Source organism: Anomaloglossus baeobatrachus, chromosome 1 (genome assembly GCF_048569485.1).
Source record: "Anomaloglossus baeobatrachus isolate aAnoBae1 chromosome 1, aAnoBae1.hap1, whole genome shotgun sequence".
NCBI lineage: Eukaryota > Metazoa > Chordata > Amphibia > Anura > Aromobatidae > Anomaloglossus > Anomaloglossus baeobatrachus.
In genome coordinates, this window is record NC_134353.1 from 202,181,333 (window position 1) to 202,325,511 (window position 144,179).

At 45.5% G+C, this 144,179-nt stretch overlaps 2 protein-coding genes across 2 annotated transcripts; one reads left to right on the plus strand and one right to left on the minus strand.

The window, feature by feature from the left end:
- Positions 1-1,738: 1,738 nt before the first annotated feature.
- LOC142293917 (GTPase KRas-like) lies at positions 1,739-2,302 on the plus strand. Its single transcript, XM_075337850.1, has one exon. The coding sequence runs from the start codon at positions 1,739-1,741 to the stop codon at positions 2,300-2,302; it is 564 nt and encodes a 187-aa protein (XP_075193965.1).
- A 3,783-nt stretch (positions 2,303-6,085) lies between these two features.
- LOC142291179 (uncharacterized) lies at positions 6,086-114,652 on the minus strand. Its single transcript, XM_075335506.1, has 9 exons — positions 114,482-114,652; positions 13,920-13,973; positions 11,732-11,864; positions 10,170-10,374; positions 9,975-10,082; positions 9,751-9,887; positions 7,974-8,180; positions 6,771-7,048; positions 6,086-6,674 (listed from the first exon to the last, which is right to left on the minus strand). The coding sequence occupies exons 4-9, from the start codon at positions 10,245-10,247 to the stop codon at positions 6,514-6,516; spliced, it is 969 nt and encodes a 322-aa protein (XP_075191621.1). The 5' UTR covers positions 10,248-10,374; positions 11,732-11,864; positions 13,920-13,973; positions 114,482-114,652; the 3' UTR covers positions 6,086-6,513.
- Between the last annotated feature and the right edge of the window lie 29,527 nt (positions 114,653-144,179).

Genomic DNA, 144,179 nt, shown 5'->3' on the forward strand with positions numbered 1-144,179 from the left:
TTGTAGGTTGTAGGCTTGTAAGAAGAGATAGGTCTTTAGGTTCCTCTTGAAGCTTTCCATGGTAGGGGAGAGTCTGATATGCTGGGGTAGAGCATTCCAGAGTATGGGGGAGGCAAGGGAGAAATCTTGTATGCGATTGTGGGAAGAGGAAATAAGAGAGGAGTAGAGAAGGAGATCTTGTGAGGATCTGAGGTTCCATGCAGGTAGGTATCAGGAGCCTATGCATGCAGGTAGGTATCAGGAGCCTGTGCAGCCGCGCATGAGAGGAAGAGATTATGGTCGGCGATGTGGATGATGTCACCTGTGTCATCCTTGTACCCAACCTGATTCTCATGCCTGCACAAAGATGTCACCAGCCTGTGCAAGCACACCAATATTTTCGGCTCTGCCCGCAATGGGGCAGAGCAAACTGCGCCTGTATGGCTGGGAACATCTCTGCACAGGCGCAAGATTATGCCCAGCTACGTGGATGATGACAGAAGCGTCATCCATGTCAATCATCAAAGGAGGACAGTGGAAAGCGGCAGAAGGAGGGACAGGAACCGAAGATATGAACACCCATCTGACCAGAACGATAGCACCCATCAGACCAGAATGATCATTTACACATTTGGCGGCAGATTTGAAAAAGGTATTTCTGAGGTCTGCAAGGGGGGTCAGGGAGTAAGGTGTACCTTCATAGAATGTAGCCCAGGAGTTGCAGAAGGTTATACTTTTAGTTAAATTCTCAAAAAACTGGTGACAGGTTCCCTTTGAAGTTTTTCCGGATTGAATCAACACATGCATGATTAATTCAAATCTCTTTTCAGGCTGTGAGACGTCAACGTGTGATTGGGTGCATCCGTGCAATTGGGGCTGTGGGATCATCTGGATCTCTGTTGGTGATTTTCTTGGCACTTGCCCTGAGGAAGCCGCTTAGGCGGCGACACGCATCGGCCTGCCTGCCCTGGGCATATTTTTGCTTTATTTCAGTGCCTGTCTTTCATTGCCATCATTGGTCATTTGGGGTATTTATCCTTAAACCAGGTGCTTTTGTAGTTACTTGTCAGCATTAACCCCTTGGTACTTACATGGGTTATACACATTGCACTTTATGATGCAGGTTCAGGGATTGTATTCAGGTTATTTATTTTGTTATTCCTATTCTGAGACCTCCTACTCAGATTCATTTCTTGCGTATTTGTGATTTATGCTTTGTATTATTGTATTTCATTATTTGCGCAAATTGTGTACCTGTGACCCTCCCTCCGTACTATTATACTTACTATCCCCTTCTTGGAACATTGCATATATCTGGCTGATTTATGTTACTTCTATTGCTCCTGGTTGTCCAGACCTAACATTGTTGGGCATTCAGCATTATATATTGGCACTTTTTCTTTACAGCATTTTTGATTAATCTACTCATGTATGTAATTATTACCGTTATGTGATGCTGTTGTGATTTTTTTGCCCAGGGCACTCCTGCCTCCACCTCTGGCTGTTTGCATGTTTTGCCCCTTTTTAAATGTTTTTAAAATTGGTATACAATAAAGGCTATTTTATCTTATACTTTTGGTGTGCATCTGATCCATGTGCGGTTGCTTTTTCTCTCTTGTTATTTTCTTGGAATAGACGCTTCTGAAGAGCTGTGACCCAGGGGAGAGCGATCGGGGAGACCAAGGAGAGGAGGAGCAAGCTACAGGCGGACACAGGGTCCCTAGGAAGTCAGCAGTCCAACAGGATCTGTGCAAGGGAAATGACTTTATACAAGATAGCCGTGGTTGGAGCTGTAGGTGTTGGTAAAAGTGCTCTGACCATCCAGTTCATCAGTAGCCATTTTATTGAGGAGTATCTTCCCAGTATTGAGGATTTGTACCAAAAGCAGTGTGTGATAGATCATGAAGTATGTGTTCTGGAAATTGTCGACACTGCAGGTGCAGAGGAGTTTATTGCCATGAGGGATCAGTACATGCAAAATGGGGAAGGCTTTCTCTGTGTCTTTGATATTAATGACAGAAAGTCTTTTGAAAAAGCCATTCGTTACATCAACCAGATTCACCACATAAAAAACTCTCAGGATGTCCCCATGGTATTAGTTGGTAACAAATGTGACCTCCCATTATGTAAAGTAGACAAAGAGCTAGTTCTAGTGCTAGTGGAGCATGAAGATGTGCCATTCATAGAGACCTCTGCAGCAACAAGACAGGGGGTTAAAGATGCCTTCTCCACCTTGGTTCGTGAAATCCACAAACGCAAAGAGAAGATCAATATTGAAATTGATGAGAAATCCTCCAAAATGAATTGTTGTGTCATCTTTTAAATGAAGTGCTATCCATCCAGCAGAATGCAGGTCAAACTGCAGCCAGTGTGCCTGCACAACGCAAACTCAATGTGTGGACTTAAGTTATGCCGTGAACTGAGAATAATTACCATGAAACCATGATTCTCTTTGTTAATTGTTTTATTGTTTTTCTATGGAAATTTCATAACCCAGATTTTTTTCTCCATTTTCTTAAACTATAAGAGGATTGGCTTTGGAAGCCTTTCCTGAAATTCCAAACTGTTGTGTATATAGAACAGATTAACCGGGTAAAAGACACCCCATGGTATTAGTCTGTTCAAGAAAATGTGGAGAGGCTCATCACATCTTCTTTGAGAGCTGTGCACCGAGACAAAAAATATTTAGATTTAAATATAAAAAAATCTCCTGCACCCGATAGGGTTTTGCAATGAAGACATTCTTCAGGTCAGGGGCAGAGTTTTTGCGATGAGAAATAACTTTTTTTACAAGATTGTATATAACAGAATCCTATGGGGAATCCAAGAAAATCTGGAGAGGCTGGCAAGACATCTCTGAATACCCACATAGGATTCTGTTATGTACAAATTTGTAAAAAAAAAAATCTCTTTCTCATCGGAAAAACTCTGCTCTTCACTTGGAGAATGGCGCCATCACAACACACAATCAGGTGCATGAGATTTTTTAAAAATAAATAATGTTTTGGCATGTTATTGTATGTCGATTTGGAAAGCCTCTCCAAGCTTGGTGCACAGGTATCCAAGAAGTTGTGATGAGCCTCTCCAAATTTTCTTGAATTACCCTTATAGTTTGGTCAAGAGCTAGTGAAAAGTAATGATATTCCCTTCATAGAGACTTCTGCCAAAACATTACATAAAGGGTAATTCAAATAGATTTAAAGAACCTCACCTCATCTCAAATTAAGTGAAGTGAGGTTTTCTCACTCAACACAATATTGTCCAAAAAAAAATATTTAAAAAGAATCTGCACCTGATTGAGTGTTGTGATGGAGGATGTCTACAGGTGAGGCACATAAGTTTTTCAGTGAGGCAGAGCTTATTATTATTTTTTTTTTTTTTACAAATCTTCACATAACAGCAGCCTATGGGTATCCAAACAAAATTAAAATGAACCTCTCTAAATTAGTTTGGATACCCATAGGTTGCTGTTATGTGAAGATTTGTACCTCACCTACAACTCAATTTTACAAATCAGTAGAAAAATAGAAATCCAGCACAGTCCTTGAAATATAGTAGATAAAATTCAACTTTTATTGTTCATACATAAAAATCAGGGACAAACAGCAAAAGTATAAGTTTGCTCAGAACAACGCGTTTCGATGTTTAAAAAGTTGAATTTTATCCACTATATTTCAAGGATTGAGCTGGATTTCGATTTTTCTACTGACCTTTATATTGGTTGCCTCAGCCTTCAGTGCGCTTCACCTTTGAACTGGATGGGATTCTTTTTTTTTGCTCACCTATAGAGCTGTTTCATTAGAAAACCCAAACAGGTGCAGGAGATGGGTTTTTTTCTGCACTTTATTATGTGTTACGTGAGAAACCTCACCTCTCGTCAATTAATTTGAGACGATTTCAAATGTTTCCAATTGTTGCATTACAAAATGTTCAAAATGTTTAACTTCAGGCACAACCTGTTAGTGTACGAATAAAGCCAAAACTGATTAACAGTATTTTAATGCTCAACTCTCATTTGTAGGATTTTTATAAAAGTGATGAAACCAATGTTGTGAATTTTGTCTGAAAATGGGAAACATACAAGAAAGAAAGAAAAAGTGTAATAAATCTAATATATAAAAGTAAGTGTATGTATGTATGTACCGTATGTGTGTGTGTATGTCCGCTAAAGGAATTCGCACCATCGCATTTACAATCAAGACATTTTTCAAAGTCACCTCACGTGACTCAGCGCACATCATAGACTATTATATATTAATCAGCAGTTGCTTAGGTGATCAGCTATAACCTTATTATATGGGCTATAGGAGCGCTGTGAACAAAACATGCAATCATTTAGGCACAGACTCTCCCTGCAATGGACGCTCTCATCTGTCTTGTAGAGGCAATGGCCACTGGAAACATGAGTCAATTCTAGTTGTCTTTACGATTGACAGGATAAACTGCCAATTAAGGCTGGTTTCACACTACGTCTTTTTAACATCCGTTGAAAACGTTATTTTAGCGGAAGTACGGATCCTGCTTTTACAGCAAATAACGTATGCAAACGCATATGTTATTTTGCAGGATCCTGCACTGGATGTTTAGCGGCGGGCATTGGAGTCATGTGATCGGGAGTGAGGGGAACTAGACTGGGAGCCGGCTTCTGACAGCTGCAGACGCTGGTAACCAAGGTAAACATCGGCCTTGGATACCCGATATTTATCTTGGTTACGAGTGTCTGCAGCTGCTAGGAGCAGGGCTGCCTGCACACGTTACCAACGTAAACATCGGGTAACTAAGAGAAGTGGTTACCCGATATTTACCTTGGTTACGAGTGTCCGCAGCTCTCAGGTGGCGGAGAGAGGAAGGGGAGGAAGGGGGAAAGACATAGATAGAGAGAGAGAGGGTGAGGGAGGGAGTAGAGAGATAGACAGATCACGCGAGACTGGTTCTGGGCATGCTCAGTACTTTCTGGGCATGCTCAGTACAAAAGCAGGATCCTGTCTATCAGCACGCCAGCGTTCACCTGCGTTCGCGTGCTGTTTAGTCAGGATCCGGTGACTTGCAGTATTTTGACGCAGCTCAAAAACGCTACAAGTAGCGTTTTTGAAACATGTTAAAAAACTGCAAGTCACCGGATCCGCACTATAACGCACGCAAACGCAGGTGAACGGATGTTAACGCGAGTCCATTGCAAATGCATTGAAATGAAAACGCATTTGCACTAGATCCGTACTTCCGCTAAAATAACGTTTTCAACGGATGTTAAAAAGACGTAGTGTGAAACCAGCCTAAGGCTGTTCCATTCACCACTTAATATATCATAAGAATATTATACCGGGAATATAATGACAGGTTATTAATTGCAGCCAAACTCAGAAAGTTATATAATATTAAACTTATCCAGGCATAAAATGATATATATGGAGGAACATGTTATAACAAATCAATTAATCTGTAAAAAACACATTTAATTATTTTAATTTTCTCAGCTAATAGCAGTTAATGGTAGCTCAGTGGTTATCCCTGCAGTCTTGCAGGGCTGGTGTCCTGGGTTCAAGTCCCATGAAGGCTAATATCTGTAAGGAGTTTGTGGGTTTCCTCTCACACTGAAAAGACATACAGATAGGGGAATTAGATTGTGAGCCCCAATGATATTTTCTGCACCTTCTGGCACAAAAACACACCAATAAATGCATGCAGTTTTGGTGCTGGTTTTTTTTTTAGTGAAGTCAATGACTGGGAGGTCCAAAAATGCACCAACAATTGACAAACTACAGGTTTTTCTCTTTGGGCAAATTTGCATCAAAATCTGCGTAAAAAAACACAGTGTGTGCACAGGGCCATTTTGGTGCTTTTTTAGCCCTTCCAGCCATTGACTTCCCTAATAAAGCATGGGGAAAAAATGCACCAAAATGCACAAAACACACACCAAAACCGCATGCATTTTTGGTGCAGTTTTCTGCCAGAAGGTGCTGACTTTAAATCAAATTAAAAAAAATATGAAATATTGCAAGAGCATAGTATTTTATTGAAAATAACTACAAAATATATTAAAATAAGTAAGAAATTAGTGACAAAATAATGTAAAATTAGGTATCCAACCAATCCAATTCAGCTCCTTCTCCAAATTCTCTTCTTTTAACGCCATAGTCAAAAAATAGTTCGGCTCCTGGTGGGATTTTTTTTTAGCCACAAAGAAAATTATTGGTGACATGTCTTCTGACAGGTATGTCAGTATAGGCTTCACATTGTCCTTTTTGCGGGAATGATTCATTATTCTTCCAAATCTGGATGGCATATCAGGGTGGCAAATGCAGGGAGCATATGTGGCATTTATGCAGCATTTACTTCCTTTTTCTGAAAAGAAGTAGATGTAACATTTGTCTTTCGTAAGTGTTTGTTGTAGTTTTTCACCTTCTCTTCCATCCATCAAAACTCCATGATAGTCACACACAATATATCCTTTTTTAAAGGACTGACTGGTCTTCACTCCATAGCCCCCCTTTTGTTTCATCTTCCACAATTACCAGTCCACTCCACTCCTGTGATCTAACCATGTTGTTTATAATTGTTGTTGTCTTCTTTTCCTCTTATTTTGTGGGGTCTAAAGAACAACTCAACATTTTGTAAACGTGGTATGTTGCTTGTCCAGTTTTGTCTGTCAATGTAGGCCGCCAACTGGTCCTTTGTTGGAGGATGCCTGAAGTGTTCTAAGAAAAAAAAATATATAAATTTTAATAAGCATTTATGCATATGAATAAAATGCCAAAAACTTATACAGATTGGCAATGAAACAAAAAATGTACCAATGACATCTTCTATCCGACTCTTGTACTGTGCTCGCCTCCATTTGTCTTGGCAGTGCTGTGCAGTAGTCTGGCTGATTGATTTGCACATGGTTAATGATGGAACGTGCTCATTTAGTTGAATTGGGTACTTTTCAAGGAGTTTCTTGAAGCATTCATCTTTTTGATCAAGTTGCTCTCCTGCAGGGATTCTTTCTTCTTCCATTTCATCATCTTCTCCATCTTCTCCTTGGTGTATTCTTTCTGCTGTCCTCTTCCTCTTCTTACTCACTGGATATCTGTGGAATTAGACAACTTTATTAATTTATACTCTTAATGGTACTGATAAACTAATTGACCAACCATATTCCATAAAGCATTATTGCTTAGATCCATTTTTATTAAGTTGAGTGGCGGGGCTGCCCATGACTGGGGTTAAGACTCTTAAGGCCCCGTCACACTAAGCAACATCGCTAGCAACATCGCTGCTAACGAACAACTTTTGTGACGTTGCTAGCGATGTTGCTGTGTGTGACATCCAGCAACAACCTGGCCCCTGCTGTGAGGTCGTTGGTTGTTGCTGAATGTCCTGGGCCATTTTTTAGTTGTTGCTGTCCCGCTGTGAAGCACAGATCGCTGTGTGTGACAGCGAGACAGCAACAACTAAATGTGCAGACAGCAGGAGCCGGCTTCTGCAGAGGCTGGTAACCAATGTAAACATCGGGTAACCAAGAAGCCCTGTCCTTGGTTACCCGATATTTACCTTTGATACCAGCCTCAGCCGCTCTCACTGTCAGTGCCGGCTCCTGCTCTGTAAACATGTAGCTGCAGGACACATCGGGTTAATTAACCCGATGTGTGCTGTAGCTAGGAGAGCAAGGAGCCAGCGCTAAGCAGTGTGCGCTGCTCCCTGCTCTGTGCACATTAGCTGCAGCACACATCAGGTAATTAACCCGATGTGTGCTGTAACTAGGAGAGCAAGGAGCCAGCGCTCAGTGTGCGCTGCTCCCTGCTCTCTGCACGTGTGGCTGGACACTGGTTGCTGGTGAGCTCACCAGCAACTCGTGTAGCCACGCTCCAGCGATCCCTGCCAGGTCAGGTTGCTGGTGGGATCGCTGGAGCGTCGCAGTGTGACAGCTCACCAGCAACCTCCTAGCAACTTACCAGCGATCCCTATCGTTGTTGGGATCGCTGGTAAGTTGCTTAGTGTGACTGGACCTTTACCTTGAGCTCTCTCCTCTACCATCACCCAACAATGTTGTTACAATAAGCATGCCATTGATCAAATTCAAAATGGTAATTCCTTCTTGTTGATTGGAATGGTTGATATAGGTGTTAGCAAGTTCTCTATCTTCCTCAGAAAGGTGTTCAAGTGCCCATCTGGTTAAAACAGCTTTTGCCTCTTTTGCTGTCACCAAAGGTTGTTGAAATCTAGAAAAAAAAGACATGACTGCTATTAAAAACCACACACAAGTAAGCACTTTATTTCTAATGTTCAAGCAACATGTCTTACCTCAGTACTATAACTCAACATACCAATTCAGACCATCCTGTTCTGAAGCATGGGCAATCACCACCTCTTAGTGTACAATTGTTAGTTTCTTGGTGCAGTTGGTAATTTATTGCTATTTCAATACATGTTACAGTGCAATGCACAGCAAAAGACCCACTCTTGCCGCCTACGTGTTTTGACTCTTAGGGGTACTTTGCACGTTGCAACATAGCTACTGCGATATCACCGGGGTCAAATTGAAAGTGATGCTCATCCAGCGCCGGTAACGACGTTGCAACGTGTAAAGCCTAGATGCACCAATAAACGATCGCAAAAGCGTCAAAAATCGGTGATCTGTGTAGTGTCGGTCATTTCCATAATTTCGCGGCAGCGACAGGTACGATGTTGTTCCTCATTCCTGCGGCAGCACACATCGCTGTGTATGAAGCCGCAGGAGCAAGGAACATCTCCTTACTTGCGTCCTGCATGCAATGAGGAAGGAAGGAGGTGGGCGGGATGTTCACATCCCGCTCATCTCCGCCCCTCCGCTTCTATTGGCCGCCTGCCGTGTGACATCGCTGTGGCGCCACGCGACCTGCCCCCTTTAGCAAGGAGGCAGGTCGCCGGCCAGAGCGATGTCGCAGGGCAGGTAAGTGCGTGTGAAGCTGCCGTAGCGATAATGTTCACTACGGCAGCTATCACAAGATATCGCATTTGCGACGGGGGCGGGTACTATCGCACTCGGTATTGCTATCATCGGCTAGTGATATTCTAGTGTGCAAAGTACCCCTTAGACTAAGATTCAAAATGCATAGGCTGGCAATAAGTGTCTGTTTGCTGTGTGATATACTGTAATATGTGTTGAAACAGCAATAAATTAACAACTGCAACAAGGAAAAATATATGAAGAAAAAACAAAAAGCCAGCACTAAATGTGCACTTCAGCACTAAAAATTCCAAACTGTACTTATTATAAAAATTTTGAGATTTTTGGCAAAAAATTGTAATTTCTTGAGCTACCCCGCCACGTCACGGCAAATCTCATTTGGGGCAGTCCTACACTAAAATATTTTTTAAGGAAAATATACCTTTGTACCGTGTTAGCCAGTAGATAGAAAAAAGTTTAAAATGAACTGAAAGTCTTCATTGGTTGATACCTTTTAATGGCTAACTGAAAAGATGGTTATAAATAGCAAGCTTTTGAGACTACTCAGGTCTCTTCATCAGGCATGGTATAACACAGAATATGAAATCACATATTGTACACAACAGGACATAGATGGAGCAGGAAATAAGACAATTCTGCTTCATGTCACTTAGTTGTGGCAGTTTATCCCCTTGCCATACTGATGTTTGTCCTCTTCCCATATTGATCGTTCTGCTTCACGTCACTTGTCTTATTTGCTGCTCTATTCTATGTCCTGTGTATAATATGGACTCCTCAAATTATGTGTTATACTCTGCCTGATGAAGAGGCTGTCTTTTCAACTATTCCTACTGTTCACTTACTTCTCATGGAGCCTTTCCAAGTCCTTCCCAGAATTCGTAATAGGTTGTCCTTTTAATGTCACAAAAAAATGGTTGACCATTTTTGAATTCTTTTTCAGCAGAGTTGGTCTAATAAATTTGAAGTATATTTCGAATAGCTGTCAAGCAAAGATTGTGTTAAGGATTTGCTTAGTTTAACATAATAAAGAACATACAACAAAGTAAATATATTTGTTTACACTTACATGCTCATCTTCATCATGCAGCACAATAATATTCTGTGATGTAGATATATATGTTGCTTTCTGGCCATCGGAGGAGTTGGATACCTTCTTCTCAAGCCAGTCTTTTACCTGTTATAGAAAAAAACAAGAATTTGATAAGGCAAAACTAGATGTTTATCAACAGTTTTTGAGATGAATAAAGAATTAGAACCTTACCATCAGATTTTTAGTAACAGATGGCTTGGTAAGATGTTTTAACATCAGCACAGCCTGAAGGTAATAACATACTTGCATCTTTTCCTTATCTTCAAGTAGGATACCTGACTCTGCAACTTTAAAAATATTCAAAACATGGGGTTTTGCCACCCTCAGAACATTGTGACAATCAAAAGGAGTCCTCTGATTGGAGTCAAGATGCAACCTATGTAAGAGAAAACATTTTTAGTGAAGATTGGATTTTCTATAACCACAGCATCATAAATCCAAAATTCTACAGTGTAAAACTGAGCGCTACTTACCCATTTTTACTTTCTTTGCGAAACTCCCGGTTGATCTCCCTATACATTTCTTTAACTCCTTTTAAAAATGCCTCAGCAGCCTGATTTATGTTTTCATCAAGTTTGTTTGGAAAATTTTCAGAGCTTACAAACTTAGTGAATTGCTGAATATGATTAAGATAGCTTTTCAAAGTGCTGCTAGAAGTCTTTAGCTTAGAATAGGTGCTAATAAACTTTTTTGTCTTCTCCAGGTCTTTCAAAAATTGAATAGAGATGTCCTCTGAGTTCATGAAGTGAAGATAACGAGCAACATTTTCCATCTAAAATTAAACTCATACATATGATTTAGGGTACCTTCACACTTAGCGATGCAGCAGCGATCCGACCAGCGATCTGACCTGGTCAGGATCGCTGCTGCATCGCTACATGGTCGCTGGTGAGCTGTCAAACAGGCAGATCTCACCAGCGACCAGTGAACAGCCCCCAGCCAGCAGCGACGTGCAAGCGACGCTGCGCTTGCACGGAGCCGCCGTCTGGAAGCTGTGGAGACTGGTAACTAAGGTAAACATTGGGTATGGTTACCCGATGTTTACATTAGTTACCAGCGCACACCGCTTAGCTGTGTGTGCAGGGAGCAGGGAGCCGCGCACACTGAGAGCGCTGGCTCCTTGCTCTCCTAGCTACAGTACACATCGAGTTAATTAACCCGATGTGTAATGCAGCTACATGTGCAGAGAGCAGGGAGCCGCGCACACTGCTTAGCGCTGGCTCCTTGCTCTCCTAGCTGCTGTACACATCGGGTTAATTAACCCGATGTGTACAGCAGCTACATGTGCAGAGAGCCTGAGCCGGCAGCACAGGCAGCGTGAGAGCTGCAGAGGCTGGTAACTAAAGTAAATATCGGGTAACCACCTTGGTTACCCGATGTTTATCTTGGTTACAAGCTTACCTCAGCTGTCAGACGCCGGCTCCTGCTCCCTGCTCGCTTCATTTGTCGCTCTCTCGCTGTCACACACAGCGATCTGTGTGTCACAGTGGGAGAGCGCCTTTGAAGAAAACGAACCAGGGCTGTGTGTAACGAGCAGCGATCTCGCAGCAGGGGCCAGATCGCTGCTCATTGTCACACACAGCGAGATCGCTAATGAGGTCACTGCTGCGTCACAAAAAGCGTGACTCAGCAGCGATCTTGGCAGTGAGCTCGCTGTGTGTGAAGCACCCCTTAGAGAGAGAATGTGCAGGGCAGGTATATCAAATACATTCAACTTAAAGTTATATATTTACCATCCTCCTTATGCTTGATTTGGTAAAGTCATTGCTCAAATACTTTTTGAAGCTTTCCATCACTGTGGAGTCAAGGTCATGCATTTTGTAAATCCCAGCCTCAGCCAGATTCTTCCGGAGGGTGGACCTCATCCTGAAATAGGCAGAAAAAATGTTATTACACTACCACCAGACGTTCTTCTACCAAATCCCAATTATAAGTGTTACATAGGGATAAGCAAACCTGTGAATATTCGGATTCATCATCGGCATCCAAACCCAAAAAAAAAGACATGATCAGGACCTTGACTTGACCCCAACCTGGACTCCATAGGAATGCAGTGGGACACAAAAAAGTTTAATAAAAATATTCATCCGGTCAAACGTCATCTCGGCATCTTTGCTCTCTTCTTCCTAGGCTGGGCGCCGGACATTCTGCTGACTGCGCATGTGTAGTCTTTCACAAAATAGTGGTGCTGACACTTGGTTGAATACTGCTACTGCGAAGACTTATGCTGGCGTCACACGGTATGATCCATCGTACGATCGCACGAGCGATCATACCCGACCCTGTCATTTGAGCGTCGCGGGCAATTAGTTGCCCATGGCGCACAAAGTCGTTAACCCCCGTCCCACATACTTACTTCCCGGATGACCTCGATGTGGGCGGCAAACATCCTCTTCCTGAAGTGGGAGGGATGTTCGGCGTCACAGCGGCCGCCCAATAGTAGCGGAGGGGCGGAGATGAGCGGGACATAACGTCCCGCCCGCCTCCTTCCTTCCGCATTGCCGGCGGGATGCAGGTAAGCTGTGTTCATCGTTCCCGGGGTGTCACACGGAGCAATGTGTGCTGCTACGGGAACGATGAACAACAGAGCACAGAAGGAGGACCGACATTTTGAAAATGAACGACGTGTCAACAAGCAACGATAAGGTGAGCATTTTTGCTTGTTCATAGTCGTTCGGAGGTGTCACACGGTACGACATCTCTAACGATGCCGGATGTTTGTCACGAATTCCGTGACCCCGCCGACATATCGCATGATATATCGTACCGTGTGACGCTGGCATAACACAAAATGGTGGCACCGCCATTTTGTTGAATAATTTGCAGGTGCAATATGTAGGCCGTTCAACATGACTGGGACACCGGCATCCCGATTATCTGACTTATGCGGGCTTTACACGAGATGACTGATCGTGCGATGCATCGTCGGGGTCACGGTTTTCGTGACACACATGCGGCATCGTACACGATGTCGTCTCGTGTAGCACCTCCTAGCAACGCAGTATCGCTCACAAATCGTGAGTCGTGTACTCGTCGCTAGGTTTCATAAAATTGTTTAATTAAAATGGCGGCGGTTGTTCATCGTTTCCGTGGCATCACACGTTGCTCCGTGTGACACCACGGGAACGATGAACAGCAGCTTACCTGCGTCCTGCGGCTCCTGCCGGCTATGTGGAAGGAAGGAGGTGGACGGGATGTTTACATCCCACTCATCTCCGCCCCTCTGCTTCATTTGGCCGGCTGCCGTGTGACGTCACTGTGTCGCCGAACGTTCCTCCCACTCCAGGAATTGGACGCTCATCGCCCACAGCGAGGTCATCTGGAAGGTAAGTACGTGTGACGGGGGTTAAACGAGTTTGTGCGCCACAGGCAGCGATTTGCCCGTGACGCAAAAACGACGGGGACGGGTACGATCGATCGTGCTATCGCACGATAGATCGACTAGTGTAAAGCAGGCATAAGGCGCTGACGTCCATTTCACATGACTGGGATTCCAACATCCCAGTCACATGGGACAGCCTGCATACTTAGCTTGCGCAGTATTTAAAAAAATGGTGGCGCCTCCATTTTGTGAATAACTGCTATGCCGCTGTTTCTTGCAAAATGGCAGTGCTGCCATTTTGTGGGAGACTGCACAGGTACAGTAAGAATATTTTCTGGCGGATGGCCATTAAAGAAGGCGTTGAAGGATTGGAGGTAAAGGAAGATCTGAAGATTGTTATGGACACTGGAATTTTTACGGTAAGTATAAACTATGCGAGTAGATGGTGTCCGGGGCCAGACCAACAATCTTTTATACAGACTTCCTGGAGAAGTCGGTACTTGGGTTCTGGTCCCCAGACACATGATATTCGGTATGAATCCCAAACTTGGCGTTTGCTCATCCCTAGTGTTCGGACTTTTACAGGAAAAAAACCTTACCCAGTGTCTTCATGATCTTCATCATCAGAGCTGCTTACTTCATCAGAAGATTGCCTAACAATATACCACAAAATTATTTATTAATTAATTTGTATAAAAATATATTCAGCTTACCAAGCAGTGTCACTATATATCACTGGGATGACAATGGTGGCTCAGTGGTTAGCACTGCAGTCTTGCAGCGTTGGGGACCTGGGTTCAAATCCCACCAAAGACAATCTGCAAGGAGTTTGTATGTTCGCCCTGTGTTTACTTGGGTTTAGTGGGCTCTCCAGCTTCCTCCCATACCACAAAGACATAGTGATACGGACCTTAGATTGTGTGCCCAATGGGAACAGTGTTCTTAATGTATGTAAAGGGCTGTGAAATATGTGAGCGCTATATAAAAATAAAGATTTATTTATTTTATCATATATTGTATATGCTAGTTAATATATATATATATATATATATTTATATATATATATATATATATATAAGCACATTCCAGAATTCATTGAATAACCGGTCTAATTTCAGTGCATATATTAGAAATATGATATATATAAAATGTTCAGCCTGTATAATATATGTGTCTACATATATCTACATGCAAATAATAATTATTTATTCATATAGTGCCAACATATTTTGCAGCGCTTTACAATGTCTCTAATTTTACATGGGATCCTGTACCCATTAGGGAGATACATGTATACATATGCTATTGGAAAATCCATTCAGCATACCTACTTAAACTTAAAATAATTACAATAAATATAGAAAAAAATTACTTTTCAGAAGGATTATTCTCGATAATGCAGCCACGACGCGCTAAGAAGTCTGCAAAGAAGTCATGTGGGTCAGAAAACTTGCTATTCTTGAAATTAAGAGAATCATATGAGACAATGCTCAAAGTTTTCACCAGTTTCTGTATGTTTTCCTTTGCTTCTTCAACAGTTTGCATTATCTGTGTTTCATCTGCAGTTTTTTAGCAAATTTTGCGAAGATGTACTGATAGCTTGTCCTGAAGTTTCCCGCATGTTTTGCAGACAAGGAGATTGCGGTTAGCAGAGGCCATCTTCACTGTTCTGTAGAATGGACTTGAAGATGAAGAATGAGTCTCCCTCAAGAAATTCAGTAGGTCCAAATGCCAAAATAGGAAGAAGGAAACAGAGAACTACCAGTAGCTAATGGTAGACCTAGCTTACAGGGTGGGTCCTGTAAATATACAGGTACTATGACCAATCACATTAAACCATAATTCAGCAACCAGTGATTAAAGATAACCTTTTGTTCATCTTTAAATTTAAAACAGAGTGTGTTGTATTGAATTTGTCTACTTCCTATAAGGAGACAAATGTGTATTGAACAATTTAACACCTCTCTGGAGCCATGGATTGTTATCTAACATCCCAGCCTGAGACAGGTGTCAAATTTTAAGGCTAGGTTCGCACACTGCGTCTTTTTGACGCTGCGTTTTTGTGCGTTTTTGGCCGCTAAAAACACACAAAAACGCACCTGCGTCGAAAAACGCATCAAAAAACGCATGCGTTTTTGCCACGATTTGGTGCGTTTTTGGCTGCGTTTTGCTGCGTTTTTGATCTCTGCGTTTTGCTGCGTTTTTCCAATGCATTGCATGGGGGGAAAACGCAGAAAAACGCAGGAAAGAACTGACATGTCCATTTTTTTTTTTTTAACTCAAAAACGCAGGTAAAAAAAAACCAGATGTATGCGGACAGCAAAAATGAAATCTCATAGACTTTGCTGGGGAAGCAAAGTCCTGCAGTTTTGAGGCCAAAAACGCACACGAAAAATGCGCAAAAACGCCGCGAAAAACGCACTGTGCGCACATAGCCTAAGCCTTCACTAGAAGAGGGTGACACTTTTGTTTGTTAGTGCAACTTCAAACACCTTGTTAATTAGTGATTTCTGGAGACTCATACTAAAGGCCACGTCTCACTAAGCAACATCGCTAGTGACATCGCTGCTGAGGCACGACTTTTGTGATGCAACAGCGATGTTGCTAGCGATGTTGCTGTGTGTGACATCCAGCAACAACCCGGCCCCTGCTGTGAGGTCGCTGGTTGTTGCTAAATGTCCTGGACCAGTTTTTAGTTGTTGCTGTCCCGCTGTGAAGCGCACATCGCTGTGTGTGACAGCGAGAGAGCAACAACTGAATGTGCAGTGAGCAGGGAGCCGGCGTCTGCGGACGCTGGTAACAAAGGTAAATATCGGGTAACCAAGAAGCCCTTTCCTTGGTTACCCGATATTTACCTTCGTTACCAGCATCCGCCGCTCTCACGCTGTCAGTGCCGGCTCCCTGCTCCCTGCACACATAGCCAGACTACACATCGGGTAATTAACCCGATGTGTACTCTGGCTAGCAGTGCAGGGAGCCAGCGCTAAGCGGTATGCGCTGGTAACCAAGGTAAATATCGGCTTGGTTACCCGATATTTACCTTAGTTACCAAGCGCAGCATCGCTTCCACGCGTCGCTGCTGGCTGGGGGCTGGTCACTGGTTGCTGGTGAGATCTGCCTGTGTGACAGCTCACCAGCAACCCGTGTAGCGATGCTCCAGCGATCCCTGCCAGGTCAGGTTGCTGGTGGGATCGCTGGAGCGTCGCTTAGGCCTAAAACACACTTCCGCATAAAAAACGTCTGTGTGACACGGTCCGTTTTTCAGGTCCGTGTTCCGTTTTTTTGGGGCGTTTCTCCGGTACGTATGGCATCCGCCATATTCAAAGTAATTGTTGCCGCGTATTCTCTGCACAGCTGGTCCTCGGGTGATTGGGGAGCGGTATGAGCCGGGGGAAAAAAAAACCGAGCGCCAATGTAAGTATGACTGAGAACAGCAGAAAAAAAGGTAAGTATACTGATTTTAATTGAAGAAAAAAAAAAAAAAGATCGCTAGTGACTAAAGCGGGTCCGTGCCTGCGTGATGCCGGCCAATAACGGACATGTTGTCCGTGTAGAAAAGCGCACACACGTACTTACCACACAGTCACACGTTCCGTGTGATTTTACGTGTGTGTGTCATCTACCATTGAATAACATGGGTCTCCGTGTATACGTGTCTCCGGTACGTGCAAATACGTACCGCACACGTACAAATTAAACGGATGTGTGTTGCGGGTCTTAGTGTGACGGTACCTTTAGGCTAAGTTCCTATATCCTGTAATCAATCCGCTTTTAGATCAGTTAGGTAAATGCAAAGATGGTTCTCCATAAAAGTAAATGGTGAATAATATATTGTTTTCTTTTGAAGACTATTAGGCTATGTGCGCACGTTGCGTAAATACATGCAGTTACGCTGCGCTTTGTAGCGCAGCGTAACTGCATGCGTCCTGCGTCCCCTGCACAGTCTATGGAGATTGTGCAGGGGCCGTGCGCACGTGGCGTTTAAGAGCGCAGCGCTTCGGTTACTGCCGAAGCGCTGCGTAAAAAGAAGTGACATGTCACTTCTTTCCTGCGCTTTGCCGGCAGCTCCTGCTCTGTCTATGGGAGCAGCTGCAGGCAGAGCGCATGGAATCGGCTTTCACTACGGACATTTCTGCAGCGATTTAAAGCGCACATGTGCTCTTCAGATCGCTGCAGAAATTTCTGCAGTGAACTGTACGCAACGTGTGCACATAGCCTTTCACGGAACATGTGAATATTCAATTATACAGATTTTAATGGACTAGACTGTAAAAGCATCAATGCATGCAATCTGATTCACTTTTTTAATCAGTCACTGTATATAGTGCTCATCACTGGGTCTTAATGAGGAAACAGAATCTCCCTACGTAAATTCAGGCCATTTGGGGCATATGTATCTAGATGGAAAATGGAAAAATCCAATATGCCTCTCTCATTAGCAAATGTCTTTCAAAATCACCCCAAGATATGTTTTTGATAATTTCTTAATGACACATACTTTGAGGTGAGTTGGGGAACGATTATGATGAATAATGAAATATTTAGCCAGCTAAGAAATGTTTCCATTTTTATTAAAAAAATTCTTTAAAGAACTAAGAGTCCTCAATGGTTGATAATGGCTAACTGAAAAGATGGTGATAATCCATTTTTGATATTGACTATCTTAGAAAGATTTGTATCTGGGAAACAGATATATAATGTCTCATATGACATTGCACGGCTCCACAGGAAATAAGATTCACAAAAGTCATGAAGCTTTATTGAATTCTAAGTGCAGTGCATAAATGTTTTATGTGTTTATATTCCTTTCTAGACATCAATTTCCCAACGCACTGGTCAACATACCTTCGTACAGATGGTGCAGTCGCACAGAGATATCTATCCATCTATCTATCCATCTATCTATAGATCCATCCATCTATCTATTTATCTATCCATCCATCCATCCATCTCTCCGTCTATCTATCTATCTATTTATCCATGTATATTATCTATTCATCTATCCATCATCTATCTATCTATCTATCTGTCTATCTATCTATCCGTCTATCTATCCATCTATCTAGCCATCCATCCATCTATCTATACATATATCTATCTATTTATCTATTCATCTATCCATCTATCTATCTATCTCTCCATCTATCTATCTATTTATCCATGTAGATATCCATCTAACTGTCTATCTATCTATATATCTATTTATCTATCCATCCATCCATCTATCCATCCATCGCAGCGTGTAAAGCCCACTTATGGCTTGTTTGAAGCTCCCTGACTGGTGAATTTCCAGGCCCAAGTAGGTGTATTTGTCTGTTTCTGTTAGAGTGCAGCCGTTTAGGACAAATGAAGGATGCTGGTCAAATCTTCTTTTTCTCTTCTGGATCACCATGATGGTGGTTTTCTTTAGATTAATCGGTAGTGCCCATGTGGAGCTGAATTTCTCCAAGATTTGTAGGTTGTCTTGAAGACCTTTCTCGGTTGGTGACACCAGCAGTAGGTCATCTGCATAGAGCAAAAATTTGATTTGATTTGATGGATAGATAGATAGATGGATAGGTGGATAGGTAGATAGATAGATAGATAATAGATAGATAGATAGATAGATAGATATCTCTGGGCCCCTGTGCGACTGCACCAGCTGTACCAAGGTATGTCCACCAGTGCGTTGGGAAATTGATAACTAGAAAAGAATATAAACACATAAAACATTTATGCACTGCACTTAGAATTCAATAAAGCGTCATGACTTTTGTGAATCTTATTTCCTGTGGAGCCGTGCAATGTCATATGAGACATTATATATCTGTTTCCCAGATACAAATCTTTCTAAGATAGATGGATAGATAGATGGATAGATAGATAGATAGATAGATAGAGATGAATAGATAAATATATGTATTGATAGATGGATGTATGTATGTATGGATGGATAGATAGATAGACAGATGGACAGATGGATAGATGGATAGATAGATATCCATGTATCTATCCATCTCTCTATCCCTCTATCTATCCATCTGTCCTTCTATCCCTCTATCTATCCATCTATCCATCTATCCCTCTATCTATCCATCTATCCATCTATCCTTCTATCTATCTATCTATCTTGCTGTCTCTGATGCAATTCTTGCACTCTGGTTTATGGGGTAACTTCCATTTTTCCAGACCCCACCTCAGGCAATTCTTGTACCTTGGCTTATGGTCTTTCAGACTAAGAAGACACTGAATGAAAGGGATACCTAATGGTCCAACTGCTGCAAAATAGCCTTTTCTACCACATATGGTACAAAAAGGCCATACAAAAGGCTGATTCATTAAAATCATAATGTATGTGTTTCTAGCCAAGAAAAAAATTCCTTGTTGGAAATAAAAACAGGAATCATTAATCTCAGAGCTGTGGAGGCAGTATTTAGCAATTTGGAGGCTGCACCCAAAAAACCCATTCATTTTGGAAGATAGGTCATCCTCTGCACCTAACATATTGCACTTTGCGCGCCACACATAGTGCTATAGATCCCCCACATAGTGCTCTGCATCCGCAAATAATGCTCTGCACCCCACACATAGCGCTCTGCACCCCCACATAGCGCTCTGCACCCCCTACATAGCGCTCTACACCCACACATAGCACCCTGAACCCCCACATAGTGCTCTACACGCCCTACATTACCAAACTTAATCGGTTTTGGCTGCCGCTAAACATTTTTGAGATGAACTCAATGAGACCCAAGAAACAGTTCATTCTTGACCGGACTCGGCAATTGGAATCGAGAAACATATTTTTTGGGACTTAGAAAAAATTTAAACATTTTCGGACTTCCATGATCTGGGAGGGGTGTCTGGTCCACCCTGGTGACGGAAAAAGGCTCCTCGTGGTTAAGTCAAAGTGTCCCTTTTTTGTGATACTTTGTTCTTGGCTCATGGAGTTTCCAGGGGCACCTCTCTGACAATTTTGCGGATCCTCGCTTGCAGTACCTCAAATGAGCAGAAAAATCAAAAGAACCAACACGAGATTGAATTTGACTGCTGCATCTACCTGGCAGCTCCAGGAACTGCGATACTTTTCCGCCTCGGTCCGGCTTAACCGGGGACATTGCTAACTGCTCGACGACTCCAATTCCTTCTCAAATCTCAAATGTACCCTACAATGGGACAGATACCTAGAAATAATCCCATGGTGATCAGACCCCACTTGAGCTTGGGCTAATTCTTGCACCTGGGCTTATGGGTACCCTGGCACGCTACCACTTGGTGCCTGACGCCCCTCATTTTTCTGAGAACACTAAAGGTGATTCCTGTACCTCAGCTTATGGGCCTTTCAGACTAAGAAGGCACTGAATTACAGGAGATTCTTAAAGGTTCAAAGGCTGCCAAATAGCTTCTTCTACGAATTATGGTACAAAAAGGCCATACAAAAGCCTGATTCATTGAAATCATAAAGTATGTGTTTTTAGCCAAGAAAAAAAATCAATTGGGGGGCAAAAAAACAGGAGTCATTAATTTAGAGACTGTGGAAGGCAGTATTAAGCATTTTCGTGTCTGCACCCCAAAATATGTCCACTGAAATGTACTCCACAATGTGACTGTTACCGAGAAAAAAAAATCACATGGGGCCCCTGGTGGGTTACCCTTGGTGCCTGACATCCCAACATATTTCTCAGACCTCCAATGGATCTATTCTTGCACCAGTAAGTCCGATGCCTAAGTCAGTGGACTGTGGGGGCGGCACATTAAGAGGGAGCAAAAAAGATTATACAGTCAGGGCCAGAAATATTTGGACAGTGACACAAGTTTTGTTATTTTAGCTGTTTACAAAAACATGTTCAGAAATACAATTATATATATAATATGGGCTGAAAGTGCACACTCCCAGCTGCAATATGAGAGTTTTCACATCCAAATCGGAGAAAGGGTTTAGGAATCATAGCTCTGTAATGCATAGCCTCCTCTTTTTCAAGGGACCAAAAGTAATTGGACAAGGGACTCTAAGGGCTGCAATTAACTCTGAAGGCGTCTCCCTTGTTAACCTGTAATCAATGAAGTAGTTAAAAGGTCTGGGGTTGATTACAGGTGTGTGGTTTTGCATTTGGAAGCTGTTGCTGTGACCAGACAACATGCGGTCTAAGGAACTCTCAATTGAGGTGAAGCAGAACATCCTGAGGCTGAAAAAAAAGAAAAAATCCATCAGAGAGATAGCAGACATGCTTGGAGTAGCAAAATCAACAGTCGGGTACATTCTGAGAAAAAAGGAATTGACTGGTGAGCTTGGGAACTCAAAAAGGCCTGGGTGTCCACGGATGACAACAGTGGTGGATGATCGCCGTATACTTTCTTTGGTGAAGAAGAACCCGTTCACAACATCAACTGAAGTCCAGAACACTCTCAGTGAACTAGGTGTATCTAACTCTAAGTCAACAGTAAAGAGAAGACTCCATGAAAGTAAATACAAAGGGTACACATCTAGATGCAAACCATTCATCGATTCCAAAAATAGACAGGCCAGAGTTAAATTTGCTGAAAAACACCTCATGAAGCCAGCTCAGTTCTGGAAAAGTATTCTATGGACAGATGAGACAAAGATCAACCTGTACCAGAATGATGGGAAGAAAAAAGTTTGGAGAAGAAAGGGAACGGCACATGATCCAAGGCACACCACATCCTCTGTAAAACATGGTGGAGGCAACGTGATGGCATGGGCATGCATGGCTTGCAATGGCACTGGGTCACTTATGTCATCAATAAACACAACAGCAGACAAGAGTAGCCGGATGAATTCTGAAGTGTACCGAGATATACTTTCAGCCCAGATTCAGCCAAATGCCGCAAAGTTGATCGGACGGCGCTTCATAGTACAGATGGACAATGACCCCAAGCATACAGCCAAAGCTACCCAGGAGTTCATGAGTGCAAAAAAGTGGAACATTCTGCAATGGCCAAGTCAATCACCAGATCTTAACCCAATTGAGCATGCATTTCACTTGCTCAAATCCAGACTTAAGACGGAAAGATCCACAAACAAGCAAGACCTGAAGGCTGCGGCTGTAAAGGCCTGGCAAAGCATTAAGAAGGAGGAAACCCAGCATTTGGTGATGTCCATGGGTTCCAGACTTAAGGCAGTGATTGCCTCCAAAGGATTCGCAACAAAAAATTGAAAATAAAAATATTTTGTTTGGGTTTGTTTTTTTTGTCCAATTACTTTTGACCTCCTAAAATGTGGAGTGTTTGTAAAGAAATGTGTACAATTCCTACAATTTCTATCAGATATTTTTGTTCAAACCTTCAAATTAAATGTTACAATCTGCACTTGAATTCTGTTGTAGAGGTTTCATTTCAAATCCAATGTGGTGGCATGCAGAGCCCAACTCGCGAAAATTGTGTCCCTGTCCAAATATTTCTGGACCTAAAGGCCCTGTCACACACAGAGATAAATCTGCGGCAGATCTGTGGTTGCAGTGAAATTGTGGAAATCAGTGCCAGGTTTGTTGCTGTGTACAAATGGAACAACATGTCCATGATTTCACTGCAACCACAGATCTGCCAAAGATTTATCTCTGTGTGTGACAGGGCCTTAACTGTATGGGGGCGGAAGGTAGGCCTGAAGTGCCAGGGGTCTGGGAGCACCAGCCCTACACATGTCTTTCATCTTGCTATCTCTGTCATCTTGCTGTCTCTGGTGAATCCTTGCACTCTGGCTTATGGGGTCACTTCAAGGTTAACAGACGCCACTTCAGGTAATTCTTGTACCTGGGCTTATGGTCTTTCAGACTAAGAAGACTCTCAATGAAATGGATGCTTAATGGTCCAACTGCTGCCAAATAGCCTTTTCTACCACATATGGTACAAAAAGGCCATACAAAAGGCTGATTTATTAAAATCATAAAGTATGTGTTTCTAGTCAAGAAAGAAATCACTTGGAGGACATAAAAACAGGAATCATTAATCTCAGAGCTGTGGAGGCAATATTTAGCAATTTGGGGGCTGCACCCCAAAATCCCGATCATTTTGGAAGATATGTCATGCTCTACACCCAACATATTGCACTCTGCTCGCCACACACAGCACTATACATCCCACACATAGCGCTCTACACTTCCACATACTGCTCCGACATATAGCTTTCTGCACCTCTCACAAAGTGCTCTCCAGCCCAACATAGTCCTCTGCATCTGCAAATAATGCTCTGCACCCCACACATAGCGCTCTACACCCCTGCATAGCGCTCTACACCCCCACATAGCGCTCTGCACCCCACATAGTGATCTACACCTGCACATAGCACTCTGCATCCACAGACAGCACTCTGAACCCCCCACACTACCAAACTTAATCTTAATCATTTTTTTGCTGCCAGTAACGATTTTTGGGATTAACTCAATGTGACCCGAGAAACAGTTTTCTTGGGACTTGGCAAAATTTTCAGACTTCCATGATCTGGGAGAGATATGTGGCCCGCCCCGGTGACTGAAAAGTGCTCCATGTGATCTATCTATCCCTATATCTATCTATCCCTATATCTATCTATCCCTCTATCTATTGATCCCTCTATCGATCCTTCTATCTATCTATTTATTTGTCGCGGTCGGAGGAGGTGACGCTTCGCTCTCCCACTACTCGGGTCCGGCTGCTGCTGCTCGGTGGTGGCTCGAGCGGTGGGCCGGATCCCGGGGACTCGAGCGGCGTTCCTCGCCCGTGAGTGAAAAGGGGTTTGATTGTGGGGATTTGATATATTGTCCGTGATGCCACCCACGGTTGTGGTGATATTGGTGACACCACCGCTGCTCTGGACGGGGATCCCGGGAGCGATGACAGGGAGCAGCTTTGATGTTAGTTCTCCCCTCCGTGGGTAGGGGGTTAGTTGTCCCGGGGCCTGGTGATGGGGTAGGTAGGGATGGATGGCAGTCGGGTTGCAGGGCCTGGTGAGGTGCAGGGTCGCAGGGGCAGCGTTGTGCCGCACGGCACGGTGGTACTCACTCAGCCAATGATGAGGACACAGTTCTCGGTAAAACACACGGCTGGATGGACGGGTCCCACAGACGGCTGCGGTTGTTTCTCCCGGCAGGTTGATGGTGACGGCCTTTCACTGCACCTAAGTACTTTTAAACGGTTCCAATGGGTTCCCACCGGTAACCCGCTCCCCGGCTTGGATATGGGCCGGAGGAGCCCCTTTTGCCCGCAGACGCTGGCCCTGGGAAACGGTTGCCTTGGCGGTGGCGGTGTCTCCCTCACACGGTTGGACTGTTGACTTCTGTCGGGACTTGGCTGCTGGAAAACCCAGGAGGTTCCTAATACACCCTGCTCCTTGGAGCTTACAATCTAATTTATCCTGCTCCTAGGAGCTTACAATCTAATTTATCCTGCTCCTTGGAGCTTACAATCTAATACACCCTGCTCCTTGGAGCTTACAATCTCATATACCCTGCTCCATGGAGCTTACAATCTATTATATCCTGCTCCTTGGAGCATACAATCTAATACACCCTGGTCCTTGGAGCTTACAATCTAGTATACCCTGCTCCTAGAAGCTTACAATCTAATACACCCTGCTCTAAGAAGCTTACAATCTAATACACCCTGCTCCTTGGAGCTTACAATCTAATACACCCTGCTCCATGGAGCTTACAATCTAATACACCCTGCTCCTAGGAGCTTACAATCTAATACACCCTGCTCCATGGAGCTTACAATCTAATACACCCTGCTCCATGGAGCTTACAATCTAATACACCCTACTCCTAGAAGCTTACAATCTAATACACCCTGCTCCATGGAGCTTACAATCTAATACACCCTGCTCCTAGGAGCTTACAATCTAATACACCCTGCTCCATGAAGCTTACAATCTAATACACCCTGCTCCAAGGAGCTTACAATCTAATACACCCTGCTCCATGGAGCTTACAATCTAATATACCCTGCTCCTTGGAGCTTACAATCTAACACACCCTGCTCCATGGAGCTTACAATCTAATACACCCTGCTCCTAGGAGCTTACAATCTAATACACCCTGCTCCATGGAGCTTACAATCTAATACACCCTGCTCCATGGAGCTTACAATCTAATACACCCTGCTCCATGGAGCTTACAATCTAATACACCCTGCTCCATGGAGCTTACAATCTAATACACCCTGCTCCTTGGAGCTTACAATCTAATACACCCTGCTCCGTGAAGCTTACAATTTAATACACCATGCTCCATGGAGCTTACAATCTAATATACCCTGCTCCTAGGAGCTTACAATCTAATTTATCCTGCTCCTAGGAGCTTACAATCTAATACACCCTTCTCCTAGGAGCTTACAATCTAATACACCCTGCTCCTTGGAGCTTACAATCTAATACACCCTGCTCCTTGGAGCTTACAATCTAATACACCCTGCTCCATGGAGCTTACAATCTAATACACCCTGCTCCATGGAGCTTACAATCTAATACACCCTGCTCCATGGAGCTTACAATCTAATGCACCCTGCTCCTTGGAGCTTACAATCTAATTTATCCTGCTCCTTGGAGCTTACAATCTAATACACCTTGCTCCTTGGAGCTTACAATCTAACACACCCTGCTCCTTGGAGCTTACAATCTAATACACCCTGCTCCTTGGAGCTTACAATCTAATACACCCTGCTCCATGGAGCTTACAATCTAATACACCCTGCTCCATGGAGCTTACAATCTAATACACCCTGCTCCATGGAGCTTACAATCTAATGCACCCTGCTCCTTGGAGCTTACAATCTAATTTATCCTGCTCCTTGGAGCTTACAATCTAATACACCCTGCTCCTTGGAGCTTACAATCTAATACACCCTGCTCCTTGGAGCTTACAATCTAATACACTCTGCTCCTTGGAGCTTACAATCTAATACACCCTGCTCCTAGAAGCTTACAATCTAATACACCCTGCTCCTAGGAGCTTACAATCTAATACACCCTGCTCCTTGGAGCTTACAATCTAATATACCCTGCTCCTTGGAGCTTACAATCTAATATACCCTGCTCCTTGGAGCTTACAATCTAACACACCCTGCTCCTTGGAGCTTACAATCTAATATACCCTGCTCCTAGGAGCTTACAATCTAATTTATCCTGCTCCTTGGAGCTTACAATCTAACACACCCTGCTCCTCGGAGCTTACAATCTAACACACCCTGCTCCTCGGAGCTTACAATCTAATACACCCTGCTCCTTGGAGCTTACAATCTAATACACCCTGCTCCTAGGAGCTTACAATCTAATACACTCTGCTCCTTGGAGATTACAATCTAATACACCCTGCTCCTAGAAGCTTACAATCTAATACTCCCTGCTCCTTGGAGCTTACAATCTAATATACCCTGCTCCTAGAAGCTTACAATCTAATACACCCTGCTGCTTGGAGCTTACAATCTAATACACCCTGCTCCTTGGAGATTACAATCTAATATACCCTGCTCCTAGGAGCTTACAATCTAATACACCCTGCTCCTAGGAGCTTACAATCTAATAAACCCTGCTCCTTGGAGCTTACAATCCAATATACTCTGCTCCTTGGCGCTTACAATCTAATATACAGTTAGGTCCAGAAATATTTGGACAGTGACACAATTTTCGCGAGTTGGGCTCTGCATGCCACCACATTGGATTTGAAATGAAACCTCTACAACAGAATTCAAGTGCAGATTGTAACGTTTAATTTGAAGGTTTGAACAAAAATATCTGATAGAAATTGTAGGAATTGTAAACATTTCTTTACAAACACTCCACATTTTAGGAGGTCAAAAGTAATTGGATAAATAAACCAAACTAAAAACAAAATATTTTTATTTTCAATATTTTGTTGCGAATCCTTTGGAGGAAATCACTGCCTTAAGTCTGGAACCCATGGACATCACCAAACGCTGGGTTTCCTCCTTCTTAATGCTTTGCCAGGCCTTTACAGCCGCAGCCTTCAGGTCTTGCTTGTGGGTCTTTCCGTCTTAAGTCTGGATTTGAGCAAGTGAAATGCATGTTCAATTGGGTTAAGGTCTGGTGATTGACTTGGCCATTGCAGAATGTTCTTCAATTACCAGTATAAAATGTAACCTTTATTAATATCTAGATTTAGTTAAAATACACCCAGTGACTGTGAGCACACATAGGGGCATACAAGCAAAAAAGGGGCATTACCAAATGGGATCCCTCTAAATAAGGAAGAAAGGGACTGCCCTTAGCTGTGGGGAATTATATGCTGGCGTGTCTGTAGCATACACCCCCTTTTTTTTAGAAAACTAATTATTTCTTGATGCCCCCCAGATATCAAAAAGCATTCATTACACCATAGGTGCACAAAAGGGTAGAAGGGGTGGACAGTCTCTATGGAGTCCCTATCTCACCCTATACATGCTTGCTCCTACCTACCGACGGGGGGTTTGACGCCGTAGCTTTTTGGGCGCCCCCGTTCCACGTCGGCTTACCCTTATGCACCCTACCTCAAGGTGAATGATTACTTAACAATTTTTGGAAATTCAAAAATTTCAAACATTCATGGATCAGATCAAATGCAATTATTGTACAATCTGTACGAAAAATATGCAAAGGGACCTAAATGACTAATCCTCAATGCATTCTGATCATCACATAATAATTGAAACCAAGGGGGCGGAGTAAAGTGGAAAGGGAGACAATCTCTATGGGGTCCCTATCTCACCCTATACACACTAACTCCTACCTACCAACGGAGGGTTTGACGCCGTAACTGTTTTGGGCGCCCCCGTTCCACGTCGGCTTTCCCTTGATACACCCTGCCTCAAAGGTGAACACTCTCTAAACAGTTTTTCAATAATCACACATGATTCTAAAAAAGGACCTGCACATATACATCCTACAGTTCAGATAAGATTTTCACTGATATATTACAGAGCGTTTACTGAAAATCAAGAGGTCATCCCTTGAAACAGGTGATAGGGTAAATTTCTGATTACCATAACTTATCGTACAGATTGCACAAAAAATATATATATACAAGAAAAGGGAATATAGATGCAGTTACTTCCCTTCAGATGATCATTTCTATGTGGCCTCGACGCGTTTCCCCTTTCTTATGGATATAAGGATCATCAGGAGGCAAAGATTCCAGCTGTCAGATATGGTGATCCATGGCTGTGCACAGCCATGGATCACCATATCTGACAGCTGGGCGTGGAACGGGGGCGCCCAAAACAGTTACGGCGTCAAACCCTCCGTTGGTAGGTAGGAGTTAGTGTGTATAGGGTGAGATAGGGACCCCATAGAGATTGTCTCCCTTTCCACTTTACTCCGCCCCCTTGGTTTCAATTATTATGTGATGATCAGAATGCATTGAGGATTAGTCATTTAGGTCCCTTTGCATATTTTTCGTACAGATTGTACAATAATTGCATTTGATCTGATCCATGAATGTTTGAAATTTTTGAATTTCCAAAAATTGTTAAGTAATCATTCACCTTGAGGTAGGGTGCATAAGGGTAAGCCGACGTGGAACGGGGGCGCCCAAAAAGCTACGGCGTCAAACCCCCCGTCGGTAGGTAGGAGCAAGCATGTATAGGGTGAGATAGGGACTCCATAGAGACTGTCCACCCCTTCTACCCTTTTGTGCACCTATGGTGTAATGAATGCTTTTTGATATCTGGGGGGCATCAAGAAATAATTAGTTTTCTAAAAAAAAGGGGGTGTATGCTACAGACACGCCAGCATATAATTCCCCACAGCTAAGGGCAGTCCCTTTATTCCTTATTTAGAGGGATCCCATTTGGTAATGCCCCTTTTTTGCTTGTATGCCCCTATGTGTGCTCACAGTCACTGGGTGTATTTTAACTAAATCTAGATATTAATAAAGGTTACATTTTATACTGGTAATTGAGGTTCTTTATATTATTGTCTTTAAAACTCAATTCAACTGAACTGTTTTTTTGATAAACATTGCAGAATGTTCCACTTTTTTGCACTCATGAACTCCTGGGTAGCTTTGGCTGTATGCTTGGGGTCATTGTCCATCTGTACTATGAAGTGCCGTCCGATCAACTTTGCGGCATTTGGCTAAATCTGGGCTGAAAGTATATCCCGGTACACTTCAGAATTCATCCGGCTACTCTTGTCTGCTGTTATGTCATCAATAAACACAAGTGACCCAGTGCCATTGAAAGCCATGCATGCCCATGCCATCACGTTGCCTCCACCATGTTTTACAGAGGATGTGGTGTGCCTTGGATCATGTGCCGTTCCCTTTCGTCTCCAAACTTTTTTCTTCCCATCATGCTGGTACAGGTTGATCTTTGTCTCATCTGTCCATAGAATACTTTTCCAGAACTGAGCTGGCTTCATGAGGTGTTTTTCAGGAAATTTAACTCTGGCCTGTCTATTTTTGGAATTGATGAATGGTTTGCATCTAGATGTGAACCCTTTGTATTTACTTTCATGGAGTCTTCTCTTTACTGTTGACTTAGAGACAGATACACCTACTTCACTGAGAGTGTTCTGGACTTCAGTTGATGTTGTGAACGGGTTCTTCTTCACCAAAGAAAATAAGCGGCGATCATCCACCACTGTTGTCATCCGTGGACGCCCAGGCCTTTTTGAGTTCCCAAGCTCACCAGTCAATTCCTTTTTTCTCAGAATGTACCCGACTGTTGATTTTGCTATTCCAAGCATGTCTGCTATCTCTCTGATTGATTTTTTCTTTTTTTTCAGCCTCAGGATGTTCTGCTTCACCTCAATTGAGAGTTCCTTAGACCGCATGTTGTCTGGTCACAGCAACAGCTTCCAAATGCAAAACCACACACCTGTAATCAACCCCAGACCTTTTAACTACTTCATTGATAACAGGTTAACGAGGGAGACGCCTTCAGAGTTAATTGCAGCCCTTAGAGTCCCTTGTCCAATTACTTTTGGTCCCTTGAAAAAGGAGGCGGCTATGCATTACAGAGCTATGATTCCTAAACCCTTTCTCTGATTTGGATGTGAAAACTCTCATACTGCAGCTGGGAGTGTGCACTTTCAGCCCATATTATATATATAATTGTATTTCTGAACATGTTTTTGTAAACAGCTAAAATAACAAAACTTGTGTCACTGTCCAAATATTTCTGGACCTAACTGTACCCTGCTCCTTGGAGTTTACAATCTAATACACCCTGCTACTTGGAGCTTACAATCCAATACACCCTGCTCCATGGAGCTTACAATCTAATACACCCTGCTCATAGAAGCTTACAATCTAATACACCCTGCTCCTTGGAGCTTACAATCTAATACACCCTGCTCCTTGGAGCTTACAATCTAATACACCCTGCTCCTAGAAGCTTACAATCTAATACACCCTGCTCCTTGGAGCTTACAATCTAATACACCCTGCTCCTAGAAGCTTACAATCTAATACTCCCTGCTCCTTGGAGGTTACAATCTAATATACCCTGCTCCTAGAAGCTTACAATCTAATACACCCTGCTCCATGGAGCTTACAATCTAATACACCCTGCTCCTTGGAGCTTACAATCTAATACACCCTGCTCCTTGGAGCTTACAATCTAATACACCCTGCTCCTAGAAGCTTACAATCTAATATACCCTGCTCCTTGGAGATTACAATCTAATATACCCTGCTCCTAGGAGCTTACAATCTAATTTATCCTGCTCCTAGGAGCTTACAATCTAATAAACCCTGCTCCTTGGAGCTTACAATCTAATACACCCTGCTACTTGGAGCTTACAATCTAATACACTCTGCTCCTTGGAGCTTACAATCTAATACACCCTGCTCCTAGAAGCTTAGAATCTAATACTCCCTGCTCCTTGGAGCTTACAATCTAATATACCCTGCTCCTAGAAGCTTACAATCTAATACACCCTGCTCCTAGAAGCTTACAATCTAATATACCCTGCTCCTTGGAGATTACAATCTAATATACCCTGCTCCTAGGAGCTTACAATCTAATTTATCCTGCTCCTAGGAGCTTACAATCTAATAAACCCTGCTCCTTGGAGCTTACAATCTAATACACCCTGCTCCTTGGAGCTTACAATCTAATACACCCTGCTCCTAGGAGCTTACAATCTAATACACCCTGCTCCTTGGAGCTTACAATCTAATACACCCTGCTCCTTGGAGCTTACAATCTAATATACCCTGCTCCTTGGAGCTTACAATCTAATATACCCTGCTCCTTGGAGCTTACAATCTAATAAACCCTGCTCCTTGGAGCTTACAATCTAACACACCCTGCTCCTTGGAGCTTACAATCTAATATACCCTGCTCCTAAGAGCTTACAATCTAATACACCCTGCTCCTTGGAGCTTACAATCTAATAGACCCTGCTCCTTGGAGCTTACAATCTAATACACCCTGCTCCTTGGAGCTTACAATCTAAGAACACCCTGCTCCTTGGAGCTTACAATCTAATACACCATGATCCATGGAGCTTACAATCTATCATAACCTGGTCCTAGGAGCTTACAATCTAATTTATCCTGCTCCTAGGAGCTTACAATCTAATAAACCCTGCTCCTTGGAGCTTACAATCTAATACACCCTGCTCCTTGGAGCTTACAATCTAATACACCCTGCTCCATGGAGCTTACAATCTAATATGCCTTGCTCCATGGAGCTTACAATCTAACATACCCTGCTCATTGGAGTTTACAATCTAATACACCCTTATCCTTGGAGCTTACAATCTAATACACCCTGCTCCTTGGAGCTTACAATCTAATACACCCTGCTCCTAGAAGCTTACAATCTAATACACCCTGCTCCTTGGAGCTTACAATCTAATACACCCTGCTCCTTGGAGCTTACAATCTAATATACCCTGCTCCTAGAAGCTTACAATCTAATACACCCTGCTGCTAAGAGCTTACAATCTAATACGCCCTGCTCCTTGGAGCTTACAATCTAATACGCCCTGCTCCATGGAGCTTACAATCTAATATGCCCTGCTCCTAGGAGCTTACAATCTTATACACCCTGCTCCATGGAGCTTACAATCTAATACACCCTGCTCATTGGAGCTTACAATCTAATACACCCTGCTCCTAGAAGCTTACAATCTAATAAACCCTGCTCCTTGGAGCTTACAATCTAATACACCCTGCTCCATGAAGCTTACAATCTAATACACCCTGCTCCTTGGAGCTTACAATCTAACACACCCTGCTCCTTGGAGCTTACAATCTAATTTATCCTGCTCCGAGGAGCTTACAATCTAATAAAACCCTGCTCCTTGGAGCTTACAATCTAATACACCCTGCTCCATGGAGCTTACAATCTAATACACCCTGCTCCATGGAGCTTACAATCTAATACACCCTGCTCCATGGAGCTTACAATCTAATATACCCTGCTCCTTGGAGCTTACAATCTAATATACCCTGCTCCTAGAAGCTTACAATCTAATATACCCTGCTCCTAGAAGCTTACAATCTAATACACCCTGCTCCTTGGAGCTTACAATCTAATACACCCTTATCCTTGGAGCTTACTATCTAATACACCCTGCTCCTTGGAGCTTACAATCTAATATACCCTGCTCCTTGGAGCTTACAATCTAATATACCCTGCTCCTTGGAGCTTACAATCTAATAAACCCTGCTCCTTGGAGCTTACAATCTAACACACCCTGCTCCTTGGAGCTTACAATCTAATATACCCTGCTCCTAAGAGCTTACAATCTAATACACCCTGCTCCTTGGAGCTTACAATCTAATAGACCCTGCTCCTTGGAGCTTACAATCTAATACACCCTGCTCCTTGGAGCTTACAATCTAATACACCCTGCTCCTTGGAGCTTACAATCTAATACACCCTGCTCCTTGGAGCTTACAATCTAATACACCATGATCCATGGAGCTTACAATCTATCATACCCTGCTCCTAGGAGCTTACAATCTAATTTATCCTACTCCTAGGAGCTTACAATCTAATAAACCCTGCTCCTTGGAGCTTACAATCTAATACACCCTGCTCCTTGGAGCTTACAATCTAATACACCCTGCTCCATGGAGCTTACAATCTAATATACCCTGCTCCATGGAGCTTACAATCTAACATACCCTGCTCATTGGAGCTTACAATCTAATACACCCTTATCCTTGGAGCTTACAATCTAATACACCCTGCTCCTTGGAGCTTACAATCTAATACACCCTGCTCCTTGGAGCTTACAATCTAATATACCCTGCTCCTAGAAGCTTACAATCTAATACACCCTGCTGCTAAGAGCTTACAATCTAATACGCCCTGCTCCTTGGAGCTTACAATCTAATACGCCCTGCTCCATGGAGCTTACAATCTAATATGCCCTGCTCCTAGGAGCTTACAATCTAATACACCCTGCTCCATGGAGCTTACAATCTAATACACCCTGCTCCTTGGAGCTTACAATCTAATACACCCTGCTCCTAGAAGCTTACAATCTAATAAACCCTGCTCCTTGGAGCTTACAATCTAATACACCCTACACACCCTGCTCCTTGGAGCTTACAATCTAATTTATCCTGCTCCGAGGAGCTTACAATCTAATAAACCCTGCTCCTTGGAGCTTACAATCTAATACACCCTGCTCCATGGAGCTTACATTCTAATACACCCTGCTCCATGGAGCTTACAATCTAATACACCCTGCTCCATGGAGCTTACAATCTAATATACCCTGCTCCATGGAGCTTACAATCTAATATACCCTGCTCCTTGGAGCTTACAATCTAATATACCCTGCTCCTAGAAGCTTACAATCTAATATACCCTGCTCCTAGAAGCTTACAATCTAATACACCCTGCTCCTTGGAGCTTACAATCTAATACACCCTTATCCTTGGAGCTTACTATCTAATACACCCTGCTCCTAGGAGCTTACAATTTAATATACCCTGCTCCTAGGAGTTAATCTAATTTATCCTGCTCCTTGGAGCTTACAATCTAATACACCCTGCTCCATGGAGCTTACAATTTAATATACCCTGCTCCTAGGAGCTTACATTCTAATACACCCTGCTCCTTGGAGCTTACAATCTAATACACCCTGCTCCTAAGAGCTTACAATCTAATACACCCTGCTCCTTGGAGCTTACAATCTAATTTATCCTGCTCCTAGGAGCTTACAATCTAATAAACCCTGCTCCTTGGAGCTTACAATCTACTACACCCTGCTCCTAGGAGCTTACAATCTAATATACCCTGCTCCTTGGAGCTTACAATCTAATAAACCCTGCTCCTTGGAGCTTACAATCTAACACACCCTGCTCCTTGGAGCTTACAATCTAATACACCCTGCTCCTTGGAGCTTACAATCCAATACACCCTGCTCCTTGGAGCTTACAATCTAATACACCCTGCTCCTTGGAGCTTACAATCTAATACACCCTGCTCCTAGGAGCTTACAATCTAATTTATCCTGCTCCTAGGAGCTTACAATCTAATACACCCTGCTCCTTGGAGCTTACAATCTAATACATCTGCTCCTTGGAGCTTACAATCTAATACACCCTGCTCCTAAGAGCTTACAATCTAATATACCCTGCTCCTTGGAGCTTACAATCTAATACACCCTGCTCCTAGGAGCTTACAATCTAATAAACCCTGCTCCTTGGAGCTTACAATCTAATACACCCTGCTCCTTGGAGCTTACAATCTAATACACCCTGCTCCATGGAGCTTACAATCTAATACACCCTGCTCCATGGAGCTTACAATCTAATATACCCTGCTCCTTGGAGCTTACAATCTAATGCACCCTGCTCCTTGGAGCTTACAATGTAATGCACCCTGCTCTTAGGAGCTTACAATCTAATACACCCTGCTCCTTGGAGCTTACAATCTAATACACCCTGCTCCTAGGAGCTTACAATCTAAAACACCCTGCTCTAAGAAGCTTACAATCTAATACACCCTGCTCTAAGAAGCTTACAATCTAATACACCCTGCTCCTTGGAGCTTACAATCTAATACACCCTGCTCCAAGGAGCTTACAATCTAATAAACCCTGCTCCTTGGAGCTTACAATCTAATACACCCTGCTCCTAGAAGCCTACAATCTAACACCAAGCTCCTTGGAGCTTACAATCTAATATACCCTGCTCCTAGAAGCTTACAATCTAATACACCCTGCTCCTAGGAGCTTACAATCTAATACACCCTGCTCCTTGGAGCTTACAATCTAATACACCCTGCTCCTAGGAGCTTACAATCTAACACACCCTGCTCCATGAAGCTTACAATCTAATTTATCCTGCTCCTAGGAGCTTACAATCTAATACACCCTGCTCCAAGGAGCTTACAATCTAATAAACCCTGCTCCTTGGAGCTTACAATCTAATACACCCTGCTGCTAGAAGCTTATAATCTAACACCATGCTCCTTGGAGCTTACAATCTAATATACCCTGCTCCTAGAAGCTTACAATCTAATACACCCTGCTCCATGGAGCTTACAATCTAATACACCCTGCTCCTTGGAGCTTACAATCTAATACACCCTGCTCCTAGGAGCTTACAATCTAATATACCCTGCTCCTTGGAGCTTACAATCTAATATACCCTGCTCCTAGGAGCTTACAATCTAATTTATCCTGCTCCTAGGAGCTTACAATCTAATACACCCTGCTCCTTGGAGCTTACAAGCTAATACACCCTGCTCCTAGGAGCTTACAATCTAATATACCCTGCTCCTTGGAGCTTACAATCTAATAAACCCTGCTCCTTGGAGCTTACAATCTAACACACCCTGCTCCTTGGAGCTTACAATCTAATATACCCTGCTCCTAGGAGCTTACAATCTAATTTATCCTGCTCCTAGGAGCTTACAATCTAATACACCCTGCTCCTTGGAGCTTACAATCTAATACACCATGCTCCATGGAGCTTACAATCTAATATACCCTGCTCCTAGGAGCTTACAATCTAATTTATCCTGCTCCTAGGAGCTTACAATCTAATAAACCCTGCTCCTTGGAGCTTACAATCTAATACACCCTGCTCCTTGGAGCTTACAATCTTATACACCCTGCTCCATGGAGCTTACAATTTAATATACCCTGCTCCTAGGAGCTTACAATCTAATACACCCTGCTCCTTGGAGCTTACAATGTAATACATCTGCTCCTTGGAGCTTACAATCTAATACACCCTGCTCCTAAGAGCTTACAATCTAATATACCCTGCTCCTTGGAGCTTACAATCTAATACACCCTGCTCCTTGGAGCTTACAATCTAATACACCCTGCTCCTTGGAGCTTACAAATCTAATACACCCTGCTCCTTGGAGCTTACAATCTAATATACCCTGCTCCTAGAAGCTTACAATCTAACACCCTGCTCCTTGGAGCTTACAATCTAATTTATCCTGCTCCTAGGAGCTTACAATCTAATAAACCCTGCTCCTTGGAGCTTACAATCTAATATACCCTGCTCCTAGGAGCTTACAATCTAATATACCCTGCTCCTTGGAGCTTACAATCTAATACACCCTGCTCCTAGGAGCTTACAATCTAATACACCCTGCTCCTAGGAGCTTACAATCTAATACACCCTGCTCCATGGAGCTTACAATCTAATACACCCTGCTCCATGGAGCTTACAATCTAATACACCCTGCTCCATGGAGCTTACAATCTAATACACCCTGCTCCTAGGAGCTTACAATCTAATACACCCTGCTCCTAGGAGCTTACAATCTAATATACCCTGCTCCTAGGAGCTTACAATCTAATTTATCCTGCTCCTAGGAGCTTACAATCTAATTTATCCTGCTCCTAGGAGCTTACAATCTAATACACCCTGCTCCTTGGAGCTTACAATCTAATACACCCTGCTCCTTGGAGCTTACAATCTAATACACCCTGCTCCTTGGAGCTTACAATCTAATACACCCTGCTCCTTGGAGCTTACAATCTAACACACCCTGCTCCTTGGAGCTTACAATCTAACACACCCTGCTCCTTGGAGCTTACAATCTAACACACCCTGCTCCATGGAGCTTACAATCTAATACACCCTGCTCCTAAGAGCTTACAATCTAATACACCCTGCTCCTTGGAGCTTACAATCTAACACACCCTGCTCCTTGGAGCTTACAATCTAACACACCCTGCTCCTTGGAGCTTACAATCTAATACACCCTGCTCCTTGGAGCTTACAATCTAATACACCCTGCTCCTTGGAGCTTACAATCTAATACACCCTGCTCCTTGGAGCTTACAATCTAATACACCCTGCTCCTTGGAGCTTACAATCTAACACCCTGCTACTTGGAGCTTACAATCTAATATACCCTGCTCCTAGGTGCTTACAATCTAATTTATCCTGCTCCTAGGAGCTTACAATCTAATAAACCCTGCTCCTTGGAGCTTACAATCTAATACACCCTGCTCCTTGGAGCTTACAATCTAATACACCCTGCTCCTTGGAGCTTACAATCTAATATACCCTGCTCCTAGGAGCTTACAATCTAATACACCCTTCTCCTAGGAGCTTACAATCTAATACACCATGCTCCATGGAGCTTACAATCTAATACACCCTGCTCCTAGGAGCTTACAATCTAACACACCCTGCTCCTTGGAGCTTACAATCTAATACACCCTGCTCCTTGGAGCTTACAATCTAATACACCCTGCTCCTTGGAGCTTACAATCTAACAAACCCTGCTCCTTGGAGCTTACAATCTAACACACCCTGCTCCTTGGAGCTTACAATCTAACACACCCTGCTCCATGGAGCTTACAATCTAATACACCCTGCTCCTAAGAGCTTACAATCTAATACACCATGCTCCATGGAGCTTACAATCTAATACACCCTGCTCCTAGGAGCTTACAATCTAACACACCCTGCTCCATGAAGCTTACAATCTAACACACCCTGCTCCTTGGAGCTTACAATCTAATACACCCTGCTCCTTGGAGCTTACAATCTAATACACCCTGCTCCTTGGAGCTTACAATCTAATACACCCTGCTCCTTGGAGCTTACAATCTAATACACCCTGCTCCTTCGAGCTTACAATCTAATACACCCTGCTCCTAGAAGCTTACAATCTAATACACCCTGCTCCTAAGAGCTTACAATCTAATACACCCTGCTCCTAGGAGCTTACAATCTAATACACCCTGCTCCATGGAGCTTACAATACAATCTAATATACCCTGCTCCTTGGAGCTTACAATCTAATACACCCTGCTCCTTGGAGCTTACAATCTAATATACCCTGCTCCTTGGAGCTTACAATCTAATACACCCTGCTCCTTGGAGCTTACAATCTAATACACCCTGCTCCTAGAAGCTTACAATCTAATACACCCTGCTCCTAGAAGCTTACAATCTAATACACCCTGCTCCTAAGAGCTTACAATCTAATACACCCTGCTCCTAGGAGCTTACAATCTAATACACCCTGCCCCATGGAGCTTACAATACAATCTAATATACCCTGCTCCTTGGAGCTTACAATCTAATACACCCTGCTCCTTGGAGCTTACAATCTAATACACCCTGCTCCTAGGAGCTTACAATCTAATACACCCTGCTCCATGGAGCTTACAATCTAATACACCCTGCTCCATGGAGCTTACAATCTAATATACCCTGCTCCTTGGAGCTTACAATCTACTACACCCTGCTCCTAGGAGCTTACAATCTAATATACCCTGCTCCTTGGAGCTTACAATCTAATACACCCTGCTCCTAGGAGCTTACAATCTAATACACCCTGCTCCTAGGAGCTTACAATCTAATACACCCTGCTCCATGGAGCTTACAATCTAATACACCCTGCTCCATGGAGCTTACAATCTAATACACCCTGCTCCTAGGAGCTTACAATCTAATACACCCTGCTCCTAGGAGCTTACAATCTAATATACCCTGCTCCTAGGAGCTTACAATCTAATTTATCCTGCTCCTAGGAGCTTACAATCTAATTTATCCTGCTCCTAGGAGCTTACAATCTAATACACCCTGCTCCTTGGAGCTTACAATCTAATACACCCTGCTCCTTGGAGCTTACAATCTAATACACCCTGCTCCTTGGAGCTTACAATCTAATACACTCTGCTCCTTGGAGCTTACAATCTAACACACCCTGCTCCTTGGAGCTTACAATCTAATACACCCTGCTCCTAGAAGCTTACAATCTAATACACCCTGCTCCTAGAAGCTTACAATCTAATACACCCTGCTCCTAAGAGCTTACAATCTAATACACCCTGCTCCTAGGAGCTAACAATCTAATTTATCCTGCTCCTAGGAGCTTACAATCTAATACACCCTGCTTCTTGGAGCTTACAATCTAATACACCCTGCTCCTTGGAGCTTACAATCTAATACACCCTGCTCCTTCGAGCTTACAATCTAATACACCCTGCTCCTTCGAGCTTACAATCTAATACACCCTGCTCCTTGGAGCTTACAATCTAATACACCCTGCTCCTAGAAGCTTACAATCTAATACACCCTGCTCCTAAGAGCTTACAATCTAATACACCCTGCTCCTAAGAGCTTACAATCTAATATACCCTGCTCCTTGGAGCTTACAATCTACTACACCCTGCTCCTAGGAGCTTACAATCTAATAAACCCTGCTCCTTGGAGCTTACAATCTAATAAACCCTGCTCCTTGGAGCTTACAATCTACTACACCCTGCTCCTTGGAGCTTACAATCTAACACACCCTGCTCCTTGGAGCTTACAATCTAACACACCCTGCTCCTTGGAGCTTACAATCTAATACACCCTGCTCCTTGGAGCTTACAATCTAATACACCTTGCTCCTTGGAGCTTACAATCTAATACACCCTGCTCCTAGGAGCTTACAATCTAATTTATCCTGCTCCTAGGAGCTTACAATCTAATACACCCTGCTCCTTGGAGCTTACAATCTAATACACCCTGTTCCATGGAGCTTACAATCTAATATACCCTGCTCCTTGGAGCTTACAATCTAATGCACCCTGCTCCTTGGAGCTTACAATGTAATGCACCCTGCTCCTAGGAGCTTACAATCTAATACACCCTGCTCCTTGGAGCTTACAATCTAATACACCCTGCTCCTAGGAGCTTACAATCTAATACACCCTGCTCCTTGGAGCTTACAATCTAATATACCCTGCTCCTAGGAGCTTACAATCTAATATACCCTGCTCCTTGGAGCTTACAATCTAATACACCCTGCTCCTTGGAGCTTACAATCTAATACACCCTGCTCCTAAGAGCTTACAATCTAATATACCCTGCTCCTAGGAGCTTACAATCTAATTTATCCTGCTCCTAGGAGCTTACAATCTAATACACCCTGCTCCTTGGAGCTTACAAGCTAATACACCCTCCTCCTAGGAGCTTACAATCTAATATACCCTGCTCCTTGGAGCTTACAATCTAATAAACCCTGCTCCTTGGAGCTTACAATCTAACACACCCTGCTCCTTGGAGCTTACAATCTAATATACCCTGCTCCTAGGAGCTTACAATCTAATACACCCTGCTCCTTGGAGCCTACAATCTAATACACCCTGCTCCTTGGAGTTTACAATCTAATACACCATGCTCCATGGAGCTTACAATCTAATATACCCTGCTCCTAGGAGCTTACAATCTAATTTATCCTGCTCCTAGGAGCTTACAATCTAATTTATCCTGCTCCTAGGAGCTTACAATCTAATACACCCTGCTCCTTGGAGCTTACAATCTAATACACCCTGCTCCTTGGAGCTTACAATCTAATACACCCTGCTCCTTGGAGCTTACAATCTAATACACTCTGCTCCTTGGAGCTTACAATCTAACACACCCTGCTCCTTGGAGCTTACAATCTAATACACCCTGCTCCTAGAAGCTTACAATCTAATACACCCTGCTCCTAGAAGCTTACAATCTAATACACCCTGCTCCTAAGAGCTTACAATCTAATACACCCTGCTCCTAGGAGCTAACAATCTAATTTATCCTGCTCCTAGGAGCTTACAATCTAATACACCCTGCTTCTTGGAGCTTACAATCTAATACACCCTGCTCCTTGGAGCTTACAATCTAATACACCCTGCTCCTTCGAGCTTACAATCTAATACACCCTGCTCCTTCGAGCTTACAATCTAATACACCCTGCTCCTTGGAGCTTACAATCTAATACACCCTGCTCCTAGAAGCTTACAATCTAATACACCCTGCTCCTAAGAGCTTACAATCTAATACACCCTGCTCCTAAGAGCTTACAATCTAATATACCCTGCTCCTTGGAGCTTACAATCTACTACACCCTGCTCCTAGGAGCTTACAATCTAATAAACCCTGCTCCTTGGAGCTTACAATCTAATAAACCCTGCTCCTTGGAGCTTACAATCTACTACACCCTGCTCCTTGGAGCTTACAATCTAACACACCCTGCTCCTTGGAGCTTACAATCTAACACACCCTGCTCCTTGGAGCTTACAATCTAATACACCCTGCTCCTTGGAGCTTACAATCTAATACACCTTGCTCCTTGGAGCTTACAATCTAATACACCCTGCTCCTAGGAGCTTACAATCTAATTTATCCTGCTCCTAGGAGCTTACAATCTAATACACCCTGCTCCTTGGAGCTTACAATCTAATACACCCTGTTCCATGGAGCTTACAATCTAATATACCCTGCTCCTTGGAGCTTACAATCTAATGCACCCTGCTCCTTGGAGCTTACAATGTAATGCACCCTGCTCCTAGGAGCTTACAATCTAATACACCCTGCTCCTTGGAGCTTACAATCTAATACACCCTGCTCCTAGGAGCTTACAATCTAATACACCCTGCTCCTTGGAGCTTACAATCTAATATACCCTGCTCCTAGGAGCTTACAATCTAATATACCCTGCTCCTTGGAGCTTACAATCTAATACACCCTGCTCCTTGGAGCTTACAATCTAATACACCCTGCTCCTAAGAGCTTACAATCTAATATACCCTGCTCCTAGGAGCTTACAATCTAATTTATCCTGCTCCTAGGAGCTTACAATCTAATACACCCTGCTCCTTGGAGCTTACAAGCTAATACACCCTCCTCCTAGGAGCTTACAATCTAATATACCCTGCTCCTTGGAGCTTACAATCTAATAAACCCTGCTCCTTGGAGCTTACAATCTAACACACCCTGCTCCTTGGAGCTTACAATCTAATATACCCTGCTCCTAGGAGCTTACAATCTAATACACCCTGCTCCTTGGAGCCTACAATCTAATACACCCTGCTCCTTGGAGTTTACAATCTAATACACCATGCTCCATGGAGCTTACAATCTAATATACCCTGCTCCTAGGAGCTTACAATCTAATTTATCCTGCTCCTAGGAGCTTACAATCTAATACACCCTGCTCCTTGGAGCCTACAATCTAATACACCCTGCTCCTTGGAGTTTACAATCTAATACACCATGCTCCATGGAGCTTACAATCTAATATACCCTGCTCCTAGGAGCTTACAATCTAATTTATCCTGCTCCTAGGAGCTTACAATCTAATAAACCCTGCTCCTTGGAGCTTACAATCTAATACACCCTGCTCCTTGGAGCTTACAATCTAATACACCCTTATCCTTGGAGCTTACAATCTAATACACCCTGCTCCTTGGAGCTTACAATCTAACACACCCTGCTCCTTGGAGCTTACAATCTAATATACCCTGCTCCTAGGAGCTTACAATCTAATACACCCTGCTCCTTGGAGCCTACAATCTAATACACCCTGCTCCTTGGAGTTTACAATCTAATACACCATGCTCCATGGAGCTTACAATCTAATATACCCTGCACCTAGGAGCTTACAATCTAATTTATCCTGCTCCTAGGAGCTTACAATCTAATAAACCCTGCTCCTTGGAGCTTACAATCTAATACACCCTGCTCCTTGGAGCTTACAATCTAATACACCCTTATCCTTGGAGCTTACAATCTAATACACCCTGCTCCTTGGAGCTTACAATCTAATACACCATGCTCCATGGAGCTTACAATCTAATATACCCTGCTCCTAGGAGCTTACAATCTAATTTATCCTGCTCCTAGGAGCTTACAATCTAATACACCCTGCTCCTTGGAGCTTACAATCTAATACATCTGCTCCTTGGAGCTTACAATCTAATACACCCTGCTCCTAAGAGCTTACAATCTAATATACCCTGCTCCTTGGAGCTTACAATCTAATACACCCTGCTCCTAGGAGCTTACAATCTAATAAACCCTGCTCCTTGGAGCTTACAATCTAATACACCCTGCTCCTTGGAGCTTACAATCTAATGCACCCTGCTCCATGGAGCTTACAATCTAATACACCCTGCTCCATGGAGCTTACAATCTAATATACCCTGCTCCTTGGAGCTTACAATCTAATGCACCCTGCTCCTTGGAGCTTACAATGTAATGCACCCTGCTCTTAGGAGCTTACAATCTAATACACCCTGCTCCTTGGAGCTTACAATCTAATACACCCTGCTCCTAGGAGCTTACAATCTAAAACACCCTGCTCTAAGAAGCTTACAATCTAATACACCCTGCTCTAAGAAGCTTACAATCTAATACACCCTGCTCCTTGGAGCTTACAATCTAATACACCCTGCTCCAAGGAGCTTACAATCTAATAAACCCTGCTCCTTGGAGCTTACAATCTAATACACCCTGCTCCTAGAAGCTTACAATCTAACACCAAGCTCCTTGGAGCTTACAATCTAATATACCCTGCTCCTAGAAGCTTACAATCTAATACACCCTGCTCCTAGGAGCTTACAATCTAATACACCCTGCTCCTTGGAGCTTACAATCTAATACACCCTGCTCCTAGGAGCTTACAATCTAACACACCCTGCTCCATGAAGCTTACAATCTAATTTATCCTGCTCCTAGGAGCTTACAATCTAATACACCCTGCTCCAAGGAGCTTACAATCTAATAAACCCTGCTCCTTGGAGCTTACAATCTAATACACCCTGCTGCTAGAAGCTTACAATCTAACACCATGCTCCTTGGAGCTTACAATCTAATATACCCTGCTCCTAGAAGCTTACAATCTAATACACCCTGCTCCATGGAGCTTACAATCTAATACACCCTGCTCCTTGGAGCTTACAATCTAATACACCCTGCTCCTAGGAGCTTACAATCTAATATACCCTGCTCCTTGGAGCTTACAATCTAATATACCCTGCTCCTAGGAGCTTACAATCTAATTTATCCTGCTCCTTGGAGCTTACAATCTAATACACCCTGCTCCTTGGAGCTTACAAGCTAATACACCCTGCTCCTAGGAGCTTACAATCTAATATACCCTGCTCATTGGAGCTTACAATCTAATAAACCCTGCTCCTTGGAGCTTACAATCTAACACACCCTGCTCCTTGGAGCTTACAATCTAATATACCCTGCTCCTAGGAGCTTACAATCTAATACACCCTGCTCCTTGGAGCTTACAATCTAATACACCCTGCTCCTTGGAGTTTACAATCTAATACACCATGCTCCATGGAGCTTACAATCTAATATACCCTGCTCCTAGGAGCTTACAATCTAATTTATCCTGCTCCTAGGAGCTTACAATCTAATAAACCCTGCTCCTTGGAGCTTACAATCTAATACACCCTGCTCCTTGGAGCTTACAATCTTATACACCCTGCTCCATGGAGCTTACAATTTAATATACCCTGCTCCTAGGAGCTTACAATCTAATACACCCTGCTCCTTGGAGCTTACAATGCAATACATCTGCTCCTTGGAGCTTACAATCTAATACACCCTGCTCCTAAGAGCTTACAATCTAATATACCCTGCTCCTTGGAGCTTACAATCTAATACACCCTGCTCCTTGGAGCTTACAATCTAATACACCCTGCTCCTTGGAGCTTACAAATCTAATACACCCTGCTCCTTGGAGCTTACAATCTAATATACCCTGCTCCTAGAAGCTTACAATCTAACACCCTGCTCCTTGGAGCTTACAATCTAATTTATCCTGCTCCTAGGAGCTTACAATCTAATAAACCCTGCTCCTTGGAGCTTACAATCTAATATACCCTGCTCCTAGGAGCTTACAATCTAATATACCCTGCTCCTTGGAGCTTACAATCTAATACACCCTGCTCCTAGGAGCTTACAATCTAATACACCCTGCTCCTAGGAGCTTACAATCTAATACACCCTGCTCCATGGAGCTTACAATCTAATACACCCTGCTCCATGGAGCTTACAATCTAATACACCCTGCTCCATGGAGCTTACAATCTAATACACCCTGCTCCTAGGAGCTTACAATCTAATACACCCTGCTCCTAGGAGCTTACAATCTAATATACCCTGCTCCTAGGAGCTTACAATCTAATTTATCCTGCTCCTAGGAGCTTACAATCTAATTTATCCTGCTCCTAGGAGCTTACAATCTAATACACCCTGCTCCTTGGAGCTTACAATCTAATACACCCTGCTCCTTGGAGCTTACAATCTAATACACCCTGCTCCTTGGAGCTTACAATCTAATACACCCTGCTCCTTGGAGCTTACAATCTAACACACCCTGCTCCTTGGAGCTTACAATCTAACACACCCTGCTCCTTGGAGCTTACAATCTAACACACCCTGCTCCATGGAGCTTACAATCTAATACACCCTGCTCCTAAGAGCTTACAATCTAATACACCCTGCTCCTTGGAGCTTACAATCTAACACACCCTGCTCCTTGGAGCTTACAATCTAACACACCCTGCTCCTTGGAGCTTACAATCTAATACACCCTGCTCCTTGGAGCTTACAATCTAATACACCCTGCTCCTTGGAGCTTACAATCTAATACACCCTGCTCCTTGGAGCTTACAATCTAATACACCCTGCTCATTGGAGCTTACAATCTAACACCCTGCTACTTGGAGCTTACAATCTAATATACCCTGCTCCTAGGTGCTTACAATCTAATTTATCCTGCTCCTAGGAGCTTACAATCTAATAAACCCTGCTCCTTGGAGCTTACAATCTAATGCACCCTGCTCCTTGGAGCTTACAATCTAATACACCCTGCTCCTTGGAGCTTACAATCTAATATACCCTGCTCCTAGGAGCTTACAATCTAATACACCCTTCTCCTAGGAGCTTACAATCTAATACACCATGCTCCATGGAGCTTACAATCTAATACACCCTGCTCCTAGGAGCTTACAATCTAACACACCCTGCTCCTTGGAGCTTACAATCTAATACACCCTGCTCCTTGGAGCTTACAATCTAATACACCCTGCTCCTTGGAGCTTACAATCTAACACACCCTGCTCCTTGGAGCTTACAATCTAACACACCCTGCTCCTTGGAGCTTACAATCTAACACACCCTGCTCCATGGAGCTTACAATCTAATACACCCTGCTCCTAAGAGCTTACAATCTAATACACCATGCTCCATGGAGCTTACAATCTAATACACCCTGCTCCTAGGAGCTTACAATCTAACACACCCTGCTCCATGAAGCTTACAATCTAACACACCCTGCTCCTTGGAGCTTACAATCTAATACACCCTGCTCCTTGGAGCTTACAATCTAATACACCCTGCTCCTTGGAGCTTACAATCTAATACACCCTGCTCCTTGGAGCTTACAATCTAATACACCCTGCTCCTTGGAGCTTACAATCTAATACACCCTGCTCCTAGAAGCTTACAATCTAATACACCCTGCTCCTAAGAGCTTACAATCTAATACACCCTGCTCCTAGGAGCTTACAATCTAATACACCCTGCTCCATGGAGCTTACAATACAATCTAATATACCCTGCTCCTTGGAGCTTACAATCTAATACACCCTGCTCCTTGGAGCTTACAATCTAATACACCCTGCTCCTTGGAGCTTACAATCTAATACACCCTGCTCCTTGGAGCTTACAATCTAATACACCCTGCTCCTTGGAGCTTACAATCTAATACACCCTGCTCCTAGAAGCTTACAATCTAATACACCCTGCTCCTAAGAGCTTACAATCTAATACACCCTGCTCCTAGGAGCTTACAATCTAATACACCCTGCCCCATGGAGCTTACAATACAATCTAATATACCCTGCTCCTTGGAGCTTACAATCTAATACACCCTGCTCCTAGGAGCTTACAATCTAATACACCCTGCTCCTAGGAGCTTACAATCTAATACACCCTGCTCCATGGAGCTTACAATCTAATACACCCTGCTCCATGGAGCTTACAATCTAATATACCCTGCTCCTTGGAGCTTACAATCTACTACACCCTGCTCCTAGGAGCTTACAATCTAATATACCCTGCTCCTTGGAGCTTACAATCTAATACACCCTGCTCCTAGGAGCTTACAATCTAATACACCCTGCTCCTAGGAGCTTACAATCTAATACACTCTGCTCCATGGAGCTTACAATCTAATACACCCTGCTCCATGGAGCTTACAATCTAATACACCCTGCTCCTAGGAGCTTACAATCTAATACACCCTGCTCCTAGGAGCTTACAATCTAATATACCCTGCTCCTAGGAGCTTACAATCTAATTTATCCTGCTCCTAGGAGCTTACAATCTAATTTATCCTGCTCCTAGGAGCTTACAATCTAATACACCCTGCTCCTTGGAGCTTACAATCTAATACACCCTGCTCCTTGGAGCTTACAATCTAATACACCCTGCTCCTTGGAGCTTACAATCTAATACACCCTGCTCCTTGGAGCTTACAATCTAATACACCCTGCTCCTTGGAGCTTACAATCTAATACACCCTGCTCCTTGGAGCTTACAATCTAATACACCCTGCTCCTAGAAGCTTACAATCTAATACACCCTGCTCCTAGAAGCTTACAATCTAATACACCCTGCTCCTAAGAGCTTACAATCTAATACACCCTGCTCCTAGGAGCTAACAATCTAATTTATCCTGCTCCTAGGAGCTTACAATCTAATACACCCTGCTTCTTGGAGCTTACAATCTAATACACCCTGCTCCTTGGAGCTTACAATCTAATACACCCTGCTCCTTGGAGCTTACAATCTAATACACCCTGCTCCTTGGAGCTTACAATCTAACACACCCTGCTCCTTGGAGCTTACAATCTAACACACCCTGCTCCTTGGAGCTTACAATCTAACACACCCTGCTCCATGGAGCTTACAATCTAATACACCCTGCTCCTAAGAGCTTACAATCTAATACACCCTGCTCCTTGGAGCTTACAATCTAACACACCCTGCTCCTTGGAGCTTACAATCTAACACACCCTGCTCCTTGGAGCTTACAATCTAATACACCCTGCTCCTTGGAGCTTACAATCTAATACACCCTGCTCCTTGGAGCTTACAATCTAATACACCCTGCTCCTTGGAGCTTACAATCTAATACACCCTGCTCATTGGAGCTTACAATCTAACACCCTGCTACTTGGAGCTTACAATCTAATATACCCTGCTCCTAGGTGCTTACAATCTAATTTATCCTGCTCCTAGGAGCTTACAATCTAATAAACCCTGCTCCTTGGAGCTTACAATCTAATGCACCCTGCTCCTTGGAGCTTACAATCTAATACACCCTGCTCCTTGGAGCTTACAATCTAATATACCCTGCTCCTAGGAGCTTACAATCTAATACACCCTTCTCCTAGGAGCTTACAATCTAATACACCATGCTCCATGGAGCTTACAATCTAATACACCCTGCTCCTAGGAGCTTACAATCTAACACACCCTGCTCCTTGGAGCTTACAATCTAATACACCCTGCTCCTTGGAGCTTACAATCTAATACACCCTGCTCCTTGGAGCTTACAATCTAACACACCCTGCTCCTTGGAGCTTACAATCTAACACACCCTGCTCCTTGGAGCTTACAATCTAACACACCCTGCTCCATGGAGCTTACAATCTAATACACCCTGCTCCTAAGAGCTTACAATCTAATACACCATGCTCCATGGAGCTTACAATCTAATACACCCTGCTCCTAGGAGCTTACAATCTAACACACCCTGCTCCATGAAGCTTACAATCTAACACACCCTGCTCCTTGGAGCTTACAATCTAATACACCCTGCTCCTTGGAGCTTACAATCTAATACACCCTGCTCCTTGGAGCTTACAATCTAATACACCCTGCTCCTTGGAGCTTACAATCTAATACACCCTGCTCCTTCGAGCTTACAATCTAATACACCCTGCTCCTAGAAGCTTACAATCTAATACACCCTGCTCCTAAGAGCTTACAATCTAATACACCCTGCTCCTAGGAGCTTACAATCTAATACACCCTGCTCCATGGAGCTTACAATACAATCTAATATACCCTGCTCCTTGGAGCTTACAATCTAATACACCCTGCTCCTTGGAGCTTACAATCTAATACACCCTGCTCCTTGGAGCTTACAATCTAATACACCCTGCTCCTTGGAGCTTACAATCTAATACACCCTGCTCCTTGGAGCTTACAATCTAATACACCCTGCTCCTAGAAGCTTACAATCTAATACACCCTGCTCCTAAGAGCTTACAATCTAATACACCCTGCTCCTAGGAGCTTACAATCTAATACACCCTGCCCCATGGAGCTTACAATACAATCTAATATACCCTGCTCCTTGGAGCTTACAATCTAATACACCCTGCTCCTAGGAGCTTACAATCTAATACACCCTGCTCCTAGGAGCTTACAATCTAATACACCCTGCTCCATGGAGCTTACAATCTAATACACCCTGCTCCATGGAGCTTACAATCTAATATACCCTGCTCCTTGGAGCTTACAATCTACTACACCCTGCTCCTAGGAGCTTACAATCTAATATACCCTGCTCCTTGGAGCTTACAATCTAATACACCCTGCTCCTAGGAGCTTACAATCTAATACACCCTGCTCCTAGGAGCTTACAATCTAATACACTCTGCTCCATGGAGCTTACAATCTAATACACCCTGCTCCATGGAGCTTACAATCTAATACACCCTGCTCCTAGGAGCTTACAATCTAATACACCCTGCTCCTAGGAGCTTACAATCTAATATACCCTGCTCCTAGGAGCTTACAATCTAATTTATCCTGCTCCTAGGAGCTTACAATCTAATTTATCCTGCTCCTAGGAGCTTACAATCTAATACACCCTGCTCCTTGGAGCTTACAATCTAATACACCCTGCTCCTTGGAGCTTACAATCTAATACACCCTGCTCCTTGGAGCTTACAATCTAATACACCCTGCTCCTTGGAGCTTACAATCTAATACACCCTGCTCCTTGGAGCTTACAATCTAATACACCCTGCTCCTTGGAGCTTACAATCTAACACACCCTGCTCCTTGGAGCTTACAATCTAATACACCCTGCTCCTAGAAGCTTACAATCTAATACACCCTGCTCCTAGAAGCTTACAATCTAATACACCCTGCTCCTAAGAGCTTACAATCTCATACACCCTGCTCCTAGGAGCTAACAATCTAATTTATCCTGCTCCTAGGAGCTTACAATCTAATACACCCTGCTTCTTGGAGCTTACAATCTAATACACCCTGCTCCTTGGAGCTTACAATCTAATACACCCTGCTCCTTCGAGCTTACAATCTAATACACCCTGCTCCTTCGAGCTTACAATCTAATACACCCTGCTCCTTGGAGCTTACAATCTAATACACCCTGCTCCTAGAAGCTTACAATCTAATACACCCTGCTCCTAAGAGCTTACAATCTAATACACCCTGCTCCTAAGAGCTTACAATCTAATATACCCTGCTCCTTGGAGCTTACAATCTACTACACCCTGCTCCTAGGAGCTTACAATCTAATAAACCCTGCTCCTTGGAGCTTACAATCTACTACACCCTGCTCCTTGGAGCTTACAATCTAACACACCCTGCTCCTTGGAGCTTACAATCTAACACACCCTGCTCCTTGGAGCTTACAATCTAATACACCCTGCTCCTTGGAGCTTACAATCTAATACACCTTGCTCCTTGGAGGTTACAATCTAATACACCCTGCTCCTAGGAGCTTACAATCTAATTTATCCTGCTCCTAGGAGCTTACAATCTAATACACCCTGCTCCTTGGAGCTTACAATCTAATACACCCTGCTCCATGGAGCTTACAATCTAATATACCCTGCTCCTTGGAGCTTACAATCTAATGCACCCTGCTCCTTGGAGCTTACAATGTAATGCACCCTGCTCCTAGGAGCTTACAATCTAATACACCCTGCTCCTTGGAGCTTACAATCTAATATACCCTGCTCCTAGGAGCTTACAATCTAATATACCCTGCTCCTTGGAGCTTACAATCTAATACACCCTGCTCCTTGGAGCTTACAATCTAATACACCCTGCTCCTAAGAGCTTACAATCTAATATACCCTGCTCCTAGGAGCTTACAATCTAATTTATCCTGCTCCTAGGAGCTTACAATCTAATACACCCTGCTCCTTGGAGCTTACAAGCTAATACACCCTGCTCCTAGGAGCTTACAATCTAATATACCCTGCTCCTTGGAGCTTACAATCTAATAAACCCTGCTCCTTGGAGCTTACAATCTAACACACCCTGCTCCTTGGAGCTTACAATCTAATATACCCTGCTCCTAGGAGCTTACAATCTAATACACCCTGCTCCTTGGAGCCTACAATCTAATACATCCTGCTCCTTGGAGTTTACAATCTAATACACCATGCTCCATGGAGCTTACAATCTAATATACCCTGCTCCTAGGAGCTTACAATCTAATTTATCCTGCTCCTAGGAGCTTACAATCTAATAAACCCTGCTCCTTGGAGCTTACAATCTAATACACCCTGCTCCTTGGAGCTTACAATCTAATACACCCTTATCCTTGGAGCTTACAATCTAATACACCCTGCTCCTTGGAGCTTACAATCTAATACACCCTGCTCCTTGGAGCTTACAATCTAATATACCCTGCTCCTAGAAGCTTACAATCTAATACACCCTGCTGCTAAGAGCTTACAATCTAATACGCCCTGCTCCTTGGAGCTTACAATCTAATACGCCCTGCTCCATGGAGCTTACAATCTAATATACCCTGCTCCTAGGAGCTTACAATCTAATATACCCTGCTCCTTGGAGCTTACAATCTAATATACCCTGCTCCTTGGAGCTTACAATCTAATACACCCTGCTCCTTGGAGCTTACAATCTAATACATCCTGCTCCTAGGAGCTTACAATCTAATACACCCTGCTCCATGGAGCTTACAATCTAATACACCCTGCTCCATGAAGCTTACAATCTAATACACCCTGCTCCTAGGAGCTTACAATCTAATATACCCTGCTTCTAGGAGCTTACAATCTAATATACCCTGCTCCTAGGAGCTTACAATCTAATTTATCCTGCTCCTAGGAGCTTACAATCTAATACACCCTGCTCCTTGGAGCTTACAATCTAATACACCCTGCTCCTTGGAGCTTACAATCTAATACACCCTGCTCCTTGGAGCTTACAATCTAACACACCCTGCTCCTTGGAGCTTACAATCTAACACACCCTGCTCCTTGGAGCTTACAATCTAATACACCCTGCTCCTTGGAGCTTACAATCTAATACACCCTGCTCCTTGGAGCTTACAATCTAATACACCCTGCTCCTTGGAGCTTACAATCTAACACCCTGCTACTTGGAGCTTACAATCTAATATACCCTGCTCCTAGGTGCTTACAATCTAATTTTTCCTGCTCCTAGGAGCTTACAATCTAATAAACCCTGCTCCTTGGAGCTTACAATCTAATACACCCTGCTCCTTGGAGCTTACAATCTAATACACCCTGCTCCTTGGAGCTTACAATCTAATATACCCTGCTCATAGGAGCTTACAATCTATATTATCCTGCTCCTAGGAGCTTACAATCTAATACACCCTTCTCCTAGGAGCTTACAATTTAATACACCATGCTCCATGGAGCTTACAATCTAATACACCCTGCTCCTTGGAGCTTACAATCTAATACACCCTGCTCCTAGAAGCTTACAATCTAATACACCCTGCTCCTTCGAGCTTACAATCTAATAAACCCTGCTCCTTCGAGCTTACAATCTAATACACCCTGCTCCTTGGAGCTTACAATCTAATACACCCTGCTCCTTGGAGCTTACAATCTAATATACCCTGCTCCTAGGAGCTTACAATCTAATACACCCTTCTCCTAGGAGCTTACAATCTAATACACCATGCTCCATGGAGCTTACAATCTAATACACCCTGCTCCTAGGAGCTTACAATCTAACACACCCTGCTCCATGAAGCTTACAATCTAACACACCCTGCTCCTTGGAGCTTACAATCTAATACACCCTGCTCCTTGGAGCTTACAATCTAATACACCCTGCTCCTTGGAGCTTACAATCTAATACACCCTGCTCCTTGGAGCTTACAATCTAATACACCCTGCTCCTTGGAGCTTACAATCTAATACACCCTGCTCCTTGGAGCTTACAATCTAATACACCCTGCTCCTAGAAGCTTACAATCTAATACACCCTGCTCCTAAGAGCTTACAATCTAATACACCCTGCTCCAAAGAGCTTACAATCTAATATACCCTGCTCCTTGGAGCTTACAATCTACTACACCCTGCTCCTAGGAGCTTACAATCTAATATACCCTGCTCCTTGGAGCTTACAATCTACTACACCCTGCTCCTAGGAGCTTACAATCTAATATACCCTGCTCCTTGGAGCTTACAATCTAATAAACCCTGCTCCTTGGAGCTTACAATCTAACACACCCTGCTCCTTGGAGCTTACAATCTAACACACCCTGCTCCTTGGAGCTTACAATCTAATACACCCTGCTCCTTGGAGCTTACAATCTAATACACCTTGCTCCTTGGAGCTTACAATCTAATACACCCTGCTCCTAGGAGCTAACAATCTAATTTATCCTGCTCCTAGGAGCTTACAATCTAATACACCCTGCTTCTTGGAGCTTACAATCTAATACACCCTGCTCCTTGGAGCTTACAATCTAATACACCCTGCTCCTTGGAGCTTACAATCTAATACACCCTGCTCCTTCGAGCTTACAATCTAATACACCCTGTTCCTTCGAGCTTACAATCTAATACACCCTGCTCCTTGGAGCTTACAATCTAATACACCCTGCTCCTAGAAGCTTACAATCTAATACACCCTGCTCCTAAGAGCTTACAATCTAATACACCCTGCTCCTAAGAGCTTACAATCTAATATACCCTGCTCCTTGGAGTTTACAATCTACTACACCCTGCTCCTAGGAGCTTACAATCTAATAAACCCTGCTCCTTGGAGCTTACAATCTACTACACCCTGCTCCTAGGAGCTTACAATCTAATATACCCTGCTCCTTGGAGCTTACAATCTAACACACTCTGCTCCTTGGAGCTTACAATCTAACACACCCTGCTCCTTGGAGCTTACAATCTAATACACCCTGCTCCTTGGAGCTTACAATCTAATACACCTTGCTCCTTGGAGCTTACAATCTAATACACCCTGCTCCATGGAGCTTACAATCTAATATACCCTGCTCCTTGGAGCTTACAATCTAATGCACCCTGCTCCTTGGAGCTTACAATGTAATGCACCCTGCTCCTAGGAGCTTACAATCTAATACACCCTGCTCCTTGGAGCTTACAATCTAATACACCCTGCTCCTAGGAGCTTACAATCTAATACACCCTGCTCCTTGGAGCTTACAATCTAATATACCCTGCTCCTAGGAGCTTACAATCTAATATACCCTGCTCCTTGGAGCTTACAATCTAATACACCCTGCTCCTTGGAGCTTACAATCTAATACACCCTACTCCTAAGAGCTTACAATCTAATATACCCTGCTCCTAGGAGCTTACAATCTAATTTATCCTGCTCCTAGGAGCTTACAATCTAATTTATCCTGCTCCTAGGAGCTTACAATCTAATACACCCTGCTCCTTGGAGCTTACAATCTAATACACCCTGCTCCTTGGAGCTTACAATCTAATACACCCTGCTCCTTGGAGCTTACAATCTAACACCCTGCTACTTGGAGCTTACAATCTAATATACCCTGCTCCTAGGTGCTTACAATCTAATTTTTCCTGCTCCTAGGAGCTTACAATCTAATAAACCCTGCTCCTTGGAGCTTACAATCTAATACACCCTGCTCCTTGGAGCTTACAATCTAATACACCCTGCTCCTTGGAGCTTACAATCTAATATACCCTGCTCCTAGGAGCTTACAATCTAATTTATCCTGCTCCTAGGAGCTTACAATCTAATACACCCTTCTCCTAGGAGCTTACAATTTAATACACCATGCTCCTTGGAGCTTACAATCTAATACACCCTGCTCCTAGAAGCTTACAATCTAATACACCCTGCTCCTTCGAGCTTACAATCTAATACACCCTGCTCCTTCGAGCTTACAATCTAATACACCCTGCTCCTTGGAGCTTACAATCTAATACACCCTGCTCCTTGGAGCTTACAATCTAATATACCCTGCTCCTAGAAGCTTACAATCTAATACACCCTGCTCCTAAGAGCTTACAATCTAATACACCCTGCTCCTAGGAGCTTACAATCTAATACACCCTGCTCCTTGGAGCTTACAATCTAATACACCCTGCTCCATGGAGCTTACATTCTAATATACTCTGCTCCTTGGAGCTTACAATCTAACACACCCTGCTCCTTGGAGCTTACAATCTAACACACCCTGCTCCTTGGAGCTTACAATCTAACACACCCTGCTCCTTGGAGCTTACAATCTAACACACCCTGCTCCTTGGAGCTTACAATCTAATACACCCTGCTACTTGGAGCTTACAATCTAATATACCCTGCTCCTAGAAGCTTACAATCTAATATACCCTGCTCCTAGGAGCTTACAATCTAATAGACCCTGCTCCTAGGAGCTTACAATCTAATACACCCTGCTCCTAAGAGCTTACAATCTAATACACCCTGCTCCTAGGAGCTTACAATCTAATACACCCTGCTCCTTGGAGCTTACAATCTAATACACCCTGCTCCTTGGAGCTTACAATCTAATACACCCTGCTCCTTGACGCTTACAATCTAACACACCCTGCTCCTTGGAGCTTACAATCTAATACACCCTGCTCCTTGGAGATTACAATCTAACACACCCTGCTCCTTGGAGCTTACAATCTAACACACCCTGCTCCTTGGAGCTTACAATCTAACACACCCTGCTCCTTGGAGCTTACAATCTAACACACCCTGCTCCTTGGAGCTTACAATCTAACACACCCTGCTCCATGGAGCTTACAATCTAATACACCCTGCTCCTAGAAGCTTACAATCTAATACACCCTGCTCCTTGGAGCTTACAATCTAATACACCCTGCTCCTTGGAGCTTACAATCTATTACACTCTGCTCCTTGGAGCTTACAATCTAATTTATCCTGCTCCTTGGAGCTTACAATCTAATACACCCTGCTCCTTGGAGCTTACAATCTAATACCCACTGCTCCTTGGAGCTTACAATCTAATACACCCTGCACCTTGGAGCTTACAATCTAATACCCACTGCTCATTGGAGCTTACAATCTAATATACCCTGCTCCTAGAAGCTTACAATCTAATACACCCTGCTCCTTGGAGCTTACAATCTAATACACCCTGCTCCTTGGAGCTTACAATCTATTACACTCTGCTCCTTGGAGCTTACAATCTAATACCCACTGCTCCTTGGAGCTTACAATCTAATACACCCTGCTCCTTGGAGCTTACAATCTAATACCCACTGCTCCTTGGAGCTTACAATCTAATATACCCTGCTCCTAGAAGCTTACAATCTAATACACCCTGCTCCTTGGAGCTTACAATCTAATACACCCTGCTCCTAGAAGCTTACAATCTAATACACCCTGCTCCTTGGAGCTTACAATCTAATACACCCTGCTCCTTGGAGCTTACAATCTAACACCCTGCTACTTGGAGCTTACAATCTAATATACCCTGCTCCTAGGTGCTTACAATCTAATTTTTCCTGCTCCTAGGAGCTTACAATCTAATAAACCCTGCTCCTTGGAGCTTACAATCTAATACACCCTGCTCCTTGGAGCTTACAATCTAATACACCCTGCTCCTTGGAGCTTACAATCTAATATACCCTGCTCCTAGGAGCTTACAATCTAATTTATCCTGCTCCTAGGAGCTTACAATCTAATACACCCTTCTCCTAGGAGCTTACAATTTAATACACCATGCTCCATGGAGCTTACAATCTAATACACCCTGCTCCTTGGAGCTTACAATCTAATACACCCTGCTCCTAGAAGCTTACAATCTAATACACCCTGCTCCTTGGAGCTTACAATCTAATACACCCTGCTCCTTGGAGCTTACAATCTAACACCCTGCTACTTGGAGCTTACAATCTAATATACCCTGCTCCTAGGTGCTTACAATCTAATTTTTCCTGCTCCTAGGAGCTTACAATCTAATAAACCCTGCTCCTTGGAGCTTACAATCTAATACACCCTGCTCCTTGGAGCTTACAATCTAATACACCCTGCTCCTTGGAGCTTACAATCTAATATACCCTGCTCCTAGGAGCTTACAATCTAATTTATCCTGCTCCTAGGAGCTTACAATCTAATACACCCTTCTCCTAGGAGCTTACAATTTAATACACCATGCTCCATGGAGCTTACAATCTAATACACCCTGCTCCTTGGAGCTTACAATCTAATACACCCTGCTCCTAGAAGCTTACAATCTAATACACCCTGCTCCTTGGAGCTTACAATCTAATACACCCTGCTCCTTGGAGCTTACAATCTAATATACCCTGCTCCTAGGAGCTTACAATCTAATACACCCTTCTCCTAGGAGCTTACAATCTAATACACCATGCTCCATGGAGCTTACAATCTAATACACCCTGCTCCTAGGAGCTTACAATCTAACACACCCTGCTCCATGAAGCTTACAATCTAACACACCCTGCTCCTTGGAGCTTACAATCTAATACACCCTGCTCCTTGGAGCTTACAATCTAATACACCCTGCTCCTTGGAGCTTACAATCTAATACACCCTGCTCCTTGGAGCTTACAATCTAATACACCCTGCTCCTTGGAGCTTACACTCTAATACACCCTGCTCCTAGAAGCTTACAATCTAATACACCCTGCTCCTAAGAGCTTACAATCTAATACACCCTGCTCCAAAGAGCTTACAATCTAATATACCCTGCTCCTTGGAGCTTACAATCTACTACACCCTGCTCCTAGGAGCTTACAATCTAATATACCCTGCTCCTTGGAGCTTACAATCTACTACACCCTGCTCCTAGGAGCTTACAATCTAATATACCCTGCTCCTTGGAGCTTACAATCTAATAAACCCTGCTCCTTGGAGCTTACAATCTAATACACCCTGCTCCAAAGAGCTTACAATCTAATATACCCTGCTCCTTGGAGCTTACAATCTACTACACCCTGCTCCTAGGAGCTTACAATCTAATATACCCTGCTCCTTGGAGCTTACAATCTACTACACCCTGCTCCTAGGAGCTTACAATCTAATATACCCTGCTCCTTGGAGCTTACAATCTAATAAACCCTGCTCCTTGGAGCTTACAATCTAACACACCCTGCTCCTTGGAGCTTACAATCTAACACACCCTGCTCCTTGGAGCTTACAATCTAATACACCCTGCTCCTTGGAGCTTACAATCTAATACACCTTGCTCCTTGGAGCTTACAATCTAATACACCCTGCTCCTAGGAGCTAACAATCTAATTTATCCTGCTCCTAGGAGCTTACAATCTAATACACCCTGCTCCTTCGAGCTTACAATCTAATACACCCTGCTCCTTCGAGCTTACAATCTAATACACCCTGCTCCTTGGAGCTTACAATCTAATACACCCTGCTCCTAGAAGCTTACAATCTAATACACCCTGCTCCTAAGAGCTTACAATCTAATACACCCTGCTCCTAAGAGCTTACAATCTAATATACCCTGCTCCTTGGAGCTTACAATCTACTACACCCTGCTCCTAGGAGCTTACAATCTAATACACCCTGCTCCTAAGAGCTTACAATCTAATATACCCTGCTCCTTGGAGCTTACAATCTAATACACCCTGCTCCTTGGAGCTTACAATCTAATACACCCTGCTCCTTGGAGCTTACAATCTAACACCCTGCTACTTGGAGCTTACAATCTAATATACCCTGCTCCTAGGTGCTTACAATCTAATTTTTCCTGCTCCTAGGAGCTTACAATCTAATAAACCCTGCTCCTTGGAGCTTACAATCTACTACACCCTGCTCCTAGGAGCTTACAATCTAATATACCCTGCTCCTTGGAGCTTACAATCTAACACACCCTGCTCCTTGGAGCTTACAATCTAATATACCCTGCTCCTAGGAGCTTACAATCTAATACACCCTTCTCCTAGGAGCTTACAATCTAATACACCATGCTCCATGGAGCTTACAATCTAATACACCCTGCTCCTAGGAGCTTACAATCTAACACACCCTGCTCCATGAAGCTTACAATCTAACACACCCTGCTCCTTGGAGCTTACAATCTAATACACCCTGCTCCTTGGAGCTTACAATCTAATACACCCTGCTCCTTGGAGCTTACAATCTAATACACCCTGCTCCTTGGAGCTTACAATCTAATACACCCTGCTCCTTGGAGCTTACAATCTAATACACCCTGCTCCTAGAAGCTTACAATCTAATACACCCTGCTCCTAAGAGCTTACAATCTAATACACCCTGCTCCAAAGAGCTTACAATCTAATATACCCTGCTCTTTGGAGCTTACAATCTACTACACCCTGCTCCTAGGAGCTTACAATCTAATATACCCTGCTCCTTGGAGCTTACAATCTACTACACCCTGCTCCTAGGAGCTTACAATCTAATATACCCTGCTCCTTGGAGCTTACAATCTAATAAACCCTGCTCCTTGGAGCTTACAATCTAATACACCCTGCTCCAAAGAGCTTACAATCTAATATACCCTGCTCCTAGGAGCTTACAATCTAATACACCATGCTCCATGGAGCTTACAATCTAATACACCCTGCTCCTTGGAGCTTACAATCTAATACACCCTGCTCCTAGAAGCTTACAATCTAATACACCCTGCTCCTTGGAGCTTACAATCTAATACACCCTGCTCCTTGGAGCTTACAATCTAACACCCTGCTACTTGGAGCTTACAATCTAATATACCCTGCTCCTAGGTGCTTACAATCTAATTTTTCCTGCTCCTAGGAGCTTACAATCTAATAAACCCTGCTCCTTGGAGCTTACAATCTAATACACCCTGCTCCTTGGAGCTTACAATCTAATACACCCTGCTCCTTGGAGCTTACAATCTAATATACCCTGCTCCTAGGAGCTTACAATCTAATTTATCCTGCTCCTAGGAGCTTACAATCTAATACACCCTTCTCCTAGGAGCTTACAATTTAATACACCATGCTCCATGGAGCTTACAATCTAATACACCCTTCTCCTTGGAGCTTACAATCTAATACACCCTGCTCCTAGAAGCTTACAATCTAATACACCCTGCTCCTTGGAGCTTACAATCTAATACACCCTGCTCCTTGGAGCTTACAATCTAATATACCCTGCTCCTAGGAGCTTACAATCTAATACACCCTTCTCCTAGGAGCTTACAATCTAATACACCATGCTCCATGGAGCTTACAATCTAATACACCCTGCTCCTAGGAGCTTACAATCTAACACACCCTGCTCCATGAAGCTTACAATCTAACACACCCTGCTCCTTGGAGCTTACAATCTAATACACCCTGCTCCTTGGAGCTTACAATCTAATACACCCTGCTCCTTGGAGCTTACAATCTAATACACCCTGCTCCTTGGAGCTTACAATCTAATACACCCTGCTCCTTGGAGCTTACAATCTAATACAACCTGCTCCTAGAAGCTTACAATCTAATACACCCTGCTCCTAAGAGCTTACAATCTAATACACCCTGCTCCAAAGAGCTTACAATCTAATATACCCTGCTCCTTGGAGCTTACAATCTACTACACCCTGCTCCTAGGAGCTTACAATCTAATATACCCTGCTCCTTGGAGCTTACAATCTACTACACCCTGCTCCTAGGAGCTTACAATCTAATATACCCTGCTCCTTGGAGCTTACAATCTAATAAACCCTGCTCCTTGGAGCTTACAATCTAATACACCCTGCTCCAAAGAGCTTACAATCTAATATACCCTGCTCCTTGGAGCTTACAATCTACTACACCCTGCTCCTAGGAGCTTACAATCTAATATACCCTGCTCCTTGGAGCTTACAATCTACTACACCCTGCTCCTAGGAGCTTACAATCTAATATACCCTGCTCCTTGGAGCTTACAATCTAATAAACCCTGCTCCTTGGAGCTTACAATCTAACACACCCTGCTCCTTGGAGCTTACAATCTAACACACCCTGCTCCTTGGAGCTTACAATCTAATACACCCTGCTCCTTGGAGCTTACAATCTAATACACCTTGCTCCTTGGAGCTTACAATCTAATACACCCTGCTCCTAGGAGCTAACAATCTAATTTATCCTGCTCCTAGGAGCTTACAATCTAATACACCCTGCTCCTTCGAGCTTACAATCTAATACACCCTGCTCCTTCGAGCTTACAATCTAATACACCTTGCTCCTTGGAGCTTACAATCTAATACACCCTGCTCCTAGAAGCTTACAATCTAATACACCCTGCTCCTAAGAGCTTACAATCTAATACACCCTGCTCCTAAGAGCTTACAATCTAATATACCCTGCTCCTTGGAGCTTACAATCTACTACACCCTGCTCCTAGGAGCTTACAATCTAATACAACCTGCTCCTAAGAGCTTACAATCTAATATACCCTGCTCCTTGGAGCTTACAATCTAATACACCCTGCTCCTTGGAGCTTACAATCTAATACACCCTGCTCCTTGGAGCTTACAATCTAACACCCTGCTACTTGGAGCTTACAATCTAATATACCCTGCTCCTAGGTGCTTACAATCTAATTTTTCCTGCTCCTAGGAGCTTACAATCTAATAAACCCTGCTCCTTGGAGCTTACAATCTACTACACCCTGCTCCTAGGAGCTTACAATCTAATATACCCTGCTCCTTGGAGCTTACAATCTAACACACCCTGCTCCTTGGAGCTTACAATCTAATACACCCTGCTCCTTGGAGCTTACAATCTAATACACCTTGCTCCTTGGAGCTTACAATCTAATACACCCTGCTCCTAGGAGCTTACAATCTAATTTATCCTGCTCCTAGGAGCTTACAATCTAATACACCCTGCTCCTTGGAGCTTACAATCTAATACACCCTGCTCCATGGAGCTTACAATCTAATATACCCTGCTCCTTGGAGCTTACAATCTAATGCACCCTGCTCCTTGGAGCTTACAATGTAATGCACCCTGCTCCTAGGAGCTTACAATCTAATACACCCTGCTCCTTGGAGCTTACAATCTAATACACCCTGCTCCTAGGAGCTTACAATCTAATACACCCTGCTCCTTGGAGCTTACAATCTAATATACCCTGCTCCTAGGAGCTTACAATCTAATATACCCTGCTCCTTGGAGCTTACAATCTAATACACCCTGCTCCTTGGAGCTTACAATCTAATACACCCTGCTCCTAAGAGCTTACAATCTAATATACCCTGCTCCTAGGAGCTTACAATCTAATTTATCCTGCTCCTAGGAGCTTACAATCTAATACACCCTGCTCCTTGGAGCTTACAAGCTAATACACCCTGCTCCTAGGAGCTTACAATCTAATATACCCTGCTCCTTGGAGCTTACAATCTAATAAACCCTGCTCCTTGGAGCTTACAATCTAACACACCCTGCTCCTTGGAGCTTACAATCTAATATACCCTGCTCCTAGGAGCTTACAATCTAATACACCCTGCTCCTTGGAGCCTACAATCTAATACACCCTGCTCCTTGGAGTTTACAATCTAATACACCATGCTCCATGGAGCTTACAATCTAATATACCCTGCTCCTAGGAGCTTACAATCTAATTTATCCTGCTCCTGGGAGCTTACAATCTAATAAACCCTGCTCCCTGGAGCTTACAATCTAATACATCCTGCTCCTTGGAGCTTACAATCTAATACACCCTTATCCTTGGAGCTTACAATCTAATACACCCTGCTCCTTGGAGCTTACAATCTAATATACCCTGCTCCTAGAAGCCTACAATCTAATACACCCTGCTGCTAAGAGCTTACAATCTAATACGCCCTGCTCCTTGGAGCTTACAATCTAATACGCCCTGCTCCATGGAGCTTACAATCTAATATACCCTGCTCCTTGGAGCTTACAATCTAATACACCCTGCTCCTTGGAGCTTACAATCTAATACACCCTGCTCCTAGGAGCTTACAATCTAATACACCCTGCTCCATGGAGCTTACAATCTAATACACCCTGCTCCATGAAGCTTACAATCTAATACACCCTGCTCCTAGGAGCTTACAATCTAATATACCCTGCTCCTAGGAGCTTACAATCTAATATACCCTGCTCCTAGGAGCTTACAATCTAATTTATCCTGCTCCTAGGAGCTTACAATCTAATACACCCTGCTCCTTGGAGCTTACAATCTAATACACCCTGCTCCTTGGAGCTTATAATCTAATACACCCTGCTCCTTGGAGCTTACAATCTAACACACCCTGCTCCTTGGAGCTTACAATCTAATACACCCTGCTCCTTGGAACTTACAATCTAATACACCCTGCTCCTTGGAGCTTACAATCTAATACACCCTGCTCCTTGGAGCTTACAATCTAATACACCCTGCTCCTTGGAGCTTACAATCTAATACACCCTGCTCCTTGGAGCTTACAATCTAACACCCTGCTACTTGGAGCTTACAATCTAATATACCCTGCTCCTAGGTGCTTACAATCTAATTTTTCCTGCTCCTAGGAGCTTACAATCTAATAAACCCTGCTCCTTGGAGCTTTCAATCTAATACACCCTGCTCCTTGGAGCTTACAATCTAATACACCCTGCTCCTTGGAGCTTACAATCTAATATACCCTGCTCCTAGGAGCTTACAATCTAATTTATCCTGCTCCTAGGAGCTTACAATCTAATACACCCTTCTCCTAGGAGCTTACAATTTAATACACCATGCTCCATGGAGCTTACAATCTAATACACCCTGCTCCTTGGAGCTTACAATCTAATACACCCTGCTCCTAGAAGCTTACAATCTAATACACCCTGCTCCTTCGAGCTTACAATCTAATACACCCTGCTCCTTGGAGCTTACAATCTAATACACCCTGCTCCTTGGAGCTTACAATCTAATATACCCTGCTCCTAGAAGCTTACAATCTAATACACCCTGCTCCTAAGAGCTTACAATCTAATACACCCTGCTCCTAGGAGCTTACAATCTAATACACCCTGCTCCTTGGAGCTTACAATCTAATACACCCTGCTCCATGGAGCTTACAGTCTAATATACTCTGCTCCTTGGAGCTTACAATCTAACACACCCTGCTCCTTGGAGCTTACAATCTAACACACCCTGCTCCTTGGAGCTTACAATCTAACACACGCTGCTCCTTGGAGCTTACAATCTAACACACCCTGCTCCTTGGAGCTTACAATCTAATACACCCTGCTACTTGGAGCTTACAATCTAATATACCCTGCTCCTAGAAGCTTACAATCTAATATACCCTGCTCCTAGTAGCTTACAATCTAATAGACCCTGCTCCTAGGAGCTTACAATCTAATACACCCTGCTCCTAAGAGCTTACAATCTAATACACCCTGCTCCTAGAAGCTTACAATCTAATACACCCTTCTCCTAAGAGCTTACAATCTAATACACCCTGCTCCTAGGAGCTTACAATCTAATACACCCTGCTCCTTGGAGCTTACAATCTAATACACCCTGCTCCTTGGAGCTTACAATCTAATACACCCTGCTCCTTGGAGCTTACAATCTAACACACCCTGCTCCTTGGAGCTTACAATCTAATACACCCTGCTCCTTGGAGCTTACAATCTAACACACCCTGCTCCTTGGAGCTTACAATCTAACACACCCTGCTCCTTGGAGCTTACAATCTAACACACCCTGCTCCTTGGAGCTTACAATCTAACACACCCTGCTCCTTGGAGCTTACAATCTAACACACCCTGCTCCATGGAGCTTACAATCTAATACACCCTGCTCCTTGGAGTTTACAATCTAATATACCCTGCTCCTAGAAGCTTACAATCTAATACACCCTGCTCCTTGGAGCTTACAATCTAATACACCCTGCTCCTTGGAGCTTACAATCTATTACACTCTGCTCCTTGGAGCTTACAATCTAATTTATCCTGCTCCTTGGAGCTTACAATCTAATACACCCTGCTCCTTGGAGCTTACAATCTAATACCCACTGCTCCTTGGAGCTTACAATCTAATATACCCTGCTCCTAGAAGCTTACAATCTAATACACCCTGCTCCTTGGAGCTTACAATCTAATATACCCTGCTCCTAGAAGCTTACAATCTAAAACACCCTGCTCCTTGGAGCTTATAATCTAATACACCCTGCTCCTTGGAGCTTACAATCTAATATACCCTACTCCTAGAAGCTTACAATCTAATACACCCTGCTCCTTGGAGCTTACAATCTAATACACCCTGCTCCTAGAAGCTTACAATCTAATACACCCTGCTCCTTGGAGCTTACAATCTAATACACCCTGCTCCTTGGAGCTTACAATCTAATATACCCTGCTCCTAGGAGCTTACAATCTAATACACCCTGCTCCTAGAAGCTTACAATCTAATACACCCTGCTCCATGGAGTTTACAATCTAATAGAAGCTTACAAAGAGCAGGGTGTATTAGATTGTAAACTCCTTGGAGCAGGGTGTATTAGATTGTAAGCTTCTAGGAGCAGGGTGTATTAGATTGTAAGCTCCAATCTAATACACCCTGCTCCTTGGAGCTTACAATGTAATGCACCCTGCTCCTTGGAGCTTACAATATAATGCACCCTGCTCCTTGGAGCTTACAAATCTAATACACCCTGCTCCTTGGAGCTTACAATCTAATACACCCTGCTCCTAGAAGCTTACAATCTAATACACCCTGCTCCATGGAGCTTACAATCTAATACACCCTGCTCCATGGAGCTTACAATCTAACACACCCTGCTCCTAAGAGCTTACAATCTAACACACCCTGCTCCTTGGAGCTTACAATCTAATACACCCTGCTCCTTGGAGCTTACAATCTAATACACCCTGCTCCTTGGAGCTTACAATCTAATACACCCTGCTCCATGGAACTTACAATCTAATACACCCTGCTCCAAGGAACTTACAATCTAATATACCCTGCTCCTAGAAGCTTACAATCTAATACACCCTGCTCCTTGGAGCTTACAATCTAATACACCCTGCTCCTTGGAGCTTACAATCTAACACACCCTGCTCCTTGGAGCTTACAATCTAACACACCCTGCTCCTTGGAGCTTACAATCTAACACACCCTGCTCCTTGGAGCTTACAATCTAACACACCCTGCTCCTTGGAGCTTACAATCTAACACAACCTGCTCCTTGGAGCTTACAATCTAACACACCCTGCTCCTTGGAGCTTACAATCTAACACACCCTGCTCCTTGGAGCTTACAATCTAACACACCCTGCTCCTTGGAGCTTACAATCTAATACACCCTGCTCCTAGAAGCTTACAATCTAATACATCCTGCTCCTTGGAGCTTACAATCTAATACACCCTGCTCCTTGGAGCTTACAATCTAATACACCCTGCTCCTTGGAGCTTACAATCTAATACACCCTGCTCCTTGGAGCTTACAATCTAATATACCCTGCTCCATTGAGCTTACAATCTAATACACCCTGCTCCTAGAAGCTTACAATCTAATACACCCTGCTCCATGGAGCTTACAATCTAATACACCCTGCTCCTTGGAGCTTACAATCTAATATACACTGCTCTTAGAAGCTTACAATCTAATGCACCCTGCTCCTTGGAGCTTACAATGTAATGCACCCTGCTCCTTGGAGCTTACAATATAATGCACCCTGCTCCTTGAAGCTTACAATCTAACACACCCTGCTCCTAGAAGCTTACAATCTAACACACCCTGCTCCTAGAAGCTTACAATCTAACACACCCTGCTCCTAGGAGCTTACAGTCTAAGGCACCCTGCTCCTTGGAGCTTACAATCTAATATACCCTGCTCCTAGGAGCTTACAATCTAATACACCCTGCTCCTTGGAGCTTACAATCTAATACACCCTGCTCCTTGGAGCTTACAATCTAACACACCCTGCTCCTTGGAGCTTACAAATCTAATACACCCTGCTCCTTGGAGCTTACAATCTAATACACCCTGCTCCTAGAAGCTTACAATCTAATACACCCTGCTCCATGGAGCTTACAATCTAATACACCCTGCTCCATGGAGCTTACAATCTAACACACCCTGCTCCTAAGAGCTTACAATCTAACACACCCTGCTCCTTGGAGCTTACAATCTAATACACCCTGCTCCTTGGAGCTTACAATCTAATACACCCTGCTCCTTGGAGCTTACAATCTAATACACCCTGCTCCTAGAAGCTTACAATCTAATACACCCTGCTCCATGGAGCTTACAATCTAATACACCCTGCTCCTTGGAGCTTACAATCTAACACACCCTGCTCCTTGGAGCTTACAATCTAACACACCCTGCTCCTTGGAGCTTACAATCTAACACACCCTGCTCCTTGGAGCTTACAATCTAACACAACCTGCTCCTTGGAGCTTACAATCTAACACACCCTGCTCCTTGGAGCTTACAATCTAACACACCCTGCTCCTTGGAGCTTACAATCTAATACACCCTGCTCCTAGAAGCTTACAATCTAATACATCCTGCTCCTTGGAGCTTACAATCTAATACACCCTGCTCCTTGGAGCTTACAATCTAATACACCCTGCTCCTTGGAGCTTACAATCTAATACACCCTGCTCCTTGGAGCTTACAATCTAATACACCCTGCTCCTTGGAGCTTACAATCTAATACACCCTGCTCCTTGGAGCTTACAATCTAATACACCCTGCTCCTTGGAGCTTACAATCTAATATACCCTGCTCCATTGAGCTTACAATCTAATACACCCTGCTCCTAGAAGCTTACAATCTAATACACCCTGCTCCATGGAGCTTACAATCTAATACACCCTGCTCCTTGGAGCTTACAATCTAATATACACTGCTCTTAGAAGCTTACAATCTAATGCACCCTGCTCCTTGGAGCTTACAATGTAATGCACCCTGCTCCTTGGAGCTTACAATATAATGCACCCTGCTCCTTGAAGCTTACAATCTAACACACCCTGCTCCTAGAAGCTTACAATCTAACACACCCTGCTCCTAGAAGCTTACAATCTAACACACCCTGCTCCTAGGAGCTTACAGTCTAAGGCACCCTGCTCCTTGGAGCTTACAATCTAATATACGCTGCTCCTAGGAGCTTACAATCTAATACACCCTGCTCCTTGGAGCTTACAATCTAATACACCCTGCTCCTTGGAGCTTACAATCTAACACACCCTGCTCCTTGGAGCTTACAAATCTAATACACCCTGCTCCTTGGAGCTTACAATCTAATACACCCTGCTCCTAGAAGCTTACAATCTAATACACCCTGCTCCATGGAGCTTACAATCTAATACACCCTGCTCCTTGGAGCTTACAATCTAACACACCCTGCTCCTTGGAGCTTACAATCTAACACACCCTGCTCCTTGGAGCTTACAATCTAATACACCCTGCTCCTTGGAGCTTACAATCTAATACACCCTGCTCCTTGGAGCTTACAATCTAATACACCCTGCTCCATGGAGCTTACAATCTAATACACCCTGCTCCTTGGAGCTTACAATCTAACACACCCTGCTCCTAAGAGCTTACAATCTAACACACCCTGCTCCTTGGAGCTTACAATCTAATACACCCTGCTCCTTGGAGCTTACAATCTAATACACCCTGCTCCTTGGAGCTTACAATCTAATACACCCTGCTCCTAGAAGCTTACAATCTAATACACCCTGCTCCATGGAGCTTACAATCTAATACACCCTGCTCCTTGGAGCTTACAATCTAACACACCCTGCTCCTTGGAGCTTACAATCTAACACACCCTGCTCCTTGGAGCTTACAATCTAACACACCCTGCTCCTTGGAGCTTACAATCTAACACAACCTGCTCCTTGGAGCTTACAATCTAACACACCCTGCTCCTTGGAGCTTACAATCTAATACACCCTGCTCCTAGAAGCTTACAATCTAATACATCCTGCTCCTTGGAGCTTACAATCTAATACACCCTGCTCCTTGGAGCTTACAATCTAATACACCCTGCTCCTTGGAGCTTACAATCTAACACACCCTGCTCCTTGGAGCTTACAATCTAACACACCCTGCTCCTTGGAGCTTACAATCTAACACACCCTGCTCCTTGGAGCTTACAATCTAACACAACCTGCTCCTTGGAGCTTACAATCTAACACACCCTGCTCCTTGGAGCTTACAATCTAATACACCCTGCTCCTAGAAGCTTACAATCTAATACATCCTGCTCCTTGGAGCTTACAATCTAATACACCCTGCTCCTTGGAGCTTACAATCTAATACACCCTGCTCCTTGGAGCTTACAATCTAATACACCCTGCTCCTTGGAGCTTACAATCTAATACACCCTGCTCCTTGGAGCTTACAATCTAATACACCCTGCTCCTTGGAGCTTACAATCTAATACACCCTGCTCCTTGGAGCTTACAATCTAATATACCCTGCTCCATTGAGCTTACAATCTAATACACCCTGCTCCTAGAAGCTTACAATCTAATACACCCTGCTCCATGGAGCTTACAATCTAATACACCCTGCTCCTTGGAGCTTACAATCTAATATACACTGCTCTTAGAAGCTTACAATCTAATGCACCCTGCTCCTTGGAGCTTACAATGTAATGCACCCTGCTCCTTGGAGCTTACAATATAATGCACCCTGCCCCTTGAAGCTTACAATCTAACACACCCTGCTCCTAGAAGCTTACAATCTAACACACCCTGCTCCTAGAAGCTTACAATCTAACACACCCTGCTCCTAGGAGCTTACAGTCTAAGGCACCCTGCTCCTTGGAGCTTACAATCTAATATACCCTGCTCCTAGGAGCTTACAATCTAATACACCCTGCTCCTTGGAGCTTACAATCTAATACACCCTGCTCCTTGGAGCTTACAATCTAACACACCCTGCTCCTTGGAGCTTACAAATCTAATACACCCTGCTCCTTGGAGCTTACAATCTAATACACCCTGCTCCTAGAAGCTTACAATCTAATACACCCTGCTCCATGGAGCTTACAATCTAATACACCCTGCTCCATGGAGCTTACAATCTAACACACCCTGCTCCTAAGAGCTTACAATCTAACACACCCTGCTCCTTGGAGCTTACAATCTAATACACCCTGCTCCTTGGAGCTTACAATCTAATACACCCTGCTCCTTGGAGCTTACAATCTAATACACCCTGCTCCTAGAAGCTTACAATCTAATACACCCTGCTCCATGGAGCTTACAATCTAATACACCCTGCTCCTTGGAGCTTACAATCTAACACACCCTGCTCCTTGGAGCTTACAATCTAACACACCCTGCTCCTTGGAGCTTACAATCTAACACACCCTGCTCCTTGGAGCTTACAATCTAACACAACCTGCTCCTTGGAGCTTACAATCTAACACACCCTGCTCCTTGGAGCTTACAATCTAATACACCCTGCTCCTAGAAGCTTACAATCTAATACATCCTGCTCCTTGGAGCTTACAATCTAATACACCCTGCTCCTTGGAGCTTACAATCTAATACACCCTGCTCCTTGGAGCTTACAATCTAATACACCCTGCTCCTTGGAGCTTACAATCTAATATACCCTGCTCCATTGAGCTTACAATCTAATACACCCTGCTCCTAGAAGCTTACAATCTAATACACCCTGCTCCATGGAGCTTACAATCTAATACACCCTGCTCCTAGAAGCTTACAATCTAATACACCCTGCTCCATGGAGCTTACAATCTAATACACCCTGCTCCTTGGAGCTTACAATCTAATATACACTGCTCTTAGAAGCTTACAATCTAATGCACTCTGCTCCTTGGAGCTTACAATGTAATGCACCCTGCTCCTTGGAGCTTACAATATAATGCACCCTGCTCCTTGAAGCTTACAATCTAACACACCCTGCTCCTAGAAGCTTACAATCTAACACACCCTGCTCCTAGAAGCTTACAGTCTAACACACCCTGCTCCTAGGAGCTTACAGTCTAATATACCCTGCTCCTAGGAGCTTACAATCTAATACACCCTGCTCCTTGGAGCTTACAATCTAATACACCCTGCTCCTTGGAGCTTACAATCTAACACACCCTGCTCCTTGGAGCTTACAATCTAACACACCCTGCTCCTTGGAGCTTACAATCTAACACACCCTGCTCCTTGGAGCTTACAATCTAACACACCCTGCTCCTTGGAGCTTACAATCTAACACACCCTGCTCCTAGAAGCTTACAATCTAACACACCCTGCTCCTAGGAGCTTACAATCTAAGGCACCCTGCTCCTTGGAGCTTACAATCTAATATACCCTCCTCCTAGGAGCTTACAATCTAATACACCCTGCTCCATGAAGCTTACAATCTAATATACCCTGCTCCTAGGAGCTTACAATCTAATACACCCTGCTCCATGGAGCTTACAATCTAATACACCCTGCTCCATGGAGCTTACAATCTAATACACCCTGCTCCTAAGAGCTTACAATCTAATACACCCTGCTCCTAGAAGCTTACAATCTAATACACCCTGCTCCATGGAACTTACAATCTAATATAACCTGCTCCTAGAAGCTTACAATCTAATACACCCTGCTCCTTGGAGCTTACAATCTAATACACCCTGCTCCTTGGAGCTTACAATCTAACACACCCTGCTCCTTGGAGCTTACAATCTAACACACCCTGCTCCTTGGAGCTTACAATCTAATATACCCTGCTCCTAGGAGCTTACAATCTAATACACCCTGCTCCGTGAAGCTTACAATCTAATATACCCTGCTCCTAGGAGCTTACAATCTAATACACCCTGCTCCTTGGAGCTTACAATCTAATACGCTTTGCTCCTTGGAGCTTACAATCTAATATACCCTGCTCCTTGGAGCTTACAATCTAACACACCCTGCTCCTTGGAGCTTACAATCTAACACACCCTGCTCCTTGGAGCTTACAATCTAATAAACCCTGCTCCTTGGAGCTTACAATCTAACACACCCTGCTCCTTGGAGCTTACAATCTAACACACCCTGCTCCTTGGAGCTTACAATCTAACACACCCTGCTCCTTGGAGCTTACAATCTAACACACCCTGCTCCTTGGAGCTTACAATCTAACACACCCTGCTCCTTGGAGCTTACAATCTAACACACCCTGCTCCTTGGAGCTTACAATCTAATACACCCTGCTCCTAGAAGCTTACAATCTAATACACCCTGCTCCTTGGAGCTTACAATCTAATACACCCTGCTCCTAGAAGCTTACAATCTAATACACCCTGCTCCATGGAGCTTACAATCTAATACACCCTGCTCCATGGAGCTTACAATCTAATACACCCTGCTCCATGGAGCTTACAATCTAATACACCCTGCTCCATGGAGCTTACAATCTAATACACCCTGCTCCATGGAGCTTACAATCTAATACACCCTGCTCCTAGAAGCTTACAATCTAATACACCCTGCTCCATGGAGCTTACAATCTAATACACCCTGCTCCTTGGAGCTTACAATCTAATATACACTGCTCCTTGGAGCTTACAATGTAATGCACCCTGCTCCTTGGAGCTTACAATATAATGCACCCTGCTCCTTGAAGCTTACAATCTAATACACCCTGCTCCTAGGAGCTTACAATCTAATACACCCTGCTCCTTGGAGCTTACAATCTTATACACCCTGCTCCATGGAGCTTACAATCTAATATACCCTGCTCCTAGTAGCTTACAATCTAATACACCCTGCTCCTTGGAGCTTACAATCTAATACATCTGCTCCTTGGAGCTCACAATCTAATACACCCTGCTCCTAAGAGCTTACAATCTAATATACCCTGCTCCTTGGAGCTTACAATCTAATATACCCTGCTCCTAGAAGCTTACAATCTAATATACCCTGCTCCTAGAAGCTTACAATCTAATACACCCTGCTCCTTGGAGCTTACAATCTAATACACCCTGCTCCTTGGAGCTTACAATCTAATACACCCTGCTCCTTGGAGCTTACAATCTAATACACCCTGCTCCTTGGATCTTACAATCTAATATACCCTGCTCCTAGGAGCTTACAATCTAATAAACCCTGCTCCTTGGAGCTTACAATCCAATATACTCTGCTCCTAGGAGCTTACAATCTAATTTATCCTGCTCCTAGGAGCTTACAATCTAATACACCCTGCTCCTTGGAGCTTACAATCTAATACATCTGCTCCTTGGAGCTTACAATCTAATACACCCTGCTCCTAAGAGCTTACAATCTAATATACCCTGCTCCTTGGAGCTTACAATCTAATATACCCTGCTCCTAGAAGCTTACAATCTAATATACCCTGCTCCTTGGAGCTTACAATCTAATACACCCTGCTCCTTGGAGCTTACAATCTAATACACCCTGCTCCTTGGAGCTTACAATCTAATATACCCTGCTCCTAGGAGCTTACAATCTAATAAACCCTGCTCCTTGGAGCTTACAATCCAATATACTCTGCTCCTAGGAGCTTACAATCTAATTTATCCTGCTCCTATGAGCTTACAATCTAATAAACCTTGCTCCTTGGAGCTTACAATCCAATATACTCTGCTCTTAGGAGCTTACAATCTAATTTATCCTGCTCCTAGGAGCTTACAATCTAATTAATCCTGCTCCTAGGAGCTTACAATCTAATTAATCCTGCTCCTAGGAGCTTACAATCTAACACACCCTGCTCCTTGGAGCTTACAATCTAATATACCCTGCTCCTTGGAGCTTACAATCTAATACACCCTGCCCCTTGGAGCTTACAATCTAATACACCCTGCTCCTTGGAGCTTACAATCTAATATACCCTGCTCCTAGAAGCTTACAATCTAATACACCCTGCTCCTAAGAGCTTACAATCTAATACACCCTGCTCCTTGGAGCTTACAATCTAATATACATTGCTCTTAGAAGCTTACAATCTAATACACCCTGCTCCATGGAGCTTACAGTCTAATATACCCTGCTCCTAGGAGCTTACAATCTAATACACCCTGCTCCTTGGAGCTTACAATCTAATACACCCTGCTCAATGGAGCTTACAGTCTAATATACCCTGCTCCTTGGAGCTAACAATCTAATACACCCTGCTCCTTGGAGCTTACAATCTAATACACCCTGCTCAATGGAGCTTACAGTCTAATATACCCTGCTCCTTGGAGCTAACAATCTAATACACCCTGCTCCTTGGAGCTTACAATCTTATACACCCTGCTCAATGGAGCTTACAGTCTAATATACCCTGCTCCTTGGAGCTAACAATCTAATACACCCTGCTCCATGGAGCTTACAGTCTAATATACTCTGCTCCTTGGAGCTTACAATCTAATACACCCTGCTCCTTGGAGCTTACAATCTAATACACCCTGCTCCTAGAAGCTTACAATCTAATACACCCTGCTCAATGGAGCTTACAGTCTAATATACCCTGCTCCTAGGAGCTTACAATCTAATAAACCCTGCTCCTTGGAGCTTACAATGTAATGCACCCTGCTCCTTGGAGCTTACAATCTAATACACCCTGCTCCATGGAGCTTACAATCTAATATACCCTGCTCCTAGGAGATTACAATCTAATACACCCTGCTCCTTGGAGCTTACAATCTAATACACCCTGCTCCTTGGAGCTTACAATCTAATACACCCTGCTCCTTGGAGCTTACAATCTAACACACCCTGCTCCTTGGAGCTTACAATCTAACACACCCTGCTCCTTGGAGCTTACAATCTAATATACCCTGCTCCTAGGAGCTTACAATCTAATACACCCTGCTCCTTGGAGCTTAGAATCTAATACACCCTGCTCCTAGAAGCTTACAATCTAATACACCCTGCTCCTAGAAGCTTACAATCTAATACTCCCTGCTCCTTGGAGCTTACAATCTAATATAGACTGCTCCTTGGAGCTTACAATCTAATACACCCTGCTCCTTGGAGCTTACAATCTAATACACCCTGCTCCTAGAAGCTTACAATCTAATACACCCTGCTCCTTGGAGCTTACAATCTAATATACCCTGCTCCTAGAAGCTTACAATCTAATACACCCTGCTGCTTGGAGCTTACAATCTAATACACCCTGCTCCTTGGAGATTACAATCCAATATACTCTGCTCCTTGGCGCTTACAATCTAATATACAGTTAGGTCCAGAAATATTTGGACAGTGACACAATTTTCGCGAGTTGGGCTCTGCATGCCACCACATTGGATTTGAAATGAAACCTCTACAACAGAATTCAAGTGCAGATTGTAACGTTTAATTTGAAGGTTTGAACAAAAATATCTGATAGAAATTGTAGGAATTGTACACATTTCTTTACAAACACTCCACATTTTAGGAGGTCAAAAGTAATTGGACAAATAAACCAAACCCAAAACAAAATATTTTTATTTTCAATATTTTGTTGCGAATCCTTTGGAGGCAATCACTGCCTTAAGTCTGGAACCCATGGACATCACCAAACGCTGGGTTTCCTCCTTCTTAATGCTTTGCCAGGCCTTTACAGCCGCAGCCTTCAGGTCTTGCTTGTGGGTCTTTCCGTCTTAAGTCTGGATTTGAGCAAGTGAAATGCATGTTCAATTGGGTTAAGATCTGGTGATTGACTTGGCCATTGCAGAATGTTCCACTTTTTTGCACTCATGAACTCCTGGGTAGCTTTGGCTGTATGCTTGGGGTCATTGTCCATCTGTACTATGAAGTGCCGTCCGATCAACTTTGCGGCATTTGGCTAAATCTGGGCTGAAAGTATATCCCGGTACACTTCAGAATTCATCCGGCTACTCTTGTCTGCTGTTATGTCATCAATAAACACAAGTGACCCAGTGCCATTGAAAGCCATGCATGCCCATGCCATCACGTTGCCTCCACCATGTTTTACAGAGGATGTGGTGTGCCTTGGATCATGTGCCGTTCCCTTTCTTCTCCAAACTTTTTTCTTCCCATCATGCTGGTACAGGTTGATCTTTGTCTCATCTGTCCATAGAATACTTTTCCAGAACTGAGCTGGCTTCATGAGGTGTTTTTCAGGAAATTTAACTCTGGCCTGTCTATTTTTGGAATTGATGAATGGTTTGCATCTAGATGTGAACCCTTTGTATTTACTTTCATGGAGTCTTCTCTTTACTGTTGACTTAGAGACAGATACACCTACTTCACTGAGAGTGTTCTGGACTTCAGTTGATGTTGTGAACGGGTTCTTCTTCACCAAAGAAAATATGCGGCGATCATCCACCACTGTTGTCATCCGTGGACGCCCAGGCCTTTTTGAGTTCCCAAGCTCACCAGTCAATTCCTTTTTTCTCAGAATGTACCCGACTGTTTATTTTGCTATTCCAAGCATGTCTGCTATCTCTCTGATGGATTTTTTCTTTTTTTTCAGCCTCAGGATGTTCTGCTTCACCTCAATTGAGAGTTCCTTAGACCGCATGTTGTCTGGTCACAGCAACAGCTTCCAAATGCAAAACCACACACCTGTAATCAACCCCAGACCTTTTAACTACTTCATTGATAACAGGTTAACGAGGGAGACGCCTTCAGAGTTAATTGCAGCCCTTAGAGTCCCTTGTCCAATTACTTTTGGTCCCTTGAAAAAGGAGGCGGCTATGCATTACAGAGCTATGATTCCTAAACCCTTTCTCCGATTTGGATGTGAAAACTCTCATACTGCAGCTGGGAGTGTGCACTTTCAGCCCATATTATATATATAATTGTATTTCTGAACATGTTTTTGTAAACAGCTAAAATAACAAAACTTGTGTCACTGTCCAAATATTTCTGGACCTAACTGTACCCTGCTCCTTGGAGCTTACAATCTAATACACCCTGCTACTTGGAGCTTACAATCTAATATACCCTACTCCTTGGAGCTTACAATCTAATACACCCTGCTACTTGGAGCTTACAATCTAATATACCCTACTCCTTGGAGCTTACAATCTAATACACCCTGCTCCTAGAAGCTTACAATCTAATACACCCTGCTCCATGGAGCTTACAATCTAATACACCCTGCTCCTTGGAGCTTACAATCTAATACACCCTGCTCCTAGAAGCTTACAATCTAATAAACCCTGCTCCTTGGAGCTTACAATCTAATAAACCCTGCTCCTTGGAGCTTACAATCCAATATACTCTGCTCCTTGGAGCTTACAATCTAATATACCCTGCTCCTAGAAGCTTACAATCTAATACACCCTGCTCCTAGAAGCTTACAATCTAATACACCCTGCTCCTTGGAGCTTACAATCTAATACACCCTGCTCCTTGGAGCTTACAATCTAATACACCCTGCTCGTTGGAGCTTACAATCTAATACACCCTGCTCCATGGAGCTTACAATCTAATACACCCTGCTCCTTGGATCTTACAATCTATTACACCCTGCTCCTTGGAGCTTACAATCTAATATACCCTGCTCCTAGGAGCTTACAATCTAATATACACCCTGCTCCTCATTCATCTGATTGTTACCTTCATATACACAGAAATGCAATGTCTATCTATCTATCCCTTTACTGTTTCTATTATACTGTATTTATCCATCTATCATATATCTATTATCTATCCATTTATTACATCTCTACCTATTATCTATTATCTATATATTATCTAGCCCTCTATTATTTATCATCTATTATCTGTTATTTATTACATATGTCTATTATATACAGTGCCTACAAGTAGTCTTCAACCCCTTGCAGATTTAGCAGGTTTGATAAGATGCAAATAAGTTACAGCCTGCAAACTTCAAACAAGAGCAGGATTTATTAACAGATGCATAAATCTTACAAACCAACAAGTTATGTTGCTCAGTTAAATTTTAATACATTTTCAACATAAAAGTGTGGGTCAATTATTATTCAACCCCTAGGTTTAATATTTTGTGCAATAACCCTTGTTTGCAATTACAGCTAATAATCGTCTTTTATAAGACCGTATCAGGCTGGCACAGGTCTCTGGAGTTATCTTGGCCTACTCCTCCATGCAGATCTTCTCCAAGTTATCTAGGTTCTTTGGGTGTCTCATGTGGACTTTAATCTTGAGCCCCTTCCACAAGTTTTCAATTTGGTTAAGGTCAGGAGACTGACTAGGCCACTGCAACACCTTGATTTTTTCCCTCTTGAACCAGGCCTTGGTTATCTTGGCTGTGTGCTTTGGGTCGTTGTCTTGTTGGAAGATGAAATGACGACCCATCTTAAGATCCTTGATGGAGGAGCGGAGGTTCTTGGCCAAAATCTCCAGGTAGGCCGTGCTATCCATCTTCCCATGGATGCGGACCAGATGGCCAGGCCCCTTGGCTGAGAAACAGCTCCACAGCATGATGCTGCCACCACCATGCTTGACTGTAGGGATGGTATTCTTGGGGTCGTATGCAGTGCCATCCAGTCTCCAAACATCACGTGTGTGGTTGGCACCAAAGATCTCGATCTTGGTCTCATCAGACCAGAGAACCTTGAACCAGTCTGTCTCAGAGTCCTCCAAGTGATCATGAGCAAACTGTAGACGAGCCTTGACATGACGCTTTGAAAGTAAAGGTACCTTACGGGCTCGTCTGGAACGGAGACCATTGCGGTGGAGTACGTTACTTATGGTATTGACTGAAACCAACGTCCCCACTGCCATGAGATCTTCCCGGAGCTCCTTCCTTGTTGTCCTTGGGTTAGCCTTGACTCTTCGGACAAGCCTGGCCTCGGCACGGGTGGAAACTTTCAAAGGCTGTCCAGGCTGTGGAAGGCTAACAGTAGTTCTATAAGCCTTCCACTTCCGGATGATGCTCCCAACAGTGGAGACAGGTAGGCCCAACTCCTTGGAAAGGGGTTTGTACCCCTTGCCAGCCTTGTGACCCTCCACGATCTTGTCTCTGATGGCCTTGGAATGCTCCTTTGTCTTTCCCATGTTGATCAAGTATGAGTGCTGTTCACAAGTTTGGGGAGGGTCTTAATTAGTCAGAAAAGGCTGGAAAAAGAGATAATGAATCCAAACATGTGAAGTTCATTGTTCTTTGTGCCTGAAATACTTCTTAATACTTTAGGGGAACCAAACAGAATTCTGGTGGATTGAGGGGTTGAATAATAAATGACCCTCTGAATGAACTTTTCACAATTAAAAAAAAAAAAAGAAATAACATTCTTTTTTACTGCAGTGCATTTCACACTTCCAGGCTGATCTACAGTCCAAATGTCACAATGCCAAGTTAATTCCGAATGTGTAAACCTGCTAAATCTGCAGGGGGTTGAATACTACTTGTAGGCACTGTATCTGTCTATCTATCATCTGTCTATCCCTCTATTATCTGTCTATCCCTCTCCTATCTATTATCTGTCTATCCCTCTCCTATCTATTATCTGTCTATCCCTCTATCTATCTATTATCTAGCTATCCCTCTATTATCTATGTAACTGCTTCTGGTTTCTCTACTGCAATATAGAGGTCAAGATTATCAAATCTTCCTGTCTTACATTATGGCCAGTAGCTCAATAGGTAGAGCTGCTGTCTATGGACAATGAGATCACCCATTTGAGTCCCGCCTGTCTGGGGTGAGCCAGAGCAGATGGGTTACTGGGACCAGATGAAAATTTAATTTAATTTATTCACTGCACTGAGGGGAGGAGCCGGGACATCAGCTGTGAGCAGAGAGACTGCAGGGAGAGAGCCCTCAAATTGGGACAGTCCCGCAGAATCTGGACGGTTGGGAGGTATGCATACATACACATATCTTCTAGGCCTGACCTGGAAAATTATTCTAGTATCATAGTATCATAGTTTTTAAGGTTGAAGGGAGACTTCAAATCCATCTAGTTCAACCCGTAGCCTAACATGTTGATCCAGAGGAAGGCAAAAAAAAACCCCAATGTGGCAAACAAGTTCCAATGGGGAAAAAATTTCCTTCCTGACTCCACATCCAGCAATCAGACTAGTTCCCTGGATCAATACCCTGTCATAAAATCGAATATACATAACTGGTAATATTAAATTTTTCAAGAAAGGCATCCAGGCTCTGCTTAAATGTTAGTAGTGAATCACTCATTACAACATCATGCGGCAGGGAGTTCCATAGTCTAACTTGATAATTGTAGGTCCCATCACAGCCTTGTGGAAGAGTCAAGAATAACACCAAAAGTAATTCTTACAATCATAGACGTATAAGAGTAGGACATAAAACAGTTTGTGGTTACCAGAGTTCTAGCAGGGAGACTGGATCCTGCCTTATGCCCCACGTGGATTATATGTATCTGTATCCCCGGCAAACTTATATGCATTTACTTATTATTGTAGTATTTCCCTATCATGATATAACACAATTTTAGGAGTGTTTAATATTCTCTTTCCTTTTTTGTTCTCTATTCCCCGTCCCCTAATTGGGATTGATATTATTATAAGTATATGCAATCCCCTTCTTAGTGCCTTTGCATAATCCATCCAGCCCTAGTACATAATTGCTGAATTGATCATTTTCCCAGTGATTAATTATCAACTTCGTGCCCAATGTCCATCTTAAGAGCATATTTTTTCGCTGACATTATACCATATTGATACAAATGGATTGTCTTTCGTACATTACAGGTCTTAGCAGTTATTGCAGACATACATGTATATTAGCGTCTATGTTGCTTGCGCAGCCATATAAAACTTCATATGCTGCCCTTAATCATTATATATGTTTGATTGTGGCACTTAGTGCTTATCATTACCTAATATTTGTACAATTGCTATTTAGCACCCTTTATTTGTGCCTGCAGGCCAATTGCTTTGCTCTGCTTATATATCATATGCGCATGCGCAATAATAGATATATTACTGAGCTCCGAGATGTTGAAGTGCCTGTATTTTGGGACACGTGATGTGGGCGGTTACAATGCCGCGTCATGTGACCCTATATGCTCCACCGCGGAACGCTGAAGCCTGACGTCCGGGACATGGTAGGTGTTCTCAGACGCGTCACCTGACTGATGTTGTGGATGCTGACGTCAGCACACCATGCGTTCCACTGTGTAACGCGGAAGTCTGATGTCCGGGAAAACCGGATGTGACCTCAGACGTCATAGCATCATGTGAATAGTGATGCTTTTGGCTGATTGCAGAAGTGCTCTGTACCGGACATGTGGAGGTAATTACAATGGGCCCAAATAGGTATACACCATGTGCAGAATTATTAGGCAAATAAGTATTTTGATCACATGATACTTTTTATACATGTTGTCCTAATCCAAGCTGTATAGGCTTGAGAGCCAACTACCAATTAAGTAAATCAGGTGATGTGCATCTCTGTAACGAGGAGGGGTGTGGTATCATGACATCAACACCCTGTATAAGGTGTGCTTAATTAATAGGCAACTTCCTTTCCTTTGGCAAAATGGGTCAGAAGAGCTTTCAGAACTGCAACGTTACTGGAGTATCAAAAAGCACAAGATGTGCCATACTCAGGAACATGGAAAAGGTAACTAAGGCTGAAAAACGACCACCTTTCAACAAGAAACAGTCAAGAGTGGGCCAAGAAATGTCTTAAGACTGATTTTTCAAAGGTTTTATGGACTGATGAAATGAGAGTGACTCTTGATGGTCCAGATGGATGGGCCAAAGGCTGGATCAGTAAAGGGCAGAGAGCTCCACTCCGACTCAGACGCCAGCAAGGTGGAGGTGGGGTACTGGTATGGGCTGGTATCATCAAAGCCCTTTCAGGTTAAGGATGGAGTGAAGCTCAACTCCCAGACCTACTGCCAGTTTCTGTTAGACAACATCTTCAATCAGTGGTACAGGAAGAAGTTGGTATCGTTCAAGAAAAACATGATTTTCATGCAGGACAATGCTCCATCACATGCATCCATCTACTCCACAGCATGGCTGGCCAGTAAAGGTGTAAAAGATGAAAAAATAATGACATGGCCCCCTTGTTCACCTGATCTGAACTCCATGGAGAACCTGTGGTCCCTCATAAAATGTGAAATCTACAGGGAGGGAAAACAGTACACCTCTTGTAACAGTGTCTGGAGGCTGTGGTGGCTGCTGCACGCAATGTTGATTGTAAACAGATCAAGCAAATGACAGAATCTATGGATGGTCGGCTGCTGAGTGTCTTCATAAAGAAAGGTGGCTATATTGGTCACTAATTTTTTGGGTTTTTGTATATCAGAAATGCCTATTTCTAAATTTTGTGCAGTTTTATTAGTTTACCTGGTGAAAATAAACAAGTGAGATAGGAATATATTTGTTTTTTATTAAGTTGCCTATAGAGATGAGCGAACCGGTCGCGGTTCGGCTCGAGCTTGGTTCGTCGAACGGCGGTCTAGTTCGAGTTCGGTTCAGCGAACCGGTTCGGCGAACCGCTCGAACCAATAGGAAACAATGGGAGGCAATCACAAACACATAGAAATACCTAGAAAACACCCTCAAAGGTGTCCAAAAGGTGACAAACAACTCACAACACAAACACATCGGAAAGTGACAAGGACATATACTCATGCGAAAACAAAAGAGCTGGACAAGGAAAAAGAGGAGGAGACACAGATATAGGCATGGCATGCCCTTCTAAAATGATGTAAAACACCGCAAGGTGACTCAAAGCAGTCTCCCTTTTTTCCAAAAATTGGGCCACACAGACACCCCTTCAGTGGCAGCACTTGTGCCCCAGTTGTACACTTCAAAAGTAGATTTGCATCAAGCACATTCAAAAATACGCCATCCTTAACCGTCCCCAGGATGGCACCGGGTTAGGTAGCAAAGTCTTTGTTGAACCATGACTTGTTCATCTTGGCTCCTTTTTAAAAACACAGCAAGGGTTACTCCAAGCGGAGTCTCCCTTTTTTTTCAAAAATTGGGCCACACAGACACCCCTTCAGTGGCAGCACTTGTGCCCCAGTTGTACACTTCACAGGTATATTTGCATCAAGCACATTCCAAATACACAAGCATTTACTCTCCCCAGGATGACACCAGGGTAGGTAGCAAAGTCTTTGCTGAACCCAGATCTGTTCATCTTGGATCATTTTTAGAAACACTGTAAGCAAGGGTTACTCCAAGCGGGGTCTCCCTTTTTTCCAAAAATTGGGCCACACAGACACCCCTTCAGTGGCAGCACTTGTGCCCCAGTTGTACACTTCACAGGTAGATTTTCATCAAGCACTTTCAAAATACACAAGCATTTACTCTCCCCAGGATGACACAGGGGTAGTAAATTCCTTGTGGATCCATGACTTGTTCATTTTGATGAACATTAGTCTGTCCACATTGTCAGTGGACAGATGCGTGCGCTTATCTGTCAGCACACACCCAGCAGCACTGAAGACACGTTCAGAGACAACGCTGGCAGCTGGACACGACAAGATCGCCAAAGCGTAAGTGGAGAGCTCTGGCCATTTTTCAAGATTTGAAGCCCAAAATGAGCAAGGCTCCATTTGCAAAGTCATGGCATCGATGTTCATTTGGAGATACTCCTGTATCATCCTCTCCAGCCGTTGACTATGTGTCAGACTTGTTGTCTCTGGTGGCCTTGCAAAAGATGATCTAAAAAAATTATGAAACGATTCAATAAAAATGCTGTTGCCAGCACCAGATACGGTGCTGCTGGTACGGGTAGACTGTTGATGATGACGAGACCGTCCCATGTTTGTCAAGTTACAACTGGGAGATTCACTCCGTGCACCACGGTTGTTTGGTGGAAAAGCCAAGCTAAGATTGAGTAACAGCTTTTGCTGATACTCCTGCATACGTGCGTCCCTTTCTATGGCTGGAATTATGTCACAAAATTTGGACTTGTACCAGGGATCTAATAGTGTGGCAAGCCAGTACTCAACATCACTTCTAATTTTCACAATACGAGGGTCATGTTGGAGGTAGTGCAGCAAGAAGGCGCTCATGTGACTTGCGCAGCCATTCGGATCAAGTCCACGCTGTGTTTGTGGCATAGAGGTGCTAACTGTTCTTTCTTCCTCTGACATCCCCCCCAACCTCTTTCAACTGAAATTTGACCAAGGTCTCCCTCATCCGCTGAGTCTTCCATGTCCATGGACAGTTCTTCCTCCATTTCTTCATGTTCTCCTGTACCTTCCTCAACATTTTGCCTGCTACCATGCGCCCTTGTTGATCCGTCCCCCATGGTCCCATGCCTGCCGCCTTGGTGATGATGAACGTCTGGACCTTGGTGATGTTGTCCCTTGCGCATATGAATCCTCCTGTAGTTCCTCCCCTTCCTGTTGTCCCACCCCCTGACTCCGAATAGTGTTTAGCATATGCTCCAGCATGTAAAATGACTGGAATAGTCATGCTGATAATGGCAGCGCTAAACATATTCATTGCCATGTCGAAACTGTGCAGAAGGGTGCATAGGTCCTTGATCTGAGACCACTCCATCAGGGTGATCTGCCCCACCTCTGCATCTCGTTGGCCCAGGCTATACGTCATGACGTATTGCACCAGGGCTCGGCGGTCCTGCCACAGTCGCTGTAACATGTGGAGAGTCGAATTCCAGCGTGTCGGCACATCGCATTTCAGGCGATGAACCGGCAGGCCGAAAGACTTCTGGAGCGATGCAAGTCGCTCAGCTGTGGTGGTTGAACGGCGGAAGTGAGCAGACAGTTTTCGTGCTCTATTCAGAAGGCCATCTAGGCCGGGATAGTGTGTTAAAAATTGCTGGACAACAAGGTTCAACACGTGAGCCATACGAGGCACGTGTGTTACCTTGCCCAGGCGAAGGGCCGCACCCAGGTTTGCAGCATTGTCGCACACGGCCTTATCAGGCTGCAGGTTGAGTGGAGACAACCATTTACCAAACTCAGTCTCCAGAGCTGCCCACAACTCAGCCGCTGTGTGACTCTTATTTCCAAGACATTTCAAGCTAAACACCGCCTGATGCCGTTGCGCTCTGCTGCCAGCATAGTAATGAGGGGTGCGTGATTCCTTCTGCGCAGTTAGAACGATGGTGGCCTGACCAGGCAGGCTTGGGGCGGAGGTGGAGGACCCAGACGAGGTTGAGGAGGAGCTGTGGAGGAACTTGGACAGACAGAGGATTGACACACAAGTCGTGGGGACGGCAAGACTTGTGCAGCAGACCCTTCACCATCTATCACCATAGTTACCCAGTGCCCAGCCAGCGACATGTAACATCCCTGTCCATGCTTACTGGTCCAAGTATCGGTGGTGATGTTGTGTGCGACATGCTGGTGTAGCGCAGGCACACCTTTCTTAGAGAAGTAGTGGCGACTGGGAATCTGGTACTGGGGCACAGCGACAGACATAAGGTCTCTAAAATCCTGTGTGTCCACCAGGCGGAAAGGCAGCATTTCGGTAACCAAGAGCTTACAGAGGGATAAAGTCAACCTCTTAGCTTTGTCATGGGTCACAGGAAATGGCCTTTTATTTGTCCACATCTGAGGGACAGAGATCTGGCTGCTGTGTGTAGATGGTGGTGAGCAGGTTGTCCCTGGAAAAATGCAGGTTTATGAGTAAAGTGCAGGCGTAGACATGATGTTGCCTTCATCCAACGTTGGTGCTATCGATGTCTGAAAGAGCTGTACACACGCACTTGTTTCCCCTTCCAAATCAACTGAAGACCTACCAAGCAAACTACCTGTTGCGGTTACAGTGGTGGAAGTTGTGCGTGGAAAACCAGATGTGACAGCTGTCCCAACAGTGCTAGAAGATGAACAGCGCGGATGCACTGGAAGGGGCAGGCAGTGGATGGTCCGCTCTGCTAGGCCACATTGCAGCACGGTGAGCTTCCCACTGGGACATATGATATTTATTCATGTGACGATTCATGGAAGAAGTTGTCAAACGGCTGAGGTTTTTTCCTCTACTAACAGATTCCCGACAAATTTTACAGATCACATGATTTGGGCGATCCTTTGCAAGGTCAAAAAAGGACCAGGCTAGGCAAGGCTTAGAGGCCATGCGAGCTGCAGAGCCTCCCCAACTTTTGCTCAGAGTCAGAATGGTGGCTGAGGATGCAGTTGTAGACGTATAACCAGTACTCCTCCTCTGTCCAGGAAGGCGCAAGGTAACTTCATCGTCAGTTGCATCCTCCTCCCCTGCCTCTGTTGACCTCCTCGAGTGCCTGACTGTGGGTTGACAGCAGGTGGGATCTAAAACTTCCTCATCAAGCGTTGTGTTTGCACTCCCCTCACCCTCAGACCGAGCCTCTTCCTGCCCTGATCGAATATTTAAGTTGTCATCCCAATCTGGTATCTGCGTCTCATCGTCATCAGTATGTTCCTCATTGTCTCTACCAACAGGTGTTACAGTTTGTGAAAAAGGGTCAACATTATGCTCAGAAACTTGGTCCTCACGGCCTGAATCAGAGTCACAAAGGTTCTGGGCATCACTGCAGACCATTTCCTGGTCTGTACTCACTGTAGCTTGGAAGCAGACCTCTGATTCCCAGGCTATAGTGTGACTGAACAGCTCTGCAGACTCAGCCACCTCTGTTCCACCATACTGTGCATGGCAGATGGAGACTTGAGAGCTGGGAGAAAGCAAGTGTGATTGGGATGACAACTCAGAGGACTGTTTTTTTTGGATGCGGTAGTTGAGGTGGAGGAGAGGGCACTTGTTGGACCACTTGAGATCCATTCAAGCATGTTCTTTTTTTGGGCATCATCTACCTTTGTTCCAGTTGTTCGTGTCCGTAAGAAAGAGAGCACATCTGATTGTCCACGGAAAGTAGTAGACATCTTACTTTTGCTGGAAGATGGCCTATCTTCAGCAGATGTTAATGGAGCTTTGCCACCTTCCCCACGGATGCAAACTTTTTTTCCTTTTCCAACACGCCTGTTCCGCTTCCCATCAGCATCTGTCATTTTGCCACTCATTTTGATTGCGACAAGATTGTACACTTAAAATGTGGTAGTAAAAATTGAGAGGTGGTGTAGATTTCAGAGGTGGTCTAGCTTTATTGGCAGCAGAAGAAACAACACAGACTATCCCTGACAATGCAACTATGGCCCTTAAACTGGCAGCACAGTTTGCAATTATAATGGCTTAGTAAAAAAGAGCTTGAGGGTGCAATGCAAAGGGGCTGGAAATAGCTTGGCACCAGTGGGACACTAATGATGTCCAACAGCCACTTTTAAGATGCCACCAAGTTTGCTCAAAGTTTGCTATTATAATGGCTTAGAAAAAATGAGCTTGAGGGTGCAATGCCGAGTTGCTGGAAGTAGCTTGGCACCAGTGGGACACTAATGATGTCCAACAGCCACTTTTAGGATGCCACTAAGTTTTCTCAGTGTTTGCTATTAGAATGGCTTAGTAAAAATGAGCTTGAGGGTGCAATGCAGAGTTGCTGGAAGCAGCTTGGCACCAGTGGGACACACACTAATGATATCCAACAGCCACTTTTAGGATGCCATTAAGTTTTCTCAGTGTTTGCTATTATAATGGCTTAGTAAAAATGAGCTTGATGCTGCCATGGAGAGGTGCTGGAAAAAGCTTGGCACCAGTGGGACACTAATGACGTCCAACAGCCACTTTTAGGATGCCACTAAGTTTGCTCAGTGTTTGCTATTATAATGGCTTAGTAAAAATGAGCTTGAGGGTGTAATGCAGAGGTGCTGGAAATAGCTTGGCACCAGTGGGACACTAATGAAGTCCAACAGCCACTTTTAGGATGCCACTAAGTTTGCTATTATAATGGCTTAGTAAAAAATGAGCTTGAGGGTGCAATGCAGAGTCGCTGGAAGTAGCTTGGCACCAGTGGGACACTAAATGACGTCCAACAGCCACTTTTAGGATGCCACTAAGTTTGCTCAGTGTTTGCTATTATAATGGCTTAGTAAAAATGAGCTTGAGGGAGCAATGCAGAGGTGCTGGGAAAAGCTTGGCACCAGTGGGACACTAATGATGTCCAACAGCCACTTTTACGATGCCACTAACTTTGCTCAGTGTTTGCTATTATAATGGCTTAGTAAAAATGAGCTTGAGGGAGCAATGCAGAGGTGCTGGAAATAGCTTGGCACCAGTGGGACACTAATGAAGTCCAACAGCCACTTTTAGGATGCCACTAAGTTTGCTATTATAATGGCTTAGTAAAAATGAGTTTGAGGGTGCAATGCAGAGGTGCTGGGAATAGCTTGGCACCAGTGGGACACTAATGATGTCCAACAGCCACTTTTAGGATGCCACTAACTTTGCTCAGTGTTTGCTATTATAATGGCTTAGTAATAATTAGCTTTAGGGTGCAATGCAGAGGTGCTGGAAATAGCTTGGCACCAGTGGGACACTAATGAAGTTCAACAGCCTTTTTTTAGGATGCCACTAAGTTTTCTCAGTGTTTGCTATTAGAATGGCTTAGTAAAAATGAGCTTGAGGGTGCAATGTAGAGTTGCTGGAAGTAGCTTGGCACCAGTGGGACACTAATGAAGTCTAACAGCCACTTTTAGGATGCCACTAAGTTTGCTCAGTGTTTGCTATTATAATGGCTTAGTAAAAATGAGCTTGAGGGTGCAATGCAGAGGTGCTGGAAATAGCTTGGCACCAGTGGGACACTAATGAATTCTAACAGCCACTTTTAGGATGCCACTAAGTTTGCTATTATAATGGCTTAGCAAAAATGAGCTTGATGGTGCCATGGAGAGGTGTTGGAAAAAGCTTGGCACCAGTGGGACACTAATGATGTCCAACAGCCACTTTTAGGATGCCACTAAGTTTGCTCAGTGTTTGCTATTATAATGGCTTAGTAATAATTAGCTTTAGGGTGCAATGCAGAGGTGCTGGAAATAGCTTGGCACCAGTGGGACACTAATGAAGTCCAACAGCCACTTTTAGGATGCCACTAAGTTTGCTATTATAATGGCTTAGTAAAAATGAGTTTGAGGGTGCAATGCATAGGTGCTGGAAATAGCTTGGCACCAGCGGGACACTAATAAAGACCAACAGCCACTTTTAAGATGCCACTAAGTTTGCTCAGTGTGTGCTATTATAATGGCTTAGTAAAAATGAGCTTGAGGGTGCAATGCAGAGTCGCTGGAAGTAGCTTGGCACCAGTGGGACACTAATGATGTCCAACAGCCACTTTTAGGATGCCACTAAGTTTGCTCAGTGTTTGCTATTATAATGGCTTAGTAAAAATGAGCTTGAGGGTGCAATGCAGAGGTGCTGGAAATAGCTTGGCACCAGTGGGACACTAATTATGTCCAACAGCTACTTTTAGGATGCCACTAAGTTTGCTATTATAATGGCTTAGTAAAAATGAGCTTGAGGGTGCAATGCAGAGGTGCTGGGAATAGCTTGGCACCAGTGGGACACTAATGATGTCCAACAGCCATTTTAACGATGCCACTAAGTTTTCTCAGTGTTTGCTATTATAATGGCTTAGAAAAAATGAGCTTCAGGGTGCAATGCAGAGGTGCTGGAAATAGCTTGGCACCAGTGGGACACTAATGAAGTCCAACAGCCACTTTTAGGATGCCACTAACTTTGCTCAGTGTTTGCTATTATAATGGCTTAGTAAAAATGAGCTTGAGGGTGCAATTCAGAGTCGCTGGAAGTAGCTTGGCACCAGTGGGACACTAATGATGTTCAACAGCCACTTTTAGGATGCCACTAAGTTTGCTCAGTGTTTGCTATTATAATGGCTTAGTAAAATTGAGCTTGAGGGTGCAATGCAGAGGTGCTGGAAATAGCTTGGCACCAGTGGGACACTAATGAAGTCCAACAGCCACTTTAAGGATGCCACTAAGTTTGCTATTATAATGGCTTAGTAAAAATGAGTTTGGGGGTGCAATGCAGAGGTGCTGGGAATAGCTTGGCACCAGTGGGACACTAATGAAGTCCAACAGCCACTTTTACGATGCCACTAAGTTTTCTCAGTGTTTGCTATTATAATGGCTTAGTAAACATGAGCTTGAGGGTGCAATGCATAGGTGCTGGAAATAGCTTGGCACCAGTGGGACACTAATGAAGTCCAACAGCCACTTTTAAGATGCCACTAAGTTTGCTCAGTGTGTGCTATTATAATGGCTTAGAAAAAATGAGCTTGAGGGTGCAATGCAGAGTTGTTGGAAGTAGCTTGGCACCAGTGGGACACTAATGAAGTCCAACAGTCACTTTTAGGATGCCACTAACTTTGCTCAGTGTTTGCTATTATAATGGCTTAGTAAAAATGAGCTTGAAGGAGCAATGCAGAGTCGCTGGAAGTAGCTTGGCACCAGTGGGACACTAATGAAGTCCAACAGCCACTTTTAGGATGCCACTAAGTTTGCTCAGTGTTTGCTATTATAATCGCTTAGTAAAAATGAGCTTGAGGGTGCAATGCAGAGGTTCTGGAAATAGCTTGGCACCAGTGGGACACTAATGAAGTCCAACAGCCACTTTTGGGATGCCACTAAGTTTGCTATTATAATGGCTTAGTAAAAATGAGTTTGAGGGTGCAATGCAGAGGTGCTGGGAATAGCTTGGCACCAGTGGGACACTAATGATTTCCAACAGACACTTTTAGGATGCCACTAAGTTTGCTCAGTGTTTGCTATTATAATGGCTTAGTAATAATTAGCTTTAGGGTGCAATGCAGAGTCGCTGAAAGTAGCTTGGCACCAGTGGGACACATGATGTCCAACAGCCACTTTTAGGATGCCACTAAGTTTGCTCAGTGTGTGCTATTATAATGGCTTAGTAAATATGAGCTTGAGGGTGCAATGCAGAGGTGCTGGAAATAGCTTGGCACCAGTGGGACACTAATGATGTCCAACAGCCACTTTTAGGATGCCACTAAGTTTGCTCAGTGTTTGCTATTATAATGGCTTAGTAAAAATGAGCTTGAGGGTGCAATGCAGAGGTGCTGGAAATAGCTTGGCACCAGCGGGACACTAATAAAGACCAACAGCCACTTTTAAGATGCCACTAAGTTTTATCAGTGTTTGCTATTATAATGGCTTAGAAAAAATGAGCTTCAGGGTGCAATGCAGAGTTGCTGGAAGTAGCTTGGCACCAGTGGGACACTAATGAAGTCCAACAACCACTTTTAAGATGCCACTAAGTTTGCTCAGTGTGTGCTATTATAATAGCTTAGTAAAAATGAGCTTGAGGGTGCAATGCAGAGTCGCTGGAAGTAGCTTGGCACCAGTGGGACACTAATGATGTCCAACAGCCACTTTTAGGATGCCACTAAGTTTGCTCAGTGTTTGCTATTATAATGGCTTAGTAAAAATGAGCTTGAGGGTGCAATGCAGAGGTGCTGGAAATAGCTTGGCACCAGCGGGACACTAATAAAGACCAACAGCCACGTTTAAGATGCCACTAAGTTTTATCAGTGTTTGCTATTATAATGGCTTAGAAAAAATGAGCTTCAGGGTGCAATGCAGAGTTGCTGGAAGTAGCTTGGCACCAGTGGGACACTAATGAAGTCCAACAGCCTTTTTTTAGGATGCCACTAAGTTTGCTCAGTGTTTGCTATTATAATGGCTTAGTAATAATTAGCTTTAGGGTGCAATGCAGAGGTGCTGGAAATAGCTTGGCACCAGTGGGACACTAATGAAGTCCAACAGCCACTTTTAGGATGCCACTAACTTTGCTCAGTGTTTGCTATTATAATGGCTTAGTAAAAATGAGCTTGAGGGTGCAATGCAGAGGTACTGGAAATAGCTTGGCACCAGTGGGACACTAATGAAGTCTAACAGCCACTTTTAGGATGCCACTAAGTTTGCTATTATAATGGCTTAGTAAAAATGAGCTTGAGGGTGCAATGCAGAGGTGCTGGGAATAGCTTGGCACCAGTGGGACACTAATGATGTCCAACAGCCACTTTTACGATGCCACTAAGTTTTCTCAGTGTTTGCTATTATAATGGCTTAGTAAAAATGAGTTTGAGGGTGCAATGCAGAGGTGCTGGGAATAGCTTGGCACCAGTGGGACACTAATGAAGTCTAACAGCCACTTTTAGGATGCCACTAACTTTGCTCAGTGTTTGCTATTATAATGGCTTAGTAAAAATGAGCTTGAGGGAGCAATGCAGAGGTGCTGGAAATAGCTTGGCACCAGTGGGACACTAATGATGTCCAACAGCCACTTTTAGGATGCCACTAAGTTTGCTCAGTGTGTGCTATTATAATGGCTTAGAAAAAATGAGCTTGAGGGTGCAATGCAGAGGTGCTGGAAATAGCTTGGCACCAGTGGGACACTAATGAAGTCCAACAGCCACTTTTAGGATGCCACTAAGTTTGCTATTTTAATGGCTTAGTAAAAATGAGTTTGAGGGTGCAATGCATAGGTGCTGGAAATAGCTTGGCACCAGCGGGACACTAATGAAGTCCAACAGCCACTTTTAGGATGCCACTAACTTTGCTCAGTGTTTGCTATTATAATGGCTTAGTAAAAATGAGCTTGAGGGAGCAATGCAGAGGTGCTGAAAATAGCTTGGCACCAGTGGGACACTAATGAAGTCCAACAGACACTTTTGAGATGCCACTAAGTTTTATCAGTGTTTGCTATTATAATGGCTTAGAAAAAATGAGCTTTTTCTACTTCCAGCAATGCAGAGTTGCTGGAAGTAGCTTGGCACCAGTGGGACACTAATGAAGTCCAACAGCCACTTTTAGGATGCCACTAACTTTGCTCAGTGTTTGCTATTATAATGGCTTAGTAAAAATGAGCTTGAGGGTGCAATGCAGAGGTGCTGGAAATAGCTTGGTACCAGTGGGACACTAATGAAGTTCAACAGCCTTTTTTTAGGATGCCACTAAGTTTGCTCAGTGTTTGCTATTATAATGGCTTAGTAAAAATGCCATTTTAGCTTGGCACCAGTGGGACACTAATGATGTCCAACAGCCACTTTTAGGATGCCACTAAGTTTTCTCAGTGTTTGCTATTAGAATGGCTTAGTAAAAATGAGCTTGAGGGTGCAATGCAGAGTTGCTGGAAGTAGCTTGGCACCAGTGGGACACTAATGAAGTCCAACAGCCACTTTTAGGATCCCACTAAGTTTGCTATTATAATGGCTTAGTAAAAATGAGTTTGAGGGTGCAATGCAGAGGTGCTGGGAATAGCTTGGCACCAGTGGGACAATAATGATGTCCAACAGCCACTTTTACGATGCCACTAAGTTTGCTCAGTGTTTGCTATTATAATGGCTTAGTAAAAATGAGCTTGAGGGTGCAATGCAGAGGTGCTGGAAATAGCTTGGCACTAGTGGGACACTAATGAAGTCCAACAGCCACTTTTAGGATGCCACTAACTTTGCTCAGTGTTTGCTATTATAATGGCTTAGCAAAAATGAGCTTGAGGGTGCAATGCAGAGGTGCTGGAAATAGCTTGGCACCACTGGGACACTAATGAAGATCAACAGCCTTTTTTTAGGATGCCACTAACTTTGCTCAGTGTTTGCTATTATAATGGCTTAGTAAAAATGCCATTTTAGCTTGGCACCAGTGGGACACTAATGATGTCCAACAGCCACTTTTAGGATGCCACTAAGTTTTCTCAGTGTTTGCTATTAGAATGGCTTAGTAAAAATGAGCTTGAGGGTGCAATGCAGAGTTGCTGGAAGTAGCTTGGCACCAGTGGGACACTAATGAAGTCCAACAGCCACTTTTAGGATCCCACTAAGTTTGCTATTATAATGGCTTAGTAAAAATGAGTTTGAGGGTGCAATGCAGAGGTGCTGGGAATAGCTTGGCACCAGTGGGACAATAATGATGTCCAACAGCCACTTTTACGATGCCACTAAGTTTGCTCAGTGTTTGCTATTATAATGGCTTAGTAAAAATGAGCTTGAGGGTGCAATGCAGAGGTGCTGGAAATAGCTTGGCACTAGTGGGACACTAATGAAGTCCAACAGCCACTTTTAGGATGCCACTAACTTTGCTCAGTGTTTGCTATTATAATGGCTTAGCAAAAATGAGCTTGAGGGTGCAATGCAGAGGTGCTGGAAATAGCTTGGCACCACTGGGACACTAATGAAGATCAACAGCCTTTTTTTAGGATGCCACTAACTTTGCTCAGTGTTTGCTATTGTAATGGCTTAGTAAAAATGAGCTTGAGGATGCAATGCAGAGGTGCTGGAAATAGCTTGGCACCAGTGGGACACTAATGAAGTCGGTTAAATTAAAGGCGGTTTAAAGCATATGAATAGCACTGTTCATTTAAATATGAACCTCACGCATGCACAGTAAAGTGCTAGCAGAGTGATGTTGCTGTTCTGTAAATGGGGCGGGCATTATGGACGCATCTGCGTTCCGCTTAGGCATCTCGGCTCTCATAACGTCATGGAGGCGGGCGCTGTGGACGCACGTGCGTTCTACTCACACGTTCCAGCTTGGGAACGTCATTGAGGCGTAAGGAGATAGATCGTCACTTCCTGAGGGACCTGCGTTCCACTGCTGCGTCCCACCGCATAATATGGTGGCGGGGAACGCATGTGCGGACGTGACGTCACACGCCGGCAAAAGAGCGGTGACTATTTAAACATGGTGACTGTGAACAGCGGTGTGAAGCCTGGATGATGCGTGCTGTCACCGTCTGGTAAGTCACCTGCTCTTCATTGTTCCTTTACTGGGAAAGCCTCTTTTAAGGGGTTTATTTCTACCTACATTCCCCGTTTATTCCCTTCCATTTTGCTTTAATTATAGTAAACCCATGAAAGGTTTCGTAACAGGAACCTGTATCTCCCCATTCAAGCTCCCCTGATGATTATGGGACATATGAAACGCGTCGGGAGAAGGGGAATCTGGGAAAGACAGTGACCCTTATCTAAAGGGATCCCAGATCCAGAGTAAAAGGGACTGTGGAGACGCCTATAATGATGGGAAACTGTCTGTTTGGAAACTGAATGCACCAGAACCGGTGAAACTGTTCCAATTTTATATATACAATGCTCTGGTGGAGTATGGATATCTTTGAGCATTGTCACTTCTGTTCTGAACCACTGGTGCTTGTTGGTCAGAAATGATATATGTGATATTCAATCATTTGGTCACGTATTAGTCTGTATTGGTCCCTCACAATTGTCTGAAAGGACTACTGCATAATCGTGTAGACAACACCTTAGTGGGGACATTTACTTACCTTTTCCCAGTGTGTTGTCAAATTATTATTCTGTACCGAATTTGTGGCCTGGTGGTCAGTTTTATATATCTTGTGACAGAGTGCATTGATCCCTTATATAAAGCAGTGGGTACCATAGCACGGCAGACTCTGTGAAAGATATTGGTTTTAACAGAGGCAAGGTGAACCTCTTTTTAAGAGATTTATTAAAGGTTACGTTTTAGGTATTTTTTGCTGTATACGGTCTTGTTAATCTATAAATACCATACCAGTGGCTATATTGATCATTTTTACTAAGCCATTATAATAGCAAACACTGAGCAAACTTAGTGGCATCCTAAAACTGGCTGTTGGACTTCATTAGTGTCCCACTGGTGCCAAGCTATTTCCAGCACCACTGCATTGCACCCTCAAGCTCATTTTAGGTATTTTTTGCTGTATACGGTCTTAGTAAAAATGAGCTTGAGGGTGCAATGCAGAGGTGCTGGAAATAGCTTGGCACCAGTGGGACACTAATGAAGTCCAACAGCCACTTTTAGGATGCCACTAACTGGCAGCACTCTGCAATTAAAATGGCTTTGCTAAAAAGGGCAGGAGGGTACAGTGGCCGGGTTGTGGATCTGTGTAGAGGAAAGGATGACTCACTTTCTATCCCTTCTAATGGTGAAATGCAGCAAGGAAGTCCCTGAGCTTAGCTACACAGACGCTGTTATCTGTAGCTGTTAAAAACTGTTTCCACGGACCTGACTGTCACCTATGGCTCTGAGCCAGCTGTAATTAGCCCTTAAAAGGGCTGAAAGAAACTTCTATTCCTATTCTGTATAGCGCTGTGTGTAGAGCATACACAGCAGGATCGGCGGCAGGAGCTGCGCCAGCGGTGACTGACACCCAGACGCAGAAGGCAGATAATGCCGTGCTGGAACAAAATGTCCGTTTTTATAATGTAAGGACATGTGACATGGACAGCCTATGACATATGCCCTTGCTTCTCTGGCAAAAAGTCCACTTAGCTGTGTGTGTGTCTGGGATTGGCTGACATGCTGGCCCGCCCCACTATACGCACGCTTAGGAAGGAAGAAAAGAAAAAAAAAAAAATGGTGATCGCCATTATCCCAGCAGCAGTGATCTGAACGCGCAGTCCCAGCACACTATACGCTGAAATTTCATTATAGTGTGAGTCACAGAGTGACTTACACTATTACAGTGAAAAGCCAGCTAGTAATTAGCTTGGCTTTTTGCTGATAGCTCGAGTTACGTTCGAGAACGGTTCTAACGAACTTTTAGCAAAAAGCTCGAGTTCTAGTTCGATCTAGAACATAGCACCAGTGAGGAAATGTTAATAAAACTTAACTTTTATTTTATATTCATAAAAATGTGCAATGTGCAGTAAAAAAATACACTTTGGATCACCCGACGGGTGGCCAAAGGCACGTTATCCAATACCCTATCAGGATACCCTTGGGAAAAAGAAACCATTGGGGGGATAACCACTATGTGTGTTGTTAAGGGCAATTCGAAACCAGAAGTGCACGTATATAGTAGTTCAAAGAAATCGGTATGGACAATGGTCCCACTACCAACATGTAATGTAGTTGATCCTAGAAATACTAACGGCACAGGAACATTCTTTACCCCTTTATCAAGTTAGTTAACACACAAACAAAGCAAAAATATGGAAAGATCTCACCCGTTTAGATGATCTTCCAGTGCTTAATACAGCATTTTCTCGATGGAGGTGTCACAGCGGGGCTTGTAAACAGGCTTGATGTAACTTGCCCTAAACCCCTTTGACTCCCGTCCTTACAAGGACAGTCCACATCTCAACCTACGTCCTTGTAAACAGATGCCCCACATGCCTCCCGACGCGTTTCGTCACAAATTGTGACTCCTCAGGGGACCAAGCATGAAGACAGATGTAAAGGGCCAAACAATGGTGTGGCACCTGCAAGGTCCATACACCAGATGCTGTCAATTCGATCTAGAACAGCCCCCAAATTCACTCAAACCGCGAACTGGAGAACCACGAACCGCGCTCAACTCTAGTTGCCTAATAATTCTGCACAGTAATAGTTACCTGCACAAACAGATATCCTCCTAAGATATCCAAATCTAAAAAAACCCCACTCCAACTTCCAAAAATATTAAGCTTTGATATTTATAAGTCTTTTGGGTTGATTGAGAACATAGTTGTTGATGAATAATAAAAAAATCCTCTAAAATACAACTTGCCTAATAATTCTGCACACAGTGTAAAGCTGTGGGTGGATTTAGTATCCATATACCACCGTTTATCTCTGCACACATAGGTTTTTCACCCTTGAAGTTCGTACCAATCCCTGCCACTGCAGGTTGATACCTTTTTTCTCCCCTGAGGAACTCTCTTCATTGAGAGGGAAACGCGTCGGGAGGGAGTTTTTCTTTGATGAGGTTGCGGGGCAGACAGCTTACTAGGGTGCTGCCCTTGTCAGGGCGGAAGTCCATTTACGGGGCACGACAGGGGCTGACACATGATAACCTGACTGCTGACCCTGGTATTTCCAGCCTGTGATTCCTCATTTCTGGATTGGTGCTTAATCTTACCTGTGGATTAAGATCGGGTGCGATCCATCTATTGTTTTGGCTTCTGGCAAATTTTGTATAATGCACTGCACTTTATGATACGTGATTTTATTGTTAGATTAAAAGTTAAGTTTTAGTCCCTGCTATTATACTCATGGATCTAGGACTACTGGGCGTTATTTCTCTGCATTGCAGATTTTTGCTTTTTGTTATGTATTTGAAGAGGGCCTTACAAAGGTGGCCCCTCTTGTGGGACTTTATTAGTACCCCGACCCCTGAGGAACCCTGAAGGAGGGGGGAAACGTGTCGGGATTTTCTATTTACACTGGAGATCCCCTTGGCTTGGTAGATCTTTGGTAATGTTTTCTGGCCTGAGAACATTTTTTAACTAGGATACTAGGCTGACTCCTCACCTATAGCCGGAGGTCCCCATAAATAAGGGTCACTCTTTTCCTATCACTATCCATCATATGATTGGGTTCTCCTGATCAAATTATGTGGTGGGAAGTTTTTTGCATGTATACACAGGAATAAGTAGCAGATATATCTATGCATATTCCTAGCCTTGAATGTGTACTTGCACTTTATGAGGTTTGGTGGAGGGTATACATTTAGTGCTACAATAGGGAGTAACAGGGACAACCGCCGAGGAACGGGGGCGCCGTCCAAATTAGGGTGATAATACCTCCATTGTCAGGCAGGGGATAAGTATAGGGCAAGGTCCTTGTTCTTTTAGCTATATTGGACTATCCATGCCCTGATCTTCAAGGGTCATCACTCTCTGTTACTCCTATTGCTTTATGCCCGACGAGTTACCCTGGTGTAGACTATACACACCACTGTTTTTATGTTGTTTGTCTGGTATGTTTGCTTGGGATTTTAGCTTCATACAATAAAGGGTCATTGGTTTTAGTGGAAGAGTCAAGAAGAAATAAAACAATGCAGCTAGTAATTGTTTGGAACAACGATGGTGATGAGCCCATACAGTACACAATGTATGTCACTTCCCCGCCCTGCTGTGCTGTTTGTGCTGTGCAGTGAGTCCTTCCTCACCTCTCTCCGATGTTGCCCAAGCCTCCAGCCAGGGCTGCCACTAGGAATTTCAGGGCCCCATACTGGCAAAAGTTCGGGGCCCCCTTGAGGCTCCACCCCAGCTCTGCCTCCACCCCAGCTCCGCCTCCACCCCGCGAATCTTCCACAGTCTCACCGCCACTCTTGGAAAAACTTCACTTCTGCACTACAACCTCACCATTCACACATTAATCTTTTACATTGAACACCGTATCACACACACAGCCATCAGATTTTGTTTTGGCCAAAAGATTTGTTTAAAGGGCGCTTTACACAATGTATTTTACGATGTGTCGGCGGGGTCACGTCGTAAGTGACGCACATCCGGCATCGTAAGTTACATTGTAGCATGTAACAGCTACGTGCGATTGAACGGTAAAACGTTCATCGCACGAACGTCGTTCATTTCTGAAGAATTGAACGTCAGGTTGTTCATCGTACCCAAGATAGCACACATCGCAGTGTGTGACACCCCGGGAACGATGAACAGATCTTACCTACGTCCTGCGGCTCCCGCCGGAAATGCGGAAGGAAGGAGGTGGGCGGGATGTTTACGTCTTCTATTGGCCGGCTGTCATGTGACGTCGGTGTGACGCCGAACGTCCCTCCAACTCCAGGAAGTGGATGTTCGCCGCCCACATCGAGGTCGTATGGACGGGTAAGTACGTGTGACGGGGGTTATTCGTTTGTGCGACACGTTCAACAAATTGAACGTGCCGCACATACGATGGGGGCGGGTACGATCGCATACGATATCGTATGCTTAATTGCAAGGTGTAAAGCGGGCTTAAGCCTGCCACCACAACAAGGTGGACTCTTTTGGCAGGGTCCTACCCTAACTTTTTTTTTTTTTTAATCTAATTTCTTTGGTATATATTTATTTTTGGTATATCTATTTTTTTTTCTTTAAGTGAATGTGTCACTTACAGTTTTTAAACTAATTGAAACCAAATTCTGATAATGCAGACTTGTGGATTTAGTCCTGACAACCCCTTCAAAGGGAATCTGTCACCAGGTTTTTAACACCTAATCTGAGCGCAGGAAATATAGGGGAAGAGATTTTGATTCCAGCGATTGTCACTTATTGAGCTGCTTAGTGTAGTTTTGATAACATCACTGGTTAATCAGCAGGAGATTATCATTACAGGGCTACTTGTCATGCTGCAGGTAGTCCAGCATATTCATGAGCTCTGTATAATTGCTAGATCTGCAGCAGAGAAAACATTGATTTTATCACAATTAAAGCAAACAGCCCAGTCAGTGACACACCGCTGGAATCAGGATATCTGTTTCTACTTTATGCTGCTCTCAGATGAGGGAGCAAAAACCTGCTGACAGATTCACTTTAAGGCTCTTTCAGCAGATAGATAGAATCATAGATGGCTAGATAGATAGATAGATAGATAGATAGATAGATAGATGGATATGTGGCGCCCCTGTGGCTTCAGTCACCACAGGGTACTGCACCTCACTTAAGGTGCAGTACTCATCTTGAATCCAGAGGAGGTCGGTACCAGTTCCACAACACAAACTCATACACACAACCAGGTTGCCCTCCCCATTGGGGACCGGGCTAGGGTCAGGTCTTAAGGTAGTCACCAAACATGTGGGGCAGCCACCCACTAGTGACATGGAACCGGGGGAGGAGCAGCCACCAGGGGGAGTTAGGAGCTTACATAACAGTTAGAGTGTTCTCCAGCAGGAGAGAACAGGAGTGGGACCGGTGCGGTTCAGGGTGCAGAGCCTTAGGGTGGAACAGACTTCACGTTGTATCACCAGAATCTGCAGGACAGGGGGATTGCTGGTCCCTCTGACCACCACGAGATCACAGTGCCACATAGGGTCCGGAGTCGTGATTACAGTGAAGCCCCACAGCGGCCCCGCGTCACCTACACATGGGACAAGAGATAACACTACACAAACCGGAGTCCCCAAGCAGCTTCAAGCCATGGGGATCCATCTTTAAAGGCGCAACAAGGAAGGGCCAATCGACCACCATATTGGTTCTAACCTCCAACGGATCCGGGATCGGCTGGGGCCCATCACGGCTGGAACCACAGCAGCTGATTCAGCCTTTTGATTGCCGTCGCCCCGCGCTTCAGCGCCAATGGCCACTACTCTTCTCATCATCCTCCCCGGGGCCTCGCTCCACCTGTGGGGAGCAGAACCATCCTTGCTGCAACACCATCCACCCCGAAGGACAGCGACAGCAGCGGCGGCTAATCCCTGGCCACGTACCACAGGTGGCGGCACAAAACTATCATCCTCATCATTCCCCACCATCTTCCAAATCCCCTTTTATTGTACACCTTGGGGCCACGAAGCCGGGCAGGGCCATCTGTGACATCCCTGACCCGGCGACGAGTAACATTTAACCCCTGCGCCGTGGGTGCTACAGATAGATAGGAGATAAATAGACAGATAGAATCATAGCTAGATAGAGGAATAGAGAGATAGAGAGAGGACTGGATGGATAGATAGTGGGGGGATCACAGAAGGTAGGGGGATCACAGCAGGTGGGGGGGAATGACAGCAGGTGGGGGGAATGACAGCAGGTGGGGGGATCACAGCAGGTGGGGGGGCTCACAGGAGCTGGGAGGAACTCACAGGAGCTGGGGGGGGGCTCACAGGAGCTGGGGGGATCACAGCAGTTGGAGGGGATTGCAGCAGCTGGGGGGGATCACAGCAGCTGGGGGGGGATCACAGCAGCTGGGGGGGGAATCACAGCAGGTGGGGGGGGAATCACAGCAGGTGGGGGGGAATCACAGCAGGTGGGGGGGGAATCACAGCAGGTGGGGGGGGAAATCACAGCAGGTGGGGGGTCTCACAGCAGGTGGAGGAAGGTGAGAGGAAGGTGATCGGTGGCAGATGGAGGGTAGGCCGCAGATGGGTTTAGTGGCGGTGGATGGGGGGCAGTGACTTCTGCAGCCAGCGGCTGAAAGGACTAGGAGACAGTGGCTATAACTTACCGATCGCTCCTATCAGCTTCCACGAACGGAGTGAAGCTGAGGGGAGCGGTCTCTGGCCCCAAATCCACAGTGATTGGAGAGATCAGTCACAAGGCTGATCTCTCCAATCAGAGCTGGGGGCGGGTGAAACTGAGGTCACCCAGCTCCAGTCAATGATCGGTGCTACAGCTGCACTGATGATGGCTGTATTTCAATGTTTAAGCCATTTTCAATGGCTAAAACATTACAGTGGCTGTGATTGGCTGAGCGGTGTTAGTTTGCCAATCACAGCCTCCTTAGGTCTGGGGAGGAGACACCACCCCTCCTGAGGTCAGGCAGAGGTCCCCTCCTCCCCAAATCTAAGATATTATTTGCAGCGATCACAGCCACCGTGGCTCCGGGGCCACGATCTCGCCATGACGTACTGGGTACGTCATGGGTCCTTAAGTACCAGGGAGTCATGACGTACCCAGTACGTCATAGGTCGCTAAGGGGTTAACACGTTTTCAGGCTCTAGGGGCCCGCACCCGCTTGGAGCCCCTGTGCGACTGCAGGTGCTGCACCGCAATATAATATATTAGATGCAACAGAATACAGGACCTAATAACCATGTTAAAGAGTCACTATGACCAAAGTCACCATACCAAATGTGAAGAGAAACTGACCCAGTCAATGATTCATGACCATTATTAATAAAGGCAAATACCCAATAGTTTTGCAAAAGTACAAAAATATTTATTTTATTTAATTTGTGACCGCAACACAAACAGACATACACAGAAACGTGATTTAAAATCAACACAACAGAGCGGTGTGATACAGATGGAAACTCGCTTATATATGATGTAAATACATAAAATGTATAATATATATAGGTGTGGGGGGGTGGTGTGTTCTGATGGGGACGCCACTTTGGTTGGTATTATTCTCTCATTATCATCACAGGTCACCTGTTGGCATTAGCAGCAGTGCTTTGGGTTATTGGTTTGCTATTATAGCAGCTCTATACGATCTCCGTATTAATGGCACTGCTGCTATTTAACTATTTGCTGCCACTAGTATAAGGTATCTTAGCACCTGCACTCAATCTTACACCCTTTTGGATTAATTGTTGCCTTATAGCAATCTACTTCGCCTTACAATTTTTCATTTGGCACCCTTGATCCGGCAGGTTATCTTTTATATCGTGATATATGTGTGTGTATATTATCTGACCTATTGTAGCATCATGTGTAAATGGGTATTTTACCTTGAACATTAATATTACTATATGATGGTCTATATGTCCGCTGATAGATACTATCAAGTTATGGTATTATAGATAATCTTTTATTATTGCAGGTCATCTTATATTTTTCTATCCAGAATTAATTATTTGGATTTTCCTAGAGCAGTAATTTACCTGTTCAGAGAGCTCACACCTATATATATTATACATTTTATGTATTTACATCATATATAAGCGAGTTTCCACCTGTATCACACCGCTCTGTTGTGTTGATTTTAAATCACGTTTCTGTGTATGTCTGTTTGTGTTGCGGTCACAAATTAAATAAAATAAATATTTTTGTACTTTTGCAAAACTATTGGGTATTTGCCTTTATTACCGTATTTTTCGGACTATAAGACGCACCGGACTATAAGACGCACCCTGGTTTTAGAGGAGGAAAATGGGAAAATAAAACTTTAAGCAAAAAATGTGGTCATGACACACTGTTATAGGGCGAGGATCTGCTGCTGACACTGTTATGGGGGTAATGTCCCCAAATTCTCTACTAAGGTACCCCATCCTGGTAATGATCCTCCTGCCTTGTATATGATCCTGCTATAAACCCCCATCCAGCCTGTTCACATGCCCCCCCCATCCAGCCTGTTCACATTCCCCCCCCATCCAGCCTGTTCACATGCCCCCCCCATCTAGCCTGTTCACATGCCCCCCCATCCAGCCTGTTCACATGCCCCCCCCATCCAGCCTGTTCACATGCCCCCCCCATCCAGCCTGTTCACATGCCCCCCCCCCATCCAGCCTGTTCACATGCCCCCCCCCCCATCCAGCCTGTTCACATGCCCCCCCCCATCCAGCCTGTTCACATGCCCCCCCCCCCATCCAGCCTGTTCACATGCCCCCCCCCCCATCCAGCCTGTTCACATGCCCCCCCCCCATCCAGCCTGTTCACATGCCCCCCCCCATCCAGCCTGTTCACATGCCCCCCCCCCATCCAGCCTGTTCACATGCCCCCCCCCCATCCAGCCTGTTCACATGCCCCCCCCCCATCCAGCCTGTTCACATGCCCCCCCATCCAGCCTGTTCGCATGCCCCCCCATCCAGCCTGTTCACATGCCCCCCCATCCAGCCTGTTCACATGCCCCCCCATCCAGCCTGTTCACATGCCCCCCCATCCAGCCTGTTCACATGCCCCCCCATCCAGCCTGTTCACATGCCCCCCCATCCAGCCTGTTCACATGCCCCCCCATCCAGCCTGTTCACATGCCCCCCCATCCAGCCTGTTTACATGCCCCCCCATCCAGCCTGTTTACATGCCCCCCCATCCAGCCTGCTCATATACTCCCATCGTGCTCATATACCATCCTGGTATATGGCCTGTATCCTATAGCACAGAGAAAAAAATAAACGTTTATACTCACCTTTTCCTCACTCCCTGCAGCACCGATCACATCTTCCTCTCTGGCACGCTGATCTGTGTGTGTGGAGCCGTTCCCCTGCAACATCGCGATGTCTTCCTGTCTGTGCCGATCAGCTGACCAGCTCAGCACAGATCAGCTGACCGGCACGGATCAGCTGACCGGCACAGACAGGAAGTCATCGCGTGCAGCAGGGGGGGCGGCTCCACACACGGGGACGGGTGAGTGTACTGATTCACTGCACCCCGCGCTGGTAATGACGCGCGGAGAGCAGTGAATACAGCCGCACATGATCACTCCAGGCTGTAATTGCCAGGGGTGATCATGCCGGCTCTTTACTATGCGCGCGTCCCCGCTCATCCTTCCGCCCACCTGTCAGTGCCGGCTTCAGCGCTGAGAGATGGGCGGGAGGATGGGCGTGCATATGTAATGAGCGGGCCCACGTGGTCACGAGCAGGCGCTGCTGCTGCCTGCTCGTGCCCCCGATGACCCGCAGCACCCTCATTCCCAGCCGCAGCCCTATAGTCAGACCATAAGACGCACCCCCAACTTTCCCCCAACATTTGGGGGGAAAAAAGTGCGTCTTATGGTCCGAAAAATACGGTAATAATGGTCATGAATCATTGACTGGGTCAGTTTCGCTGCACCGCAATATGTCTGCCAGTGCAACGTCGCCGCCCCCTGCCCATGGGGCCCGGTGAGCAGAGAAATGAAAGGGGAGGAGCCCGGGCTGTCAGCCGGGCCCCCCCTCCTGCCTGCTGCTCACCGGGCTAGTGATGGGCAGTCCGGCTCTTTTTGCTGATCTGGTTCCCATGGCTCCGCTCACCAAAAAGAGTCGGATCTTTCAGATCGTTCTCGGCTCCTTATTAAATATGTGTTCACCCCAGGTGAACACATATTTAAGTTTATAGTAGCGTCGCCAAAACCCCGCCCACCCACGGCTAAACCCTGCCCACTTACAAGTGACCAATTAGATTGTTGAGTAGGTGGAGTTTAGACGTGGGTGGGTGGGGCTTCAGCGGCGAAAAGAGCCGTTTAGAGATTTCAGTGGCTCACACGGGTGATCCGGCTCCTGTTGGTCACAGCAGTGAGCCGGATCTTTGTGTCGGATCGTTCGCGACCGACACATCACTATACCGGGCCCGGTACAGGAGTCCCAGTAGTAATACCCTAATGGCGGCCCTGCCTCCAGGATTCAGTAAAGTGCTACTTAACTGCATCCATCATCTTCAAGCGGTGACACAAGATGGCTTTGGATAAGAACATTGTACATTCTATGGAAGTTGTGATGTTATGTGAGGTCTATGATATCTGAAGCACTGTGATGTCACCTGCCTTGTGATGTCATCATACTGGCCAATGGTGTTTTATGTATAAAATTTAGATCAGGAAATAAAGGGTAACCATTGTTTTAATTTTTATTTCATAAAATCAATATTGTACATGAAAGAAGGGAATTTTGTTTACTTACCGTAAATTCCTTTTCTTCTAGCTCCTATTGGGAGACCCAGACAATTGGGTATATAGCTTCTGCCTCCGGAGGCCACACAAAGTATTACACTTTAAAAAGTGTAACCCCTCCCCTCTGCCTATACACCCTCCCGTGCATCACGGGCCCATCAGTTTTGGTGCAAAAGCAGGAAGGAGGAAACTAATAAATTGGTCTAAGGTAAATTCAATCCGAAGGATGTTCGGAGAACTGAACCATGAACCAAAAGAACAATTCAACATGAACAACATGTGTACACAAAAGAACAAACAGCCCGAAGGGAACAGGGGCGGGTGCTGGGTCTCCCAATAGGAGCTAGAAGAAAAGGAATTTACGGTAAGTAAACAAAATTCCCTTCTTTGTCGCTCCATTGGGAGACCCAGACAATTGGGACGTCCAAAAAGCAGTCCCTGGGTGGGTAAAAGAAAACCTCGATAAAAAAGAGCCGAAAACGGCCCCCTCTTACAGGTGGGCAACCGCCGCCTGAAGGACTCGCCTACCTAGACTGGCGTCTGCCGAAGCATAGGTATGCACCTGATAGTGTTTCGTGAAAGTGTGCAGACTAGACCAGGTAGCCGCCTGACACACCTGCTGAGCCGTAGCCTGGTGCCGCAATGCCCAGGACGCACCCACGGCTCTGGTAGAATGGGCTTTCAGCCCTGAAGGAACTGGAAGCCCAGAAGAACGGTAGGCTTCAAGAATCGGTTCCTTGATCCACCGAGCCAAGGTTGACTTGGACGCCTGCGACCCTTTACGCTGGCCAGCGACAAGGACAAAGAGCGCATCTGAACGGCGCAGGGGCGCCGTGCGAGACACGTAGAGCCGGAGTGCTCTCACTAGATCTAACAAGTGCAAATCCTTTTCACATTGGTGAACTGGATGAGGGCAAAATGAAGGTAAGGAAATATCCTGATTGAGATGAAACGGGGATACCACCTTAGGGAGGAATTCCGGGACCGGACGCAGAACCACCTTATCCTGGTGAAAAACCAGGAAGGGGGCTTTGCATGACAACGCTGCTAGCTCCGACACTCTACGGAGCGACGTAACCGCCACTAGAAAAGCCACCTTCTGCGAAAGACGTGATAGAGAGACATCCCGCAGCGGCTCGAAGGGTGGTTTCTGAAGAGCCCTTAGCACTCTGTTAAGATCCCAAGGTTCCAGCGGCCGCTTGTAAGGTGGGACTATGTGGCAAACTCCCTGCAGGAACGTGCGGACCTGCGGAAGTCTGGCTAGACGCTTTTGAAAAAACACGGAAAGCGCCGAAACTTGTCCCTTGAAAGAGCCGAGAGACAAACCCTTGTCCATTCCGGATTGAAGGAATGAAAGAAAGGTGGGTAAGGCAAACGGCCAGGGAGAAAAACCATTATCAGAGCACCAGGATAAGAAGATCCTCCAAGCCCTGTGATAGATCTTGGCGGACGTTGGTTTCCTGGCCTGTCTCATAGTGGCAATGACATCTTGAGATAACCCTGAGGACGCTAGGATCCAGGACTCAATGGCCACACAGTCAGGTTGAGGGCCGCAGAATTCAGATGGAAAAATGGCCCTTGAGACAGCAAGTCTGGTCGGTCTGGGAGTGCCCACGGTTGACCGACCGTGAGGTGCCACAGATCCGGGTACCACGACCTCCTCGGCCAGTCTGGAGCGACGAGGATGGCGCGGCGGCAGTCGGACCTGATCTTGCGTAACACTCTGGGCAGCATTGCCAGAGGAGGAAACACATAAGGTAGTCGAAACTGCGACCAATCCTGAACTAATGCGTCCGCCGCCAGAGCTCTGTGATCTTGAGACCGTGCCATGAATGCCGGGACTTTGTTGTTGTGCCGAGACGCCATGAGATCGACGTCCGGCGTTCCCCAGCGGCAACAGATCTCTTGAAACACGTCCGGGTGAAGAGACCATTCCCCTGCGTCCATGCCCTGGCGACTGAGGAAGTCAGCTTCCCAGTTTTCTACGCCCGTGATGTGAACTGCGGAGATGGTGGATGCTGTGGCCTCCGCCCACAGCAGAATCCGCCGAACTTCATGGAAGGCTTGACGGCTGCGCGTGCCGCCCTGATGGTTGATGTACGCGACCGCCGTGGCGTTGTCCGACTGTATGCGGATCTGCCTGCCCTCCAGCCAGTGATGAAACGCCTTCAGGGCCAGATACACTGCCCTTATTTCCAGAACATTGATCTGAAGGGAGGACTCTGTCGGAGTCCAGGTTCCCTGAGCCTTGTGGTGGAGAAAAACCGCTCCCCACCCTGACAGACTCGCATCCGTCGTGACCACAGCCCAGGATGGGGGCAGGAAGGATTTTCCCTTCGACAGAGAAGTGGGAAGGAGCCACCACTGAAGAGAGGTTTTGGCTGCCAGGGAAAGAGAGACGTTCCTGTCCAGGGACGTCGACCTCCTGTCCCATTTGCGGAGAATGTCCCATTGGAGTGGACGCAGATGAAACTGCGCAAAGGGGACTGCCTCCATTGCTGCCACCATCTTCCCCAGGAAGTGCATGAGGCGCCTCAAAGGGGTGTGACTGGGCCCGAAGAAGAGAGTGTACCCCTGTCTGCAGCGAACGCTGTTTGTCCAGAGGTAGCTTGACTATCGCTGAGAGAGTATGAAACTCCATCCCGAGGTAAGTCAGTGACTGGGTCGGTGTCAGCTTTGACTTTGGGAAATTGATGATCCACCCGAATCTCTGGAGAGTCTCCAGAGCCACGGTCAGGCTGTGTTGACATGCCACCCGGGAGGGTGCTTTGACTAGGAGATCGTCCAAGTAAGGGATCACCGAGTGGCCTTGAGAGTGTAGGACCGCCACAACGGATGCCATGACCTTGGTGAAGACCCGTGGGGCTGTCGCCAGGCCGAACGGCAGTGCCACAAACTGAAGGTGTTCGTCCCCGATGGCGAAACGCAGGAAGCGTTGATGCTCTGGTGCGATCGGCACATGGAGATACGCATCCCTGATGTCGATTGATGCTAGGAAGTCTCCTTGGGACATCGAAGCGATGACCGAGCGGAGAGATTCCATGAGAAACCGTCTGGTTCTCACATGTCTGTTGAGCAGTTTGAGGTCCAGAACGGGACGGAATGATCCGTCCTTTTTTGGCACCACGAACAAGTTGGAGTAAAACCCGCGACCACGTTCCTGAAGGGGAACGGGGATCACAACTCCTTCTGTCTTCAGAGTGTTCACCGCCTGAAAAAGTGCCTCGGCTCGCTCGGGGGGCGGAGATGTTCTGAAGAAACGAGTCGGGGGACGAGAGCTGAACTCTATCCTGTAACCGTGAGACAGAATGTCTCTCACCCATCGGTCTTGGACATTTGGCCACCAGGCGTCGCAAAAGCGGGAGAGCCTGCCACCGACCGAGGATGCAGTTTGGGGAGGCCGAAAGTCATGAGGAGGCCGCCTTGGAGACGGTGCCTCCGGCGGCATTTGGCGGACGTGACAGACCGCCATGAATAAGAGTTCCTCTGGCCCTTCTGTGGCCTGTTGGACGAAGAAGGTTGGGACCTGGCTGAGGGCCGAAAGGACCGAAACCTCGATTGAATTTTCCGTTGCTGAGGTTTGTTTGGCTTGGACTGGGGTAAGGACGAGTCCTTTCCCTTGGATTGCTTAATAATTTCATCCAATCGCTCGCCAAACAATCGGTCGCCGGAAAATGGCAAACCGGTTAAGAACCTCTTGGAAGCAGAGTCTGCCTTCCATTCGCGTAGCCACATGGCCCTGCGGACTGCCACCGAATTGGCGGACGCTACCGCTGTACGGCTAGCAGAGTCCAGGACGGCATTCATGGCGTAGGATGAAAATACCGACGCCTGAGAAGTCAAGGACGCAACTTGCGGAGCAGAGGTACGTGTGACCGCATTAATCTCAGACAGACAAGCTGAGATAGCTTGGAGTGCCCACACGGCTGAGAAGGCCGGGGCAAAAGACACACCTGTGGCTTCATAGATGGATTTCATCAGGAGCTCTATCTGCCTGTCAGTGGCATCCTTGAGCGATGAACCATCTGCCACTGAAACTACGGATCTAGCCGCCAATCTAGAGACTGGCGGATCCACCTTGGGACATTGAGCCCAACCCTTAACTACGTCAGAGGGGAAGGGGTAACGTGTGTCACTAAGGCGCTTATTAAAGCGCTTGTCCGGAAATGCTCTGTGCTTCTGGACAGCCTCTCTGAAGTTAGAGTGATCGAAAAACGCACTCAGTGTACGTTTGGGAAACCTAAACTGGTGCTTTTCCTGCTGCGAATCCGACTCCTCTATAAGTGGAGTTGGGGGAGAGAGATCTAGCATCTGGTTGATGGACGCTATAATGTCATTTACTATGGCGTCCCCTTCAGGTGTATCAAGATTGAGAGCAACGTCAGGTTCAGAGCCCTGAGCTGCGACGTCCGCTTCATCCTCCAGAGAGTCATCAAGCTGAGACCCCGAACAGCGTGATGAAGTCGGGGAAGATTCCCAGCGAGCCCGCTTAGCCGGTCTGGGACTGCGGTCCATGCCGGAGTCCTCCCCGTGAGACATAGTGGCCACCCCAGGAGTACGCTGCGGCGCAGCCCGAGAGGGCCCTGGGGGCGATGATTCTACAGTGCCCGGGGCCTGTGTAAGGACCGGTCTGGACTGCAAGGCTTCTAGTATCTTAGCAGACCATCTGTCCATAGACTGAGCCATGGATTGTGAAAGCGACTCAGAGAGTTTCTCAGCCAAAACTGCAAACTCTGTCCCTGTCACCTGTATAGGGGCAGCCGGCGGTTCTACCTGAGCCGAGGGTCCCACCAGTGCCCGAGGCTCCGGCTGAGCGAGTGCAACAGGGGCCGAGCATTGCTCACAGTGAGGGTAGGTGGAACCTGCAGGTAACATAGCCGCACAAGAGGTACAGGTTGCAAAATAACCCTGTGTCTTGGCACCCTTGCTCCTTGTGAACGACATGCTGTTGTGTCCTAGGAGAGTGATCACTGAGGGTATATAGCCAGCAAAAACAATGCGGCCGAACAGAGAAAATGTATACAGATATATCTATAAATATATACACTTCGGCACCCCAGGGGGACCAGCACCGGAGACCGGTGTGGCTTACCGACCGCCCAAGCGGTTGTGTGACCACCAGATTCCCTGCCTTGGGCCTCCCAAAGCTGCAGAGCTCATCTTCTGAAATCCTCCACCGGCAGAATGATGTAAAAATGGCTGCCGGAGCTCTCAGGGGAGGAGGGGGCCGTGGGCGGCGACTAATAAAGTGCGGGAATCTGGTGCCCCACAGTGATCAGTGAGGGGGGAGGAGGACACCTAAAGTATGCTCCAGCCCTCACTGTCGACGTCAAGTCGACCGTCCCGCCCTTACCCCTGACTGGCAGGCCCGGGGGCGGGAGTTATGGTACTAGGCCGCAGAAGCCGGGGACTAAATTTAATACCGCGGCCGACAAACAGGCCCGGTCGGCGCGGTAGTCCCGGCCGTCATAAAAATACAGCAGCCGCTGCGGTGTCAGTGACACAAGCGCTCCATACACCGTCCCCAAGGGGACACAGAGTACCTTCTGGATGCAGGGCCTGTCCCTGATGATATTAAGTCTCCTGTCCAGTAGATTCCCACAGGGGCTGCGGAGGGAGCCCGGTCCCAGTGCCTGGATGACCGGATAGGATCCCACTTCTCCCAGAGCCTCTAAGGGATGGGGAAGGAAAACGGCATGTGGCTCCAGCCTCTGTACCCGCAATGGGTACCTCAACCTTAACAGCACCGCCGACTTAGTGGGGTGAGAAGGGAGCATGCCGGGGGCCCTGGGGCCCTCTTTTCTTCCATCCGATATAATCAGCAGCTGCTGCTGACTAAAATGTGGAGCTTGCGTGAATGTGTGCCTCCTTCAACACAAAGCACAAAACTGATGGGCCCGTGATGCACGGGAGGGTGTATAGGCAGAGGGGAGGGGTTACACTTTTTAAAGTGTAATACTTTGTGTGGCCTCCGGAGGCAGAAGCTATACACCCAATTGTCTGGGTCTCCCAATGGAGCGACAAAGAAATAAGCAGCGCTGTAATATATCTTATCAGACAAATCTGCTTCTTTCTCTGGCAGTAGTGATCCGTCATTATCAAAATTCAGGTGCCACATCTAACCCCGGATTCCTGGAAGTCCAGTACTGGTAACTAACAACACACACACAAATCCACGCCCTTTCCCCCAGACTGGGTGACAGGCTAGAAATGGGCTTGACAGGTGGTCAACTATTGATGGGACACATCCAATCCACTAGTGAGAAACCTGGGAGGAGGAATGTTATGATCCGGTAACCGTGGAAGATTACAAAATACTCCCATTGATGAAAAAACACCAAGAAAACAGGAGTAGTTGGAACTTGGGCTGACCGCAATCCCCTATCAGACCACACCAGTAGTAGTTTTATTAAATTTGTGCAAACAACAATAAAAACAATTAAACCCAACACACCTATCAAAAGGGACCTCACAACAAGATCATGTACCAAAACATATATAGAATCTTCATACAATTAATATTGTTCATAAATATATACCATAAATTACAATAATGGTACAGAGACTGAAAGTGAATCAGAAGGTAACCACCTGAAAACCAACTCCAATGGAGAGGGGCACATAAGAAAATTTCACCTTAAATGAGGTCCTGATATTATCAACATGCAGCCATATAGAAAGGTGCCAATAACAACCCACCCAACGCGTGTCGCTCGCTCGCCGAGCTTCATCAGGGGAAGAGAAAGTAAACACAAATCAAAAGAACACACACATATATACAAAAATTAGAATTAAACAAACTGGTACCGGTGTTTCTGCGGTCATATGATGCTCTCAGCATCCAGAAGTGGCCAATGCGCAATTGCTGAACAGCTGCTTCCGGGTCAATAGAATCAAATTGATACAGCCGCATGCGCTAGAATTCACAGCGATATAAGTCCAACAAATCACATACTGTGCATGCGCAAGTTAATTAAAGCAAGATGACAGAAGCTGATCTACTGCGCATGCGTCCAGTGCAACAGCACTCGCAGTTCCAAACATCCATAAAGTCTACATGAGAACGGCATAATACAAGGAAGGATGCAATCTATCCAGATTCAGTGTCATTGTAGCACTCGCGCAAATAAGGGCAATGTACCAGCCTATAAACATGAAAGGATCAGTGGAGCACAGATAATCTAGTGGTAGACTAGGAGGCTGATGACAATAAATATATCTAGCTGGACTTATCTATCAAGAAAAAATATGATATAAACCCCAAAGAAAAAGAGGAATTTATGTTGTTCCATAAAATTGACATAATCAGGTCTAAAGTTATAATACAATGGTCACATCTCATGTTGTAAACACCCCAAGAATATTACTGAAAAACATGTAAGATAAAATCAATATGATATACAGAAATCCCAATCAATATGATATACAGAAATCCCATAGAATATCCTAGAAGGTTTGAAACCAAAGGTAGAATATATATTGCACAAAATGAAATAAATTTACATGGGGAGGCATGACAAATGTATTAATTATATACATCAAGACTGTGGCAAAAGCAATATGATATGAAATGCATTGGTTACAATTGGTCAAAATTGGATATCAGACCAACAGATCTAACAAGGAGATCATGAAGATTCATGACATGCTAATACAAATAGTTGGAAAGTCCATTTTGCAAAAAAAAAATATATCCCAGGTTCCAATGTTGTAATAGTCAGTGGTTCAAGTCTGTAGCGTAGAAAGATGAAATTCACATAATAAAAATTATATTTCACAAAATCCACAAACATAATAAGCCTAGAGATCCATCAATCCAAATGGAAAATGGGCAAGCTGGGGATGAGAGATACATATAAAGTAAACACTACAATCAAATAAATCAAATAAAGGCTCAACCCAAGAAACCAGTAAAAAGCAACTCCTCATTTAAACCCATGGGGGAAACGGTGTTTAAACACCAGATCCATCTGGACTCCAGCTGTAGCATCCATTTTGTGGTATCCCCACCCCTCATATTGCTCTTAAGTCGCTCAAGGCCAACCCCCCGTAGTCCCCTAGGACTGTCCCCATTGTTAGTAAGGAAGTGGGAAGCGACAGATGTACGTTTTTTTACCTTTTAGCAAATCACTGGACGCCAGTTGATGGTAGACATGTGCTTCGGATAACGCCTCCACAATTCCGTTTATCCAACTGCTGTGCTTTTCCCCGCTCTCCTCCGAACTGGGATAGAAGGTAATTGTCCCAAACGTCATCACCCACAGGAACACAAAACTGCTGAACGTATAGAGAGGAAACCGGAAATAACAGGCATGTCTTCTCCAGATTATATTTTCTCCATAGATAAAAACAGGAGCTTTCAGTCCAAGCGCATCTCCTCTCTGCTCGTTCCCATGACAACCAACTGCCACAACAAAACTTTATTCCTGCTCAGATTGAGTGACAGAGCAGTGATATAATAAAAATATTTTCCTATTTCCAGCAGCAAAGTTGTATTTTTAGTGCATAGTTAATTTATTATTCACATCACAGCATTCATAAAATGATTTAAGTGTTGTTTTGTTAACACTTTATAACATTTAGAATAACAGTGAGTGTTACTGACATCTAGTGGTCAAATGTCATCACGACAGGCATAGCTCTATACACCCTCTTACAGATCCTAACCAGGTGATCACCAAGGCTAGGTGCTCTTTTTGCTGTGATCAATGGCCTAGCCCCAATCAAATTTCCCATTTGGATTGATGGATCTCTAGGATTATTACATCTGTGGATTTTGTGAAATATCTCCAGAAATGTTTTATAATGTGAATTTCATCTTGCTACGCTACGGACCTGGACCACTGACTAATAATAATAATAATAATAAGTTTTATTTCTATAGCGCCAACATATTCCGCAGCGCTTAAATAATAATAATACATTGGCACCTGGGCTATATACAGTATATATATATATATATAATTAATTTTTTTTTTTACCTCAACTCACCTTTACACACACACACACATATATATATATATATATATATATATACACACATTATATACATACATATATAAATATACATTATATACATATATATATACATATACATTATATACACATATACATTATATATATATATATATATATATATACACATATATATATATATATATATATATATATATATACATATACATTATATATATATATATATATATATATACACATATATATATATGTATATATATATACACATACATACATATACATATATATATATATACATATATATATATATATATATATACACACACACACTTTATTTATTTTTCCAAATGGACTTTACAACTATTTGTATTAGTTTATTGTTTATTTATTTATGTTTATTTATTTGTATTGCTTGTTTGATTGTAGTGTTTACTTTATATGTATCTCTCATCCCTAGCCTCCCCATTTCCCATTTGGATTGATGGATCTCTAGGCTTATGTCTGTGAATTTTGTGAAATATAATTCCGCATGAAACTGGGTAAGTCCGCTCCCGGTGTCTTTGCTGTGGGAGCTGTTGCCCGCGAGATGTGACCCTTTGGATTTTTGCAGGCACTTGCAGATGCCCTAGCCCCCGCGTTGGGCTTCCGTCTCGCTCTATCTGGGCTGCTAGTGGGACAAGACTTGGAAACTTGTCCCCTGCTGGTTAATTGGAAAGGTGTTTGAAGCGGTCCTCGCCCTAAGGTCCAGGTACCCCGACTGCTGTGCACGGCCTCCAGACCGGATTCCCGCTGTCGGTACCGGCAGGCTACAACCCTGCCCCAGTCCACTTAAGGTCTCCCGCGACCGGATCTCCGTTGCCTGTGGCCCTGCTCTGCCGTCTGCCACCTAGTCAGCTTAAGTAGTCTGGTAGTCCGGGAGCTACAACCCCCGACTACCACTTCACTCCTCTCACTTCCACTGTCTAGACTCTTCTGTCTGTCTCTCTCACAGACTGACTCTTCCCCTCCCCTGACACCTCAGAACCCCTAGGTGGGCATCACCATCTGCCTGACCCCGCCCACTGGTGTGCCCCTATTGTCCTGGGGGGGGGGGTTGACTAGGGTTTTGTGGCTGGTATTTGTACCTGTGTGTGGTTGTGTTGGAAGGCGAAAGAGGAGGGGATCCTGCATCTGGAAGATGGATGCAGTCTCCTGTGACAACCTGATTTTGTCAGGGCGTCACATTGGCGCATCTTATTACCATAGTCAGGCTATGTGCACACAGAGCGTTTTTCGGGTGCGTTTTTACTCAGAAAACTGCATGACTTTGCTTTCCCAGCAAAGTCTATGAGTTTTCATTTTTGCACACAGTGGGGTTTTTTAGCTGCGTTTTTGTGGTGCAAACAAAAACGCAGCATGTCAATTATTTTTGCGTTTTCCACCAATTGAGTTCAATGAGATGTTCAAAAACGCAATGAAAAACGCAAATTGCAAATATAGCTGCGTTTTAGTGCGTTTCTATGACTAAATATAGAACTGAATAAGAATAGTACTGATAAGACGCAGGCAGTATCACAAATAATCATTCACATCCAGGTACCTTATAGATGAAATCTGCTTTGATCGGAATTGTTCCCATCCCTTTTGTCTCCACGTATTACAGATGCCATCATGAGATTTCATGTCCACAGCTCGGCTCTGAAGACCTCCCTCTTTGTTCTTCAGCAGCACTTCCCGACACTGCGCCTTTAAAAATAAAAGTATAATTATTCTGATCCATAAATATAAATATTTCCCATGGTGCACCCCTGAATAAATAACTGCTGTGCTTCCTTCACAAAATACCTCCACCCATATACACGCTGCTCTTATCCAAATATCCCCTCACACTACCCCTCTTCATAATAAACCCCAACACTGCCCCTCTATATAATATACCCCCCACACGGCCTCTCTTTATAATATACCCCTCACACAGCCTCTCTATATAATATACCCCTCACACAGCCTCTCTATATAATATACCCCTCACACAGCCTCTCTATATAATATACCCCTCACACAGCCTCTCTATATAATATACCCCTCACACAGCCTCTCTATATAATATACCCCTCACACAGCCTCTCTATATAATATACCGCCCACGTAGCCTCTCTATTTTATATACTGGATCAAGTGACAGCGGGTAACCTCAGTGACAGCTCAGCTGATCACGCGGCTCTCTTCATTAGCTGCGTGGAGGTGACAGGAGCGGCTGTGTATTCTGCAGCTCCGGTCACCTCCATGCAGCAGCGCTGGAAGCGACGTAGGAGCATCCTGGATTACGCCGGACATGGAGGGCTTTTTGGGGCTGATTAAAGTGGTTAACCAGGGTATATGTTTGTGTTTTTTATTTATAATAAAGGATTTTTTTCGGGTGTGTGTGTTTATTTACTGTAATTTACAGATTAATCATGGAAGGTGTCTCATAGACGCCTGACATGATTAATCTAGGATTTAGTGGCAGCTATGGGCTGCCAATAACTCCTTATTACCCCGATTTGCCAACGCACCAGGGCAAATCGGGAAGAGCCGGGTACAGTCCCAGAACTGTCGCATCTAATGTATGCGGCAATTCTGGGCGGCTGTTGGCTGATATTGTTAGGCTGGGGGGCTCCCCATAACGTGGAGCTCCCCATCCTGAGAATACCAGCCTTCAGCCGTATGGCTTTATCTGGCTGGTTTTAAAATTGGGGGGGACCGCACGCCGTTTTTTTATTTATTTAATTATTTATTTCACTACACAGTATAGACACGCCCACCGGCTGCTGTGATTGGGTGCAGTGTGACACCTGTCACTCAGCGTGGGGGCGTGTCTCACTGTAACCAATCATAGGCGCCTGTGGGCGGGGAAGCAGGGAATACGAGATTGTTTAATGGGCGGCCGGCTTCTTCAAAACAGTAAAAGCCGCCGGAGCAGTGTGAATGCCGTGCATTGCCGGGGATCGGGGATCGGTGAGTATGAGAGAGGGCTGCTCAATTCAGTTACTTAGGAGATTAGCGGTCACCGGTGAGCCCTTCACAGGTGACCGCTAATCAGGACGCGACACAGACAGAGAAGCAGCATGACCGTGAAGTCGGGTGAAGTTCACCCGAGTTCATTCTGACAGTGCGGCTCTGTCTGTGTCTGCTGTCATCTGCCATTCAGCTCTGCTACATGGCTGTCTGTGTCTGCTGTTAGCGGCCATGTAGCAGAGCTGAACGGCAGATGACATAGTAAAAACGCATCCCTACACATTACACACGCTTGGCAAGTCAATAAATAAAAAAAAAAAAAAAAAAAAGGTGCCCAATGCATACGTCACAGAACACGTGATCTAAAGGATCGCACACAAAATTGATCAATTTAACATAGACTACTAACGCACATGTGACAGCAAATGAACGACCTACGTGTGATCTCATTCAATCGCATATGCGACCTGGGCGTGTCACATCGCAAATGCGATTGTACAACTAATTGCAACGTGTAAAGTGGGCTTAATGCACACTCCATAATCCTCCATATAGTATAATGCACAGACCATAATCCTCCATACAGTATAATGCACACACCATAATCCTCCATACAGTATAATGCACACACCATAATCCTCCATATAGTATAATGCACACACCATAATCCTCCATATAGTATAATGCACAGACCATAATCCTCCATACAGTATAATGCACACACCATAATCCTCCATATAGTATAATGCACAGACCATAATCCTCCATACAGTATAATGCACACACCATAATCCTCCATATAGTATAATGCACACACCATAATCCTCCATATAGTATAATGCACACTCCCTAATCCTCCATATAGTATAATGCACACCCCATAATCCTCCATATAGTATAATGCACACACCATAATCCTCCATATAGTATAATGCACACTCCATAATCCTCCATATAGTATAATGAACACTCCATAATCCTCCATATAGTATAATGCACACACCATAATCCTCCATATAGTATAATGCGCACTCCATAATCCTCCATATAAATGCACACTCCATAATCCTCCATATAGTATAATGCACACTCCATAATCCTCCAAATAAATGCACACCCCATAATCCTCCATATAGTATAATGCACACACCATAATCCTCCATATAGTATAGTGCACACCCCATAATCCTCCATATAAATGCACATCCCATAATCCTCCATATAGTATAATGCACACCCCATAATCCTCCATATAGTATAATGCACACCCCATAATCCTTTATATAAATGCACACCCCATAATCCTCCATATAGTATAATGCACACTCCATAATCCTCCATATAGTATAATGCACACCCCATAATCCTCCATATAGTAAAATGCACACACCATAATCCTCCATATAAATGCACACACCATAATCCTCCATATAGTATAATGCACACACCATAATCCTCCATATAGTATAATGCACACCCCATAATCCTCCATATAGTATAATGCACACCCCATAATCCTCCATATAGTATAATGCACACCCCATAATCCTCCATATAGTATAATGCACACCCCATAATCCTCCATATAGTATAATGCACACCCCATAATCCTCCATATAGTATAATTCACACTCCATACTCCTCCATATAGTATAATGCACACTCCATACTCCTCCATATAGTATAATGCACACTCCATAATCCTCCATATACTATAATGCACCCCCCATAATCCTCCATATAGTATAATGCACACACCATAATTCTCCATATAGTATAATGCACACACCATAATCCTCCATATAGTATAATGCACACACCATAATCCTCCATATAGTATAATGCACACACCATAATCCTCCATATAGTATAATGCACACGCCATAATCCTCCATATAGTATAATGCACACGCCATAATCCTCCATATAGTATAATGCACACACCATAATCCTCCATATAGTATAATGCACACACCATAATTCTCCATATAGTATAATGCACACCCCTATAATCCTCCATATAAATGCACACACCATAATCCTCCATATAGTATAATGCACACTCCATAATCCTCCAGATAGTATAATGCACACCCCATAATCCTCCATATAGTATAATGCACTTTCCATAATCCTCCATATAGTATAATGCACACACCATAATCCTCCATATAGTATAATGCACACACCATAATCCTCCATATAGTATAATGCACACACCATAATCCTCCATATAGTATAATGCACACACCATAATCCTCCATATAGTATAATGCACACACCATAATCCTCCATATAGTATAATGCACACCCTATAATCCTCCATATAGTATAATGCACACCCTATAATCCTCCATATAGTATAATGCACACGCCATAATCATCCATATAGTATAATATAATGCACCCCCATAGACCTCTGGCCACCGTTTACTCATTGATTAAAAAAAAAAAAAAAAACATGCCCTCACCAGAGGCGTAGCTTGGGTTTCAGCTCAGAGCTTGTGTAGACACTCGTATTTTTGGCCCGAGTGTGATCTGACAAAACATCGGATCGCACTCGGACCAATGTTTTCCAATGAGGCAGTGATTATGTTCATTTTTGTTCTTGGATCGGGTGGTCTGGGAAAACAAATTGCAGCGTGCATGCGCATAGTGATACAGTTACGTGTAGCGGCAGGGCCGTAGTTGGGGTTCATGCTGCCCCTACCAGTAAGTCAGTCTAAAGCCTCATGCCGATGTGGCTAGAAGTATGCAAATCGCACGCTTGTGGTCACATGACGGCCGCTCTCACCTCCGGCACTGGAAAACCCTGACCGCTCGCTGTGCGCATGCAATGAGCATTCACATGTCTGCAGTCACAGGCCGTTAAACTGCCAATCAGCTTCATATAATCAAACGGTCAATGATCATTTAAAGGGAATCTGTCAGCAGGTATTTTCCCTCTAATCTGAGAGCAGCATAACATAGGGGCAGAGATCCTGATTCCAGCAATGTGTCATTACTGGGCTGCTTAGTGTAGTTTTGATAAAATCACTGATTAATCAGCAGCAGATTATCATTACAGGACTACTTGGCCTGATGCCAGGTAGTCCAGCATATTCATGAGCTGTTATCTGCAGCAGAGAAAACATTGATTTTATCAAAATGACAGCAAACAGCTCAGTAAGTGACACATCACTGGAATCAGGGTCTCTGTCTCTACATTATGCTGCTCTCACATGGGGGAGCAAATCCTGGTGACAGATTCCCTTTAAAAGAGGGATTGTCCAGTATAAATGCCCCCTTAGATCCAGGTACCTTATTGGTGACTTCTTCTCAGATTGTAATGGTCTCATCCCATTCTTCTTCATCTGGTCCAGACGCCATGATGACTTTGGACATCCACAGCTCGTCTCCGCACACTTCCATCTCCTCTGGTTTTCCACAACATATCCTAACACGATGCCCTAAAAAATTAGTGTCATTATTACACCTAAATAAAAAATATCCATACATACTGTGCACTAAATAACCCGTATACTGTGCACTAAATAACCCGTATACTGTGCACTAAATAACCCGTATACTGTGCACCTGAAAAAAATAATTCCCCCACTATGCTCCCTGACAAAAAAGTGACCCCGCATTGTCCCCCTTATGATACATGGCCTCCACACTGCCCCACTCATATACTATGACCACTGCACACCATTCCTCCAGCATGAATTATGCCCCCCACACTGTCTTTCCTTATGAAAAATATTCGTAAAACCATCCCATCTCATTAACCCCTTCACCCCCGGGCGATTTTCCAGTTTTGTTTTTTGCGCCCTTCTTTGAAGAGCCGTAACTTTTTTATTTTTCCGTCAATCTCGCCATATAAGGGCTTATTTTTTGCGGGACGTGTTGTACTTTTAAATGAAACCATAAATTTTATCATATAGTGTGCTGGAAAATGGCAAAAAAATGCCAAGTGTGGAAGAATTTTAAAAGAAAGTGTGATTGCAAGATTGCTTTTAGAATATTTTATTCACCATGTTCACTATATGGTAAAACTGGTGTGTGGGTGTCGCTGTGATGCCTCAGGTCGGTGCGAGTTTGTTGACACCAAACATGTATAGGTTTACTGTTATCTAAGGGGTTAAAAAAAATCAGACGTTTGTCCAAAAAAAGTTGCACATTTTTTGCACCATTTTCCAAAAACCGCAGCGTTCTCATTTTTCGGGATCTATGGCTCAGTGATGACTTAATTTTTGCTTCTTGAGCTGATGTTTTAAATGATACCATTGTTGGGCAGATGCTATATTTTTATCATCAATGAAATAGGCTGGCAGCACGCACCGATAAAACGCTGCTTTATTCATGCTATATTCGTGCATATAAAAGGCAGGCAAAAGGTGAGAGGGAGCACGCTGGACAACGGCACCGTTTCACACCACTAGGCGTGCTTCCACGGGTCCATCACACACACTACACCCCCATATGTCACACATCCTGCTCCCCATACAGTCTGCACCCCCCATATCACACACCCTGCTCCCCATACAGCCTGCACCCCCCATATCACACACACTACACCCCCATATCTCACACTCCATGCTCCCCATACAGCCTGCACCCCCCATATCACACACACACTACACCCCCATATGTCACACATCCTGCTCCCCATACAGCCTGCACCCCCCATATCACACACTACACCCGCATATCTCACACACCCTGCTCCCCATACAGCCCGCACCCCCCATATCACATACACACTACACCCCCATATGTCACACATCCTGCTCCCCATACAGCCTGCACCCCCCATAACACACACTACACCCGCATATCTCACACACCCTGCTCCCCATACAGCCTGCACCCCCCATATCACATACACACTACACCCCCATATCTCACACACCCTGCTCCCCATACAGCCTGCACCCTCCCACACAGTCACATGGGCACATGACATCATCGCAGGTCCTGGAAGGATGGCTTCCGTCTGCTCAGCACTTCTGCTCTGCCGCACGTCAGAAACGCCTGGTGGCCTCTCCAGGTCAGGGGCCCCTCTGTCCCCTGATGACACCGGGCCCCCCCTAACTCACAGGCCGGCCCCCCCTGACTCACAGGCTGCCCCCCCTGACCACAGGCCGGCCCCCCCTGACCACAGGCCGGCCCCCCCTGACCACAGGCCGGCCCCTGGCGGTTGCGTAGTAAAATATCCCCCCTCACACACAAACTTCCCCTCTGGATAAAGTACTCCCTATTATGTGCCCTAATCCCCTCCCCATCCACAGTGATTAAACCTTTCATCTTCGGCTCCTCCATGGAGCGCGCTGCCTGACGTGTCTCTGCGGCGACAGCAGCAGGGTGATGATGTCATCACGCAGCTGCACGTCGAAGCCCCGGTCCCGGCACTATCACTGATCTGTATAGTTACGTCTGATAGACGTAAAGGAAGACAGGAGCTGCGGTCACTCTCCTCAGCAATGTGCGCACAGCGGGTGGCATAGTTTGCCTTGCGCACACGATCGCACAGCAGGGTCACAGAAGCACAGCACAGCGCGCTGCCTCCTGGTCCTGCTGCTCTCAGCTGTGCAAGTGTGCGTTTGCAGGATCCTGTCACTGGATGTTTAGGGGCGGGCATTGGAGTCATGTGATCAGGAGTGATGGGAACTAAACGTGCCAGACTGGGAGCCGGCATCTGACAGCTGCGAGGCTCGTAACCAAGGTAAGCATCGGGTATACTTGCTTGGATACCCGATATTTACTTTGGTTACAAGCGTCTGCAGCTGCTAGGAGCCGGGCTCCCTGCACACGTAACCAACGTAAACATCGGGTAACTAAGATAAGTGGTTACCCGATGTTTACCTTGGTTATGAGTGTCCGCAGCTCTCAGGTGGGGGAGAGGGAGGAGAGAGATAGACTGATCACGGGGCTGGCTTCTGTGCATGCTCAGTAGAGCAAGCAGGATCCTGCCTATCAGCATGCAAGCGATCACATGCGTTTCCGTGCTGTTTAGTCAGGATCCAGCAATTTGCAGAAGTTGGACGCAGCTCAAAAACGCTACAAGTAGCGTTTTTGAAAGATGTTAAAAAACTGCAAGTCGCTGGATCCTCACTATAACGCACGCAAACGCAGGTGAACGCATGTTAATGCGAGTCCATTGGAAATGCATTGAAATGAAAACGCATTTGCACTGGATCCGTTTCTGCGTTAAAAAAACGTTCAGGACGCATGTTACTAAGGCTGGTTTCACACTACGTTTATTTAACATCCGTCCATAACGTTTTTTTAGCGGAAAAACGGATCCAGTGCAAATGCGTTTTCACTTCAATGCATTTGCAATGGACTCGCGTCCACCTGCGTTCGCATGCGTTTGCGTGCGTTAGACACAGGATCCGTACTTTTGCGTTATTTTAACATGTTTCAAAAACGCTACTTGTAGCGTTTTTTACCTTTGTCAAAATAACGCATCTCACAGGATCCTTCACATTGCGCCGCGAGCTGCAATGCATTTCAATGAGCGCTGGATCCTGCCTAGCAGAATGCGTTGCGTTGAGTTGCGTTGTAACAGGATCCTGCTTTTGTACTGAGCATGCCCAGAAAGTACTGAGCATGCCCAGAACCAGTCTCGTGTGATCTGTCTCTCTCTCCTCCTCCCTATCTCTGTCTTTCCCCCTTCCTCTCCTCCCTCTCTCTCCCACCTGAGAGCTGCGGACACTCGTAACCAAGGTAAATATCGGGTAACCACTTCTCTTAGTTACCCGATGTTTACATTGGTAACGTGTGCAGGCAGCCCTGCTCCTAGCAGCTGCAGACACTCGTAACCAAGATAAATATCGGGTATCCAAGCCCGATGTTTACCTTGGTTACGAGCGTCTGCAGCTGTCAGAAGCCGGCTCCCAGTCTGGCACGTTTAGTTCCCCTCACTCCCGATCACATGACTCCAATGCCCGCCCCTAAACATCCAGTGACAGGATCCTGCAAAGTAACACATGCGTTAGCATGCGTTTTTTGCTGTAAAAGCAGGATCCGCTTTTGCAGCAAAAAAAACGTTCCTGACGCATGTTAAAAAAACGTAGTGTGAAAGCAGCCTTAAAAAGACGTAGTGTGAAAGCAGCCTAAGGCAATTTTTTTGCTGCCCAGCATGCACACTGCTGAGGAGAGCGGCAGTGACTGCAGATTGAGCAGCCACTACAGCAGACCTGGGCAAGGGCCGGCCCGCGGGCCACATCCGGCCCGCCTACTCTCTGTGACCGGCCCGCCTGGCTCAGGGCGTCCTTGCTGGCCGGTCACTGATGAGGGCAATCTGACCTGTTGTCCGGAGCTCCAGGCTCCGGGAGGCGCGTGGTCAGATTGCTCTCATCAGTGCCCGGGCAAATGCCGGGGCCCTGGAGAGCCGGGGGGGGCTCACTCGGCCTCGTCAGTTCTGGTGCCCCTTGGCCGGGGCCCACTCGCCTTAGTTCTGCTGCCCCGGGCCAAGTTCCAGGGACCGCAGTCCTCGGCAGGAATCTGCGGCGCCGTCCCTTTAAGGAGCAAAGACTTGCTGGTTGAACTTCATCTGTGGGCGGAGCTACCGGCCGGCGTCCTGCTCATCCCACAGATGAAAGTTGCAGTGCCAGCCAGCGACCCCCAGCACAGTGCTTCTTTCCGGCTCTGTGTGGGCCCCCTCTCCACCGTGACCTGAGTGGTAGGTGCCCTCCCCACCCCCCGATTTATGGGCCCTGGTGAGCTGTATGGGCTCTTCTCCCCCCCTAGGTGTATTCCCTGCAAACCCCCCAGCCCCCCCCCCTCCCCGGTGCCGTATGTGCTGGGCCCCACAGCCGCATGTGTGTCTGTCTGTATGTATATATGTAGCAGAGCTATGTGTGTATGTATGTATATATGTAGCAGAGCTATGTGTGTATGTATGTAGCAGAGCTATGTGTGTATGTAGCAGAGCAATGTGTATGTATGTATATATGTAGCAGAGCTATGTGTGTCTGTATGTAGCAGTGCTATGTGTGTATGTAGCAGTGCTATGTGTGTCTGTATGTAGCAGAGCTATGTGTGTCTGTATGTAGCAGAGCTATGTGTGTCTGTATGTAGCAGAGCTATGTATGTAGCAGAGCTATGTGTGTCTGTATGTAGCAGAGCTATGTGTATGTATGTAGCAGGCTATGTATGTAGCAGAGATATGTGTGTATGTATGTAGCAGAGCTATGTATGTAGCAGAGCTGTGTGTGTATGTATGTAGCAGAGCTATGTGTGTATGTATGTAGCAGAGCTATGTGTGTATGTATGTAGCAGAGCTATGTATGTATGTAACAGAGCTATGTGTGTCTGTAGCAGAGCTATGTGTGTCTGTAGCAGAGCTATGTGTGTCTGTAGCAGAGCTATGTGTGTCTGTATGTATGCAGCAGAGCTGTGTGTCTGTAGGCATGTATAATGTGTATCTATGTATGTCAGTGTATATGGCTGTATAGATGTGTCCGTTCTATATGTATTTTTGTGAGTTTGTCTTTAAATATGTATGTGTACGTATGTGTGTCTGCGTGTTGATGGGGCCCACTGGGACTCTTCCACCCGGGGCCCACAAAAACCTGGAGCCGGCCCTGACCCTCATCACACGCTGCGTGTCGGGCAGGAAACAGAGGACAGATCCTGAAGCTCCGCACAGTGTAGGCAGCGGAACGCAGGAATCTCTCCTCTGTTCCTTGCCCGACACTTTTCTCTGTGACACACGCGCGCCCTGATATCGTCAGTACGGTGCGCGTGTGTCATTTGAAAAGTTCCCGCCCGGCAGGAGAAGCTGCAGAGGCGGGGGCCGTATGGAGAGAGGCAGCGGCGGGGGCTCCTAGGAATACAGCGTCGGCGCAGCCTGGCCATGTGAAGGAGAAGCAGCTCAGCGGGGGGCTCGTACGGAGGTGTCTGAGGACGGGAACGATAAGAAGAGAGGTGAGTGGTTACTACTAACCTGCGGGGACAATGGGGGCGGGCAGCCGGGGGTTGGGGGAGAGGGGTAACTTTTGACAAATATTTGGGGTGTAGTGGTTTAGTATATGGGAATGTAGTTTTATAGGTGTGGTATATGGGGGGGTGTAGTGGTGTAGTTTTATAAGTGTGTAGTGGTGTAGTATAATACAGGTGTATATAGGAGTGTAGTATAATACTACACCCCTATATACACCTGTATTATACTACACCGCTACACCCCTATATACACCTGTAATATACTACACCCCTATATACACCTGTATTATACTACACCCCTATATACACCTGTATTATACTAAACCACTACACCCCTATGTACACCTGTATTATACTACACCCCTATATACACCTGTATTATACTACACCCCTATATACACCTGTATTATACTACACCACTACACCCCTATATACACCTGTATTATACAGGTGTATATAGGGGTGTAGTATATTACAGGTGTATATAGGGGTGTAGTGGTGTAGTATATTACAGGTGTATATAAGGGTGTAGTGGTGTAGTATATTACAGGTGTATATGGGGTGTAGTATATTACAGGTGTATATAGGGGTGTAGTGGTGTAGTATATTACAGGTGTATATAAGGGTGTAGTGGTGTAGTATATTACAGGTGTAGTGGTGTAGTATAATACAGGTATTTATAGGGGTGTAGTGGTGTAGTATAATACAGGTATTTATAGGGGTGTAGTGGTGTAGTATAATACAGGTGTAGTATATAGGAGTATAAAGATGAGAACAGGAGTTTTTTAAAGTCCACATATAACAGAAATTTTATTTAAACAAGGTGAGGACACATACACATCCATATGAGCGTTAAAAACATATTAAAAACATCATATGATGGATTACTCCCATGTTACAATCTCATCATGGGTTCAAGGCATAAAACTCCAAAGCATGATGGTACAGCACTGTCAAAATTCATATATTAATAGATCAGCATTAATTTCTCTCAAAAACATGCAACAGACGCTTATGAAGGCAAAAGCCTGAGCATAGAGTGCATTGCTCAGGTAGTTATACCAACTATACCATCAGACAGTAACTGTGCCCCAGAGTAGCCATCAGCCAAATGTAATAGAGGGGGAGAATCCGTCATAAAACAGCCCCAAAATCACCTGGTGATCTCTGGCTGAGATTGTAACATGGGAGTAATCCATCATATGATGTTTTTAATATGTTTTTAACGCTCATATGGATGTTTATGTGTCCTCACCTTGTTTAAATAAAATTTCTGTTATATGTGCACTTTAAAAAACTCCTGTTCTCATCTTTATATTATGCAATTGAGTTTGTGCTAAGTGTGTGGGTTCCAGTAGATTCTGGACCCACCTTTTCACTTCATGTCCTATGGCATTTTGGATCTTTCTAGTAGTATATAGGAGTGTAGTATAATACAAGTGTAGTATATAGGGGTGTAGTGATGTAGTATAATACAAGTGTAGTATTTAGGGGTGTAGTGATGTAGTATAATACAAGTGTAGTATATAGGGGTGTAGTGATGTAGGTTATCACAGGTGTAGTATATAGTGATGTGCTGCAGTTTATTACAGGTGTAGTATATAGTGATGTAGCATATTACAGGTGTATATAGGGGTGTAGTGATGTAATATATAGTGGTATAGTATATAGAGGTGTAGTTTATTACAGGTGTAGTGTATACTGATGTATATTACAGGTGTAGTATGTGGCGGGTGTAGTGATGTAGTATATGGGGATTGTGTGTATATGTATACATTATGTGTATGTGTATATATATTATACACGCACAGTATATATGCGTGTTTGTGTGTGTATATATATATATATATATATATATGTAGAACCGAGTTAATTATATTAGTCCGGCCCTCTAAAACCATCCCAATTTCTCATGCGGCCCCATGGGAAAATTAATTGCCCACCCCTGCACTACAGGGACCGGCCCTTCTGACTGTGTGTGTCTTGCAGTGACAGGGCAGGTCGGGGAGGGGGGTACAGGGCATCCACGCACTCCCCGCCGGTACTGTCAGTGTTACAGAGCTGGCGGGGTGCGGAGCATAGCCCTGTACTTTAAGCGAGAGTGCTTCAGGTCACCAGAGGTTATACCTTGAGAACCCGAGTATGACCCCCGGTGAACTGAATGACATTACTGCTGCCAGCCAGGTCCCCCTTGTCAGTGTTTCCCGAAGCCCAGAGAGATCAGACATGTTTTCGGTCTCTCCAGGCTCAGATGTGGCAGAGCCAGGACCGTCGTGGAACATTGTGTGGATTACAACGGAACTTCAAAGGTCTTTTGTGGGTTAATAAAGAGGGGAAAGAGGGTGCTGTATTTTATTTTAAATAAACGATTTATCACTGTTTCTGTTTATTTCTTTTTACTTATAGGATTAGTTATGGGGGGGTTTCATAGACCCCTACTCATCACTATTTCTGGGCTTGATGACAGTTGTGCACTGTCATTAACCCCTAGTACCCTGATTGCCACCACACCAGGGCAATTAAGAGGAGTCGGGTAAAGCGTCGGGCTTGTCGCAGATAATGGTTGCAACAAATCGGGGGCAGCTCTAGGCTGCTATTGTTACTCCGGGGGCTTCCCAATATCCATGGGACTCCCCTGCCTGAGAATACCAGCCTCCAACTGTTGGGCTTTACCATGGCTGGGTATCAAAATTGAGGCAAACCGCACACCGTTTTTTTTTTTATCTATTTGTTTAAATAATTTAAAGGGAAAAAAAGCCACATGTGTGGTTCCTCTTATTTTGATACACAGCCAAGATAAGCGCAGGGCTGGGGGTTGCAGCCTGTAGCTGTGGGCTGTATCTGTGCTGGGTATCATAATATGGGAAGATTCTACGTCAATTGTTTTATTATTTTTGCATAGTGATAGTGACCCGCAGACAGTTTCACTGCTTTCCCCGCCCACCGCCTGTTCTGGCGCCTGTTATTGGTTGCAGTCAGATGCTGTCACAAAGGATGGGGGCACGTCTAACTGCAACCAATCACAGATGCCAAGAAGGCTGGTGGGAGGGGAAAGCAGTGCATATGGATGAGCAATGATGAGCGGCCCAGGAAGTGAAGGAGCGGCTGCTGGAGCAGTGTACGACCGGGTCGGAGCCTTCGTAAGTAGGGAGTGCTTGCTTCATTCTTATTTTCTTTATTTTTCCCCTTATTTTTTCTTTTAATTTCCCCAGTGTTGAATCCGGATCAATACCTGGAATCCCGAGTACGGAACCTGGGCACCTTTGAAACAGTGCAGGTCCGGACTTTAAGGCTGTGTCCGCACTTTGCAGTTCAATTCTGCAGCGTGTAAGTCACTGCGTGTGCGTCTGAGAACGCAGCCGAAAAAGCTGCGTTCTGAGACGCATTCGGCAGAACGCAAAGTGCGCACATTCCTGGGGAGAATTCATGCGTTCTGGATGCTTTCTCTGCCATAGACAGAGTGGGAAAAGCATCCAGAACACACATTTTTCACAGTACGCACCCACTCGGCTCTGCTGCATCCTCATAGACTTGCAGCAGAGCCGAGTGCGACTGCACTGTCACTGTTATAGCTGGCTCCGGGACAGTGCCGCGCGATCAGAATGAACTCGGATGAACTTAACCCGACTTCATTGTGATTGAGCGGCTCTGTGCGTGTGCCGCGGCTTGATTTGCGATCACACGTGAAGGACTCACCTTTGATCGCAAACGCCCTGAGTGACTGCAGTGAGCCACGAGATCAGCTGTGCTTTCACTCAAGTTACTCGCGGTCACAGCTGCAGTCCTCCACCTGAGAGCAGTGGCCGCGAGTAACCTCAGTGACAGCACAGCTGATCACGCGACTCACTTCAGTTGCTGCATGGAGCTCACAGGAGCGGCGGTGTTCTAGTGACGCTCCTGTCAGCTTCCGATGTAGCAGAGCTGGAAGCGTCGTGGGACCTTGCGTGGATTACCGCGGACCTGGAGGTGTTTTTGAGGGGTTAATAAAGTGGTGAAAGAGGGTGTCTTTCATTACAAATAAATGATTTTTTGGATGTGTGTGTTTATTTACTTTAACTTACAGGTTCATCATGGAATGTATCTCGGGGAGACACCTGCCATGATTAACTTAGGACAGTGATGGCGAACCTATGGCACGCGTGCCACCAGGGGCACGCTGAGCCCATTCAGTCGCGCTGGCAGATCAAATCTGTGTTGTGGAGCGGAGGAGACATTTCTCCTCCGCTCTGACACTCCTCCCCCCCAAGGCTGCAGTGGGTTGCCTAGGAGACGGAGGAGCGTCAGAGAGCAGCGCCGGCGCCGTCTGCTGGCCGCGTGGGAATTGAGGACCGAGCAGCGCGCAGCGGGGGAGCGTGTGCAGGTAAGTTGTGTGTTGCTTTTTTTTTTTTTTTTTTTTATAACTCGTGTGCGGCAGCGCCAGCATGGGGTGGGAGAGGGGGAACGCACATGGCAGCGTGGGGTGGGAGAGGGGGAACGCACATGGCAGCGTGGGGTGGGAGAGGGGGAACGCACATGGCAGCATGGGGTGGGAGAGGGGGAACGCACATGGCAGCGTGGGGTGGGGGAGGGGGAACGCACATGGCAGCGTGGGGTGGGAGAGGGGGAACGCACATGGCAGCGTGGAGTGGGGGAGGGGGAACGCACATGGCAGCGTGGGGTGGGAGAGGGGGAACGCACATGGCAGTGGGGGTGGGGGAGCGCACATGGCAGCGTGGGGTGGGAGAGGGGGAACGCACATGGCAGTGGGGGTGGTGGAACGCACATGGCAGCGTGGGGTGGGAGAGGGGGAACGCACATGGCAGCGTGGGGTGGGAGAGGGGGAACGCACATGGCAGCGTGGGGGTGGGGGAACGCACATGGCAGCGTGGGGTGGGAGAGGGGGAACGCACATGCCAGCGTGGGGTGGGAGAGGGGGAACGCACATGGCAGCGTCGGTTGGGAGAGGGGGAACGCACATGGCAGCGTGGGTTGGGAGAGGGGGAACGCACATGGCAGCGTGGGGTGGGAGAGGGGGAACGCACATGGCAGCGTGGGGTGGGAGAGGGGGAACGCACATGCCAGCGTGGGGTGGGAGAGGGGGAACGCACATGGCAGCGTGGGTTGGGAGAGGGGGAACGCACATGGCAGCGTGGGTTGGGAGAGGGGGAACGCACATGGCAGCGTGGGGTGGGAGAGGGGGAACGCACATGGCAGCGTGGGGGTGGGGGAAAGCACATGGCAGCGTGGGGTGGGAGAGGGGGAACGCACATGCCAGCGTGGGGTGGGAGAGGGGGAACGCACATGGCAGCGTGGGATGGGAGAGGGGGAACGCACATGGCAGCGTGGGGTGGGAGAGGGGGAACGCACATGGCAGCGTGGGGTGGGAGAGGGGGAACGCACATGGCAGCGTGGGGGTGGGGGAACGCACATGGCAGCGTGGGGGTGGGGGAACGCACATGGCAGCGTGGGGGTGGGGGAACGCACATGGCAGCGTGGGGGTGGGGGAACACACATGGCAGCGTGGGGTGGGGGAATGCACATGGCAGCGTGGGGGTAGGGGAACGCACATGGCTGCGTGGGGGTGGGGGAACGCACATGGCAGCGTGGAGGTGGGGGAACGCACATGTGGGGGTGGGGGAATGCACATGGCAGCGTGGGGTGGGGGTGGGGGAATGCACATGGCAGGGTGGGGGAACGCACATGCCAGCGTGGGGTGGGGGTGGGGGAACGCACATGCCAGCATGGGGTGGGAGAACACACATGCCAGCATGGGGGGGGACATGCATGCCAGCATGGGGGGGGATGACATGCATGCCAGGATGGGGGAAACATGCATGCCAGGATGGAGGAAACATGCATGCCAGGATGGAGGAAAACATGCATGCCAGGATGGGGAAAACATGCATGCCAGGATGGGGAAAACATGCATGCCAGGATGGGGAAAACATGCATGCCAGGATGGAGGAAACATGCCACGATAGGGTACATTTACCAGGAAGGGGTACATTTACCTGGATGGGGTAAATTAACCAAGATTGGGAACATTTACCAGGAATGGGGTACATGCCGGGATGGGGGAACATTTACAAGGATGGGCAATATGTCAGGATGGGGTACATTTACCAGCATGGGGGAACATGCAAGAATGGGTAACATTTACCAGGATGGAGGACATTTACCAGGATGGGGCCATGATGGGGACAAATATACCAGAATGTAGGAAATCTATATCAGGATGGGGGACATGTTTACCAGGAAGTGGCCGAGGAAGGGGAACAGAACTACACAATGAAAGGGGAGGGGAGCCACTTGTACGTCTTTATGGGATTTCGAGATGTTCAGACTTTGAAATGTAGATGTGGATTACAGGGGGCAATCTGATTGCATTCCAGGCTAAAATCTCTGTCTAATATGCTGCAATTTTTTCCCAGAAAGATCAATCCAACTGCTGTGTCTGGAAAGGGCAGGGGCTCAGCTTCAATGTGTGGTAAGCATGCATGAGTGTGATGCCCCCTGCTGAGGAGAAGACGGCAAAGGTAAGATTAAAATCAATTCTTTATATAATAGGATTGGTTGGCACTTCGGAAAAAAAATTGGGTTTAGGGATACAGTTTGGGCACTCGGCCTGTAAAAGGTTCACCATGACTGACCTAGGACTTAGTGGCAGATATGGGCTGCTGCCATTAACTACTTATTACCCCGTTTGCCACTGCACCAGGGCAATTTGGGATGAGCCGGTAAAGTCCCGGGACTGTCGCATCTAATGGATGCGGCATTTTCGGGCGGCTGCTGGCTGATATTGTTAGGCTGGGGAGCTCCTCATAACGTGGAGCTCCCCATCCTGAGAATACCAGCCTTTAGCCGTGTGGCTTTACCCTGGCTGGTATCCAAATGGGGGGGACCGCACGTCATTTTTTTTTCATTTATCTATTTATTTTACTGCTTGATATAGACACGCCCACCAGCGGCTGTGATTGGTTGCAGTGAGACAGCTGTCACTCAGCGTGAGGGCGTGTCTGACTGCAACCAATCATAGACGCCAGTGGGCGGGGAAAGCAGGGAATACGTGATGGATTAATGAGCGGCCGGCATTTTCAAAAGAGAAGAAGCCGCCACAGTGTGAACGCCGTGCTGCGCAGCGCCGGTGATCGTGGATCGGTGAGTATGAGAAAGGGGGTGGGAGGTAGAGACCGACATGGACAGAGAGAGAGATAGAGACATAGAGAGAGAGACCGACCGTCCGTTACGAGAGAGACCGAAAGACCTGCCTTTGTTATGTGAAATAAATACATGTGGATTGCAATAATGCAATGCAAGCGCACTGCTTAGCATTTTGGCAGCGATTTACTACAACTCATTGATTTCAATGGGTGTAGAATGCAGCCAAAATGGCAAAAACAATTGACATGCTGCTTCTTTGAACGCATGGTTTTTGCCCAAAATTATGCAAATTAAACGCAGCGTTTGGAAACGCGAAGTGCGGACAAGAAATTCACATTTTCCATAGACTTTGCTGGAAAATCAAAATGCATGCATTTTGGCATGAAAACGCTGCAGTTCAAAACGGACCTAAAAAGCAGCTGAAACGCAGGTCAAAACGGAAAGTGCGGACACAGCCTTACAGTCCAGGTTCATCCATCACTACTAGTAGACTTTTTAAAAAAAAAAAAAAATAGGGCTGCTTTCTTGCAATATTAAACCTAAAAATAAATGAGAAAAAAATATTTAACTAAATAATTGCAAGCAAACATCTTTCATATCTGCAATGGCTTCTCCAAGCTCCTGGAAGAAGCAGTCATGTAACAAATCTGGAAGAAAAACAGGCATTTGTGCAGCTGATTTCTTCATGGATTTTGTTCAGGCTTAAAGCCTGCTTTACACGCTGCAATGTATCTTACAATGTGTCGGCGGGGTCACGTGGTAAGTGACGCACATCCAGCATCGTAAGGTACATTGTAGTGTGTGACAACTACGTGCGATTGCGATTGAACGAAAATCCGTTCAGTGCATACACGTCGTTCATTTCTCATGAATTGAACGTGCGGTTGTGCAATGTTCCCGAGGCAGCACACATCGCAGTGTGTGACACCCCGGGAACATTGAACAGATCTTACCTGCGTCCCGCACGACCCCCGGGTCCGGACTCCCCTCGAGCCACCGCGGATCCGGATCCGAGCAGCCCGGCTGCTGACACGGGGGCGGCACACAAGCATAAAGCCTGCCTTACACGTTGCAATTTCGCATACGATATCGTATGTGATTTGCAACGCCCCCATCGTATGTGCAGCACGTTCAATTTGTTGAACGTGCCGCACAAACGATTAACCCCCATCACACTGTGAGGTAGCACGGTCGGCTGCGCAGCAGAAGACACGGGATCCAGGCATTAAGGTTCACAGCACACGGTTTTAATGTCCAAACAAAAGTCCATAACACAATACATGTCCTCTCCAGCAGAAAACTCAGGGAGTTCTGTTCACTCCCTCACACCCGGCACACCTGCCCTCGTTCCTGATTCTATTTAACCCTTCCTTCAGTCTGTAGGGAAACAGCATTAACCCTATAGTGGATTCACTTTCTATCATGGAGTGAGCACAACCTGGGCGAGACATACCGGCCGTCATAGATAACCCCGGTCACAGTCTCACATACCCCCCCCTCAGTTCAAGCGTGTGGGGTTGAACTCCAGCCATCAAACACGGGCCGCGGGACAAGGCATCGGCGTTGCCCTGCAACCTACCGGCCCGGTGTTCAACCGTAAACCGGAAGTTCTGCAGAGAAAGGAACCACCGGGTAACCCGGGCATTCCGTTCCTTGGCGGACCTCATCCAGACCAGTGGAGAGTGATCCGTCACCAAGCGAAACTGCCGTCCCAGCAGGTAATAGCGTAGGGACTCCAAGGCCCACTTGATCGCCAGGCACTTCCTCTCCACTACGCTATAATTCCGCTCGGGAGGGGTGAGCTTCCTACTTAAGAAGGTGACGGGGTGTTCCTCCCCCTGAACCACCTGAGACAGCACTGCCCCCAGGCCGACCTCCGAGGCGTCAGTCTGTACTATGAACTCCTTCCGGAAATCAGGGTTGACAAGAACGGGCTGTCCGCACAGGACCCCCTTCAGGGCCCGGAAGGAGTCCTCGGCCTGCGGAGTCCAGCGCACCATGACGGACTTCTTGCCTTTGAGAAGGTCAGTCAAGGGGGCTGATAGTCCCGCAAAATCCTTTACAAACCTTCTGTAGTACCCCACGATACCCAGGAAGGCCCTAACCTGCTTCGTGGTCAGGGGTCTAGGCCACTTCTGGATCGCCTCAACCTTGTTAATTTGGGGCTTAATCACTCCTTGGCCTATCACGTAGCCCAAGTAGCGGGCTTCCGTGAGTCCCAATGCACATTTCTTGGGATTGGCTGTCAATCCGGCTGTTCGAAGCGCGTCCACCACCGCTTGTACCTGTTCCAAGTGGGTCTGCCAATCGGAGCTGTAAATAATGATGTCATCCAGGTACGCTGATGCATACGCCTGGTGGGGTTCCAGCACTAAGTCCATCAACCTCTGGAATGTGGCCGGAGCGCCATGTAACCCAAAAGGCAAGACAACATAGTGGAAGAGACCCTCCGGCGTAACAAAAGCGGTTTTCTCCTTGGCGGACTCCGTTAGTGGCACCTGCCAGTACCCTTTGGTCAGGTCGAGCGTGGTAAAATATCGCGCCTGTCCCAGCCTATCAATCAGCTCATCCACCCGGGGCATGGGGTAGAGATCGAACTTGGATATTTCGTTCAATCTCCTAAAGTCATTGCAGAACCTTAAGGAGCCATCGGGTTTTGGTATTAGGACAATCGGACTAGCCCATTCACTCCGGGATTTTTCGATGACCCCCAGGCGTAACATTGTCTTTACTTCCTCCGATATGGCTTGTCGTCGAACCTCCGGTACCCGGTATGACATCAGGCGTACCTTCAGGTGGGGCTCGGTGACAATATCATGTCGTATCAGACTGGTCCTACCGGGCAGCTTGGAGAAGACATCGGGGTTCTGCTGAACCAACCGTCTGGCCTCTCGCCTCTGTTGCTTGGTGAGGGCTTCTCCAATCCTTACTTCCGGTTCGTCCTCTCCGGAGGTCGCTGGAGCCGGATGTGAACGACCCGAAGAGGAGGGAGGTGGGGAAAAAACAGCCATCAGGCTTTCCCGTTCCTGCCAAGGTTTTAATAGGTTGACATGGTATATTTGTTCAGGTTTCCGCCTACCGGGCTGCAATACTTTATAGTTAACCACCCCTACTCTTTCCTTTATCTCGTAGGGGCCTTGCCACTGAGCCAGGAATTTGCTCTCCGCCGTGGGGATCAATACCAACACCCGATCCCCGGGTTTAAAGGTCCGCACGGTGGCTTGTCTATTGTAGCGGCCGCTTTGCGCGGCCTGAGCCTCCTGTAAATGCTCCTTCACAATTGGCATGACCGCGCTTATGCGGTTCTGCATTCCTAAAATGTGTTCGATCACACTTTTATGGGGGGTGGGCTCTTGTTCCCATGTTTCCTTTGCCAGGTCCAACAATCCCCGGGGATGTCGCCCGTATAACAATTCAAAAGGCGAAAACCCCGTGGATGCCTGTGGCACCTCACGGATGGCAAACATCAAATAGGGAAGCATCATATCCCAGTCTTTCCCGTCTTTTGAAATCACCCATCTTAGCATGGTTTTCAGGGTTTTATTGAAACGCTCGACTAAACCGTCCGTTTGAGGATGATACACAGACGTACGCAACTGCTTGATCTGGAGTAGCCGGCATAGCTCTTTGGTCACTTTAGACATGAATGGGGTCCCCTGATCCGTAAGGATCTCCTTGGGCAACCCCACCCGGCAGAACACAGCAAACAACTCCCGAGCTATAAGCTTTGCTGCAGTATGTCTGAGAGGTATCGCCTCGGGATACCGGGTGGCATAGTCAACGATCACTAGGATGTGTTGGTGCCCTCGAGCGGACTTTACGAGGGGCCCCACCAGATCCATCCCTATCCGTTCAAAAGGGACTTCTATAATGGGTAACGGTACCAACGGACTGCGAAAATGGGTCAGGGGTGCAGTAAGCTGACACTCCGGGCAGGTTTCGCAGAACCGTTTTACCTCCCCAAAGACCCCGGGCCAATAGAACCTTTGCAATATTCGCTCCTGCGTTTTCTTGACCCCTAGGTGACCACTCATCAGGTGTTTATGAGCCAAGTCGAGGACCCGCCGGCGATGCGGCTGGGGCACCACCAACTGTTCTACCCCTACGCCCCGTATTTCATCTACCCGGTAGAGTAAATCCTGCTTAAGAGCGAAATGGGGGTACCTTACCTGGGCACCGGGCAGCTGTGCCACCCCGTCAACTACTGTCACCCGACTCCGGGCATGTATTAACGTAGGGTCCTGGAGTTGGGCTGTCCCAAACGTATCCGGGGACGCCTCCAACTCCGGGATGGGCTCGACCGTCTCAGCCTCTCCTGCCAATACCTCTAGGGGCGACCTATCGGGTTCACACTCTGTCCCTATCATGGTGACCCCTACGGCAGGTGTCCCGGATTCAGGATTGTAGGGCTCAGGTCCCGGACCGACCAATATCTGAGGGGACTTAGGGGGTCCCCTCCATAAAGTCCAAAAATAGGGCAGATCCCTTCCTAGGATCACGTCATAAGGAAGAGTGTTAAGAAGTCCCACCTCATGTTGCACCTGACCGCAAGGTGCTGTGATGGTGACAATCCCCGTGGGATAGTCGCGGCGGTCCCCATGTATGCAAACCACCCCCACGGTGCGTCCTGTGGCCTTTACTTTAGCTCTCAAGGTGGATCGCACAAGGGTCACTAAGCTTCCGGAATCCAACAATCCTGTAACCGGACATCCATTCACCTGTATTTGGCACAAGTGGGGCTCTGTCTCTGGGGAGACCAGGTCAGCGGTACACACCACCTGAGCATACATTGAACCCCGCCGGGTAACCCCACAATCCATGGGCTCCGTGGTGATTGGACACTGGGCTTCCATATGTCCCACCCGCTGGCACCGCCAACATCTAATGGGGACGGAAACCCCCTTGACGGGTTGTCGTTTAGGGTACAGAACCTTCCGGACCTCAGGAATGGCGGCCGCGGCCTCAGACGGGACGGTAGGGGACTCCTGTACCGTTGTCAGCGGTGGGTCCTTGGCCCTAGGCTTGGAGGGGCCGGACCGACGGGCGGTACGCAAAGTCTCAGTGTCCCGTATCAAGTCCTGCGTAGCCACATGCCGCTCTACCAGGGACACTAATTGGTCCAGGGTACTCGGGTCACCCTGTCCGACCCACCGTTGAACGGTGACGGGTAAAGTGCGCACAAAACGATCCACTACTACCCTTTCCACCATTTGCGCCGGGCTCAGAGTGTCAGGCTGCAACCACTTTTTTACAAGATGCAACAAGTCATAGGCCTGGGAGCGTACGGGTTTGGCTTCCTCAAAGAACCACTGATTTACCCGCTGAGCCCGTACATAGGTATTCACCCCCAACCGAGCCAGTATTTCGGCTTTCAGGGTCACATAGTCAATGGCGTCCTTGGCACAGAGGTCCAGGTACGCTTTTTGGGGTTCCCCCGTCAGATAGGGCGACAATACCTCAGCCCACTGCGGGGTCGGCAGCTTTTCCCGCTCGGCCACCCGCTCAAACACCGCCAGGAACGCTTCCACATCATCACCCGGGGTCATCTTTTGCAACGCTTGTCTCACCGCTTTCCGGACGCTGCCGTCGTCACCCGGTCCCGGGGTTGTTGCTGCCGGTCCGGCACGGATCGACTTGGCCAGGAGAACCATCTGTTCTTGGTGCCTTTTTTCCTGCAATTGTAAGGCTTGCTGCTGACGTGCATTGGCCTGCTCCATCTGTTCTTGGTGCCTTTTGTCCTGCACTTGCAAGGATTGCTGCTGACGTGCATTGGCCTGCTCCATCTGTTCTTGGTGCATTTTGACCTGCACTTGCAAGGATTGCTGCTGACGTGCATTGGCCTGATCCAACTGTTCTTGGAGTTTTTTTTCCTGCACTTGCAAGGATTGGAGCAGGTGTGCATTGGTCTGTTGCTGCTGTGCATTAGCCTGAGCCAAATGCTTTAGTATGTCCTCCATGGCGTCGCCGGGTTTGGGCTGTAGTATAGCCGCTCGAATCCAGGACATGCGCAGCTGGGTCACCAGGGATGGATGCTACACCTCACCGGCTGTCATGCCCGCCGATTCTCCACCATATGTGAGGTAGCACGGTCGGCTGCGCAGCAGAAGACACGGGATCCAGGCATTAAGGTTCACAGCACACGGTTTTAATGTCCAAACAAAAGTCCATAACACAATACATGTCCTCTCCAGCAGAAAACTCAGGGAGTTCTGTTCACTCCCTCACACCCGGCACACCTGCCCTCGTTCCTGATTCTATTTAACCCTTCCTTCAGTCTGTAGGGAAACAGCATTAACCCTATAGTGGATTCACTTTCTATCATGGAGTGAGCACAACCTGGGCGAGACATACCGGCCGTCATAGATAACCCCGGTCACAGTCTCACAACACGTACTTACCCGTCCATACTACCTCGATGTGGGCGCTGAACGTCCACTTCCTGGAGTGGGAGGGACGTTTGGCGTCACATCGACGCCACACGGCAGCCGGCCAATAGAAGCGGAGGGGTGAAGCTGAGCGGGACGTAAACATCCCGCCCACCTCCTTCCTTCCGGATTGTGGGCCGGGAGCCGCAGGAGGCAGGTAAGATCTGTTCATCGTTCCCGGGGTGTCACACACTGCGATGTGCGCTACCCCGGGTACGATGAACAATCTGACGTTCAATTTGTCAGGAATGAACGATGTGTATGCGATGAACGGTTTTTCGTTCAATCGCAATTGCACGTCGCTGTCACACGCTACAACATACCTTACGATGCCGGATGTGCGTCACTTACGACGTGACCCTGCCGACACATCGTAAGATATCTTGTAGCGTGTAAAGCTGGCGTTACACACTTCCTGTCTCATCACTATGTAGGGCTGCTCCTCTCTGTCCTGCAGCTCTGCCTCCTCGGATTACTTGGTTAGCCTGTGATAGCCTGTCCGTGCCTATCGCTGCCCGTGCCTATCGCTGCCCGTGCCGCACAACATCGCCCAGACCCGTCACACATACTTACCTGCCCGGCGACGTCGCTGTGACCGGCGAACCGCCTCCTTTCTAAGGGGGTGGTTCGTTAAGCATCACAGCGACGTCACAGCAGTGTCACTGAACCGCCGCCCAATAGCAGCGGAGGGGCGGAGATGAGCGGGATGTAACATCCCACCCACCTCCTTCCTTCGCATTGCTGCCGGGACGCAGGTAAGGAGAGGTTCCTCGTTCCTGCGGCGTCACACGAAGCGATGTGTGCTGCCGCAGGAACGAGGAACAACTTCGTTACTGCTGCAGTAACGATTTTTGAGAATGGACCCCCATGTCACCGATGAGCGATTTTGCACGTTTTTGCGACGATGCAAAATCGCTCATAGGTGTCACACGCAACGATATCGCTAATGCGGCTGGATGTGCGTCACCAATTCCGTGACCCCAACGACACACATTAGCGATGTCGTAGCGTGTAAAGCCCCCTTAACAGAAGAAAAAGACCATATGGTCCAGCTCATACAACACTACATGTCTATTTGTCTTATTTAAAGGGAATCTGTCACCAGGTTTTTGCTACTTCATCTGAGAGCAGCATAATGTAGGCAAAGAGATTTTGAAAGTAGCGATGTACCGAAAGTAACGAGAGAGACACGCACAACACAAAAAAAATGTTACTATGGCGATGGACACACATCCCGCACCGGAAACAGTGGGGGTGGGATTGTGAAGGGGGAACATTATGCAGAGGGGCAATGTGGGACAAATTATGGAGCAGGGTGTGGGGGCCATTATGAAGCGGTACAGGGTGTGGGGGACATTTTAGTGCGATGCAGGGTGGGGGGTATTATAGAGAGGTGCAGGATGGGGGGGGATATTATGGTGAGGTGCAAGGTCTGGCGGAGCATTATGGAATGATACAGGGTGTGGGGGAATTATGGAGAGAAGCAAGTTGTAAGGGACATTATGGAGCCGTGCAGGTTGAGGGGGATATTATGGAGAGGTTCAGTGTGGGTGATATTTTGGACAGGAAGCATAGTGAGGGTCAATGATTTATTTAGGAGTACAGCATAGGACATCCTTTTTTTTTTAAAGGGAACCTATCAAGTGGAAAAATGCTATTAATCTGCAGATATGGGGTTAATCTCCAGGTGAAATTAATAGCATTCTAAGCCTGCACATGAATCCCCGCTGTCAGGAGGAAAAGAACTTTAATCCTCCCGGCAGCGTTCTGCGTTCATGCGGACGCCGCCGGCGCAGGTTCAGTCACCGCTGTGTATGGAAAGTGGGAGAGTGGCCCATGCCCCCCTCGCCCCACTCCTACCCCCCCTCACTCCACCATCTGGGGCCGGAAGTACCCACAGAGGAAAACCTTGCTGATTGGCTGCTCTGCAACCTTTCAACAAGCTTTATTCGGTTGACGAACCCGAACAGGAAATGGACATACAGGTAAAAGTCTGTGTTCAGGTCCAAGACCCAGACACCCGGTATTCAGTACAAACGTCAAACTTTACATTTCGGGTTCGCTCATCCCTACTCTTAATGAATTCATCTTCAGCTGCCATGTTTTTTTTCTGGTGAATTGCAAATATGCCACCCTAGTGCACAGCATGTACCCCTATATCCCACACAACGTACATTTCCATATCCCACACACTCTGCACCCCCCTATCTCACACAACCTACACTCCCATATCCAACACACCCTGCACCCCCATATCCCACAGAGCCTGCACTCACATATCCAACACATCCTGCACCCCCATATCCCACACAACCTGCACCCCCATATCCCACAGAGCCTCCACTCACATATCCATCACACCCTGCACCCTTCACACCCCTCTGTCACTGTCTGCATCCCCAATGTCCCCTCTTCCCTGATTACCGATCACATGTGTCCCCATCTCCTCCAACATCTAAGGCTGCTTTCTGCCCGGCAACACTCTGTGGCTCCTCCCACACGGTCACATGGGCATGACGTCATTGCCGGTCCTGTACCAATCGCAGACACTTTCTTCATCTCGGCGGGAGCTGGTTAGTCGTCCTCCGCCCCTGCAGAGCGAATTCCTCCTAGTGACTCATTCAGCCCTGAGCAGCGGTAGCTCCGGGTGGGCTCCTCCAGGTCAGGGACCACCACCCCCTCTACTCCCCAGGTAGCCAGGCTACTGCCTCCGATAGCCCTGCAGCCTCTGCAACTGCCCCAATACCAATAGAATGGGCTTCATAGCCCCGAGGTTGAATATTTAAAGACGCAGGACACAATTCACATGACATGACAGCAGCCAGTCCACCTCCTTACATCACTTCTTGTTTATCTGGGACATTTTTACTTCTTTGTGACATTTCTGTTGTTTTTTTAGTAGACATTTGTCATTTTGTAATTGTTTCTGCTTTAAGAGAAATCCAAGATGTCAGACGGGTTTAAGGAGACAATAGGAGGGGCGACCAATCCGTATTTACTCTATGCCGCATCTTCATGTGGACAGCAGCAAAATAAAAGAAAAAAATTACAACAATTTTTAATATTATACTTTTATAATAAAACTGTGTTTTTTAACTGATTTTTTTTTATTTGATTTTTTGATATCAGGTTTGTGACATGGAGTTTGGCTGCAGATATATTTATGTAGATGACTCCAAAAGTCAAGATAAGACGCAGCCAGAAAGTCTCCAGACTCCAGTGACGGCACCCCCGTCCCAGTATGGTATGTACATATGAGCATCATGGTGACTTTTGCCATTGCAATGCTTATAAGAGCAGCCCTTGCAAGCTGTATAGCAAACAGCTTGTAAGTGCTGCACTTTTTGCCTATGTGACCTGGAGCAA

Coding starts and splice junctions, on each gene's coding strand:
- LOC142293917 (XM_075337850.1), top strand. CDS start 1,739: ATGACTTTATACAAGATAGCCGTGGTTGGAGCTGTAGGTGTTGGTAAA.
- LOC142291179 (XM_075335506.1), bottom strand. CDS start 10,247: ATGCAAGTATGTTATTACCTTCAGGCTGTGCTGATGTTAAAACATCTT. Junction 7,049..7,973: donor GGTAGAGGAGAGAGCTCAAG/GTAAAGGTCCAG, acceptor CTAATTCCACAG/ATATCCAGTGAGTAAGAAGA. Junction 6,675..6,770: donor TCGGATAGAAGATGTCATTG/GTACATTTTTTG, acceptor TTTTTTTCTTAG/AACACTTCAGGCATCCTCCA.